We start from the raw sequence: 144,179 nt of genomic DNA, 5'->3' as shown, positions 1-144,179 counted from the left end.
AACCAAAGTATGTGTGTTGCTCACTGTTCTACCCACATCTGGTACAGTATCTGCTGGTTTCTCTTTCTCACTGACCTCCACTAGCATTCGGATGTGTGCCTCTTACTCATTAATCTTCTTCATTGGCTTGACTAATTCTTTATATTTATCACATGTAAACCCCTCACTGCTGATGGAAGAAGCTATATTAAACATTTGGTATATAATGCAAGAAGCAGTAACATGAGCACACGAGTGCGTACTGTAAAATACACACAGATGAAACAGTAGGTAAGCGGAAATACGCAAAGCACGTGGAAGAATGGTAAAGGATAAAACGCTAAATGTACTAGAATAAGCAATGCTAGCATGTGAATTTAGCCTGAGATTCACCTGCCTGGCCCGCTCAAACAATCTTTTTAGGTTTTCCTCATGCTCCCTCTCTGTGTGTGCACCAACCAATATGCTCTGAGAGCACAGGGGAATTCAGCAAATATTTGCTCCACTGAGCATTGAAAAACGTCGCTGGCTGAGTTTATGCCGAAAGGCATTTTTAGGAACCTATAGTGGCCAAAAGGGATGTTAAATGTTGTTGGAAGTGACGAAACATACATATACAATGACGACACACATACTGATGTACTACAGCCAACAACTTGTGTTTTTTTGCATCTCAAATCACCTTGAACATACAATGTGTGAGTAACACGTGCTGCTCTGTTTCCATAGCACTCTGCCTTTGTTTGAGCATTGCAAGGGTGGGAAAGAGGTGAGAATTTGATGAACTAACAAATAGAGAGTTGCTGCTGTTGCTTCTGTTCAATGGGCTTTTTGGTGGAGGGATTCTGGAACGGTTCTGCATGACATAAATGCTCTGCCAGCTGGCCATACAGCAGAATCCTTCAGAAATACACGTTACACAGCTCACATGATTTCTTTGTTTTGCAGGTTAGTTTTGCAGGTACAAATCCACAACTGTGTGATTGTAGCTGTATATTATACAGTAGATTGCTTTGTAGTATCCAATATACAGTATGCAGTATATATATATATATATATATATATATATATATATATATATATATATATATATATATATACTTTAAAATATATATATATACTTTTAAAAAAATTACGTAATTAATCCCAATGCCCCCGGATTGTAATAAGTAAGATTCCTGAGAAACGCAAGCTTGTAGTATCACCTGTTTACTCCAGAGGGCAGTAATTTAAATTTCAGCTGTGTGGCAAGGCGCAGTTTATACAGAGAAGAAAACAACCAGACAGCACAAAACACATAGACATCATATAGATAGACACCCTATCGACCGATTCTGCCTACTGGCGCGGACGAGTCGTGGCGCCGCCATCTTAGACCGGTCACCCGCTCCACTCAGTGTAATCTGTATGGCAGGTGCAATGAACTGTCAGCGCATTTAACTTATCATACCTCACTGAATACCGAACTGATTTTCACGTGGAGTTTTTTTGCTGCAAAGGTCATTCATGTAGCTATGATACAGGACACATTGTTCGGCGTATTTTAATATTCATAGTAGGCTTAACAGTAATATAATATTCTGATATAAGATATAAAGTGACCAGACGTCCAAAATCAAAATATGTGACTATCACATATTCAGGACGAGATAGTCCCAAGGTGGGAAAACAGCTTTATTCACAGACAGGCAGAAGTACAAAGGGGCATATCCAGAGAAGCGTAGTTAAAGGGAAAGCGTAGGGTCGAAGCCGGGAGATCAGAATAAACAAAGACAGAACACGAGAGTGGGTAAACTGGGGAAAGCTAGCGAAACACTAGAGTTGGAAGAGCGAAGTGGTAGACAAAACAATAACCAACAACCGTGGGGAGAAAGGGCAAGGTATAAATAGAGGAAAAGAACAGTGCAGGTGAATCTAATATTCTGGTGATTGGGAACGAGTGTGAGAGCTAGAGGGGGCGGAGTGAACTTGGGAATTGGAGTTCGTTACAGTGACGTAGGATATAAGGTATTTAATAAATCACACACTATAAATATGATAAAGAATCAGAAACAGATAGTTGCAGTAAAGTAAGATATTTTAATAAGTTGAAGAAACTATTTATAATGATTTGTGACACACTCTCTCTCTCTCTCTCTCTCTCTCACACACACACACACACACACACACACTCTCACAAACAAACAAACAAACAAGCGCACACACACAAACACAAACAGTCACAAACACGAACACACTGTCTCTCTCACTCACACCCACACACATACACAATCTCTCTCTCACACACACTTTCTCTCTCTGACACACACACTCTCACTGTCTCAAACACACACACTCTCTCACACACTCTCTCACTATCTCACACACACACACACTCTCTCACACACACACACTCTCTCTCTCACACACACACACACACACACACACACACACACACTCTCACTCTCTCACACACACACCTAGCTAACTTTAGCTGGCTACGATTTCAGTACAGTAATATCAAAGGTCCTAGCTCCTTCTCAATTATCTGGTAATATTCTACTCACAAAATACAACCAATAGTACGGTAATGTTAAAACTTACTTGTGAAAAGTAATCCCCTGGGCCCTATTTGCGATAGTCCGCCGATTAGAACAGGAAAATGCTCCACAGTGCTCTGGCATCTTAACTGCTGCCACACACACACTCTCTCTCTCACACACACACTCTCTCTCTGACACACACACTCTCACTGTCTCAAACACACACACACACACACTCTCTCTCTCTCACACACACACACACACACACTCTCTCACTATCTCACACACATACTATCTCACACACACACACACACACACACTCTCACTCTCTCACACACACACCTAGCTAACGTTAGCTGGCTACGATTTCAGTACAGTAATATCAAAGGTCCTTGCTCCTTCTCAATTATCTGGTAATATTCTATTCACAAAATACAACCAGTAGTACGGTAATGTTAAAACTTACTTGTGAAAAGTAATCCCCCGGGCCCTATTTGCGATAGTCCGCTGATTAGAACAGGAAAATGCTCCACAGTGCTCTGGAATCTTAACTGCTGCCGCGCAACGAAACTAGGAGTACGACGATGGCGGCCGTATTTGTCAGTGCGCAGTGGCCAATAGGGCATCTAGTCTCTATATAATATCTATGACAAAACAGACATTCGTTACATTCTTTTGTTTAAAACATTTGATGGATCGCAAATTCGAACTAAGGGATCTCAAGATGTGTTCTAAGTATTATTAAAAGCCGTTTTTTTTGTATTGTGTTATCAATGATTAACTCTTCTGCCACAAGAATGTAATGCATTTTAATTATCTGAATATATATATTAATATTTAAAGATAACTATGTATAATAATTTCATCATTATATGTTGAATTATTGTTATATGAGGGGCTTTCTCAGCAAATATTTGTATATGCGATTAAATGCGATTAATCTGATTAGTCTGATTAGTAGGTGTAGGTGTACAGGTGTTACTAATACAGTGCTTATTGAGTGTATATAATAAACCTGGCCGTGTAAGAGAGTGAGCCATACAAACCCACCATCTTCAGGTGTGCTGCTTGATTTGCTTGATTTTTCAAGCCTTCTCAACACAAGAGAGTGCTGGTGTCTTTATAAAGCTCAGGATAGTGAAGATGTTTCGGGCAGGCACCTGTCATCTGTGTTTCTTGCCAGCTTTGAAGTTTATCTGTATGTGTACAGTATGTGAGTGCGACTGTGTGTACAATCACGTGAAATGCCAAAAATGGACTTCACTTTTGCATTAGACCCACTGTTTATAAGAAACTTTGGTATATATTTCAAATAATACCCATCTAATCTCCTCTATAAGTTCCTCAAGCCTCCTTTCCAAATTGTTACCGGTTAGAACAAAATAAAAGAATGGTTAACAACTTTCTTTTTAAAATGACAGTAGTATGCGCTAAGGGGTGAGTGAAATGCCACTTACCTCAAAATAATAAAAAAATAGCAAAATCGTTACAAGCATACAGTTAATTAACAGTTAAGTAAAATTTTAATGTGCTTCTGAGTCAAAACCTGGCAGCATCAATTCTGTATTAATGCATCATATCTAACAATAGTTCAGTGAAGACGTAGAAACAAATGAGAAAATACTTTTTACATCTAATAATGTTTTCCTTGTATCTGAATTAGTCATACGTGTATATGTAGTTATTCTAGTTGTTGAAAAGGTGTTTATTCACAGAATATGATATCCAAAACAGACAATTAGGCAAATAAATGTGTGATGCAGCAGTTTCCTTCAGGTTCAAAGCACATGTTTTATTTTCAGGCAACATAAAGTGGTGTTGTTCCAAAAATAGATTGTGATAAACCCTTTGGCTTATATGTGGCAGAATCTGTCCTCCCTACCAAGGAGGAAGTGGGAACTGGAGTGAATAATCAACAGAACTTTAATTTCTAACTCAAATGTAAAGTACAATGAAACATAGAAGCACACACACATACATGTACATCTCTCTCTCTCTCTCTAACTGGTATCTCCGGCTTGTCCTTATCTCCCTCACAGCTAATTAGGATGATTCAGCACTGGGCATGCGTCCTCATGGCCCGGCCACGCCCTCCTCCTCATCACAATCCTTCACCACGCGATCAGGCCGTGGAACCCTCCGGCTGGATTTTCTCCCCTCCCATCCTGGAGGGGAGGTGTTGCCCTTCTGGCCATCCTTCTGCCGACAGGTCTTCCCAGCCTCTATAGACCCTGTGTTTATCCTCCAAATGTATGACCACCCCATCACCCAAAATACAGTCTGGGGCAGAATGACTCTCAGACCATGAGAAACAAAATTCTTTGGTCTGATGAATCCCTTGGCCTGAATGGCAAGTGTCATGTCTGGATGAAACCAGGCACTGCTCATCACCTGGCCAGTACCATCCCTACAGTGAAGCATGGTGGTGGAAGCATCATGCTGTTGGGATGTTTTTCAGTGGCAGGAACTGGGAGACTAGTCAGGATTGAGGGAACGATGAATGCAGAAATGTACAGAGACATCCTTGATGAAAACCTGCTCCAGAGCACTCTGGACCTCAGACTGGGGGAAGGTTCATCTTCCAACAGGACAATGACCCTAACTACACAGCCAAGATAACAAAGAAGTGGCTACAGGACAACTCTGTGAATGTCCTTGAGTGGCCCAGCCAGAGCCCAGACTTGAACCCAATTTAACATCTCAGGAGAGATTTGAAAATGCATGTGGACCGATGCTCCCCATCCAACCAGATGACGCTTGAGAGGTCTTGCTAAGAGGAATGGGAGAAACTGCCCAAAAATAGGTGTGCCAAGCTTGTAGCATCTTACACAAAAAGACTTGAGGCTGTAATTGGTGCCAAAGGTGCTTTAACAAAGTATTGAGCAAAGGCTGTGAATATTTATGTACATGTGATTTTTTTAATTTTTTATAAATTTGCCAAGATTTCAAACAAAATTCTTTCACGGTGATATTATGGGGTATTGTTTGTAGAATTTGGAGGAAAATAATAAATGTAATCCATTTTGTAATAAGGCTGTCCGAATTAAACACTCTGGACACTTTTGTCCATACAGAGTGCAAATCTCCTATTCATTTGAAAGAAAGGCTTTGCAATGACAAAATAGGGGCAAGAACTTACTGTTCAGTACAAAACCAGGGAGGGGCTCTCTCTCAGGTGGAAGCGACCAATGAGCCAAATGTCTGAGACCAAATGCATAATAATAAAAAAAGATCTTGGGTAGGCCTAGCCCATCTTTGTCAATCGGCCTATGTAACTTATTCAAATGTAATATAGGACGCTTACCATTCCAAATGAAGTACTTCGCTATGCTGTCAAATTACTTGAAAAAGAGAGGGGGACATCTACAGGGAGAGATTGTAACAGTTAGTTAAATTTTGGAATACATCTATGTATCTATGGAAATCATAGATAAATGGAATGAAGCCCACTTGCCCACATCTTATGAAAACCTTTTTATTAAGGGATCAAAATTAACTCTAAATAAATCAGACACATTTGCTGGGAATAAAATGTCCAAATACTTAATGCCCTGTTTGGGCCACTGGAAGGCACCTGGCTGGAAAGCCGTTACAGGGCAGTAAGCTGTCAGAGCCAAAGAGTCAGATTTAGACCTGTTGACTCTGTATCCCGAGAACTTAGAAAAGGGATTCATAATTCTATGGAGGCAAGGCATAGATCTAATGTGATCAGAGACAAATAATAAAATATTATCTCTGTAAAGCAAAAGCTTATGCACCATATGTTGTACCACCGCTACCAGGAGTCTATAAAACTTAATCCATCCAATAAAAGTATTCCCGAACGCATATATTTCCAAAATCTTAAAAAGAAATTCCATTCTACAATATTAAACAGCTTTTCTGATTTAAGTGAGATGGCTTCGACCGGAGTCTGATCGTTCACCTCTGACCACATAATATTGATTAAACATTATTAACGTTTCACTCATATTAACATATTAACTTTGACGTTTTGTCATATTAGAAAAAATGTATTACAAAATTATAAAGACCACATTCCAACATTAAAGTAACAAACCCAGATAGCAAAAAATGTCCGCACGGCTTCGTTTTGCCGCCGTCCCCAAGCTGTCGGCTATAGGTGCGTTCAGACGGCGGGCCGCCCGCTTCATTTTCTCTGGCGGTTGCCTCGCGGCCGGCCGGCGGCAAGCCGCTTTGAAATACGAGGACAGCTTAGACTCTCAAAATCGACCAGCCATGTTGGCTATTATTATTTTTTGCTCCAAAGCCATTAGGGTTTATAACAGATTCTAGACTCTTGATTCCATGATAAGGTAAGGTTTAGGAAATTACATTTAAATTACTTTGAAACTCTGAAGCGATTATACAGTAATATATGTAAAATATATTGAATTATTTAAAACAGGTGAAAATTGTTTACATTTATTTGATTGATGCACATTAAGACATGCACCAATAAACCAAAAATAATTCCTTTTTGTAAAACTTACTTGGCAATAAATATCTTTCTGATTCTGATTAGGTTTTAAAATAGATATTTAATACAGGGTATGAACAATTTAGCAGAATAAATTGATGAAGTTAGACTTTTCACCAATGCCTGTATCAGTGAACAGTGAAAGACATCTGCAACATGGCCAAAATATCGGGTAGCCTATACTTTAATTATATTTTATTAATTTGCAACAATGGTGATATCTATCATAAACATGAAAATCCCTGTTTTGACGTGAAGGATAAACTCAATGAAAAAGCGAAATTATCCTCTGGTTTCACAGTTAAGCAGAAACTTCGTTTATGTCTACATTTTTTCCAACCTCGATTTTTTTTGTTATTTTACCTTTTACAGGTTTTGCAATTTGACCTGTACAAATGTTTAAGAAAGTGTTAAAGTCCCTGTAAAGGTAATAAAAAAATCTAAACGCATTATAAATGTTAAAAATGTATTGCTAAAACACATGACAAAGACTGAACAGTGAAGTTCCGCTGTAGGCATATCTGTTTCCGGTTTACTTGGCGTCGCCCAAAATGTCTGTTTTTACTCGACGTCTCCAGAATCTTCCGAAAATACTGGCGTCAGCGATGTTCATCGCATTGTTGATGCCTGGTCCCCTGCTCCGACAAGCAAGAGGGACAAGGGCTTTAAACTCTACATATCGAAGTTATCTGCACAACTACAAGGGTAAGTATTTTAATTTAATGTGGTGTGTCGGCATATAGCGGCTAAGCTAGTTCAGCCACGTGTTCATTTTTAATGTAACGTTAGTATAGAAGCTTGTTTTTTCTTAGTTTTAAAGCAGACTGTTTGTTAATTTTTGTGATAATTGTGATATCAATTATATTAACTTGGTCTCCTCTCAGTTTCTAATAAAGATCAGGACACCGGTGAAGTCACTGTCAGGGCATTGTGCTTCAGGTCCATAAGGAAAGCAGGTCCATAAGGAAAGCAGATAAACCTCACAGTTTGAGTGTATGGTGAAGCTAGAATTAATAAGACCGCAGTTATAGGCTTGTTACTTTAATAGCCCGATGTTCCTGGGGACTCGGCTAAGGTTATTCATGATTAATGTAACTCAAATGAAAACAGTATTGTAGGCAGGTAAGTTTCCTAGCTGGTCCCTCTGTGTAAAATGCGTTCTTATTCAAGTTTTCAACTCAGTCATTCGTTTAAGATGCAATCTTGTGTTATAAGTATTAGGCTATCATGATTATACAGTGAGCAAGCTATATAAATAAGTATTTAATATAATAAGTGTAGAGCAACAACCGAGGGTGTAAGGTAAAGGCTGAATATTGTAGATTTATTACAATATGTTGCATGTTTGAATTAAAATACCTGTGGATATGCAGGAGCACACACTCTACAAAGGCCTGACTGGAGATTTGCCTGATCTATCCGTCCTTCAGGTGAGTAGGGATATAACAATAGCACATTTCACTGTACAGTATGATATATCAACCAAAATCTGTATACCAATATTTCATTTTCTTTTTCCTCCCCTTTTACAAACAAATATTCTGCTTCAAAGAAAAAAAATTAAATTGATGTTATCATAAGGGTTCTTCATTATGAACTTGTATGCCATGCATAACATACTGTGGATAGAAATTACAGGGAAAGTTACTGGTATGATAATTGTGGTTATATTATATTACTATTATATTTAGCGTATTGCTAATCAATATATTGTTACTTCCCAGATGACAGCGGCTCGCTTCAAGAGCAGGTGAAGCAAGTTGGGACAATGTTGAAGACATTTGCTTGCACTGGGCAATCGGGTACAACTTGCAAACAACACCTGTGGTTGTTGGTTTAATTCCCACTGGGGCCACCTGTACATGTAGTAGACCTAGATATAAATGTCATAGTTTAGTATTTGAAGGTCCAGGACTGACTACTTTATTCTTTTATTCTGGGAACCCCAGTAGGTGCAGATCAAACCCTAATGCTGCGACGTCTTGGGAGTTTGGCGATGTTGTGCGTAGCATGGACGACAAAATGCTATGCTGCAACGTTTCAGTGCCAATGTGTCTGTTGGAGAGTTATCCCTGACAGGGGATCTGTTACTCCCCCCTAGACACCCAGGAACATTTGGCGTTGCTTGACAACAGTTTGAGGCAGGATAAAGAGCTCCAGCAACGATTTGTAAGTGTGCCGATTTCGTTTATAACGGTATAGGGTAATCTAAAAAGTACAATTAAGATCGTACACTGCATATTCTTTTTATATTTAAGTAGATGTGTATGACCTTATGCCATTCAAATGGAATAACCGATCTTTATTTTCTACAGGAGCCATCCGGAAGAACCCGGCAACACAGGATGCCACTGATGAGGCGATCCAGGTTAACGTTACGCGTTACCTGAAAGGAGCATCTGAACATGAAGGTGGAAAAAGGCGCCGCACAGCTGAGAGGGACCCACAGCCGACCCCTTATACCTAGGCTGACTACTGACACCCCAGCATCACTGACAACTGGAACCCTTTCTTTATCCTGCAGTCAGTAACATCAAGACCCCTAAAAAGCCTGCTAAAAGTGTCAGACTACACTCACCCAATCCACACTGTTCACTGTGGAAATTGCTCTTTTTTTTTTTTTTTTTTTTTTTCTCGTGACCCTGCTTTGAGGGCAGCTCCTTGGATGAATATGGGATGGTTTGTCCTTTTATACAGGCGCACGAGGAATCACTGAAGATATGCCAATTTGCACTGCCTCATTCTGGAGGTCGGGGAAAACCGGTGATTCTTAGCCCAGAAGTCCCCAACCTCTCCAGACATTCTGATTGGCTGTGTTCTCTACAGCCAGATTTTCTGCTGTTAATTGTATTTGTTCCCACTTGTTGTCATGTGTAAGTTGAATGTCAAAATGTATATTATACCTGCACATTCCTTGATACCAAAGATCTCAATTATTTCATATACAATTTGCTGCTTATTTCATTGTTACAGTGCTTAACTATTCTATTTTTAAATATAGCTTGTAAATCCTAGATTATACATCTAATACTTGATATTTGCACATTATCTGGTATCAAATATTCTACTTACCGTGACTTTAGTATTGGCTTATTTCATTCCGTCAGTGCTTAACAATTCTATTATAGTTTGTAAATCCTATTTCATACCTCTGATACTTGATATTGCACATTAACTAGTACCAAAAATTCTACTTTCATTCCATCACAGTGTTTAACTGTTATTCTATTGTTACATATAGCTTGTAAATCCTTGTGCCACAAGTCAGCATTGCAGTTATAATGGTATATTCTACTCCAGAGCTTTACTCTAAATTATTACCACTTAACCTATTGTTAGAAATGACTTGTAAATATGATGTTATACCTCAATTTATTTGGTATCCTGCACTTTCTTTGGTACCAAATATCCTCATTGCTTGTGTTTACTGGTAATTCTTTTCATCCCAGAGCTGACCTCTTTATATTATTAACAATTATTGTAAGTGTTACAATAGTGTTTTTTAAAAAAAAAGAAATTGGAAACCTGCATGTTCTTTTGTGTGTGTATATATAATGTTTGTATTTTTCTGTTATTTATATTTCAGTGATCTGACATCTTGTTTCAATGACAGTTACTGTACTTTGAAATGTGGAATTAAAACGCCAAATGGAAATTTGTCTGGTTTGATCAATCATTATTCTTGATAAACTGCATGCTATAAATATAAATATATATATATATATATATATATATATATATATATACAATAAGCGCGCAGATCGCTCGAAAAAGCGTTTGCCTCCGACGGTCCGCCTCGATATAACGGCGGCGAGCGGCGGCTGGCCAGCGGGCCGTCCGCGTGATCGAAGGCGGTAGGAAGGCGGCTGCTGCTTTAAAGCGGCTGCCGCCAGCGGACCGCCGTCGAACGTGTTTGCGATATCGCCATTCTGCCGCTTCTACTGCCGCCGGCGCACCGCCAGCGGACCGCCGACTTCTTACTATCTGGGAACAAATGCCGAACTTCCCCAGATCCATCCACAAACTGTCCCGAAGGATTGTTATTCCACAAAATATTCTCCAGCCGCTAGGCGGAACCAATACAAACAGAAACAAAGAAGGTGCCCAATATCCTCAGACGGTCAGGTGAATGTTCAGTGAGTCAGGTCCACTTGGCTACATCGAGTGCTTAACACCATGACTTAATTATTCCATTGACTTTATGAAGGACATCGCTTGCTGTGGGCATGTAAATATTTTGAGGCTATCCTTAGTATCTATTATCAGTTTAGCCGGGAACATCAGTGCAAAAGCGACCTTCCATTGATGTAAGAGTTTGTTTCATTCCTTGAATCGATCATGTTTCTCTCTTGTCAAATTCGCAAAGTCTGGGTATAAGAAAATGCTGTGGTTCTTCCAAGAAAGCCTTACTTTACTCCTTGCCTTGCGTAACACAAGATCTTTACCAGATGATCTCAGAAATTTGTCCAGAATTGATCAGGGCCTGTCTCTCTCATCAGATTGCCGAGCCAGAACTATGTGAGCTCACTCGATTTCCAGCTTATGGCCTGTTATGTCGAGCAGACTCGGGAAGAGCACATCTAGGAATTTCACCATATCTCTGCCTTCTTCGTATTCAGGAATTCCAACAATTTGACGTTGTTTCGCCGGTTACAATTCTCAAGGTCTTCCAATTTTTCCCAAACGTGCTCCAAGTCTGTCTTGGTCACTAGCGGATTAGCAGCTAATTCCCTCTCTGATGACTCCAGATAATCTATCCAATTCTCGACGTCCCCCACTCTTGTAACCAATTCAGAGAATTTCATCTCCATGACAATAATCAAACAACATTTTACAGCAAGATGCTCCAAGTCAGCAATGACCTTCACCAGCATTGCCAACATGCTCGACAGTTGATGCTGAATCTCTTCCACCGCACTGTCCAAACTGAGTCCCCATCATGTGTATTTTGTTTTACTGTACTGGCAGAATTTTTATTGTCAAAACAAGTGAAAAAATCGACCAATGCTGATGAAGTAATCCAAAGTATTTAGAATACATTACTGACCTTGAGTAATCTAACAGAATATGATACAAATGACATTTTACAACATGTATTCTGTAATCTGTAATGGAATACATTTCAAAAGTAACCCTCCCAACCCTGCCTCTATGTACACTTTTAAACCTAAAAAAAAGTCCATGTACATGTTGTGCATTAATTACTAATGTGTTTAGGCAGGAATGTATATAATTAACCCAAAAAAAAAATTTGATTGCATTTATGCATCTTTCCACCACCATCTTATTTTCTGTATTCAGTGTGAAGTTTAGCCTTGAGTCTGCATGCTCCAAGCAAACAGAACTGTTGTTTTCTTTCATCCTCCTTCCACTGCTCCTCTGCATTGTCGCAAAACATCTAGAAAGATTATGTAAAAACTCTCAGAGGTCACAAGAGTAGACATTGGTATTCACATGAATGCTGTAGGGTTGAATATGTCTGCAGATGGGAATATTTGAAAAATGGTTGCCATGCCATAAAAAGCATTTTTTCACAGACTCAAGGCCACATGTGGCAATGGCGTGATTGTTAGGAAAGCCACTTGGATCTCTGCAGATCAAATCGTGAGGAACAGAATGTTCAGTTATGAAACAAAGTATGGGGTCTTCTGGGTTAATTCTTTCTTAATCAGAATTTAGAAAGATTAGTTTCAGATATTCCTGAACTGCAAGCATTGCCTTCATCAATGTAAAATACAATGGTATAGATTATGGGGCCCATTCAAAAAATGTTATCCTGGTCACTGTGAATTTTAGCAGCCTTTCACTATTAAAACTGATCAAGAAAATTATAGCAAAAAACACACACACAGGTAAAATATGTAACATTCTCACAGTGGTTTTAACTCTGGATACAGAAAAGGCATTTGATAGGGTATTTCAATCAATCAAATCCCTTTATTGTCACTCAACCATATACACAAGTACAACAGTGGGTGAAAGTCTTGGGTTCATTTCCGAGCAACATAGCAGTCATGACAGTATACCAATTTACAATAAACATCAGATTTACTCAACACAATTTACATATCTAATATATAGTACACATAATTACACACAACACAATATGTAAATAATAATATACAATGTACAGTATACAATACACACAATATAGAATACACAGTATACCAAAAAATAGTATATATAAAATATACAGTAGGCTGTATTGTGCTGAATTGACATTTAGGCTGTCAGTTGTTAGTCAGTTGCCAGTGTGTTGTTAAGAGAGAATATAATTCATGACAGTCCAGTGTAAGATTAATAAAGTGCTGTGCTGATGTATATTGATCGTGAGAGATCAAGAGTTCAAAAGTTTGATTGCTTGGGGGAAGAAGCTGTCATGAAGTCGGCTGGTGCGGGTCCTGATGCTGTGATACCACCTGCCTGATGGTAGCAGTGAGAGCAGCCCATGGCACGGTTGCTGGAGTCTCTGATGATCCTCTGAATTTTTTCATGCACCAGCTGGTATATATGTCCTGGAGGGAGGGAAGCTCACCGCCAATGATGCGTCTGGCAGTTCGCTCCACCCTTTGCAGGGCTTTGCAGTTGAGGGCAGTGCTGTTGCTGTACCAAGCAGTGATGCAGCCAGTCAGGATGGTTCTACATTCCAAACTTCTTCAGCCATCTCAGGAAGAAAAGGCACTGGTGAGCCTTCAGTGGCCTCAGTGTGGACGGACCATGTGAGTTCCTCTGTGATGTGGACACCGAGGAACTTGAAGCTGCTGAATCTCTACACTGGTGCTCCATTGATAGTGATGGGGCTGTGTTCTCTGTCTTTTATCCTGAAGTCCACCACAAACTGCTTGGTCTTACTGACGTTGAGGAAGAGGTTATGCTCCTGTCACCAGCGTGTCAGAGTGTGCACCTCCTCTCTGTTTCAGCATTGTCAGTGATCAGACCTACTACTGTTGTATCATCAGCAAACTTAATGATGGCATTGGAGCTATGTGTTGCCACAAAGTCAAGTGTGTACAGGGAATACAGGTGTGGGCTGAGAACACAGCCCTGCGGGGCTCCAGTTTTGAGGGTCAGTGATGAGTAGATGTTAATGCCCATTCTAACCACCAGGCTTCTGCTTAGCAGGAAGTCCAGGATCCATCTGCACAGCGAGATGTTTAAAGCCCAGAGAGTTTCACATCAAGCTTGGAGGGCACTATGGTGTTGAATGCTGAGCTGTATTCAACAAAGAGCATTCTCACATATGTGTTCCTTTTTTCCAGGTGGGAGAGAGCAGTGTGTAATGTAGATGCAATGGTATCATAAGTGGAGCGGTTGTTGCGGAATGCAAACTGCAGTGAGTCCAGTGAGGCAGGCAGCAAAGAGCAGATGTAATCTCTGATTAGTCTCTCCGATTAGTCTTTGCTGATGATGTGGGGACCACAGACAATAAAAACACCAGCCAGTTGGTTCGTGCATGCTCTGATGACGCGGCCTGGAATGCCATCTGGACGCGGCTTTACGGATATTCACTAGGGATGGGCAGATCAATACTAAAGTATCAATACTTCCAATACTGATATGGTATCAAGAATATCGATCCTCACAGAAAAATATTGATTCTGAATTTTTTTTAAAAAGTGATCTTATTACTGTAACATCTGATCCACCAGAGGGAGCGCTCACCTGAATACTGAACTCTGTCACTTCCTGTTTCCTGCCACGTCACTTCCTGTTTGTTTTGTATATAAGCCATGCACACTCCCTTCACATTGTGAAATATTGCCAGTTTACCTGCCTTACCAAGCGTTTACCTGTTGTTATCTCATTCTGCTTCATGTTATGATCTTCTGCCTGTTTATTGGATTTCCCCTTTTGTATTGTTTGCCTTATTGGATTGATTACCTGTTGCCAACCTCTGCCTGTATTACCTACTATGTTTGTGATTCCTGAATTGGATGTGTTCATTAAACTCTTCTGCAAAATGGATTCTAACCCAACCTCCGGTCTGAGTTTGTTACAGTTACTTAGATAACATGAACATTAATGGATCTCATAAGTGGAAAAAAATAATTATATTAGCAAATTTTTGTATGGCACCGGAACAATTTTTTCTTCTGCTCATCTTGATGCACAGAAATGCTAAAATACACTAGCAGTCAGCACTCACCCTTTCAGTCACAGCGCTCGTTCAAGGGACTCATTATCTCAGTCACAGCGCTCCTGAGATAATGACAGCAAAACAGCATATGGAGTTATTCACACCAAGTAATGACAAACCTAGATGTGAATTATTATAATGTTCTTGTTTGGAAATTTTTACAGGTTTATTTAAATTCAGAGTTGTTAAAACATTGATAATGATCTGTAATCTTCGTTAATAAATGATACCCTTATGAAAACCATGGCTGTATTATAGTAATATTGTATTAGCATTACTGTAGTAACCATGTTTTTTCTTTCTTTTTGGCAGTAACCAAGGTTTTGATACAATTAACCATGGTTTTACAACAGCATTACTGTAGTATCCATATAGTAACTTGGTTTTAGTAATAGTAGCCATATAATTGTGGCTTATACTAACTAATCTTTAAAGGGTAAACAAAGCAGCCTAATCATTTTCTGTTTAGGCCCATAAATATATATAAAAAATTAAGTAATAAAGTTAACAATTTTATCCAAATAATTTCAAAATTCATTTTAATATGTATTTGTATCGATATCGGCGATATTGGCCTGAAAGTACTTGATATCAGATCGAAAAGATAATAAGTGGTATTGCCCATCCCTAATATTCACCCGTTGGAAGGATCGGGTTACATCTGCTATAGAGACGGAGAGTAGTTCAGTACTCGCAGGTCCAAGATGAAGTACTTCGGTACAATGAAGTAGGGGCTGTAAAACCCCTTCTTTATCTCGGCCGGAGGGACAGGCTCTATCGTACCCTTCTGTAGGAGAGTAGCGATTTCCGCACCATGACGTTCGTCACCCGGAGAACAAGGTCGGTCGCCGAGTGAAGTTCCTGCATCAATCCTTGGACGGAAATACCCTCGTGCAGCTCTTTTAGCACCTTCCCAGATAGCAAGAAGTCGGCGGTCCGCTGGCGGTGCGCCGGCGGCAGTAGAAGCGGCAGAATGGCGATATCGCAAACACGTTCGACGGCGGTCCGCCGGCGGCAGCCGCTTTTTAAAAGCGGCAGCCGCCTTCCTACCGCTTCGATACGTGGACGCCCGCTGGCCAGCCGCCGCTCGCCGCCGTTATGTCGAAGGCAGACCGTCGGAGGAAAACGCTTTTTCGAGCAATCTGCGCGCTTATTGTATATATATATATATATATATATATATATATACAATAATATATATATATATATAATATATAAATATATATATATATATATATATATATATATATATATATATATATATATATATATATATATATATATTTATAGCATGCAGTTTATCAAGAATAATGATTGATCAAACCAGACAAATTTCCATTTGGCGTTTTAATTCCACATTTCAAAGTACAGTAACTGTCATTGAAACAAGATGTCAGATCACTGAAATATAAATAACAGAAAAATACAAACATTATATATACACACACAAAAGAACATGCAGGTTTCCAATTTCTTTTTTTTTTTAAAAAACACTATTGTAACACTTACAATAATTGTTAATAATATAAAGAGGTCAGCTCTGGGATGAAAAGAATTACCAGTAAACACAAGCAATGAGGATATTTGGTACCAAAGAAAGTGCAGGATACCAAATAAATTGAGGTATAACATCATATTTACAAGTCATTTCTAACAATAGGTTAAGTGGTAATAATTTAGAGTAAAGCTCTGGAGTAGAATATACCATGATAACTGCAATGCTGACTTGTGGCACAAGGATTTACAAGCTATATGTAACAATAGAATAACAGTTAAACACTGTGATGGAATGAAAGTAGAATTTTTGGTACTAGTTAATGTGCAATATCAAGTATCAGAGGTATGAAATAGGATTTACAAACTATAATAGAATTGTTAAGCACTGACGGAATGAAATAAGCCAATACTAAAGTCACGGTAAGTACAATATTTGATACCAGATAATGTGCAAATATCAAGTATTAGATGTATAATCTAGGATTTACAAGCTATATTTAAAAATAGAATAGTTAAGCACTGTAACAATGAAATAAGCAGCAAATTGTATATGAAATAATTGAGATCTTTGGTATCAAGGAATGTGCAGGATAACAGGTATAATATACATTTTGACATTCAACTTACACATGACAACAAGTGGGAATAAATATAATTAACAGCAGAAAATCTGGCTGTTCTTCAGTGTTCTGTTCTTCAAATTGGCATATCTTCAGTGATTCCTCGTGCGCCTGTATAAAAGGACAAACCATCCCATATTCATCCAAGGAGCTGCCCTCAAAGCAGGGTCACGAGAAAAAAAAAAAAAAAAAAGAGCAATTTCCACAGTGAACAGTGTGGATTGGGTGAGTGTAGTCTGACACTTTTAGCAGGCTTTTTAGGGGTCTTGATGTTACTGACTGCAGGATAAAGAAAGGGTTCCAGTTGTCAGTGATGCTGGGGTGTCAGTAGTCAGCCTAGGTTTAAGGGGTCGGCTGTGGGTCCCTCTCAGCTGTGCGGCGCCTTTTCCACCTTCATGTTCAGATGCTCCTTTCAGGTAACGCGTAACGTTAACCTGGATCGCCTCATCAGTGGCATCCTGTGTTGCCGGGTTCTTCCGGATGGCTCCTGTAGAAAATAAAGATCTGTCATTCCATTTGAATGGCATAAGGTCATACACATCTACTTAAATATAAAAAAATATCCAACTTACTTTGAACAATGGTCTTCAGGAACATGTCTCTAAAACATGCTTTATCCCCTACACCAGTCCAGGTTGTATTGATGGAAAGGTGATTAGAGAAGATACTCTGAAGCATTCGCCACACGGTTGTCTTTAGGTCCCTCCCACATTTGATTGCCAAAAACCGAAGCTGAAAATACAAAAAAAACATGTTACAAATTACATTTCTCTGAAGCTTCTCATAAAGTTAAAATGTGACAGGCTGTGGATTCAGACTGTAGTATATGCAGTGTACGATCTTAATTGTACTTTTTAGATTACCCTATACCGTTATAAACGAAATCGGCACACTTACAAATCGTTGCTGGAGCTCTTTATCCTGCCTCAAACTGTTGTCAAGCAACGCCAAATGTTCCTGGGTGTCTAGGGGGGAGTAACAGATCCCCTGTCAGGGATAACTCTCCAACAGACACATTGGCACTGAAACATTGCAGCATAGCATTTTGTCGTCCATGCTACGCACAACATCGCCACACTCCCAAGACGTCGCAGCATTAGGGTTTGATCTGCACCTACAGGGGTTCCCAGAATAAAAGAATAAAGTAGTCAGTCCTGGTCCTTCAACTACTAAACTATGACATTTATATCTAGGTCTACTACATGTACAGGTGGCCCCAGTGGGAATTAAACCAACAACCACAGGTGTTGTTTGCAAGTTGTACCTGATTGCCCAGTGCGAGCAAATGTCTTCAACATTGTCCCAACTTGCTTCACCTGCTCTTGAAGCGAGCCGCTGTCATCTGGGAAGTAACAATATATTGATTAGCAATACACTAAATATAATATAACCACAATTATCATACCAGTAACTTTCCCTGTAATTTCTATCCACAGTATGTTATGCATGGCATACAAGTTCATAATGAAGAACCCTTATGATAACATCAATTTAATTTTTTTCTTTGAAGCAGAATATTTGTTTGTAAAAGGGAGGAAAAAGAAAATGAAATATTGGTATACAGATTTTGGTTGATATATCATACTGTACAGTGAAATGTGCTATTGTTATATCCCTACTCACCTGAAGGACGGATAGATCAGGCAAATCTCCAGTCAGGCCTTTGTAGAGTGTGTGCTCCTGCATATCCACAGGTATTTTAATTCAAACATGCAACATATTGTAATAAATCTACAATATTCAGCCTTTACCTTACACCCTCGGTTGTTGCTCTACACTTATTATATTAAATACTTATTTATATAGCTTGCTCACTGTATAATCATGATAGCCTAATACTTATAACACAAGATTGCATCTTAAACGAATGACTGAGTTGAAAACTTGAATAAGAACGCATTTTACACAGAGGGACCAGCTAGGGAAACTTACCTGCCTACAATAACTGTTTTCATTTGAGTTACATTAATCATGAATAACCTTAGCCGAGTCCCCAGGAACATCGGGCTATTAAAGTAACAAGCCTATAACTGCGGTCTTATTAATTCTAGCTTCACCATACACTCAACTGTGAGGTTTATCTGTTTTCCTCATGGACCTGTAACACAATGCCCTGACAGTGACTTCACCGGTGTCATGATCTTTATTAGAAACTGAGAGGAGACCAAGTTAATATAATTGATATCACAATTATCACAAAAATTAACAAACAGTCTGCTTTAAAACTAAGAAAAACAAGCTTCTATACTAACGTTACATTAAAAATGAACACGTGGCTGAACTAGCTTAGCCGCTATCTGCCGGCACACCACATTAGATTAAAATACTTACCCTTGTAGTTGTGCAGATAACTCGATATGTAGAGTTTAAAGCCCTTGTCCCTCTTGCTTGTCGGAGCAGGGGACCAGGCATCAACAATGCGATGAACATCGCTGACGCGTATTTTCGGAAGATTCTGGAGACGTCGAGTAAAAACAGACATTTTGGGCGACGCGCAAGTAAACCGGAAACAGATTTGGCGACAGCGGAACTTCACTGTTCAGTCTTTGTCATGTGTTTTAGCAATACATTTTTAACATTTATAATGCGTTTAGATTTTTTTTATTACCTTTACAGGGACTTTAACACTTTCTTAAACATTTGTACAGGTCAAATTGCAAAACCTGTAAAAGGTAAAATAACAAAAAAAAATCGAGGTTGGAAAAAATGTAGACATAAACGAAATTTCTGCGCAACTGTGAAACCAGAGGATAATTTCGCTTTTTCATTGAGTTTATCCTTCACGTCAAAACAGGGATTTTCATGTTTATGATAGATATCACCATGGTTGCAAATTAATAAAAAATAATTAAAGTATAGGCTACCCAATATTTTGGCCATGTTGCAGATGTCTTTCACTGTTCACTGATACAGGCATTGGTGAAAAGTCTAACTTCATCAATTTATTCTGCTAAATTGTTCATACCCTGTATTAAATATCTATTTTAAAACCTAATCAGAATCAGAAAGATATTTATTGCCAAGTAAGTTTTACAAAAAGGAATTATTTTTGGTTTATTGGTGCATGTCTTAATGTGCATCAATCAAATAAATGTAAACAATTTTCACCTGTGCATAAATAATTCAATATATTTTACATATATTACTGTATAATCGCTTCAGAGTTTCAAAGTAATTTAAATGTAATTTCCTAAACCTTACCTTATCATGGAATCAAGAGTCAAGAATCTGTTATAAACCCTAATGGCTTTGGAGCAAAAATAATAATAGCCAACATGGCTGGTCGATTTTGAGAGTCTAAGCTGTCCTCAGTATTTCAAAGCGGCTTGCCGCCGTCGGCCGCGGTCGATTGCCGCGAGGCAACCGCCAGAGAAAATGAAGCGGGCGGCCCGCCGTCTGAACGCACCTATAGCCGACAGCTTGGGGACGGCGGCAAAACGAAGCCGTGCGGACATTTTTTGCTATCTGGGTTGGCTTGGTGGACTTGCAGGAGAGCCATGGCGTGCAGGGCAGCGATGGCTTGTCCAGTGACACCATAGGCCTTGGCCGTCAGGGACGATGTAAACCTACAGGCCCTGGATGTGAGCTTCAGGCGCCCACACCAGGAGGCGGCGCTCTGCAAGCATAGGTGCAACATGAGCGCCTGGTCAACTGGGGGCATCACCATCAAGGGTAGTGTCCTTGACCTTGTTAGCTCCCACGACCTTGTTAGCTCCTCGTGAACTTACGGGAAGAAAGGAACTGGGATGGGGTGTGGCTGTGAGCGGCGCCGCGGGCACAGGAACCAATCATCGAGCCGCGAGGGTTCAGGGGAGAGCGGAGGGTTCCACTCTAAGCCGACACTCATGGCAGCCCGGGAAAGCATGTCCATCATTTCGGCATCAGCCTGTGACTGGGCGACCATCACAGAGGGGGGAAGCCCAGCCGAGACTTCCACATCCGACTGGACAAGCCCACTATCCAAGGCTGCGCTCGAGAGCTCATCACCTTCGCGGACCCCGAACAAGAGGTCAAACTCGCACTGAGACGAGTCGGCGCACTCATCCCGAAGCCCGATCGGGGCAAACGAGTGTGGTGGGGAATGGAAGGTCCGTGGGGGAATGCCCAGCGGGAGTGGTCCCATTGAGATCCCCAAATCACCCCCCGGGGCTAGCTGATCTGGCATCATACCCGTAGGTAGAAAGACTGAGCTGGGGAGCCGCTGGGGTGGCTTGCTTTCTTACGAAGGCAAGCCTTGACCGCAACGTTGCCATGGTTCATGTTCTCGCAGTGAGGACATGATCCATCCACGAATGATGTCTCCGCATGAGCAACGCCCATAAACGAAAGACGAAGGAGAGAGATAACGACCACAACCAGGAATAACACACAAATGGAAAGGCATCTTAAAAAAACAAAACAAAAGGAAGATGTTTCCGTGTGTGCCACTCTTTTAGAATATACTCTTTCAGTTTGTTCTGCCGAAGTGCTTAGGGGCGGTCTCTGCAGTGCACCAGTGCAGAGGGGGGAGAAGCCGCTGTAATGCGCTGCCAGAAATCAAGCAGAGGTGAATGGTAAGCCGTGGGAATTCAGCTCAATGAACATCAACCGCTTGGCTCCGAAGAGAAAATCTGAATGAGCGGTTCGCACGCCAGCTCCTTTATACCTGTATATTCAGGGGAGTGGCATACAAATACCACTCGCCAATTCCCACTGGCCTTTTATCAAAGATCAGAGGTGTCTTGGGCTCCCAAGAGTGACCCCTCATGTCACTTCATCGACACAACGTTGAGTGGGTGACAGATAGGGAACTCTGGTATATGGATATCTTTTGCCGGTGAGAGAGGTCTATTGGGAGACTAGATCTAACAAATGTTTTGCCCTTGAATAAGCTTGGGCAGCAGATCACAACATGTGATTCATGTGATATAATCTAAATGATTGTAATTCAAAATATAATTTAACCACTGACGTGCGGTCTGGGTAGGCAAACTAGGCACTGCCTACCCTGCCAAAATTCGAAAATAAAATGTTTATTAAATAATAAACTTGTATTTGGATTTTTACTTTTTATTCTTGTGATTTATACATGCAATATGTGTGTTATTCCAATTGTTTAGACGTTATGATGACAAATGTAGCAGTTACGCATAATCAACTAAAAACAAATGGTAGAATAAGCAGTGCTTTTATGGTCCATTCATTGCAGACGACAAGCGGAAAACCCATGTTGCGCATGCGCACTTCGATCCTGTATTCTTTAACATGTACGGCAAAAAGCACAAATCTGCTGTGCCTTTTGACGTAAATATGTTATGCCCGTAATCATCTCCGTTACGTATCAGACATGGACCAATTAAAATCGAGATATTCCTGGACATTTGCGTAGTTAACGTCATTACACCACAGCTAGTGTACATGCCTAATCCCCGCAAAATTCAAAATGACAGCACCAGCCGTAATCACGGAATTAAGAAATTTTTCCAAGCTCGATTTTAATTCCAAATATGAGTTAATTGGAAGAGGGAGGTCTACGCCAGCCTTAGATGGACTAGTACAGCAAAAGGGCCCAAAAAGTATCCGATCATTTCAAACTGATTGGTATGTAAGAAAAGATTGGCTATGTGGCTGTGCTAACAATCAGCGGCTGTACTGCTATCCCTGCCTGCTTTTTTCAACCAGTCAGACTGTTTGGACTTCAGCGGGATATTGTGATTTGAACAACCTGTCCGCAGCTTTAACCAAGCATGAAAAGTCGTCAGCTCACATCCAGTGTCAAATTACACTGAAAACCTTTGGAAAATCTCAGACCGACCTTGCACTTGACGAGCAAAGGAAGCTGAATATAACCTACCACAATGAAAAGGTAAAGGAAAACCGAGAGGTTTTGAAGGATCTGATAAATGCATAACGTTCACTGTTTACGCACTTGTGTGTGTGTGTGTGTGTGTGTGTGTAGAGAGAGAGAGAGAGAGAGAGAGAGAGAGAGAGAGAGTACACACGATAAACATCCTGATTTGTACATTTCTTGATATGCCGCGCTTGTGTGTAACGTTCACTGTTATTACGTATTATTAGCTTAAACAATAAATCAGGTAATCTGGCTTTCATAACTCAGTGCCTAGCCTCTTTAAGACATCACCGCACGTCACTGAATTTAACATGACTGAATTACACCAAAAAAGTTGTTTTAAAGGATTAGATCAAGCAGAAGTAGGTCTTTAAAGAAACAATTTCACAAAACCACTTTTTACAAAGTAATAATGATGTTTGTGGTTAAAGTTCTATATGAACCAGAAAAGCACTGCTGACTTTAACATCTTATATTTCATCTTTTGTTTTTGCATTTGGCTGATATTTTTATCATTTTCAAGCCAAGTGCTTTTACCAAGGCAGGTACTTTAACCAGCTTACATGCGTCAGCTTTAATTTGATAACTTTTCAGCCATTTTGAAGCTAAAATGAAGATTGTTTAAAAAATGTACTTGAAAGTTAATTCTGTCACCATACTGATGGAAACATCTGCTGACGCCTGAGTTTGATGACTGTGACAGAAGCAGGACATCAGTTTCCTCATATTGCTTGTGCAGCTCAATTAATATGTGTATGAAATATGCATCAAACCATTTCTTTTTCATCATACTGTGCTATGCAGTTTACAGTTGGCCTTCAGCATCTGTACATTAACAAGCAGGGTCACGCATGTGTGTTTCACTCTTCATCTATAATATAGAACAGCGCATAGTCACATGCACTACTTGTAAGTGTGTTCTTTCAACACATGTACTGTGATGTTGCCAATGAAGACAAAATGTATACCAATGGTCTGCTAGGAATTGGCAAATACATCTGACTTGAATGTGTACCAAAGGCTGAATTTGAAAGACACACTGCTGATACAACAGCTATCTCTGTATTTTAATGTGCCTGGTTGCTCATTTGAAAATGTTGTTTCTAAATTTGTCATCACTGAATGTGGAAAATGTATTACGATGTCTTAGCTAACAGTTTAATTTGTTTAATCAATTTTATCCTTTATGATTTTATGAAACTTTTAGCAGATACACATTTAAAATGTAGCCTTTCCATTCCAGAAAAATGGACCAAAATGATTGATGACTCATCTTGCACTCCAATGTTTTGTCCAATAAAATCTTTTCTAGAATGAGAATGCCCTACCCCCAATGCCACCTATGATTAGCAATAAAAAGTAGGAAGTTACAGGGAGAGTTTAACCAAAAATAAAAATAAAATTTTTTATAAGAATATCAGAGCTCTGTAGGTCCATACAATGCAAGTGAATGGTGATCAGGCCTTTGAAGCTCCAAATAGCAGATAATTCAGCATAAACATAAACCACCAGACACCAGTGGGCAATGCCCTCCAAAACTATCCAGTTTGTTTTGGGTGAGAACAGATGGAAATATAACTCCTTTTATATAACAAGCACTAGGAAGTGTAATCAAGCTTGAAACCATGATTGTGCCAAGAGACTGCAATGGCACACAGCTGTGATGTAGACTAATGGACCCCTTCGCTATATCTTGGCCCAGCATCCTGTTTCATTAGAATAAAGTGAGTAGGAAATACACCAGAAAGAAAATGTATCAATTTACAACGGTGACCTAATAAAATATTTTCAATGCAATTCAGGTACAGTAGCATTATTGCTCATATGTCACATTTTTAGTCATCATAGTCATGCTGGGGTACATTAAAATGTTTTATTTATAAATGAACTTGTAACCTCCTAGTCATGCACTCAACAGATCTTCATCCTCTGATTAATAATTAATTTAATTAGTAATATCCGCTAAATCACTGGAATCTTCTCATCTTCAGTGAACCACATCAATATTCAGCAAAGTTTTTTTCACTTAATGATATCTCGTAATGCATGAATATCCAATATCTCACAATTATCTTGATGCTCTAATTTAAGATTACATTTTAGTTTTTGGTATGGTATCATGTATTTGGCGTTGACATTTATTTTATTTGTATTATTATTTGTATTTATGTATTTACACATGCAGTGAAAAAAAAAAAAGATAACTGAATCTCAAAGAAAAATGCTTTTCCCAGTTTGTGCAAAAGTAAAATTCAAATTACAAAGATTTATTGTACAGCATCTCCTTGAAAACTGCTACACTTTTTTCTTCTTCAGTTTTCCCTGGTATATTGTGCTGTAGCTATTTCAATAGAAATAAGTACTAAGACAAAAGTGACTTTGACAGTTTCTCTTCTGCCTTCTTTCGCTTGCTTCCTCCTTTCACTCTGTATTTATAAAATTTCTTCAGTACAGTTCTTTTGTGCCCCAGGCACTGATCTTTTTTCTCTTTTTATTTTTTTTTTTTTTGCTCGAAGCTGAAATATTGCAGTGCAATATGCAATACACCTGAGATAAGCATAGGAGACAGCTGTGGTTTTCTATTTCTTCTTAAAAAGGCATTTCAGATGTAGTCATAGAAACTCTGTTCTGTTACTTTGAAAGGCTGCTTGCAACTGTGAAGATTCTATGTAAATCTTCATTATTCATTTCACTTAAATTACCATCAGCACTTCTAACACAACAAACTAAAGGATCCTAAATCTTCCGACCCAATTCATTCTTTTAAATAGGGCAGGTGTGATGATTTGATGGTACATTTATAAACTGTAGAACATTTTGGCAGTGCTTAGTTTGTTTATTCACTAAACAGAATTTAATACATTTTGTTGAAATCTTTATTAGCATGCTGTAAAATTGTGCTGAGCTTTTTCTGCACCACTTTACCATGCCTTTTTGCCGATAAACGTGGATAACTATTCATAACACTTATGTTAGCCATTGGGATGGAAGTTTGTTCACCATAATTATTTATAAAACAAACATTTATTATTCCACTGGGTGTGTCAGTTAATGACCAGTTTACATTTATATAAAAGGACAATTCTGAGGCATCTTGAACATATTATGTTTAATATAAATATTATCATATTTTGGATTTTGCCTACAGTGCTATTTTTAGTAAAATATAGAGCCTGTGTGTGTGACAGAAAGGGAGGAAATAAGAGCAGGGGATCATATATGATCTTTCCAAGCATTGAGCTGCTGAAGATGAAGGCAAAGGTCAACCGTAAAGCCTGAAAATACAATCATGTAAATGTTTTTTTATTTTTTTTGGCCTCTTACAAAAGGTCAATCTGTCTCAAAAATGAAATAAATAAATAAACAAATAAATAAACCGCATTCAGCTCCAATCTGGGTGTGTGTGAGTCAGTAATCACCAGATGATGGCTCTTACTGCTTCCTCTCTCCCCACTGACAGACACACGACCACATTCCCATCCCCACATACCCCCACCATCCGACTCTTGACTGGGCCCAGTTGCCCAATAACTTTGTGATGTTACTTCCACCCGTCCAACAGCACACTTTTTTGGGTTTGCCTTGAGCCTCGCCCGTCTCAGCGTCCTCAGGACGGCTCTTAGATGCTGCATATGCCACTGCCAATCCTTATTGTAAATAACAATATTGTTTAAATAGGCAGCGGCATATCACAAATCACTTTTTTCTTGTGTTCGGGCAAGCAGTACCGCCGACTACGTACAACCGTTTTTCTCCTCTGTGTTACGCGGATTATTGCATCGATCTCAAAGCACCACTTATCAAGACCAACCAAAAACAACAAACAATTGCGTGAGGGATTCACATCGATCTCTAAACTTCACCACTCAGGAACAACCAACAAAAACAAACAATGCGGTATGTCATGGAATCCGCTCATGTTATTTCTTCCTGCATTGCATGTCACATGTTTACAATAGCCTCTTCCGTCAGCAGTGAGGGACTCACATGTGATAAATGTAAGGAATTAGTCAGGCTGATGGAGAAGGTTAATGAGTTAGAGACACGCATCCAAATGCTAGTGGAGATCAGTAAGAAAGCGAAGTCAGTAGATACTGTTTCGGATGCAGGCAGTACAGAGAGCAACACACAAACTTTGGTTCTGGCTGTAGAGCCCCCACAGCTGGGCTTTTGGGTGGCATCTTGGTGGCATACTCGCTCAGCAAAGTGACACCACTCTCCCGTTTCTGTTTTTAGATTTTCTAAAATTGTTATTAATGTCGGCACTAATGATGTCTGGCTTTGCAAGTTGGAAATCACTATAGATAATGTAAAGATGTCCAGAGAATGGAGTAGGATTTATAGACAACTGGAAGAGTTTTTGAGGTTGACCTGAACTGCTAAAGAGAGACGGACTCCATCCCTCCAGGGAAGGGGCCACTCTCCTCTCTAGTAATTTGGCTCATAGTCTTAATAATGGCAGTATTTGACTAACTGGGGCCCATGTCAGGAAGCAGACAAACTGGTTAATCCGAACGTCTGTTAGCTGCCTTGAGATGTCACACAGGTCACATAAACTATAACACATAGAGACTGTATCACCTTGATATCATATAGAGACTGTGTCTGTTCCCCGAACTACCAAACACAAAACTCTCACTAAATCATTTAGAAAATTTTTTATTAAGGTCAAACTTGAACAAAACAAACAAATTGAAGATAAACATTATATAAAATAGGGCTACTAAAGATTAGATCTCTTTCTACTTGTAAATGAACTTATTACAGATAATAGTTTGGATGTGCTCTGTTTGACTGAAATCTGTCTTAAACTGGATAAATATATTAGTTTAAATGAATCTACTCCCCCAGATTATTGTTATAAACATGAACCTCATCTGAAGGTCCGTGGAGGTGTTGCTGCAATTTACAGTGTGTTTTTTTTTTTTTGTTACTCAGAGGACAGAATATAAATGTCTTTTGAACTAATAATGCTTAATGTGACACCATCAAATATATATATATATATATATATATATATATATATATATATATATATATATATATATATAAAACTCGTAAAATGGAGTGTAGGTGGAAGAATACAAAATTAGAGGTATTTCGCGGTGCATGTGTCTGTACTGATGTGCAGACACGGTGCTGAACTGTGCTGATAGTGTCTGTAGCTACAGACAGGCACCAAAAGCTGCCAGGTAAGCATATTTTAGCAAACTCATAGAAAATAACCACAACAGTCCTAGGAGTTTATTCAGTACTGTGGATAATTTGGTTAGGAATAAAGCCTGAACAAAACCAGATATTCCGTTGCAGCACAAGAGTAATGACTTCATGAATTTCTTTACTTATAAAATTGAAATAATCAGAAAAAAATGGAATTATGCAATTATCTGTCATAGCACCTCTATAAAACTGTTATGATTGGAGAATAAGGGAAAGGCAGAAGGGTGTGCGGATCCAAATGCAGCTTTATTACAGTACCAAAACAAACAAACACTGGAGCAAATAAACAGTCCACGAGGGGAAAAGCAAACTCAGACACTAACTAACATAACACTGAACACGAGGAGACAGAACATCCACGGAGGGCTGGGAAACCTGGAGTAAACACGCATAGAGAGAACACATAGGCATAGGCAAGCACATGCAACGGCACATACAATACATCACCCAGGGAGACACAGCAGGCAGACTCGAAGACGCCAGGACGACAATTGCGCTGATTAATGTTGATGTGCTATAGCTATCTATATGTTGTGACTTTATGCTCTGTTAGCCAATCAGGAGTGAAATAATAGAATGTACTCCTTGCAAATGGTATAATTGATGTAAGATTTTGTGTAATGTATGAGTTAGCTTTCGATCTCCTCGTGAGACTTTGCCTCTGGCTCTACCAATTTCACTGCAAACTATTCTTCAGTAAATTTTGGATTCTTTAATTGAACTTCTTGACTCCTGGTTTTCTTTCTCCATATCTGGTCTGGGTCACAACTGTTATACCCCTAACAATAACGAGGGAAGAAACAGAGGCAAGTGGCAAGTTAACGAGGGACAGGTGAAAGCAATGACGGAAAACACGAACGCTAACAAAGAGACTATGGAGTTACATAAGGGACAAAAGTGAAAACTAAGGAATGCAAAAAGTGACGAAAATGTCACAGTGACGTAAACAAGAGGGAACAGTGAAACAAGACAGGGTAACCGTTACATAGCACCCCCCCCCCCCTCAAGGATCGGATACCAGACGATCAACAAAAACAAAAAACAGGAAGAACAAATGACCAATGACTGGGGGCACAAAGGGCAGACAGGCAGTCCAGGGGGCAACGAGGGGCAGACAGGCAGTCCTGGGGGCAACGAGGGGCAGACAGGCAGTCCACGGGGGGCACAAGGGACACGGAGACAGACCAAGGAGGGCAAGAGGGCAGATAAGCAGTCTCTGGGGGTGTGTGCTGGGAACCAGGTCGGGTGGCCTGGGGAGCTTCCACCGGGTAGGGGCGGGTTTAGGTGGACTGGGAGATGGCCGCAGAGCAGGGGCCGGTTCAGGGGGCCTGGGAGGTGGCCCCAGGACAGAGGCCGGTCCAGATGGCCCGGGAGGTGGCCAATTGGCAAGGACAGGGACCGGGTCAGGAGGCCTGGGAGGAGACCACTGGACAGGGACTGGGTCAGGAGGCCTGGGAGGCGGCCACAGGACGGGAACAGGGTCAGGAGGCCTGGGAGGAGGCCACAGGACAGGGACTGGGTCAGGAGGCCTGGGAGGAGGCCACAGGACGGGAATAGGGTCAGGAGGCCTGGGAGGAGGCCACAGGACAGGGATTAGGTCAGGGGCCCTGGGAGAAGGCCACACTAAGGGGACAGGTTTGGGTGGCCCGGGAGCTGGCCACAAGGCAAAGGCCGGTTCAGGGGACCTGGGAGGTGGCCATCGGACAGGGATAGGTCCAGTAGGCCTGGGAGGCAGCCTCAGGACAGGGACAGGTCCCGGAGGCGGAGCTGAGAGGGGCTCTGGAGACGAAGCTGTGGGAGGTTCTGGAGGACCAGGAGGCGGAGCCAAGGGAGGCGGACCCATGGAAAGCTCTGGAGGAGCAGGAGGCAGAGCTGAGGGAGGCTCTGGAGGTGGAGCCGAGGGAGGCTCTGGAGGCTCAGGAGGCGGAGCCGAGGAAGGTGGTGCCGTAGGAGGCTCTAGAGGCGGAGGCCTGGAAGGCTCTGGAGGCGGAGCCGTAGGAGGCTCGGGAGGCGGAGCCGTAGGGGGCTCGGGAGGCTCAGGAGGCGGAGCTGAGGGAGGCTCAGGAGGCGGAGCCATAGGGGGCTCGGGGAGAAGAGCCCTAGGAGGCTCTGGAGGCGGAGCCGTAGGAGGCTCTGGAGGTGGAGCCGTAGGAGGCTCGGGAGGCGGAGCTCTAGAAGGTTCTGGAGTTTCTGGGAACAGAGCCGTAGGAGGCTCTGGAGGCGGAGCCGTAGGAGGCTCGGGGAGAAGAGCCCTAGGAGGCTTGGGAGGTGGAGCCATAGGAGACTCTGGAGGCGGAGCCGAAGGAGGCTCGGGGAGAAGAGCCATAGGAGGCTCAGGAGGCGGAGCCGTGGAAGGCTCAGGAGGCACTGGGGCGGAGCCCTGGAAGGCTCGAGGGGCTTGAGAGGTGGAGCCCTGGAAGGCTCGAGGGGCTTGAGAGGCGGAGCCCTGGAAGGCTCGAGAGGCGGAGCTCTGGAAAGCCCGGGAGGCGGAGCTCTGGAAAGCCCGGGAGGCTCGGGAGGCGGAGCCCTGGAAAGCTTGGGAAACTCGGGAGGCGGAGCCCTGGAAAGCTCGGGAAACTCGGGAGGCGGAGCCCTGGAAAGCTCGGGAAACTCGGAAGGCTGAGCCCTGGAAAGCTCGGGAAACTCGGAAGGCGGAGCCCTGGAAAGCTCGGGAAACTCGGAAGGCGGAGCCCTGGAAAGCTCGAGAGGCGGAGCCCTGGGAGGCTCGAGAGGCGGGGCCCTGGGAGGCTCGAGAGGCGGGGCCCTGGGAGGCTCGAGAGATTTGGGAGGTGTTGGGTCTTGGACGGTAGAGGCTACAGGCGCTGGTTCTGGGACGGCAGAGGCTACAGGCGCTGGCTCTGGGACGGTAGAGGCTACAGGCGCTGGCTCTGGGACGGTAGAGGCTACAGGCGCTGGCTCTGGGACGGTAGAGGCTACAGGTGCTGGCTCTGGGACCGAGGCAGGCGTGGGCTCTGGCTCGCTGACCGTGGCAGGCGTGGGCTCTGGCTCGCTGACCGTGGCAGGCGTGGGCTGGGAGGCAGAAGCCTTCCTTCTCCTCCTCCTTCGGGTGGACGAAGTTGGCCGTGCTGGCTCGTTGACGGCGACAGGCATGGGGGTTTCCTCACTGACCGGAGGGGCTGGCGAGCCGCATACCAGCAGCGTCTCCGCCACGAAATCTCGGAGCGTCCAGCCGTGTGTCGCCGGTGGCAATCGCTCTCTGAGCGAAACGGACAGGCCATTCTTAAAAAATACCACCAGGGAAGAGTCAGGGAAGTCGGTGGCACACGCTAGGATCAGGAAGTCCATAACGTGATCCTCCACCGGGCGGCTTGCTTGCTTCAGGTCCAGGAGGCGGCAGCTTGCCCGGATAACTGCTGGATCCATTGTTTGGTCTTTCGTTCTGTTATGATTGGAGAATAAGGGAAAGGCAGAAGGGTGTGCGGATCCAAATGCAGCTTTATTACAGTACCAAAACAAACAAACACTGGAGCAAATAAACAGTCCACGAGGGGAAAAGCAAACTCAGACACTAACTAACATAACACTGAACACGAGGAGACAGAACATCCACGGAGGGCTGGGAAACCTGGAGTAAACACGCATAGAGGGAACACATAGGCATAGGCAAGCACATGCAACGGCACATACAATCAACGAAAGACAGGGACTAAACCAAAAACCAGGATATATATACATGAACATGGAACTAAGGGGCCAATGAACAAACAGAACACCAAACAAGATAACGAGGGAAGAAACAGAGGCAAGTGGCAAGTTAACGAGGGACAGGTGAAAGCAATGACGGAAAACACGAACGCTAACAAAGAGACTATGGAGTTACATAAGGGACAAAAGTGAAAACTAAGGAATGCAAAAAGTGACAAAAATGGTAAACAAGAGGGAACAGTGAAACAAGACAGGGTAACCGTTACAAAAACAGTGTCTCATAATTTTCCTCACGTGCATCTTCAATCCTTCTCTGTCATTGACCATGCAGAGCTAACAAACCTAATTGAAACATCAAAAGCCACAACATGCTTGTTTGATCCAATACCAACTAACTTCTTAATATTATTACTGCCTCGCTATCCTTAAAACTTTTAAATGGCAGTTATAAAACCGCTTAAGCCACAACTTGATCCTGGAGAACTGGCTAATTATAGACCACTTTCAAATCTTCCGTTCATGTAGAAAATACTACAAAAGGTAGTATCCTTCCAAATATGTTCATTTCTACAGAGAAATAGTACATATGAACAGTTTCAGTCAGGATTTAGGCCTCCTCACCATACAGAGACTGCACTTATCAGAGTTACAAATGACTTGCTCTTATCATCTGATCGTGGCTGCATTTCACTTCTAGTGCTTTTAGATCCTAGTGCTGCATTCAACACAATAGATCACAACATTCTCTTGAATAGGCCAGATAATTATGTTGGCATTTGTGGAGTTGCATTAGCATGGTTTAGGTCCTATTTAGCAGACTGCTACCACTTTGTATATGTAAATGTGAAATTGTCAAACCAAATAAAAGTAAAGTATGGAGTGCCACAGGGATCTGTTTTAGGGCCTCTGCTTTTCTCCTTGTATATGCTTGATATATATTATCAGGAATCATTGAATACGTTTCCACTGTTATGCCAACGATACCCAGCTTTATATTTCTTCAAAACCTAATGAGATTTCACAATTCTCCAAATTAGCATAGTGTATCAATGAAATAAAAGATTGGATGGCCAGAAATGTCCTTCTTCTCAATTCCGACAAAACAGAGATACTAATTATTGGACCAAAAACCTCTAAAAATAAGCCGCTAAAATATAATTTGATTCTCGATGGATGTACTGTTACATCATCTTCAACAGCAAAGAACTTAGGTATTATATTTGACACCAATCTGTCCTTTGAAAAGAAAATTACCAATGTTTGTAGAACAGCATTCTTCCACCTAAGAAATATTGCTAAATTACAACACATGCTCTCTGTTGCTGATGCTGATAAACTAATTAATGCATTCATGACCTCAAGACTAGATTATTGTAATGCATTACTGGGAGGATGTCCAGCAAGATCAATAAATAAACTTCAATTGGTTCAAAATGTAGCAGCCAGAGTGCTGACGAGAACCAAGAAATATGATCATATTAGCCCCATTTTATCATCGTTACATGGCTACCTGTTAAATTTCATATTAATTAAAAAATTCTGTTAATTACGTACAAAGCTTTGAATGGTAAAATTCCACAGTACTTAAGTGGCATTCTACCACGCTATATTCCATCACATTCATTACGATCGCAAAATTCTGGCCTGTTAATATTTCCTAGAATATCACACCATCTGCGAACGTCCCCGTGAATGTCCAGCCAACAAAATTGGGCCATTAACATGTGCAGTGTCCTTTCTTGTCCTAAGTGACCCACCATAGGATTATGGTCAGCCACCTGGAAAAGTGTTTCCCGACAGCTCTTTGGGACTAATAACTGGGTAGGATTTTCATGGGTTTGAGTGTCCTGTGTCACTTGATACAACTGGTCCCTAATAACAGAAAAATATGGATATACGAATGTAACGTTAGGCTGGAGCTGCTGGCCATCGATTACTCTCACTTGGTAAAAGGCATGCTTAAGGGTTTTGTGATGCGATTGCTCTAGAGGGAATTTCCCCTCTGGAAATTCATAAGGGCAGGAAAGTCAGTGGATTCCCTCCCTCCTGCATCACTCTGATGCTGAGCAGCCGCAGATTGCCCCGGCTCTATCTCCCCAACCATTGTGTCACACACCAAGATTTCGGATTACAGGACCCATCAACACATATCGCTTTAAACAAACTTTTAAACCCCGGAAAATTGGTTCCCAAAATCAGTGGATGTGTGAGGAGGGCATTAACCGTAGCCTCCACTCTATGCTTTTTCGACCGGAATTTAATAATGGCTGTCACTACCAGATGCTCGTGAACATCACCATGCATACACCTCACCATCACTTTGTGTTTTGCACCCAAAGCACCATCATGAACCAAGCCATGGTGAATCAAGGTTTGATTACAGCCAGAATCCACCAGGGCTTGGTATGTAGGCCCCTTAATTCTTACCGGTACAGGGTACATCGCTGCACGATCAGGGGCGGTCTGTGGCGTGTCGGGAACCCAGACCTATGTCCCCTCCTCCATTACCGGACACCTGTCTTGGGCGTGTCCAGGCTCCCTGCAACTCCAACAGACTGGCCCAGGCTTCCCGTCTACACTCGTGGTGGCAGAGACATCATCCTAGGAGTGGTGATGAAGAGGTGTAGGGGGGACTGGTGGATAGTGCAGCCCACAGAAGTGTTTCTGCCCACACCAAAACTTCCCATTTCCGGGGAGTGGGTAAAGGGCGAGATGGATGAGAGGGAGGGACCAGAGGGGGAGGAGCAGCAGGAGAGAGAGAGTGAGAGAGAGATATGTACTCTTGCCCAAATTCTGGGTTTTGGTACCAGTATAGACGTTCTGAGGGTTGGAGGAAAGAAGGAAGCGGGAGCTGGCGTCACAGTCCACGTTAGTGTTCTTTTTATTCTCTGAGTTTTTACTCAAAATATGCTTTTCAGCAAGAACTTCAGTTTACACACATTAGCTTTACTGATCAGTCAACATAAACTCTTTGTGTGACTCGGTCTCTCTCTCCCTGTCTGGTGTTCCGCCAGCCTTTTAAAGCCTGTCTCCGCCATGAGACACAGGTGTTTTAAGTCAGTAATCACCAGGTGATGGCTCTTACCGCTTCCTGTCTCCCCACTGACAGACACACAACCACGTTACAATCCCCACAGCCTCTTTTACATCTGAAGAAACTTAGAAACAAATGACATCTCCACAAACACTTCCTCAAAATGGGATTTTCAAGACTGATTAAAAAAAGAAGACTCAGCATTTTGAATTAGTTTCTATTTCTTGCTCCTATACACATCCAACGTTATGCATAACTTTCTAAGTAGATGTGTCACTATTAGTTTGAAATATACAGTATAAAAATGTCACATTCATGTACACATACTGTATGCGACAATTATTTTAAAATACTACAACATTTCATACTGTATATGTAACATATGTTAAAATATGAATATATGGCCATAAATAGCATTTCTGTATCCGCAGGAAACTCTGTGTGTCCTTTAACTGAGTTGGAAAGCTAAGCAAAGTTTGCTAGTCACTTAATAGAGAAATAAATCCTTTTAACACTCAAGTATATTCCTACTTTCACCTTCTCTTAAATATCACACATTTAGTTACAAACACACACCCAGTGTTTATGTGTTAGGACATGTCTGAAACTGTTAGTTTGAAGGTAATTAAACTTCTAGACAAATCTAAAAGATTTTAAACCTAAATTGTTCTTGCACAATGTGTTAAAACTTGTTTTTCTATGAGATTACTTTTTATGGTTGAATAAATATTTTTTATGTCTTCCAAAAACTCCTCAAACTAATCACTGATACTTGTAGTATAGAATTTATTGCAAGTGAAATTAGAAGTTTAAATCTAAACAGTTGGCTGTTTGCAGTATTCATACTGTACATTTATTCATACACTTAAGGAATTTAATATGTAAAGTTTACAGACTGAGTCGTGGTTTAACCTAAAATTCCAACAGTACTGGCGAATGATAAGGGCAGAGTAAATGGTTAATTCTATTACTTGTATTTCTAGTCTGTGCTTTCAGAGAGACACACAAAACACACTCATCTTCCAAGGACCCTGATTTAGTTTCTGAGCTTATCACCATGGCAACCCAGCTTTGACGCTGAATATGTTGGATGTCGAACAGAATTCTTTAGAAAATCACATTGCTGTATCAATTGATTTCAAATTTGTGCAGAAAACACACATTTCCTGAATTGTGAGTTTATGCTCAAGGGAAGCAGTGAACTGTCTCTACTGGGAATCAAAATCTTCTACATCAACAAGAACTGACAAATGACAAGCCTTTAAATACCAAAATATATGGTATTACATTACTTCATATGTAAAGCTAAAAATGTTGTGTTGGCATCAGGAAAATAAAAAATGATAGGGCCTTAGAGTAGCCTTGTGGAAATACTGGATTAGAGAATGTGATGTGAGTGCAGTTCAGTGCAGGTGGCGCTGTAAGAAATAACATTATTAAACATTTACAGTCTGCAGAGATACAAACTACATTTCACAGACAGGGCAGAAACACCCGATGCAGCTCATATACATTCAGCTCATATACATTCAGCAACCCTTTTTGATCGGCCCTCCTCAGTAATGTCATAGCAGCCAAGCATTGAAGAGGCATGTGTTGTTGCGTTTTGTTTGAATTCAAAAAATGTATTATTGTGCATCAGAAGTTTGTAATTTTATGAATTCCACACATCATTGTGACTTCATCTGGTATAACTGTAATGTAGTTGACCCCAGAGTATAGTTGAGACTGTGGCTAGTTGTTACACTCTCGGTGGTTGATTTTTAAAAGCCAATTTATGTCTAGACAAATAACTTAAAGTATTGGCTACAAAAAAATTTAATGAACATTTTCACTGTTATTGCCCAGGAAAAAAAGATACAGTAAACTGAAAACACATTGACCTTTTGTGACTTGTCTAACTATATGGGGTGAGTTGTCACAATGGAACCTGCAATGAAACAGCATTTTAAAGGCTTTTCTGCTAAATCTAAACAGTAAAATAATTAAATAAAACAGTAAAAGGCAATGTACAAAAATATCAAACCAATGTTTTGACACAAAACCTTATAGTTACTTAGATTTAAACCTTGTGACAACTTTCCTGTGTAATCTGGTCACCTTTATAGACATAACAAATATGTATGAAAATGTTTCATGACTCACAACATTTAACTTCATTCTTGTGTCTGTGATAGATGTGACTATTACTGTGATGGAGATGCTGTGCCACTCTTCATGGCACTGGACGTAACTGGGGCATCTGTGTTGTGGTAACCATGACAACGTGTGAGTTTGTCATCTACAGTGGCAAAGCTCGGAGGGGATTGAGCTCATGATGATGAGTTTGTACCACACACACACACACACACACACACACACACACACACACCCACCCACCCACCCACCCACCCACACAAACACACAAATTTGTACACATGCAACATAGTATGTTTCTGGTTTAAGCAGCAATACATGCTTAAAAAAAAACACGTTTTTGTGATACTGACATTAGTCACATCAGTTCTTTTGGAGGGAAGATGTTTATGAGCAACTCACAGTGTTTTTAGGGTTCTTATTGCTCAACATGAAGAGCATGGCACTATAAATACCAAGGTCAAAGTTTAAATCCTCAGAAGGATCTCCAATAAGAGTACTGTTAGTTGCTTTGGATAAAAGCATCTATTGAATACTCACTTTGTCCTATAGTAATCAAATATAAAGAATATTTAATGTTGGCAACATTAAGTCTCAACTGATTTTTTTCCCAACTGCATTGATTCATCAAATAAATATGTAACAGTACAGGACAGGCAAGGAGGAGGTGAGAACTGGCTGAACAGTCAACATAAAGGTTTAATGATAAAAATTAAAACATTAACATTTTTGAAAAGAAATTTAAACAACATTAAAGAACACAAACAGATATTTAACTCGGCCACGTGCATCTCTCTCTCGAACTGGCACCTCTGGCTCCCCTTTATCTAATTCTCCCGCTGATCAGCTGAATCAGCGCCGGCCGTGCATCATCACAGCCCAGCCAAGCCCTCCTCCTCATCACACTCCTCCCCCGCCTGATTCAGGCTGGTGCGCCACCGGTCTGACTAAATCCCCCCCAAATCTCTGGAGGGGAGATGCTGCCCTTCCAACCATTCCGTCAGCCAGTGGTCTACCCCACCTCATTTGAACCTGTGGGAGAGATGAGGGGAGGCATGGGGAGAGGGAAAGGGGGAGCAGAGACAGAGAGAGAGAGAGAGAGAGAAACTTGCTAGCCGGCTCCCGGACGTGCTGTCGCCCGGCGGATGGCAGCGGTTCCTCTGGCTCTCGGTGGCCAGCAGCAACCCCTCAAATACCATGCAGACAGCCGCGGCTGCTCCCCTGGCAGATGGCAGTGCTGAGGACTCCGAGACAGTGCATCCCTCCTCCCTCCTGGGTTTTGGCACCATTGTAACAGGCAAAGAGGAGGCGGGAACTGGCTGAACAGTCAACATAAAGTTTTAATGATAAAAATGAACTTAAAACAACATAAAACTTAAACGAATACAGACACACATGCAGCGCGGCCGCGTACAACTCTCTCTCTCTAAAAATGGTGCCTCTGGCTCCCCTTTATCTTACTCTCCCACTGATCAGCTGATTCAGTGCCGGCTGTGCACCATCACATTTAGATTCTCCACGGTGTCATGTACAACGAGCCATGTGATAAAATGCGTAGATTGACGGTCTCAGAAACGTAACCAATCATCCTCAACTAACTCATAATACAAATAGCATTTGAAAACTAGGGCCAATGGCGACTATGCTTGCTTAGACCCTTCATCTAAAAATATTTCTGAGGGAAACAATTGTGCACCTCTTGTGAATTGCTATTTATAGATGTCTTAAGAATATTGGTTTGAAATAAATTACATGAACACTGCAAAAATGTGACAGAATATATCAGTATTCTGCAGAAATAAATTATTTGTATAGATTACAATCTGTGTATTTTGCTACCTAAACATACTAGGTTGTGAACATTTTAGTGCATTTGCATTTCAATAGTAGTATTAATGTGATTGTAAATGAGAAGTGTGGAATAAAAATAAGAAGATTGTTTGACACATATTATTGTCTTTTCCCTAGACTGACGTACAAAGCTACTTTAAGGGACTGTCTAACTGATTAAATTAAACAAATGTCATAAATAAATGGGGGAGGGAAGGATAAGAGAGAGAGAAAGAGAGTAAGAGAGAGAGAGAGATTATTTTACTATTATAAATATATTTTATTGTAAATGTTTTTTTTTTTGTTTTTATGAAATTTTTTATTTAAACATTATATTTATTATTATTGTTATTTGTTATTGTTTTTATTAATTATTTTGCTATGTTTATGCTTTTTTGTGTGTATTGATGCTTTGAAAAAATTGTATCCAAACACAACCTTGCCAATTATGTAGTTTGACATTGAAAATTTAAATTGAGAGAAAGAGAGAGGTTCAGTCAAAATACAGGACAGACACTTAAAGGTGCACTCAGTCATTTTTTCTTCATTAAAAAAACTGTACTCTTTAAGAAATGAATTGTAATTTTGAAACATATGTATAAATTCATGACTACTCACATGAGATACAAACATCTCTGTTATTGTTGTAAACTCCATTCCCTGATGGAGGGAACAAGTGTAGTGACCCATGGGAGCCCCAAATACCTCTGATCTTTGAGAAAAGGACAATGGGAATTGCCGAGAGGAACTCCCCCGGACATATGGGTATAAAAGTAGCTGGCTTACAACCAATCATTCAGGTTTTGTGCTGAGGAGCCGAGACAAGGTCCCGGCCATTTCAGTGGGTAGTTCAGTGTTGTGGCAGTAGGACATCTCATGTGGAGACGTCCCGTGGTAGGTCCTACCCGAGCCGGGTTGAGTTCTACAAACACAGTGACCTTTCAAAGGAAGTTGCGGTTTACCAACTGGGAAACAATTTTGCGGAAGTTACATCACACAGGGTTACCTCCGGGAAACCAGCACATGTGGAGCACCTACCCCAGTACATGGCCTATTAGCACATGTACTGGGCCGGCAGAGAGTTTCTCCGAAAACTCGCCTGCCACAGAGCTAAGGAGGAAGGACATCCAGGGTCCACGACTTCGTGAACCTGACTGGGAGTAAAAGCGCACGTCTTCACCTTGGGGAGGGGAAATGCACTATGCGCAAGCAGTACACCCACCCAACTATCCAAGAACTTACCTGCTCATACCTGACAACACATGGGGCTCCACTCTCCCCTGAGCGTGACCTGCCACGACAACGCGTCCACTGTGCTTTTGAGGTTGCCGTGGATGTAAGTGGCTCGTAACGACTTGAGTCAATACTCACTCCAGAGGAGGAGACGGTGGGCGAGTTGCGACATGCAACAAGAGCATACTACGCCTTGGTGGTTGATGTACGCTACCGCCACTGTGTTATCTGTCCGGATCAACACATGCTTTCCCTGGATCAATGTCAAAAGCCTCCACAGGGTGAGCAATACTGCCAGCAACTCGAGGCAGTTGTCCGGTCCAAGGACCAGCGGCTGCGCGCCCGTTGCACACGGCGCCCCAGCCATGATTGGAGGCATCTGTCATAACATGATGCACCTGGAGACATGCTCTAGGGAAACCCCTGCCCGTAGAAACGTCATGTCAGTCCAGCGGTTGAACAGATCGCGGCAGACCGGTGTGACAAGCATGTGGTGTGCGCTGTGGTGCCATGCCCACCTCAGGACTCGAGTCTGAAGCCAGTGCTGAAGCGGTCTCATATCAACCCGAGCAGCGTGACCGCCGCTGAGGATGCCATATGCCCAAGGAGCCTCTGAAATAATTTCAGTGGGACCACTGTTTTCTGCCTGAATGCTCTCAGACAGTTCAGCACCAACTGCATATTCTCGCTCATGAGGTGTGCCATCAATGAGACTGAGTCTAACTCCATGCCGAGAAAAGTGATGCTCTGAACTGGGGAGAGCTTGCTCTTATCCCGAAGTCCCAACCGGCTTTGGTACTTGAGCACCAGGTCCCTGTGCGCATACAACAAGTCCTTTCAGTGAGCTGCCTCTGCGACCTTCATGAAGGCATGTCAGACCGAAGGGAAGAACCTTGTACTGTTACACCCAGCCCTTGAAAGCAAACCACAGGAAAGGTATGTGTCGATGTAGAACCAAGTTGTGGAAGTAAGCGTCCTTCAGGTCCGCCGCAAACCATTCTTGATGCCAGATGCTTCCCAAAATGTGTTTTTAGATCAGTACCGTGAACAGGAGTCAGTGCAAAGCCAGTTCAGAATTTTCAGGTCCTAGATTTGCAGCAACCCACCGCCTTTTTTGGGTACGTTAAAGTAGCCCGCAGTCTCATCCCAGAATTCGTCCAGGGCATACGAGCATGCTGGAGATTGGGAGGTCCGAGGGGGGTTTCCTGGCGGAGAAGCTCCCACTGAAGTCCCCAAATCGCCCCCAGTTCTAACCGACTCTGCCTCATACCCGTAGGTAGAAGGGCCGAGGCGGGGAGCCGCTGGGGTGGCTTTCCCTCTGGCAAATAAAAGCCATGACCACAACGTTGCCATGGTCATGTTCTCGCAATGAGGACATGAACCATCCATGGACGATGTCTCCGCGAAGCTAGTGCCCAGACACGTGAGACAGCGATCATAGTCAGAAGGGGAGAAATAGCGACCGCAACCAGGAATAATACACAAACGAAAAGGCATTTTGAAAAAGAAGCTTTCGTAAGTGCCACTCTTTTAGTAAGGAAAATAAACTCTTTATTAATATACTCTTTTAGCTGCTGAAGTGCACAGGGGCGTTCTCTGCACAACAGTGGTGCAAGAGGGGGAGAAATCGCTTCAATGTGGCATAAATCAAACAGCTTCACTGGATACAGAGGTGAATGGATCAGCAGAGTTTTTCAGCTCGCTGAACACAACCACTCGGCTCGGAAGAAAAAATCTGAATGAGTGGTTGCAAGCCAGCTCCTTTTATACCCGTATGTCCGGGGGAGTGGCATGCAAATTCCACTCGCCAATTCCCATTGGTCTTTTCTCAAAGATCAGAGGTGTTTGGGTCTCCCAATGCTGACCCTAGTGCCACTATATCGACACAATGTCGAGTGAGTGACACAAGGGGAACTCCAGTCACATCAGTAACCTAATAAATTGCGGTTTTATTCTACATGGAGATGGTCCACTCATGGGGGCTGTATGTTAGAATCACATGACCAGCCGAATAGTACTTGCTTAATATCAGTATCCACCCTATTATTGGACCTATTCACTCATGGATCTGTATGGCACCTGTATCTGAAAACTTTTGCATTTGAATGATGCTGCATCCACTCCACTAGGTGTTAATGTAAGACTAAGGCGACATGAACAAAAACTTACTGAGTGCACCATTAAAAGTCCTTTTTTTAAGCCATGGGCACACTTGTGATCTTGAAGTATATTTTGTTTTCAGTGAGTTAAGATACACTTTCTACCCCTAAATTTGTCTGTCTTGTCTGTCACACATACACACACTCCAATGCACCAACACATGACCGTCTATGAGGATGGCGTCATTAAATAAACAACTTTGGTGCGCCACTGTACATCAGAGTCCACCCACGATGTTCGTTTATGGCACAGGTGGCCAGCCCCAAACAGACTTCATCCAGCTGACTCACACAAACTCCCTCACTGGCTCTGTATCTAGCCTAATCAATTATTGTTAGTGGCAAAATTGAAAAAATAAATAAATAAATCTGCCCACAGCAGAACATTGTTAATCGCTAAAAAACTACTTAATATCTTTCTCAGCTGATTTATTCAAATAATGTGTACCCACCCTCTTTTACAACCAGCGCCACAATTCATACTTAAATCATTCTAATTAACTATGACTGTGTGCCATGTTTTATATTAAGTGCACGAATGCTTGACAGTCCAAGTTTTAATCTGATTTGGTTCATTTTCTATACCCTTCTTCATCTTATAATTTTTCTGTCACTTCTATACTTTCCTATTTGATTAAAGGCTAAAAAGCCCATAAAATGTAATTAAAATCAACAACATATGTTTTTGTGGTCTGTCTTCTTTTATATATAATATACTTCCTTTAAATTCTAAATCATTAAATCCTTTGAATTTAAACTTTATATCATATAATGAAAATGTCTGTGTTGTTAGAATAGATTATGTCACAAAACCAATTAATGGGATAACTCATCTAGACATGAGAAAATAAGATAACACTCCAAAATAACAGACATTTATCCAGACCTTTGTCCTTGTGTCACGATTCACTGTTGTCTGGCCTGTGTTTCTCCCATGTCATCTGTTCCCGGACTACACTTCCCACAATTCCCTGCTCTTATCACTGCCAGCTGTCCCTCATTGTTCCTCACCTGTGTTTAGTGTTCTCATTAGTCTTTGTGTATTTAAGGCCCTGATTTCTGTTCAGTATTGTCAGTTGTTGAATGTATTGACCTCCTGTTCATGGCCCAGTCCTGTTGTAGATGTTGTCTCTGTTCCTATGTTTCTCCCATCGTGGATGTTTCTTTTGTTCCTGTGATTACCCTGTTAATCTGAACTTTGTTTACTTTATTAAATACTATTTCACTGCACCTAGATCCAGCTCTCGTGACTTCCTTTCTAACACCTTGCTTGTATATTCTCTCTTCTTAGAAAAGATGAAATATTAAATAATACCAACAATTTTCATTGAGGATAATTTCGAGGATATAATGTTCCTTTGAACAGTGGTGGCAAAAGAGCAGATTTGAATTGGGAGGTTGCATTTGTACTACAAAATAAAATCTTTATATAAAAGTGCTTCATATAATCATGGCACATAAAGACAATGTATTAAAAAGGAACAAATCAATAATTTTACATCACAGTAATGTATTATAAAATGCTATGCATATACAGTATTTTGACTTCATTCATAAAGTCATATAGCCTATGGTAAGCTACCAATAAACTGTTGCAATGTGACCACATTAAAACATTATTAAAACTTTTGAAAGCATCTTCCCTGACATGCACATCACTGCTTAGAAATTCCTGTGGGCAATTCCTGCTGTTCTAAAACCATAATTAAAATTAGATAAAAAATCTTTCTTTTTTTTTTTTTAAAGTAAGGCAATCTCCTTTGACCCTGTTTCCACCTCACAATGGTGTGTTTTGGTTGATCCGATAAAATGTGGTCAGGTGAGACACATCGCTGTTTACACCTGGTCACTTAAATGTGCTCCTGTGACCATTTGTGTTTGGATTTGGAGGGGAGGGTCTCTGTTTCATGACGACATACATCTTTCACTATGTCAGTGTATTACTGTATGATATTAAAGCACAATAAAGTCAGAAAAGAAAAAGAAAGCGTGAAAAAACGGATGCGGTTGAAATGTAATCTAAGCAAAAACGCAACATGTCAAGCAGAATTCCTCATTATTTTAGTGGATTCTGTATTAAAGGAGCTTCAGGTGTTTGTCGTCAGTGTTGATATCAGACACACTGAAGAAGATCCGTGAAGCTTTCATGATTGTGTATGTGTCCGCTTTTTATTTTTACATTTTCTGATCGGGCGGTTATTTCTTTTTAAAGCCACTCGTAAATGGCAAACTTTAAGCTCTTTTATTAGCGCAACAAACTCATAGTACAGACAGTGTTAGATGTACGTATCAAGTTAGCAAATATTTATTGGAGTGCTTGAATTAGTCATTAAGAATGACTGTTTATCAAAACAGTGAAATATTATTGGAAATTATCTGCACCCCCTCAACTGTCCCCACCTGCAGTGTTGTATAAAGTATCCATTTGTCATACTTGAGTAAAGTAAATTTACCTTCATGGAAATTGACTCAAGCAAAAGATCAAGTAGCTTATGAGAAAATGACTTAAGTAAAAGTATTAAAGTAACTGATATTAAATGTACTTAAGTATCAAAAGTACATGTAAATTGCATACATTATGGAACAGTAAATTAAACCCATGGCAATTTATTTGATTGGTGGTGCTCATCATTCTCATGCCATCCCAGATGTGTATGACTTTCTTTCATCTGCAGAATGTAAACAAAGATTTTAGAAGAATAGTTCACATATATATAAGTCAATATATAGTTCATATATATACTGTAAGTCAATTCATTGCAAGTGAACGGTGGCCAGATATTTCAAGCTACAAAAAGCACATTAAGGGAGCATAAAGTTAGCCATACTACTACAGTGGTTAAATCCATGTCTTCTGAAGTGATTCAGTTGGTTTTGGGTGAAAACAAACCAAACTGTAACTCGTTTCACTGTATATCTTGCGATTACAATATCTAGGCACAATCATGATTTCAAGCTTGATTTCACTTTCTAGTCTTGATGCATGTGCAGAGCCTTAGGTGGCGCTATAGGAAGTTTAATTGAACTTGAAATCCTGATCGCCAAGAAGACTGCTAATGTCAAAATTTATAGTCGAAATAGGATTATATTTTGGTCTATTCTCACCCAAACACAATTTGATCTGTTCAGAAGACTTTGATGAAACCCTTGGAGTCTTATGGATTAATCTTATGCTGCATTTATGTGCTTTTTTGAGCTTTAAAGATCTGGCCACTATTCACTTACTTTGAAATGACCTACATAACAGCAATATGTTTCTGAATTTTTCTATTTTTTTTTGTGTTCTGCATAATTATTATTTTTTTAAGTCATACACATCTTGGATCGAATGAGGATGATCATATGCACGTGATTATGGGGCCAATAAGCAACCACCCAGCAACCACACAGAAAACCCTGACAACTGCATAGCAATGTGCTGAAACACAGTTAAAACTATTTAACAGCATAGCAGCAACCTGACAACCACATACTGTAGCAATGCACCAAAACACACAGCAGAGATCACCTTGATAACAGCATAGCATGCCCTAGCAACCATCCAGAAAACCCTAGTTACCACATACTGTAGCATAAATGTGCTACAAAGCAAATATAACACTTTAGCAACCACCAGAAAACTAACTTTGATATTTTAATCTTCTTAAAATATAAAAATAAATATTGTTGGACATTTTCATGAGTGCTGGTAAGTATTCAGACGCATCATATCTTGTTTATATGTAAAATGTAAACGCATGTGATTGACTTTTATATGAACAGGTCTCCTGGAAAGGCACTTTGCTTGTGATTTGATTCAGATCCGTGATTCTCAAAACGAATAATTCAGACCACTTTTTGATTCTTTTTGTTCAGTATAAAGGATTCAAATTTAAAGATTCGACACAAAGGATTATTTCAACGAATCACCCATCACTATTGCCAATCTGCATGCATTTTTGCAGGTACTGCTGTTAATTATTTAATTTTTTTAGGTGTTCAGTCGCAAAAGTAACGAAAGGTTCTGGAGAAATTAAAAAATTTAAAAGTAGAAGTATCAATTTTATCTTCAAAATGTTGTAAAGTGAAAGTAAAAGTAATATTATTAGTAAAATAAATATTTATACTAAATAAAGTACATATATTAAAAAACTGTACTTAAGTACAGTAACACAGTATTTGTACTTTGTTACAATACACCTCTGCTCTACCACTTTTTAAATCAAAGTGATACTCCTCATTTACCCTTAAAAAGCAGCACCAATGGGTATGTATACATAAATCATAACAGTTTTTCTTGTCTCATATATATATATATATATATATATATATATATATATATGTAAAACAAGTTCATTTGCTGAGCTTAAATACCCCTTCATGATAATATACAATCACCAAACCACTGGCATGACAACAAAGAGGACATTGACTAAGATTACCACATAGGTAAAGGTCATAGAAATTGCATGAGAACAGTTTCAGTATTACTAAGCAGAAAGGGCTCCAATGGAAACAGATGTCACACACACCACAATTACACCCATGCAGTACAGTTACAAAGCTTAATTTTAGATGCAACATGCCTTTATGTAGCAATAGACCCTCCAGCTTTAATTGCAGGGGGCGTTGTCGAAAAAGAAAAGTATTTTGCAGCTGCTTCCTTTTGCACTTACTTAAAGGGTGCCATTTACTCCTACCCCTTTACCCCCACAGTTTTACAGCATTCACTTTTATTGGGTCTTGTGTGTTCTCATGATGGCTAAATCAAAACTGTATATTACACTGTAATATCTTGTCTAATAAACAAGATTAAAGACACATTTACCTGCACTCTGTCACCAGATTATCACTAGACTTTTATAGTTTGGGAATAGTTATTGTCAAATATTTTAAATAGAGTGTTTACTGCTGCAGCCCTATAATGCACCTCTACCTGAGTGAGAGAGAGAGAGAGAGAGAGAGAGAGAGAGAGAGAGAGAGAGAGAGAGAGAGAGAGAGAGCTCTCGGAGTGCAGGTTTCTGGGTTGGGCAGCAGAGCGCGCACAGAGCGTGTCACGCGGATTATTGGCCGAAATTACCAGCGTTATTAAACATCAAGAGAAGTCACTAGACCCTCAAAAGAGGCTTCAACGGTCGAGAACACCGCAGTTAGTACGTCAGTTTTCCTGAAGCGCTAAAATTATCCGGTAAGTCTTCGTGGTTACATTAATTCATCGCTACTGCTTTCCATTTGTCGCCGATTAACGAGTTTATAGAACTCTTTGATAGTGAAAGATTTTAGTTATGTTTAAAACACTAAGCGCCATGTTTTTTTCTGATGGAAATTCACCTGTGATTAGACGTATAACAAAAACTACAGGCTAGCGCAAACTCCTTCCACAACTTTCAGTGGTTCATCACTGCACAATTATCTTTGATGCGTTTTAAATCGTATTTACTGTTTTTAAGTGTTCATTTGACATATTATATTGTTTAGTAAAACTGTGGCTAACTTAAAGGAGCCATTTCTACCTGATGCGACTTTAACATTAGACTAGGCTACTTTAAGGGTGATTTAACTTAATGTTGTCAGATTTAGTCATATTAAATAGTATTTTTGACTTTACATTTTATTTTATTTTTATTTACCACCACGTTCAGCACATGTTTAGGTAACATTCTACGTGTAGGCTACACATTTGCTGCAAAGAGCAAACTCAACTCATGAAGTGTACACAGGCAATCTTTATTTCTTTAAATCCCTATTAAATATGTACTGTAGTACATTGCAAAATTCCATACTTTGGGTAGGATTAAATATTTGTTACTGACAAAAGTACAACCATTCATACCTTGATCCCATTTAAATGCAATAGGGTTGATTACTAATGAATGACAATTAGCTGTTGATACAGCTAGTGCAATGATCTAACTGATTTTTAGATGTCCTTTTGGCTTGATAACAAAAATGCAGTGTTGAATTCTGTGTGCATGGTCAACAGTGTGACATAACCTGTTAATATATTAACTGAATGAGAAGGTAAACTGATTTGATTCTGCGATGGAGGGCTCAAGCATGAGATCTGACTTAAGCACTAAATTGCCCCTGGACTACTTAATTTCTAAATAGACATAAAGTTAAACATTCTCCTCCTGAATTTTCATTTATAACTCCATTTGTTAAAAAGGGTAACCTCTTATCCATGCAACAGACAAATGCGTGGGTGATCGGAATTTATTTTTTTTTAAAATTATTTTTTGCTTTCTATGACATCTAGCCCAATGCTTGCACACATTGCTTAATTCTACCTATTAACAAGCTGGCAATGACTCACTAATGTTAACTGACAGATTTAATTCACAATATGTGGTTTTAAACAGAGCCATAGAATAGAGACAAAAAGCTTTAATATCAATATCAATCCAATACATACTTAGTTCATATAGGCTATCTTACTGAATAGAGCCACTTTATCATCAAAAATATTTTCTTGTATATATTATTGCTAAAAATAAATGGTCGTAATAATAACAAAATGGTTAAGAGACAATCAAATAGTTCATATGTTTTGAATGCAGGGGTTCTGTGAGTTTTGCATTTGAAAATCAAATTGCACTCAAATGCGCTCAGCCTGTAATTTAGTGGTTACAATATTGTTGGAGGAGAGGCATTATTTCTTACATAACAAATAATATCCATTTGCTATAGAGTTATAGCTTACTTCAAAAAATTTTTGCTTATACAGTTGAAGTCAGAAGTTTACATACACCTTAGCCAAATACATTTAAAGTTTTTTACAATTCCTAACATTTCATTGTAGAAAACTTTCCCTATCCTAGGTCAGTTAGGATCACTACTTTATTTTATGAATGTGAAATGTCAGAATAATAGATTAATTTTTTTTTTTCAGCTTTTATTTCTTTCATCACATTCTCAGTGGGTCAGAAGTTTACATACACGTTGTTAGTATTTGGTAGCATTGCCTTTAAATTGGTTAACTTGGGTCAAACATTTTGGGTAGCCATCCACAAGCTTCTCACAATAAGTTGGGCCCATTCCTTCAGACAGAAATGGTGTAACTTAGTCAGGTTTGTTGGCCTCCATGCTTGCACATGCTTTTTCAATTCTGTCCACACATTTTCTATCAGATTGAGGTCTATGTGATGGCTAATCCAATACCTTGAATTTGTTGTCATTAAGCCATTTTGCCACAACTTTGGAGGTATGCTTGGGGTCATTGTCCATTTGGAAGACCCATTTGCGACCAAGCTTTAATTTCTTGGCTGATGTCTGAGAGGTTGCTTCAATATATCCACATCATTTTCCTTATTTATGATGCCATTTATTTTGTGAAATGCACCCCACAACATGATGCTGCAACCCCCATGCTTCACTGTTGGGATGGTGTTCTTCGGCTTGCAAGTCTCTCCCTTTTTCCTCCAAACATAACGATGGCCATTATGGCCAAACAGTTAAAATTTTTGTCTCATCAGACCAGAGGACATTTCTCCAAAATGTAAAATCTTTGTCCCCATGTGCACTTGCAAACTGTGGTCAGGCTTTTTTATGGTGGTTTTCTGTGGCTTCTTCTTTGCTGAGCAGCCTTTCAGGTAATGGCTATATAGGACTCGTTTTAATGTGGATATAGATACTTGTCTACCTATTTCCTCCAGCATCTTCACAGGGTCCTTTGCTGTAGTTCTGGGATTGATATGAACTTTTTGCATCAAACTACATTCATCTCTAGGAGACTGAATGCGTCTCCTTCCTGAGTGGTACCTTCAGGCATTTTGAAATTGCTCCCAAGGATGAACCAGACTTGTGGAGGTACAAAAAAAAATTCTGAGGTCTTGGCTGATTTCTTTTGATTTTCCCATGATTTCAAGCAAAGAGGTACTGAGTTTGAAGGTAGGCCTTAAATACATCCACAGGTAAACCTCCAATTAGCCTATCAGAAGCTAACTAGCTAATTGCCTGAAGGCTTAACATAATTTTCTGGAATGTTCCAAGCTGCTTAATGGCACAGTTAACTTTACATACTAGTGTACATACTAGTGTATGTAAACTTCCGACCTACTGGAATTGTGATTTAAAAAGTTAATTATAAGTGAAACAATCTGTCTGTAAACAATTGTTGGAAAAATTACAGGTGTCATGCACAAAGTAGATGTCCTAAAAGACTTGCCAAAACTATAGTTTGCTAATATGAAATCTGTCGAGTGGTTAAAAAAATGTTTGTAAACTTCTGACTTCAACTGTAGCTTTAGCCCTTTTGTGCATTATTACTCAATAAAGAAGGGGAAAGTAGTATGAAGCTTTTTAATCAAAATTGGACACTTCATATTCATGCTCCCTAATGTATGTGCCTATGTTGTTTTCTGACATGTTTTCCATTTGTAATTACCTCTGCATAAACCCCATGGTATTAAAAGGAATCAATCGACTTGTGCCATGAATAAATCGTTAATTTTGATGATGTTTAGTGCCTCAATAGACAGACGAGTATAACTGGCCTTGCTCTCTGCAGCTCCCATTGAAAATGATCACAAAGAACCCCGGACACTGTGTTTGTGTGACTGTATGAGTGTGTGAATGCAACCCACGGGCTAAAACACCACCCACCACCTCTGTTCAAAAACACCATCCTGTTCTCTAGAGCTCTTAGCAGGGCCCGTCATTCGTTTATATAACATAACACCTGTCCCGCCTCCACCCCCAGTTGGCACCTCCACTGTACCAGAGGTGATACATAAGAGCACCACCCTCCCCAGTTCAGTTCTTCCATACCTAAACCAAAAAAATAAATATCTTAATCTCCTTTGATCAATACATTCTCACCATCAGCAAAAATGCTGGGGTGGGTTGAGCCCCAGGTTCGAAATTAACACCTGACAAGCAACATCATCGATAGTCTAGCGTAAATCTAGAAGTAATATGTAGATGTTGAGTACTGTTCAAGAAAATCAGAAAGAAGGGAAGTCCACTCTCGTATTTCTTGTGGATATGCAAGTTATTTAATTACCCACCACCAATGTTTGGTGTAATCAGATTACAACGTATTTAGTTACTGTAATCTAATTACTTTTGGCACAAAAAGTAGTTTAACACATTTCATTTCATAATCAGATTACAGTTACTGACTTTCAATGAATGAATTAATTTTAAGTACATTACTCGGGTTACAAATATATATAAAAAAATATTTATGTGTTATACAATTAAAATGTGAGTTAATATGTACATCTGTTTGCTTTTCTGTGACATCTGAAATGTGTGTGACGAACAAAGAGAAAAAATACATTATTTTGCATAATTTTTTTTAAATCAGTAAATTAATCTGATTTTAATTTGATTTGAGATGAGTAGTTTGTAATTTGTATTGGGTTACTTTTTTGGGTAACTCAACCAACACTGCCCACCACCACAAATTCTCTGGTAATAGTAGCATTATATTATCAAAACCGAGTGATTTTCATGATGTTTGGTTCCGTTTACGATTTTTGAACGTGCAGCCTTCTGGCGAAGCAGACAGAAAACCGAATTGTGTTATTCGCTGTCTCGTGTTTGTATAATGGGTTTGGATTTTTATTCAATCCAAACGAAAACCATTTTTTATCACTGCAACACCGCCCCTAATTTACCCTTTGCTAAACGCCGCCTTAAAAGCGTTTCTGACCAATCCTGTCTAAGGTCGCCATTACGCTGACTTGTGTTTGCTATTTTTCAATGAGAGCCTATGGGAGTAATGTGTTTTTGAGTAGTTTTAAGCTGGATTTGATCGAAATGATCCAAAAAATTTAAAACACGATGTTGCTGGGTCACTTGTAATAGTGACACGAGGTACTTGGAGAGGATTTCTTTCTTTAAAAACAAAAAACTTTAAATAAAGTCCCCATTCCCAAATGAGCATGAATAACATCAGCGAGGACACCTACATTTGCTCCAAGGTAAATTAAAGCGAATAACTGAACGGTAACTCATTTATGTATTGATTCATATAATAGTAAAATCTATAGTAAATAAACAGTTCACAGCATTAAAATGAGTGTGTTATGAGACATTATAAGCAGTTCTGTTCACTTTAATGTTATCAGGTGTGTAATCGCTATCAAATGATGCTTTTCTCTTTTCAGGTGACTGTGATTATCGTTTTCTTTATTCTGATTAACAGTCTCCACAGTTTTCAATCAAATTACTGTGTAAGTTAACGATTGCTGTTACAAAAAACGTCAGTTAAATATGCTTTACAATGTCACTCTTCATTCCACTTAAGAATATTATCCATTCCTTTTGTGAGAATATTTAGCTAAAAACCATGCCTTTCACAGCAATCTCTCATTTATTCACATCAAGGGGAGTTCTGCAGAGCTTGTCAGAGCGAAGGGTCAATTGTGCAGCGTGAGATGAGCCCGTTCGAAATGTGTTAGTCATGTTTGTTACCGTCAATCTTCAAAAATGACATAACAGAACCATAAAAACACCATTAAAGTTCATATGACTTGGGCATTTTATTCAAAGCTACTTGAAGACATGCAATAACTCTGTGAATCACAAAAGGCTGTGTTTTATAAGTAAATATATCAAATGCACATGCAGCGTCAATGCGTTAGTGAATGGCGCTGCTCTGTTGACATACACGCGGCTATTTTTAGCCTTCACGCGGTGAGCAATATTTAAGCGTTACTCAACAGTTCGGTTCACTTATAATATGCATTTAAAATGGCACCGGAGATGCATTTTACCAGAATTTGAAAAAGAAGCAAATTAAATTACAGTGAACTTGCCAACAAACAGACAAATACAGGACTTTCTGAAGATTTCAGAATGTCAAAATAAAAGCCAGAGGGTTTTAAAGTTAAAGGTGCATGATTGAGAAATATTACTGTTGTATTTAAAATTCTAAAAGTCAATTATAATTGTTATAATAATGATGACAATAATAATTTTTTATTATTATTATTTGTTTAAAAATTAAAAAAATATTTAAGTTGAATGGGTTCCAAAAAAATTGTGAACTAATATCTTACAACTAAATCTTGAACAAAAACATTGATCTGAATCCTTTAAAATCCAGATACAAACTTGAAAACATTTAGCTACTGAACACTTGAATTGGACTGGAATTACTGTTAATTTTGCTGCTACACAGTAGACTAGTTAACAGTAAAGTTTTTCTTTATAAGCTAGTCATTTACATTTATATTAAAATTATGTGTAATAAGAAGTTTGTGTTTCTTTACATATTACAGAGTACATGCAATTAGTTCCACATAATAATGCAAAGATATTATAAAAAACAACAACAACAACACTGGTATCAGATCTGGATCGGCCAATACTGAGATTTGAGGTATTGGAATTGGATCGGAAGAGAAAAAGTGGTATTGGTGCATCCCTAGATGCATAGTGAGGATGTCTTAAAAAATTATGACATAAATAGTTTTCATTTATCACTTAATATCATACAAAGTCCAGTAAACATAAAAAGCTAAATCAATATTTGGTGTGACTACCTTTGCCTTTAAAACAGCACCAATTAGGTGCACCTGGGCACAGTTTTTCTTGGTTATTGGCAGATAGGATGTTCCAAGTTTCTTGGAGAATTTACCACAGATCTTCTATCTATTTAGGCTGTCTCAATTGCTTCTGTCTCTTTATGTAATATCAGACATGTTCAGTGGGGGCTTTGTGGGTGCATTGATTTATGTTGCAGGATCCCTGTTCTTCTATTCTTATATTTTCTATTTGCAAAAGTAATGTTTGGGAGTCTAACATTTATATTTCCTATAGACACACTAAGGCTGAAGATATAAATTACCATCTTAAGCAGGGGCGTGTCTAGGGGGAGGCTGGGGGAGGCAGTGCCTCCCCTAGAATAAGCTCTGCCTCCCCTGAGAATTTGAGAAATAATCTGTCCATCTGTTGTTTTGAGTGTAGCCCGAATGTATTTTGAATAGCTGACTGACAAATATGAAACCGGACAAAAGCCTATGTAAACCCCCGAAATCATAAGTTGCCTTATTTCATTGTGCTTTGGCTTTGCACATACTGCATACAGCCTGTAAAAATAGACATAGGCATAATCTAGCCTATAGAATAAGTTCCTTTGCTGTCGGTAGCCTATTGGCGACTCCGTTTCTTCCTCTCTGTTGAATATGCAGCAGGTAGAGGAGGAGCTTGCACAGTCGTTGACATCAACTAACGTTACTTAGTGGCGAGTTAAAGGCAATTAGCAGGAAAGATAGCAAAAATTAAGCAAATGAGGCTTTGGGGATTTTTCCGAAAGAAGTCAGTGGGTAAGAATTCACATTTGTTTTTGTCCTTAAAGTCTTAAGATCATCATCTAGCTGGCTTTCACACACAGTAGGCTAAACCTCAAGAGTTGTAGCCTCTAACCTCCTTGTTTAGATTGACGCAGCTTGGTAGCTCCGAGTTAACGCAGTCGCCTCTCATGCCGGAGACCGCGGTTCGAGCCCCGTTCGGAGTGTACTTTTCTTGTTTATCAGGTGTTGTTTTTGCTAAGGATAACCAATAAGCATTAACATAAAATGTATGTGTGACTTGTTTTGTGATATTAGTTTGTAGGAAATATACACTTTGATTTGATTAAATGGTTTTGTAGCGTGTAGCAAAGATGAGCTACAGACTGAGGAGCAGCAGCTGTGCCAGAATCAGGCATGGAAACTGGTAACAATAAATAAGTCACTTTACTTTAGAGAAAGTTAAAAGTGAAACATGTTTTTCTCAATGATCCTAATGAAAGGATTTTGACAGATGAATTATTCTTATAGAGATGATGAGAATTATATACAGTTCGATGCCATAGTGTGTCAATGAACTTAGACTAAAGTCATTCATGTATTGCTTTAACTTAGGATCTTATACATCATTTTGACTATTTATGTCAAAAAATATAAATTATTTATATTCAATATTTTTTTTACCTCACTTTACTCACTGTAATATAACTCTTTTGTGATGACTTTATGTTAATGTACATGAAAATTCAAGAATCATGATAGATCTTAGGGCAATCCCACTGATCTGCTCTTCCCAATACATTTTCTTCAATGGTATTGGTCTACAATTTGACATATGTAGAACTTGATGAATTAGTTGTTTGAAGCTGATTTGCAATAAGTTATGTGCTGTATCTGTTCTTTTGCATCACAGATGATTCGGGGAGGAGAGAGGATGAGTTAGTTGAGGATAGTACTAGAGTGGAAGATTTAGGAACTGTAGAAACAGGCCCAGCCAGAGCAAAACTCAAAGAATACCCTCTCACCAGCTTTGGACTACAGGGAAGTGGTTGCTAGTGTGAAAATAAAATTGTCTGGGCTAAGCCCCGGATGTCCTTCAATGCTGGAAACACCTCTGCATCTGATGATAAATTACAATTTAAAAGTGGATTGTTTTGTGCATATTTTTCCATCGCTAGCAGATGAGTGAGGTCTGACACAACAAAAATCCAGTTTAAGCCCTATAGTCTAATAGGGGCCCTGTGCCTATCTCTGGGTTCCTGGCTTGGAAAAAGATATGCACTAAAACAGATTGTGTGTAGTATAGCTTAATTTTGCGCCGATTTTTTCAATTGTTTATGATGCCCCCCAAACATGATATCCTGGTAACCCCTCTGATCTTAAGACAAATGCTTTTGTGAAACACCTTATGTGCCTTAGACCTTTGCACAGTACTGTATGTATGTGTATATATATATATATATATATATATATATATATATATATATATATATATATATATATATAATAAATTGCCATCAGAAAAACTGACTGGCTGGTTAATATTTTCATATATCAGTCAACTTGGCTGGCAGGCTAAAAAGTAAATTTCCTGGTTGGACCCCAAATTGTGCTTAATATTTTAGCAACCTTTATAACATTACTTCTCAACTGGTAGAGAATGCACTAGCATAAATGTGAAGGTACTCTACAAACTGTTGATCAGGCCTGTTACAGATGCCAAAAATGCAACCCAGATCTTTCAATTAGCTCTTTAGAACAGATTTTGGAAAACATGCAAATTAGAGAGGGAAATGTCATTCAAGTGACTGTTGCAAAAATATAACATTTAAAAATGTATTGCCTTTGATTAAGCATGGTACAGCTCTTTAAAGTTTTGATAATACAACTAAGAAAATATATAAGCCAATTATATAGAATATATTAAAAAAATTATAGAATTATATAGAATATATAGACAAATTTATTAAAAACAATTATTTGAAATCCTCCCAAACAAACATAATAAAAAGAGAAGAGAGGAAATCAAGCAAATTTCATAATCGTAGATTGTTTGAATGACTAGTCGACTTGTCAGTGTTAAGGATCATGTATAATTGGGCTCTGTTATGTTTGCCTTGCCCCCGATCAGACACGTTTTAATAAAAAGGCTAACAAATAAATAGGCTGAATAACTTTAACATAATATTGCACAAAACTGTCAGTGTAAGAAAAGTAAGAAATAAGAAAGGCTCCAAGGCGCAAAACCGCTTATGTGCATCCTGAACCCAGAATATAACTGCTAGGTAATATTGCGGTTACACATATAGTTCACGACATCAAGCAGTTTAAACCTTTTTTACTGCAACTGTTTATTTAAGCAGTGTCAGACAGAATCAGCAAAAGACTTCAACCTCTCCACATCATCTCACAAATACGGTAACATTACTCAGAGCAGAGGATTTAACATCTGACAGTGAGCGTCTTGAAATGTATTGTTGATTCTGCACTTTGATCGCTGTAACAGCAGCACATAAAAAGACTAAACATAAAGCATTAAAGAGATGAAACGTCTTGCAGAGGTTTTTACTGTGCTTAGTTTTATTCACTGTAAAAGGAATAGTTCACCCAAAGATTTTAATTTGCTGATAATTTTCTACAAATTACTACAAACTACAAATGTTCGCTTCCGTACATCTCTGTGATGTGCGCTCATGAGAGGGATGACATAAGCTCGTTCAATTTGTAGTTAAAAATTAAAAGTATTGTTTTGTTTCTCAAAATAATCCATCGTTTGCAACTTTATTTGTCAACTGGAGTCATGTGGATTATTTTGATGCACCCTAAATACACATTTTGGACCATCAAATATTGTTTAAAAGAGGAGGAGGCCTGAAATTAAATCCTAAAAGTCTTAAATTCTGTTTTGATGAAGAAAGAAACTCAGATACATCTTGGATGGCCTGAGTGTGAGTAAATTATCAGCAAAATACAATTTTTGCTTGAATTATTCCGTTAAGCACAGAAAGTTATCATCACGCAAAATGCTCTCCAAAAAGTTGTGTCTCCTAATTCATTTGAGAAATGTGTCTCCCATTAAAACCACCACCACTAAAATGATTAATTATAGTAGTCAATCCCACTAATCGACTAGTTAGTTGCTAGATGACTAGTCGATAAGTTGACCACCCTGGCTAATCCCTAATATCTATAAGAATAGCTATGCTGCCCTTGAAATTCATAATTGTGCACCTTACGCCATTAAATTAATGTTTTGTTTTCATTAGTGAATGAAGGACAGGTTTAAAGACAGTTCCAGCATTACTGATTAGACCTGAAGATCCGTGCTTAATCCAGTGTCACAAGTCCTGCCATAGCCAGGAGAGACAGCTCTCCCATAGGAGCCATGTCACTGCGATGCAGATTGCATATGTTTAAGATTTGGTGATCTTGTCTGTTTTATTTCTGTCTAAATAGAAACCTCCAGTTGACACAAAATAACCTGGAGCTTATTCAAAGCATATAAAATCAGAAGGTGTGCGTGGGTGTGTGTGTGTGTGAGTGTGTTTGTGTATGTGTGTGTGTGTGTGTGTGTGTGAAAGAGAAATAGAGACAGAGAAAGAGAGAGTGTTTGCAATAACAAAACAATAAAAACAATAACATAGCAAGCCAAATAACAGAAGATAAATAAAAGAACAAGACTGGTGGCACCCATTATCATATTTCTTTGTTGTCATATGTTGATTATTTAAAGTTTCTGAGTTTTTAGTGGGGCTTGTTTTAAAAAGAATCACACAGTTGCCCTCATGACCTAGATTCATGCCCCCAAGAGTGTGTCAATCTGTCTTGTCTTCATTCATTCATGATTATGGGATGCAAGAATCTTGTGTAAATAAACATTAAATGTAAAAGTATTACATTTAAAGAACTTGAAGTCAAAATACATTATAATACAAAATAAATACATTAAATATGATAAAACATTAAATATGAAACAATATTAAATATGATAACATCATTATTATGATTCTAGGATTTGAGCTGCTGTTGCAAATGTTTTAACTCAAAAATGAAAATGATGTCATGATTTACTCACTCTCACGGTGTTCTAAAAACAGATAGAAATGTAAGGCAGAATGTTTGTCTCAATCAGCTTTCAAACAAGATGCAATGAAAGTGAATGGTGATTGAGGCTGTCAAATCCCTAACATTCTGTCTTTTTGTAACAGAAGAAAGTAAGTCATACGACTTTTTTATTTTGGAAAAACATGAGTGTGAGTAATTTATGAAAATGTATTTTTTTAGTGCACAATCTCTGTAAGTATTACTCTAATTGTAAATGACCTGCAGTCTTTTAGCCTGTATTTTCTCATGAGTTTTTGCAGTGAATGCAGCTTATGCAAAATAAAAAAATATTTACAATTTCAAAAGAACTAGGGATGCACGATATATCGGTTGCTGTTATATTATTGATCAATAATAGGGAAAATAAAAATATTATTATCGTGCCGATAATGGAATTACCACCAATATTTTCGTATATAATTTGTTATGGTTTATTTGCTTGTGGCTGAGAATCTCTGACTGCCTGCAGTATCTTTCTTTCAGGCAGGGACTCGGGCAGCCGCAAGCGACAGTGCGTGTGCGTGCACATGCTGTGTGAGTGAGAGCCATTATTTTAACATATCTGCACTTTGTTACATTGTTTGGGGTCTGGTTTTAGTCATTAGCTGTAAGTAACGACTTGCCATTTCCCATATTCTGTTTGTATCATGAGGCAATAAATGAAAATGTGACAAAAACATGTATGCTACTTGTGGGCTATCATTTTCACATATTATTCATGAAACATAAACAGAATGTGGGAAATAGCACATTGCTACTTACAGAACAGCACTGTAATTAAAACCAGTCCAAACTCAACTTAAAACGGTGCACACGAGTGACTTGAGATTGATAAAAACAGTAGTTTTTCAGTAAAAGGAATGTGCTTGTTTGCCCTGTCATGATTTTTAAATAATAGTCTGATAGCGGTTATTTGAAATTCCAATCACATTTGAATGCCCAAATAAGGGAATTTTAAACTCCGTGGCAAATTCTCAGGGTCAGCATAGCCTTCTCTGCTGGCCTAACATGCCAAATAAATACATATTTTTCATCCTTTCGTTCTCAATCACCTTTTTTTCTATGTATTTTTAATCACTTTCCACTCTTAATTAATCTATAAACAAATAGAGAAAAACAAAAAGTTTATCCAGTCAGAATTTATTCCATGATGCTTACAAGCGAAGTGTGACAACCGTTTCACAAATCGTATGCCCGAAGCTGAAGTAGCACGTGAGTCTGTGCTCCATCCCTTCAGGCCTTCAGAATTTCTTCAGTACAAATGAATGGGTAACTAAAGTCAGATTGTCAGATTCATAAACCAGTCAGATTTATTTATATGTTCTTGGTGGGTGTGATCTTTAGGATATGTCCCGGTCGAGGCCTTCTAGCTGGCCTCAAGTGACGCACTCATGCTTTACGTGATGTAATTTGAAAACGAAGAGCACTAGATCTTGCTATCAGTCGGATGTCATCACTGCCGCTATCGCTTATGGATTTAAAAACAGGAGATGTTCTGCATGACAGTGTGATTGCTTAATTTATTAAATAGGAAAGGAGGACAGATATTCACTTCAAGTCATTTGGTAAATGTTTTTTACATTGTTATAGCAATATCAGGAGTGTAATCAGTCTGCTTGAGAATTCAGTTTCGGATTAAGTTTTGAAAAGTAGTCACAACTCAGATAGTCAGATTTTACAACTTCCTATTAGGAAAAGTGCAGTGAAAGGCATCTTAAAGTCAGAATTACAACTTGTAGGCTCGTGCAGAAATTCTCAACTCCGATTTCGCCAAGAAATGCATCATGTCACACAAACATGTCAACACTCAGGGAGATATACAAAGTAAGTGATAAACATTCACTTTATTAAGTAATAGCGATAAATGAGTTCATTTCCACATTACATGATATTAAAATTTGTTTAACAGATGCTTGCAGAAACAAGTGTATAAAACATTATAATCTCTTTTGATAATAATACACCTGAAGCACAAATGCTAGCGCTGCTGCATTATTTATCAGTTGGGTTGCTAGGAGACATCTGAAATGAGAGTCAAACCCCTGCTAAACTAACGGGAGCATTGCAGTTCTGAATATCAGGTAATGGAATGCGTTTATGGTCAGAGACATTAAGTAGGAATATCCCACATCCAACTTGAATGGAACGCAGCATAACAGTGTACCCTGACGAAACGAAATGTATTGCAAGCAACATTTAAATCAAAAATATTATTTGATAGATTTTGACTGGTATTATAGACCTCCATTCATATGGAAAATTATGATTTTTGAATGTCTGTTTGGGATACGTTCATTTCACAGAACATTCATGCTACAGTTAAAATTAGGCTCACTTGAGCATTAATTGTCATTTCAAGTTCTGGCTTTCGTGCGTGGACGTGTTTTTAAAATGTCAATTGGTATTACTAGTTAGTTGCGATATAATGCATGTCTTATTCATTGTGAAACTGTGTTTTTTTAATGGCATGAATCTCACTGAAAACCTAGACTTTAAATGCACGGCCCGCCTCTGTTTAAACTAATATATTATGCCATGAACGGCACGTTTGTGTGCCATTCAACTGAACTCAGAGCGCCAACGAATACTGCTGTTCCAAATACAACAGTTTAAATGTAAAATTTAGCAAGTCCAAATTCCAAGCTTTTAAATGACAACCGCTTTTTATGAGAATCTTTAAATGGATTAGCTAGCAGTTCCAGATTAAATTATTAAAAATTAAAAACTTTTTTAATATTTAATATATATTTTTTATATCGGTTATCAGTTATCAGTATCATCCCAGAAATTCCATATGGGTGCATCCCTAAAAAGAACTCTCAATAATGCATTAAAATAGTTAATATATTAACTTTATTACATGCACTTGACTGGTTTTAAGGAAGACACTTCAAAATGTTGTCCTTGAATTTCAGGTCTACCGTTTTCTATATAGATATCAATGATGTTGTTGTCAAGGTGTAATTAGCTAGCGAAGTGGATTTACAGGTTACAGAGTTGCTAAGTTATCATGAGTATTTTAAAGAGTTCAGAGGATGTCATAACAACTGAAAGCAGATCGGGAAGATTTTAAAACAAGAGTACAAATGTAATTTTTTAAATGTTATGAACATGTGAAATAATGGAGCTGTCACTGTTTAAAATTGTATGTCAACTACACATTTTAACACAAATTAAACGCCACAAAAATTACGCAGAATTACACGTATAACAATAAAATGCTTGTGTCATGAAAAAGTGTTGTGTGTCATAGCTGTCTGAATGTGATCTGCCAGGTCTGTGGATGTAGTAAAGGGGTTTTGCAGACTCTCACCATTAACTCTTGGTGAAAAATACTTTCTGTGCACATTACACGTAATCCATTTTGATCGACTCTTCTCAGTAGCTTTAATACAATCCGGAAGTTAAGCATAACATGGAAGCGCAAAGTGCTGAAAAGGGGCAGAGTTGAAAAAGGTAAATAAAAGATTAATATGAGCACTTTTTAGGTGGAGCTAGCCATCTTGAACCTGACCCTTATGATAACTGTGTGTAACCCAATATCTCAGGTTGATTCTTGTTTTGGCTTGAATAAAACTAGCAGACTGACTGTGATATAACTTTCCAATGTCAGATATAAAGGGGAATGTAAAATGGAGATGTTAATTAATATATTACCCACCCACTCGATTCATGCAGCTACATAGTCAACGTTTCCATCACCATCTGGTGACGCATTAGTCCGTGCAGGTCTAGTGCAGCTGGACTTATCAATGGTAGATTTGTCAGTGGATTTGTTATTGTTTGTTTCACACAAGTTGAAGGGGTATTAAAGTACCTCTGCTATGTTAAACTTCCAGTAATAGTAGATATTAGTTTGTTTGGAAAGTAAAATATTTATTTACAGTCTTAAAATGAGTGCAGTTTAATTAGCTGCTTATTAGGTGTTCTTATAAATAACTGAAATTGCAATCTTATAAATTGGCTGTGGGTCTTAGTATCAGTAGTCTTGGAATAGATTAGAGTATAATGTTTCCTTCATTTGGGTTTTGGCTTTGATTAGGTTTTTCAGATTTAGGTCTGAAAACAATAGTTTGGGTTAGTAATAAGACTATGGAGACCATAATATGAAGATCTTGGTAGGATTTGTTTTTATCATATTATCACAGCAACAAGGCGATATTTCTTGCTGCCAACATTCCCATCAGTGATTCCCAAAACTAGCACTAACTCTGCAAGAGAGCAGTCTGATGTAAGAGTTTCAAGTTACATTTTGAGGATTTAAGACTTTTGAGAAGGGTTCTTTTGGTTCTCTCTTTGTAAGCAGTGAAAGCTAATACTTGAAAAGAGGCCATGGAATAAAATAGAGCAACATCTTTGCTTTTATAGTCTGTTGGAATCCAGAAGCTATTGCTTTTCCCTCCATTTTTGTTGCCTGGGAAACGGTGTTATCATGAGGCGGGTGCTAGTTGTTAAGTGATCCACCCGCAATGTTTTTTGGTGGAAGCATGCCCAGAACAGCCAGGAAATTAAGTTAACTGATCTGCCCTCTTTGTTCAGTGCAGTGGCATATCTAATTTCTTTGCAGTCCGTTTTAAAGAACATGTTTTGGAAATCATGGGATGCACAAAACATAAATTATAAAAAAAAATCATTTAATTACCCTAATGTCTTTTAAATCCTGAATAGCTTTTTTTTTTCTTCTTTTTCTTCAGTGAAGCTCAAAAGATGTTAGGTACAATTTTAGGGACTGATAGCCTCAGTCATCATTTAATTTCATTGTATGGCAAAAAGATGCAATAAAAGCAAATGATGACTGAGGCTGAAGAATCTGCCTAGCATCTGCTTTGGGTCTGAAACAATATGAGGGTGAGTACATGATGACACAATTTTCAACTATATCTTTTAAATAAAGCTTTTAAAGAATCTATAGGGAGAGATTGAGTCCCTAATTGCTTACATGCATAATGCACTGCTACACCACGAACAGTTCCCCTCCTCTTCAACCCCCTAACCCAACCACTGCTGCCTGTATTCTAAAGCAAGCGCTCTGTTCTGTACCATTGCACTTATCAATGACTGTAACCAATGCAACAAACAACATAAGGAACAGAATGGGCAAACTAGTCAACTGGGTGTGAAGTAAATCCAAGGTTTATGCACATAATTCCTCTAATTAACGATTCCTCAGAGAGACCACGGGACTGATAGAATTTTTGGATAGGTACTGACTGCATTGGCTTGTGACTTTGAGGAGGTATTAAACAGGTAAGATTAAATACACTCACCTCTTTGTATTGGACTCTTTGATGTTGTCTGTTGAGTCTAAGGAAGGAATGTTTTTGCTCTACATTCGTTTATTGTGATTATTTACAATCACACAAAAAAAAAAAGTCCAGTTGTGTGTTTAGTTAAATGTATTGAGGTCCAATGTTATCTTTTTTGGCAGAATTCTCTTTGGTGTAACATCAGAAGGAGATTTTTTTTTGTCTTGGTTTTTTACTAAGCCATCTGGCACTGACTGTTTCACCACAGCTAGATAAGATTCACCCTTTGAAGAGACCTAAGAATCCTGCTGTCTGCTAGGCCTGTGGTGGCCATCAACAGACCTCTACACTACAACACTGTAGAAATCTGGTGTGTTAATGCACATTGTAAACATTTTGCATTATTCAATACTAGCGCTGGGTGATAAAACAACCTTGGTATTTATTGAGAAAAAAAAATCATCAATTTCAATGATAAACTTGTGTAATTTTCCATATTTAGCCTATGTTCTACATCTAGACCACAGCTAGATAAGATTCACCCTTTGAAGAGACCTAAGAATCCTGCTGTCTGCTAGGCCTGTGGTGGCCATCAACAGACCTCTACACTACAACACTGTAGAAATCTGGTGTGTTAATGCACATTGTAAACATTTTGCATTATTCAATACTAGCGCTGGGTGATAAAACAACCTTGGTATTTATTGAGAAAAAAAAATCATCAATTTCAATGATAAACTTGTGTAATTTTCCATATTTAGCCTATGTTCTACATCTAGACCACAGCTAGATAAGATTCACCCTTTGAAGAGACCTAAGAATCCTGCTGTCTGCTAGGCCTGTGGTGGCCATCAACAGACCTCTACACTACAACACTGTAGAAATCTGGTGTGTTAATGCACATTGTAAACATTTTGCATTATTCAATACTAGCGCTGGGTGATAAAACAACCTTGGTATTTATTGAGAAAAAAAAATCATCAATTTCAATGATAAACTTGTGTAATTTTCCATATTTAGCCTATGTTCTACATCTAGACCAGAGGTGCTCATTACGTCAATCGCAATTGGAAGACAACCACTGGTTTATCTTGTTAACAGGTCTAAAGAGAAAGGGAGTTGACAGAGAAAATAAATAAATAAAATGAGAATATTAAAGATTTATTTTTATTTCCTTATTTTGGATTTGCACGGATTTCCGAAATGTAGGATGGCAGGGAAAGCTCTGCCTTATTGACTGGCTTAAGGTAGTATTGGTAGTATTTGGGTTGGGTTATAGTTTCTCCGATCAGGTAGCTCTTTCCTCATTTATATGAATGACTCATCCCCATCCTACGTTTTAGAAATTGCATTAGGACTTGCAGTGTAAATGCTGACTGACAGATCTGCTACTGTCTATGCCATTAATATTAGCCTTACCAAACAACAAAACAAGACAACCATTCATTGCTTTTGGTTGGATAACTTTAGTTGCTTTATAAAATATTAAAGCAGTCATGTCATGCTTTATTTTGTTTTTACTTGAGGTTCACTTACACTCACCTAAAGGATTATTAGGAACACCTGTTCAATTTCTCATTAATGCAATTATCTAATCAACCAATCACATGGCAGTTGCTTCAATGCATTTAGGGGTGTGGTCCTGGTCAAGACAATCTCCTCTACTCCAAACTGAATGTCAGAATGGGAAAGAAAGGTGATTTAAGCAATTTTGAGCGTGGCATGGTTGTTGGTGCCAGATGCCCAATTGTTACTAAGGGGCCTAAAGTGTGCCAAGAAAACATCCCCCACACCATTACACCACCACCACCACCAGCCTGCACAGTGGTAACAAGGTCTGAGTATTTCACAATCTGCTCAGTTACTGGGATTTTCACGCACAACCATTTCTAGGGTTTACAAAGAATGGTGTGAAAAGGGAAAAACATCCAGTATGCGGTAGGCCTGTGGGCGAAAATGCCTTGTTGATTCTAGAGGTCAGAGGAGAATGGGCCGACTGATTCAAGCTGATAGAAGAGCAACTTTGCCTGAAATAACTACTCGTTACAACCGAGGTATGCAGCAAAGCATTTGTGAAGCCACAACACGCACAACCTTAAAGCGGATGGGCTACAACAGCAGAAGACCCCACCGGGTACCACTCATCTCCACTTTAAATAGGAAAAAGAGGCTACGATTTGCAAGAGCTCACCAAAATTGGACAGTTGAAGACTGGAAAAATGTTGCCTGGTCTGATGAGTCTCGATTTCTGTTGAGACATTCAGATGGTAGAGTCAGAATTTGGCATAAACAGAATGAGAACATGGATCCATCATGCCTTGTTACCACTGTGCAGGCTGGTGGTGGTGGTGGTGTAATGGTGTGGGGGATGTTTTCTTGGCACACTTTAGGCCCCTTAGTAACAATTGGGCATCATTTAATTGCCACGACCTACCTGAGCATTGTTTCTGACCATGTCCATCCCTTTATGGCCACCATGTACCCATCCTCTGATGGCTACTTCCAGCAGGATAATGCACCATGTCACAAAGCTCGAATCATTTCAAATTGGTTTCTTGAACATGACAATGAGTTCACTGAACTAAAATGGCCCCCACAGTCACCAGATCTCAACCCAATAGAGCATCTTTTGGATGTGGTGGAACGGGAGCTTCGTGCCCTGGATGTGCATCCCACAAATCTCCATCAACTGCAAGATGCTATCCTATCAATATGGGCCAACATTTCTAAAGAATGCTTTCAGCACCTTGTTGAATCAATGCCACATAGAATTAAGGCAGTTCTGAAGGCAAAAGGGGGTCAAACACAGTATTAGTATGGTGTTCCTAATAATCCTTTAGGTGAGTGTATAATGTTAGTAAAGTTTTGCACAAAAAAAAACAGGCATAATATTGTAGTGAATGACCTTTTTCCACCCTGTCTCTGGCCCTCTATTTTCTGTGCTGTACCCTTTAAGATTTTATCTGTATCTGTTGCTAATAAGGAGAAGAATTTTACGCATTTGGGTTCATTGTCTTTTTTTAGGGTAAAAAAAATCATATATTATGGCATTTTGGGACTATAATCATACTTTTTTGTTTTTCTTGACCCTGTAATTTAGTAACTGTAGAACACATTAACTTTAATTATGCGTATATGATGAAATTATTACAGTTTCTTGACAATCTATGTCTATTTTAATGTGAACAATGCGCTGCCACTTTAATTCAGTGCGGCGCAGCACAGCAAAAATAGACTCGGTCCGTAAACCATCGCTGCACTGCTGTATACGCACCGCAACTGGGACGGATCGACTGACTGCATCCGCGTGCAGTGTAAAAGCTCTAACCTGTTAACATGGGAACGGAAAAAAATACGCACCATATACGCACTTCACATGGAGTATGTGTGAAACGGGCGTAAGGGACAGATTCACTAAACAGTTGCAGGACTTTTGCGCGTGGTATTTCAGCACAAATACCACTGTCTTATTCCCTAACCACCCGCAATCCCATTTAGCAGGCGCAACCAGCTCTGAAATTGCGCTGTGTCTTCTGTATTTAAATGAAGTCATTGCCATTGCTTTCTGTGCAAACTTGCTTCCTTTCTATGTAAATTAGGCTCTTTTTGAGAGATTGCGCTGTATTCGCAAAACTCAATATTTACATTACCGCTAAATGAAAGTAGGTGGTAAAATTACATTTATTTAAAAGAGATGTTTGTGAACATTTTCAACTGATCATTTCAGCAATAATTAATCAAGTTTTCATCAAATTATGTTGAAGATCTGAAGATGTAAACTGGCATATATCCAGATGCGCGGTGTTGTCAAGTACACGTTCTGCATGTTTAAGAGTTGATCCAGGTGTCTGGATTGAAGTGATGCTGTTCAGTCCCCAGTTGCTGTACAAGCGGCCGATATGGGCTTCCTCAGAAGGGTGGCGGGCTTCTCCCTTAGAGATAGGGTCAGTAGCTCAGTCATCCGTGAGGAGCTTGGAGTAGAGCCGCCGCTCCTTTGCGTCGAAAGGAGTCAGTTGAGTTGATTTGGGCATCTGGTAAGGATGCCCCCTGGGTGCCTCCCTAGGGAGGTGTTTCAGGCATGTCCAGCTAGGAGGAGGCCTCGGGGAAGACCCAGAACTAGGTGGAGAGGTTACATCTCCACACTGGCCTGGGAATGCCTCGGGGTCCCTCAGTCAGAGCTGGTTAATGTGGCTCGGGATAGGGAAGTTTGGGGCCCCCTGCTGGAGCTGCTGCCCCCGTGACCCGACTTCAGATAAGCGGTTGAAGATGGATGGATGGATGTTCAGTCCCGGCAGGATAGGTCAAATACGGTGGTCTGTGGCATTCTGGGCTATATTGCACTCAGAATCGGACAGCAAGATCAGAATTGCGCATGCAAATTGCATTCAGCAGCGATTTTGGGGACAAGTTTGTGCCATTACCTAATCTGCATAATTTGTTTAGTGAATCGGGTGCTAAACGTCAATTTCTTCCATTTTTGTATGTTTACTTAAATTCTTATTGATATGGCTGTTAGAAATTTTAAGCACGGTTTTCTTCATTTTTTTATTTAAATGTAATCTTGACTAAATTTACCCAAACGATTATGTTTACAAGTATCCATAGATTCTAGTATAATTGTAGGTTATACATTTTTCAAATCAGAAAAAAGCTTGCACATTTACTGCTCCAAACAACTATCTTTAATAAGTAACCATTTGGTTAGCGTTTTGACCCACACAACATAGCATCCCATGTTCACACAGGTGCTCGCCATTTGCTGTTAACAGTTTCACCCAATCCCATGTCATTGAAATGGGAGTTTTACCTTTTGAAACATTGCTTTGGTGTGCGTGTGTTTTTACAAGCATTGTACCAATTTTATCGGTGCAGTAAAATAGAGACATCATGTATCCGAAACATATTTTAATGCATCTTTTAGAATTTTAAGATTCTTTTACTATTTATTATGTTTTTTTTTTTACTAAACTTATTTGCTGTGAATCAGAAATCAACAATGACTTTATAGCTGCAGTTTTAATATTAGAGTATTAAGTTATGTTCTTGTGGAAAAAGTAATAAACAAAATAAAAAAGTGCCAAAGTACAATAACTAATTTTATTAAAGCTGAATGATGGTTAACCGTGAAGGAGTGACAATTTAAGGACAATCACTAAACATTGCTTCATGGTAAATAGAATTTCTCTAAGCTGTTACTTTCTCTTTAAAATAGTGGATGTATTGCAAAATAAATAATTCTGACAAGACATAGTCTTAGCTTTTATGAATAGGCGAAAAGCCAGAACATAAAAAAATGTGAATTAAAAAAATATGTAGTTCACAATCAGTAAAAATGTAATGCAAATGCAAGGTGTATTTTTCTTCCTTTGAGTCACACTATGAATGGCTTGAATTGCTGTCACTGCTCTCATCTGATAAACCCCACTATATTTAATTTCTTATTCATATTGTATCGTTGTTAAGAATTGTGGGTGGTAGTCTAGCTTCCTAAGTAACCAATTGGCCCGGTTGCTAGGGTGGGTAGAGTCATGTTGGGTTAACCTCCTCATGGTCACTATAATGTGGTTATCCCTCTCGGTGGGGCACGTGGTGATTTGTGTGTGAATGCTGCAGAGAATAGCATGAAGCCTCCACGCGCGCTGGGTCTCTGCGGTAACGCGCTCAACAAGCCACGTGAAAAGATATGGATTGACTGTCTCAGACGCACGCGGAGGCAACTGAGATTCGTCCTCTGCCACCCGGATTGAGGCGAGTCACAATGCCACCAAGAGGACCTAGAGCGCATTGGGAATTGGGCATGCCAAATTGGGGAGAAAAAGGGAGGGGGGGGGAAAAGAATTGTGGGTGGTAAATAACACTCAATAAAGGTGTTGACTTGCTGTGGCGAAAATGATAAACAAATAAATGTGGATTGAGCTCATTGTAAAAGAGAGTTATGTGCACTAAATGTAGATTAGCTGTGGGTCACATAGGGTTTATGCAAATTTCATTTCTCCTTCTGTTTTATGTAATTTTATAACGCGCACACAAAAAGAGACAGTCACAATGTTGAGGGGAAGACTGCTTTATTAATCCATAAAGCAGGCAACAGTTCAAAAAGGGGCAAGTCCAGTGAAGAATGGTCAAGGGGGTGCGTAAGGTCGGAGCCGGGGAATCAGAAAGGGTAAAGGGGCAAATCCGGGAGAGAGTGGTCAACGATAGCGGGGGTCGAAGGGGGAAAACAGTTAACAACTATGGCGCGAGTGGGAACGAAGACAGGGGAACAAGTTGGCAAGCTAAGAGGATAATCAAGAGGAGGGAGGTCGAAACTAGACGAAACTAGCAGGAGCAAAACTAGATGAGACTAGCGGGGGCAAAACTAGATGAGACTAGCGGGGCGAAACTAGATGAGACTAGCGGGGGTCAAAACACGGGAATCTAAATACATACAATAACCAACCCGAGTGAAACGAAAGGGTTGTGATATATATAGGGGAACAAACGAGCGGTGCAGGTGAAACGAATAACTAGGTGATGGGACGAGTGCAGGTGTACATAATAAAGGGGTGATTGAGAAAGTGCCGGTGGTCATAATGTTCTGGCCACCGGAGCGTGCATGCGAACATGAGTCAGAGGGGGGAGAGAGTTTACGAGCGAGAGCTCGTAATAGCAAACCGGCGTGGAAGCCTGAGGGAGGAAAAAGAGCGTACGAGCTCAAGGGGGCGGAGCGAGGGAGCGGGAAGCGAGCACGCTCGGAGTGTATGGGTGCGTGCTCGAGGAAGCGGAGATGGGGCAGAGGAGCGGGGTTCGTGACAAATTTAGTGGGGTCTTTATCTATTGTGTTGAAATTGAGTATAATGCCTTATAAATCATTTGTGCTTGAAGTCTGAAATTTTCCTTCTAATGTCCATCATTTGTTCAGCTCTCAGTGGGACACAATTTAAAGGGGTTATTTCATGAAGACAAATAATTTCCTTGATCTTTTGAGATAAGACTTGATGTAATATTAAAATACTTTACGTTTCAGATCTCAATACTTCCTCCCCAGTCCAAAAAGAGCATTTCATGAAGCTAAGATGCAAAACAAGTCATTCTGTACACAATTTTGACATCACACAGATGTTTTTCTGCCCAATATTTACAGTGAATGTGGCTCATTTCAATGCAGATTGTTTTGTGATCCTGTTACAATGTAATGCAGGCTTTGTAAAGAGGCCACTGTAAAAATGTTTGTCAGGTAGCCAAAAAAAAAAAGCGCTCAATGTGATACATCTAACATCTTTTTACATGATTAAATGAACCTAACTATGAGCGATGGCTCAGATGGCACGGTGGCTCAGTGGTTAGCACTGTTGCCTCACAGCAAGAAGGTCCCAGGTTTGAGTCCTTTTAACTTTAAAGTATCCGTATAATATGTCAGTGTATGAGGTATCATTTGAAAGCTTAGAATCTGAAGTCATCAAATACAAACATCTCATTTATGCTCCAATAACTGCTGCTGTAAGCCCCAAATAGCAAAAAAAAAGATAGATCTACTTTTACCTTGAAAAAATTAGCCCTTTTTAATTGTCTGTGAGCTTGCTTGGCTGAATAATCCAATGTTATATCTTAGATGTCCAGAACAAAATATGCCATCCAGAACGAAAAGTATGCAAAACAAATCATAAGAAATGATTGATGATCCCACAAGGATCTCTGCTTTCTAATGCCACCGATATTGAGCTTCTAGTCCACTCAAAGGCTAAGATATTCAATGAAACAACAAGGGTGGTGCTTGAACTGAAAATTAGACTGAATGTCAATGGATGAGCACATCTTTGAGAGCTAAAATGCATTAGTGCACCACCTACATTATATTGTGTTGGGATGTGATAGGTAGAAAAACATTCTAGTGCTTTCTGCCATCTAGTGGATTAAAATGAGATTTTCAAAGTGGGGTAGTGATGGGGATGGGCGATATGGCAAAAAATATTATCACAATATTATTTTTCATGTCATTCGATATCAATATTCAATCACATTTGCACATTACACATTTTTTTGAATTTCCAAAAAATGAAGAGAAAACAAAATCCTAAATACTCCAATAGTCTGTTACAAAACTGCATTGAGGCCCAGACACAGACAATGCAGTGGTGTCTGAGGGATCTTCTATGACAATATTACAATATTTTATAGAGTTTATCAATTGAGTGCAGTTTGATATGAATGTTATTAGATGATCTGTTCACATTTAATCATAATGAAGGTATATATATATATATATAGGGACCCCCCCCATCTGAGGGTTGTCCCCCCCTAAAATATCATTGAAATATGTGTATTGTAAATAATATAATGATATATTCTTAAAGTAATTGTTTAAGAAATAAAATAATACAAATGCAAACGGGCCAACAACAAAAAAAAAAACCCTTGGTGTCCCCTTCAAAAATTGCTCTGGAGAATTGTTATGTTTATTGTCCCCCCCAACATTTTGATGAAATTTTCGCCCCTGTTCAGGGGTATCTCCAGAGAGAAGGTATCTCCAGAGAGAAACTTTTGAAAATGTAAAAGTCTGAATGGACCATTTTTCTATTTCATTAAAGTGAGAAAGACTAGGCTACAAACTAGTAATTGTTTGTCTTTCATCCTTGTCATGATGAAATCTGAATAATTTCACAAAATTAGAACAGAAATCTATTTGTTTATTATTAAAGGCTTGGAACATGCTGATTAATAAAACTACATTTAGAAAGAAAAAACGTTATGGTCTAAAGACTCTCTGGAAACACTCACCTCATGTTTACTCACATGTGGGGAAAAGAAGATGCGGGTGCAGACCGGGACAGGGCATCAGTGAAGCGTGTTTCAGTGCTAGAGAAAAATATTCAAGAATACAGCACAGAAAGATCAGATATGATGTAAACGGCACTGTTGTTTTGTCGCGCTGCTCACTAGAGACGATGAGAGCGCTTAACCGTCATTATGATGTCTTGCAGTCAAGATTGAATCAATCTGGGGTCCGGAACCGGAACGCGGTGACCTGCGTAGTGGGGGCAATAGCAACTTCATACAGTCTGAGGTTGCGTTTCCACTGACGCAGAAGAAATCCGCACAAAGCTTCTCCCAACACTAGTGAACCGCTTGCCCCGCGCTGCTGTCAATTTTACAATCCAACTCGCCAACTTGACACTCGGCTTCCATAGGAAGGAATTGAAAGCGCTCGCTCACATTCGCTCACTACATGCCAGTTAAAACATATGATAAGAAAGCCAAACTGCTAGCGTCTTTAGCAACACACATGTCTAGATGTAGAATACAGGCTAAATATAAAAAATTACTCAAAAGCTTATCATCGATATCATGGAGTTTTTTTATCGTGATAAATATTGATATGGTGTTATCGCCCAGCCCTAGGTAGTGAACTGCACCAGAATTACAAAGTTTACAAGAATGTTTACAAAGTTAGGTTTAACCAAAAAAACGTTCTGTTTATCATAACATTATAAACACATACAATATTATTTATGAATAATTGGAGTATGTTTCTTTATTTGGGGGTTGTCTGAAAAATTAGACCAAGATTTTGCAATTAGTCCACAATATGTGTTAATTGGGAGCTTTGAGCTTCAAAAAATTATTGACAGTCTCCTTTCACATTAGGCTATCTGTAAAATGGAAGGTGAAGGCATTTTTTTAATTAGTTTTAACTATAAAACATATCAGGCTGTAGATTCCTGTGTTTAGATTTGATATAAATAGTTTTCTTAGTCATTAAAAGGGGAGTGTAACACTTCCCACAGGAAGGAGGACAGGAAACAGGTGTTCAGCACAAGGTAAACTTTAAATTCTCTTTATTTACAACGCACAATGTAACACAAGCGCACTGAGTTGGCTTGTCGTCTCCTCCTGACTGGAGGCTCTGTCTCTGCTTTTATGCCGCTCTCCTCGTGCTCACTGGAATTAGAGACAGGTGTTAGGCATAATTTAGCTCAGGTGTAAGCGCCCTTACCGCTTTCCTTTCCCGGACGGGCGCTTGACCACGCCCCCGCTGCCACAGGGAGTTATCAATCATTTTCCTTTAGACACAGAAACTGGATTTGAGTTGCAGTTACAACTTTCTTGGGGTGTCCAGATGGCTCAAACTATAGAAAACAGACATGAGCAAATATTCTTTGCATTAAAAATGCCTCAAAGATCGATTTAAAGGTGTTTGTGGAAGATGACATGAGTGTGGAGAAGTATGTACAGTATCATGTGTTTATAATGTTCATAATGTCTTTAAACATCCTTTGTTGCATGTTTGGGGACAATTCTCTTGTTTTGAAACAAACTTTGGCTTTCATGGCTAGATTAAATTTATAATGCACAGCCTAATGCTGTGATTGTGTCAAATGAGAGACACAACAACATGATGCACCATCAATTAGATTACTAAGTACCCATTTCTAAAAATAAATTCATACATATAAATGTTTTGATAATAAAAAAAATGTGTCTCCATTTGTTGACTCACAGCTAATTGATGTTATGTCCCTTCATTTGTTTGATTGCTTTAAAAGGACATGTTTTAGATAGGGGGAGAATAAAACATATTTGTTATGGCAGATGCAGGCTTGATGGCCAATTTGGAGAAGTAAATGCTCAAATGGCACTTTGCTAATTGAACATAGAAAGATGCTTAATGGAATTACAGGACAAATTGTAACTGGAAAGTGTTAATATAACAGCATTGACGTTCAATATCTCTTTCTGCAAAGAGAATGCAGATCTGTCTGTTTTTTAGCTTGCTCTTGTCTTGTCTGTTTTTGTGTGTGTAGGGCTACACAATTAATCATAATTTAACCACGATCATGGTTTCTGCCTCTCACAGTTAATTAAGCATAACTGTCTGAGATATTAGTAAGCTAGCAAACAGAAATTACAGCCAGGTACATTATAAGCTGTGTATATGGATGATAGACCAAATCAGAGGTCAGTTTTCACCTATCATGCTCTCTTCAGAAGTTGCTACTGACCAATCACTGTTATACGTTCGAACGCATTGTGAAATAAGAAACTGCAGATGTTTACAAGTAGCCTATCGTATGTCGTGTATGTGCACCACTCTGATCCATTACACATGAGATTCAGCATCATAATACAATGTTTCAGCAGTCTCTGAGTAGTTCTGTGATAGATACAAATTCCATCTCTTGCTTTGATTATGTGGTAAACACAGGTTCTGTTTATACTTGGCATTAACATGTGACACTTGTCCACAAATGAGGAAAAACCCATTGTAAGTGTTCTGTCACTGTCTTTAGTAAAATATTTGTATCTCTTGTACACCTGTATAAATGATGAATGACAAAAAAACAGTCATAACAGATAAAGCAGTCAGGACTCGGGATAGGAAACATCAGCATGTAAGCTTGCTGTCATATGTTGCGTGTAGGTATAGTGTAGTGTCTTATTTATTGAATATCTAGATATTATTATGTGTTTGACTGTGTCTCATTTATTACATTTATTTTCAATTACATTCAAGATAATTAAAAACTTAGCTGGGTCTCATCTCTAAAGTCTGAATAAAGTTTGTATAAATAAGCACACACTCTGAAACTGGCATTTGTTTGTACGTTCAGAGCCGCTTATATGAGTCGCATGAGTCGCGCTGCAGCTAGATTATAACATGATGGCTCGCAATGTAATGAGTCATAATAAATGTCATGTTGTGTATCTTATTGTGAAGATAATCATCGATATGCAGCTCCGTTAAGAAGAGAGAGTTTGTTGAAGATTTAAGACTTGAAGATGGATCGAAGTTAACAAAAAGGTGAGTGTAGTCTTAGCCCAAAATGCAATTAAATATATATATATATATATATATATATATATATATATATATATATATATATATATATATATATATATATAAATATTTGTCTTTTGTGGTTTGTTTTCCAATATAAATATCTAAAACTCCTTACGTAGATTTACTTTAAGAGATATACTGCAGAATTAAACATTTTATTGGAGAATGTTGAATATAATATTTAATATACAATATTTTAATATTTTAAAATATCTAACAAATCCTTAAAACGAAACATTTTTCGAGAAGCAACAAATAATATAAGTTCTCCTTCTGTCACTCACTCGTTGTGTTGGTGAAGTGACACGAGGGGTCTCTCTTGAGATCCTCAGTTGCCTCTGAGCTTTGAGAAAAGGCCAATGAGAATTGGCAAACAGAATTTGCTTGTCCCTCCCCGGACATATGGGTATAAAAGGAGGGAATCGTGCATCTATTTATTCCGATTTTTTCTTTGGAGCCGAGCGGTTGTGTGTTCAGCAAGTTACTGATCCACTACTGTTCCACTAAGCACCTCTACAGAGCTTTTGCTCTTGGATCTTACAGTGCGTTACCTTTCTCTTCTCTGCATGCCAGTGCAGTTTATGCCTCTGGGCACTTCGATAGCGCTTCTAAAAGAGCAAACACCCTCTAAAAGAATATTTTCTCTAAAAGAGTAACACATTGGCATTGAACGTCTTTTTAAAGCTCAAGAGCACTGTCACGGCCGGCTCACAAGCCGCGACAAAGAAGGAGATGACACGTTAAAGTGGTGTGCAAAAAGGAATAACATTTATTAAAGTAAAAGTAATAAAGTAAGAGAATAGACCAAAACGGGAACAAGACAATAACTAGGACAACAACAAAATGGCACGAGGAGAGAGCGCCCCGTCACGACCGAAGGGAGCTGCTTTAGTTTGCCGGCATCAGCTCTAGCACAGGTGTAAACCATCAGTCATCATGACGTCACTCACTCCAACTCCAACCTACAAAACAAGTGACAAAGACAACCGAACCCACACAATATGACCCACACTGGGGTCGTAACAGCACATTTTGTTGTAGTTTTATTTAGTTGCAGCGAACAGACACCCCGTCTGTTCGCCGCAACTAAATAAAACTAGAACAAAATGTATACAATTGTCAGCACAATAAGAGTGTAGATCTATAAAATTAATGTGGATAGCCCAGCCCAATCTTCAAAATAATTGGATGAGATATGATTGAGTTTCTGTTGAAGTCTTTTGATTGCAGATTTTGTTGTCTTGACATATCTAAGCATAGTCTGTGATCTTATTGAGAGCCCTTCTGAAACTCTAGAGAAGAATTATAGGGTCTCAAATGAAAACTCTAAAAAGCAGGAGACTTAAAATTGTCTATTGGCACTCCATATAATATTGTTGCTGTATAGAAGGAACAATTGAGATATTAACAAAATCTCGTTTGTGTTTTTCATTTTGTGATGGTTGGCTTTGGCGTGATGTACAGTTGTACAGTTAAACAGTGCAGATAAACTCTAAATTTTTTATGGCATCACAGAATTAATAAAAAGTTTTATTTGAATAGCACAAGTCCTAATGAAGTGCTAAAAACGGATTCGATGTTGAGCTTAATAGGCTGGTGTGATACGTTGCTAGCTGTATTTGTTAAGGAGGAAGCGGGAGCTGGGTAAACATCCAACGTTATTTCTCCACTTTTCAATGACACACAAAGGTTTGCTTTTCAGCATAACAAAAAGCACACAGCACACTCTGCTGCATGCGTCTCTCTCTCTTCCGGCGGTTTGGATTGCACTTTAATCCCTCTCCAGCTCTCATTGCAACACAAAACAGCTGTTAGAGGTGATTTTCCCACAGGTGTCAATCCTTACCATTCTTCCTCTACCAGCCTCCCTCTCCAAAGATTATGCTCAGACACACCCCCATCTCCAGAGCTGGTTACGTTAGGAAGACTATGGCTTTGCAGCATGTCTTATAGAAAAGGCTGAGTGACAGCAAATGTAGACACGACTGGCAGCTCTGCAGAAAGAGAGCCGAACAATGCCCAAGGCTTCAAACTGAATGTTCAGCTTTTCAGAGCACAGAAAGCAACCACAGCTCAGAGACACGCATGCATACACAGGTACTGAATCTTGCTTTCATAATTTATCACAAACAAGGTAAAGAGGTTATATTTTGTCTTTTGTTTTCTAAGGCATGAATAGAGCAGGCACAAGTAACCCCTTAATTCTCAATAACTTCTTATTGAGAAACATTCTTATGTGTTATATATCTATTATGGTGAAAGTGTGAGTAACTGTTTAAAGAAATAGTTCACACAAAAATTCAAATCTAAACCTTGTGCTATTCTAAACCCATATGCTGTTATTTTTTTATGAAACACAGGAACAGGAATTTTAGAAGAACTGTTAAGTAGCTTTTGCCTTACAACAATTCATAGTGACATGGGGCTGTAAAGCTTTAAAAAAAAAAAAAAACGGCAAAAATGTAATGATTATCTGTAAATAAATAATGGTCTGTCCTTCACAAAGCTATCACAAGGCTTCTGAAGACTTGGAATATAGCATGCGAGAATTTTATGATAAGTTTATGTTTAAAAGTGATAAGTGAAAATGATAGTCTGTCTGTCTAGATCAGGGGTCAGGAACCTTTTTTCACTAATTAAGGAGCCAATTTTTACATTTTTGGTTGATATAAACAAATAATCAACTATTTTACAAAGTTTTTCAATAAAATACAATGTTTATATTGCCCATAGACTAATCAAAACAAACAAATGTGCAAATATTAAGAGGTAACATGTTGCAATATGGAATTGAGCACACATGTTTGTGCGGGTCTACATAAAATTACTTAATTTTACTTCATGAAAAATGTTACTTCCCTTTTGGGCTGGGCGATATGTTAAAAACATTTTAATGATAATCGCATTTAAAATATCAATATCCGATTATATGGTCAATCCCCAAGGTCGGTGAATATTTGTGCTTTATTGATTTTGCTTTAGAAATTAATTTATTGAAACACGAAAAACTTGAACAAAAGACATTTCTAAATTCAGATTGCACTTTAAACGAATTGAAAAAGCAATTAGTGCTAAAAAAAAATCTTCAATATAACCACCTCCCCAAATCCAAACATTTACCCTCTCCAACGGCTCCATTTCCCATCATGCAAGTAGGCCTATCAGTATGCAGCAACAGGTGAAAATGACTAGCATACAACTTAAGAACTAAAGACAATTATAAATGTAAAGATGTTTATAATAATCATCATAATAAATAAGCCTAAAAAATTCACGTGTTCCCAAAAAATTTGTTTTCTTATCGAATGTGTTTGTATTCCGTTTTGGTCATATTTATGCTTCCTAAAGAAAAAAATTTAACTCAGTTTTAGCTTCAAGGCGAACGTGTCTTCTATTACCTTATGATTTAATTACTTTCGTCTTTGTTTATTTAATACAAAGATACCTGTATATGTTACTGAACCTACGGAGTTGCATTCACAATGTGTAAGAGCGAACTAAACTCGCAGTACCTCACTAGATGATCGGAGATCATTTGCAGCATTCTCATAGATTACATTATTCTTGCAAAAGGTTTTCAGTTGAATGAAATAGAGAAAAAGGAGTGATAACTCTATACATGTGCTTGTTTCACGAGACAGGGTCCCTTTAAATGCCTCTGAACAGTGAATCAGACACGAGCATTGACGGTATTTCTTCAAACACGTCAGCATTTCTTGTCATGTGTCACTCCGAGACACCTTTTGCAGGTAGATGAGCAAAATTACTCGTGCATAAAATGCATTTGGAGAGGAGCTCGCGAACTGGATTGAGTCTCGTCGCATATTCCGGGTGCTATATCACACCCTGGTTGCACATAAAAAATAACGAACGTTCATAAAATCACTCGTAGAAAATGCTCTTAACAGCTAAGATCAATAGTTATTGGGAAACGAATCCCAGAACCATATGAATGTTTGTGTGTTGGAGAAGCGTTTTCATTGCACTCAGAGCTCACTGTGCACACATCAGATCAGACGTGAATTGGCGGCTTTTCTTTCGTCTGTTCTTTAAAATATAATCAGGTTTCGCCAAACGTGCATCTTTGTGTCTAGTTTCTTGTTATATATCTCTCTGAAAAGTCTTTCAGGTCACCTTCCACAGTGGCTGGTACATCAGCAAAATACTCAGCATGAAAAATCTGCATTTGGCGGGTGTTCATTTCAAACCTTGTTCACCAGAAGCAGGCTGTAAAATTCGGGAGAAAGGAAACCAAAACAGTGTCATTGACTTCAAGCTTTGCAATCCCATACACACTTTAATTGGAAAAGTATGTCTAGAAAGTTTTAAACGATCATGTGTTGGCGAATGGTGAGAGACCCAGCGAGACACTTGATTTTTAACAAAGTGCCACTTGTGGCTCGCGAGCCATAGGTTCCCAACCCCTGGTCTAGATATATATTTTATTCACTATTGAAACAGAAAAACAAAGGAATGTTTAGAGTGGGAAAGAAACAGTCATTGGACAACAGATAATTGGAAAAGGATCTTTTGACCCATTGAGCTTTTGTGGGATCAGCTAGACTGTAAGGTGTGAGAGAAGTGCCGACAAGACAGTCACATCTATGGCAAGTGCCACAGGAAGCGTGGGATAATATGTAACCTGAATATCTGGACAAACCGACAGCTAGAATGCCAAGGATCTGCAAAGTTGTCGCTGCTTTAGGTGGAGGATTTTTTTATTAGAAATCTTTGAAGTAATTTTTCACATTATTAATGTCCTGACTATACATTGTGATCAGTTGAATGCCACTTTGGTGAATAAAAGTACCAATTTCTTTCCATAAGAGCAAAATATGTATGTATGTATTTATAACATATTTTGTTAGATTACTCAAGGTCAGTAACGTATTGTAAATACTATGGATTACTTCATCAGCACTGGTAGATTTTGTCACCTGTTTTGACTATAAAAACAGTAAGTCAAAATACACATGTTAAAAATACATTCTCTGTAAAACCTAAATATCTTATGCAGTGTTGTTTCTAAAACAAGATGAATCTAATTAATCTTGTTTTAAGGATTTTTAAAACAATTTACACAAGGTTTATTTATATTTCTTCTGTTCCAAACTTACTTCAAACTCTCTGTCTGCTCGTATGAATGTAAAACATCATAAGAAAGTGTTTCACCGCTGTTCAAATGCACTTTGGATCACATCATTTATATGTATAAATGTGTTCCATCTGAGAGGACTACATATTAAATGAAACAATACAATGCCAATTACATGACAATAAAATGCAAAGTAATCTCTTCAGTAATCAAAATACTTTTTGAATGTAACTGTATTCTAATTACCAATTATTTAAATAATAACTGTAGTGGAATACAGTTACTTATATTTTGTATTTTAAGTGCGAAATCCCATTACACATACTCCGTTACTCCCCAACACTGTGTGTGTGTATGTGTGTATATATATATATATATATATATATATATATATATTATATGTATGCACTGCATGTTTTTCTCACTGTCTGTCTGTAATGAACTTGCTAACAAATAGCAATTCCCTGTACATTAATCAAATATTAATTTGACTAATTATATTTTATTAGTTTTTTATAATTTTGGTAACATTTTAGCTTTTACAAAATGAGCAAATACATGTATTCAATCAATAAATATGGTATTATATTGCATATAATATATGTTGTAACATGTTTATTGTTTAATTGCATAATTTGTACTATTTACAAGTATTAACATTGATTTGTAGAACAAATGCTAAAAACTAGCACTGTCTCATTAAGAAAACCAACATTTATGTAAAGAGCGTCTGTAAAGCGCATCTGTAAATGAGTGCATGTTAACGACAGTGACTAGAATGGCTTTATCTCTTCCATGCTATGTGTGATTAGAATTACAATATTTTCTGGAATATAAGTAAAAAAAAAATGTATCATCTAAAAGGTCCTGTGACTTATAGTCTGAAGCGACTTATGTACATAATTTATATGTAACTGACGTCAGACAGTCAAACACACACACACCAAAACAGATGAAAATATCAGTCTTTTTATTGATACGTAGACATATAACAAAGAAAAAACACAACGTAGACATATAACAAAGATAAAACAAATTTAACCCCCGCTATTACCTCTCCCAAATCACCAACCTCACCCTGACCCCCAACGAACACCCCTGTGGTCACAAATAAGAATACACACACACAAAAAAAAGCTAACAAAAAAGAAAATATAATGATCATATATAATTCAAACTAAACTTCTCTCTCCACATCCCCTCCCCGAGAGTACCCCAAAAACACTAAATAATTGCCCCGTTTCCTATCAAACAAATCCCAAAACCCCAGCCTTCTGCTTGACACCTCCTCGAAAGGTACCACCTTCCCCATCTCCGCACACCACTCCAGAAATAAGGGCGCTCCATCCGACTTCCATCCCCTTAAAATAATGTGCCTGACAATCATAATACTGGTCAGAACCCAATTTTTTTTATGTGTTTAACCCCTTCAATATGTGATAGCCCCATCGCCCAAAATACAGAGTCTGGGGCAAAATTACATTTGAGTGCCCAAAACATCACATATACAACCCTGAACCTACAACCAAAATTGATTCTTGGATCTTAATACACCAAAATGTTGAACCAAATTTTCAAAAGATCTCAACACTCCACTCTCATAAGGGTCACCGAGTGTAGTAACCCCCCTCACAATCCACTCTGACCAGCAGAAAGGGGACTTATTAAGACATAATTTAAGCTTCAGCCATATGCTTGCTTGAGGCAACATTTCAATAAATGTCTGACTTAAACACTCTGGACACTTTTGTCCATACCAAGTGCAAACGCGAGATAATGGGTTGTAACTTAACTTCTCAGATTAGTTTGATAGAAAGCCTTTGCAATAGCGAAATAGGGGCAAGAACTTCCCGTTCAATACAAAACCAGGGAGGGGCTACCTCAGGTGGGAGTAACCAGTAAGCCAAATATGACTGAATGCATAATAATAAAACAAAATCTTGGATAGGCCTAGCCCACCATTGTCAACTGGCCTATGTAACTTTTTAAAATGTAATCTAAGACGGTTACCATTCCAAATGAAGGACTTCGCTATGCTATCATATTGCTTGAAATAAGAGAAGGGGGACATCTACAGGGAGAGATTGTAGCAGGTAGTTAAATTTTGGAATACAGTTCATTTTAATATCATTAACCTTCCAATCATAGATAAATGTAATGAAACCCACCTGCCCACATTGCTCGAAAAATTGTATTACGGGGTCAAAATTAACTCTAATAAATCTAACTAAATCAGACAAATTTGCTGGGAATAAAATGCCCAAATACTTAATGCACTATTTAGGCAACTGGAAGGCTGCCCGGCTGATTCGGCAGTATGATGTCAGAGCCAAAGCTTTGGATTTGCTTCAAACCAGTTGACTCTGTATCCTGAGAATTTAGAAAAGGAATTAATAATTCTGTGGAGGCAAGGCATATATCTAATGGTGTCAGAGACGAATAATAAAATATCATCTGCTTAAAGCAAAATATTATGCCCCATACCTCCTGCCACAACCCCTGGAAAATCATCTTCCCTTCTTATTGTGGCTGCTAATGGTTCCAGGGCAAGACAGAACAATTATAGGGAAAAAGGGAAATGCTGCTGAGTTCCCCTATCCAGAGTAAAATAATCTGAAATTAATCCATTTGTTTGTACCGCCACTACCGGGTGTCTATAAAGTAACTTAATCCATCCAATAAAATATTCCCAAACCCATATATTTCCAAAATCGTAAAAAGATAATCCCATTCTACCATATCAAATGCCTTTTCGGCGTCAAGTGAGATGGCTGCGACCGGAGTCTGATCATTCGCAACTGACCTCATGATATTGATGAAACGCCTAATGTTATCAGAAGAGATACGGCCCTGAATAAACTCCGCCTGATCTATATGTATAACAGATGTCATAACTTAATCGGTTAGCCAGAAACTTTGACAATATTTTTATGTCAAGCTGGATCAGGGAAATTGGACAGTAACGCTTACACTCAATTGGATCTTAGTCCTTTTTCAGAATCAGACTGATCCGTTCTTGTGTCATGGTTGGCGGAAGCTTTCCATTCTTTAATGATTCCATATAAACTTCTAACAAAAGTAGAGCCAGTTCTATAGCATAAGATCTAAAAAATTCAGCAGCATAGCCATCTAGACCTGGTGACAAGGCCTCAATTACCTCACCAAGCTCCTCCAAGGTTATCTCAGAATCAAGATAATTTTTTTCTTAGTTGTCAGTTTAGAGATTTTTAATGGTTCCACAAAGTTTCTAATATCTTTGTCAGTAGACAAAGATGTGGAACTCTAAAGATCAAGATAGAATTCTTTAAAAGCATTATTAATATCAATGGTCGAGGTAGAAATTTCACCACCAGCAGATTTCAGGGAATGGTAGAAAAAGACTCTCTACTTTTATATATATAGATATAGCCAAAAGCTTCCCTGCTTTGTCCCCTGACTCAAAGTGTGACTGTCTTGCCCTGAATAGCCAAAACTCCACCTTCCGTGACAAAAGAGTATTATATCTGTATTTCGATCGGGTCAATTCTCTGAGATGACATTCTTCACTTCAGCTCTTCCTCGGCGCTTTTAATATTCCCTTCCAACTCTGTGAGTTCTCGTGCTTTGGATTTTTTGATGAGTGAGGCATACTGTATGATCTGACCCCTAAGAACCGCCTTAAGGTCCTCCCAAGCACACCCAAAGAGGATTCTGAGAACCAGTTGTTCTCCATATAAACACTGATTTCAGCCTTTAACATTTGTTGGAATTCAGGATTTGGCAAAAGGGATACATTAAAGTGCCAACTATATGATTTATTTTTCTTCGTATGCGGCAACATCTCTAAACTCACCAGGGAGTGATCTGAGACTAAGATGTTTCCAATTGAGCAATCAACAACAGATGAAATGAGGGACTAAAAATCTATTCTAGAACAAATTGTATGGACTGATGAAAAGAATGTATGGTCCCATCAGATGGGTTCAAACGTCTCCAAATATCTGTTAGACCAAGATTTTTAAACATCCTGTGCAGTGTCAATGTTGCTCTAGGGGGCTTACACATTTTGCTTCACAATGATCAAGGTCCACCAATAGATTAAAGTCTCCTCCAAATATTATATCATGAGGGGTACCAGCAGCTTGCAACATCCCTTCAAGATCTATAAAATAGCCCTGAACATCAGCGTTAGGTGTGTAAATTTTAGCCAAAATCAACATTTGCCCCTGAGTTTCTACTAAAACTATAATGACTTCCTAATTTATCTTTAGTCTGTTTGAGACATTTGAATTGTAGAGGCTTACTTATCAATTTAATGACTCCCCTGCTCTTACTTGACCCAGCACTAAAGAAAACATGTCCACCCCATATCTTCCAACATTTTTCAGCTTCCATGAAGAAACACTATATCATATTTCTTACGATTAAGATAATAAATAATCTTCCTTCTTTATATGGTGTGCCCCATCCCATTCGCATTCCATGTGGAGAGAGATAATCCACTCATACTAACATTTGACATTTTTACATATTTGAAAAAAATAGATTGTGTGTCAAAAATACAATTATAAAGACCACATTGCAACATAAGTGCAACAATCAAACCCCAAACCAAACAAACAGTAAAAAGAAAAACGTGCATGACAGCGCCAACTGGCGCCCATCCCTCTAAACTCAAACAGTCCATGTATGCCTACGAGAGCACCCACGACAACTTTGCCATTGAATGGTCAAAACATGTCATCGTTTTGCAAATAATCGGCTTCCATCACCTTAATACACATTTTAAATATGCGAAACTCTAGAAAATCCACCTCCTCATAGCGCAATAGTTTTAAGCAAATTTAGAATGTTTATTCGCATATCAAATGTTTCCATTCAGGATTTCTTATGCACAATTTCAAAATGCACATAAAAATAGTTGGATAGAAATCCACCTACTGACAAGAACTCCAGGTGTGTAACATTAATGTAATTCAGTTGAGTTGAATTGCCAGTTTTGAAATGTGATATACAAGGAACATCTGAACGCAATATAATCTGGTTACAGAGAATGAATACAAACAAAACAAAAGAAATAAAAAGAAAATCAGTTACAGAGGAAAAATTGCTTGTGTGCGATTCAATAAACAAACAGAGCTAGTCAACATATTTAATCAAAACTGCTTCTGCAAAATGTTAGAATGTGCACTTGAGTCCCAAGTTGATCTTTTATCGATTCATTTTTAAACAGTTTGTCTGCTGTTCTCCAAACTGAACAGTCTTTAAATTGCTTTCTTCTTTCATTACCATGCATACATTGGAATTTTAAAGCCAGTGCCTACTGCAATCATAGGGGCCAAGGAGAGATTAATTAGAGACCTTGGTCCTCCTGTGACAAGCAAGGCAAACAGCCTCTCACTCAGCCTGTAAATTATGTAATGCCTACTTTACTCTGCATATCAGGAATGGCCTTTTATTTGGTCAATACTCTGGTGCTGGGTGGTAATGATGCTTCAGCCTGCTCTTCTGCCTTTTCTGTACTAATCTGGGAGAGTGGAGGAGAGAAAATAGGATGTTTTTCATACTGTAACATCAAACAAGAGTTTCAGAGTAAGTTCAAGCCAGGCAGAGTTCAGAGGCGTGAAGTGCATGTGAACTATTGTGCTGGTTTTTGTCATGGTTCTTTGTTAATGTTGAAAGCTTACAGCCTTTGTAGACAAAACCCTTGTCACATTATCTGGTGGAGCTTCAATGAGATTGAGGACTGTCATAGTTTTTGGCAAATTGGTATGTCAGGGCTTAGCAGTGGGGGCAATTATATTGTATTATGATACCAGCCTGGTATGTAATTGCTTGCTTGTGTGAGGCCCTTTTATGTTTATTTCAGCATGTAATACTGCAGTAGATAATAGCTATCCTCCCAGCTCTCAAATCAGTGACATATTCAGAAAAAGGGCATTTTGAAGATGAGGTACATTAATTGGCCACAGTTTTTAAAGTTTATAGGCTGTTCTTTGAGGATTGAACTAACTTAGTATCACACGACTTTGCTGCTTTAAATATAATTATGATCTTGTATTATCTTTATAACAAAATCACTATTTGACCTTTTTAATTCTATTTAGAAAGACAAATTCCTATTCTACTTGTAAAGGTCCCAGGCCCGACAAGGGACTTGAAAAACCACCAGGTTGTGGTTTGGATTTGGTTTGTAATTAATGAAAAATAATAATATAATAATAAACAAGCCTACTTACCTTTTTTTTGCACATGAACTCTTGCCCACAGACATGCACGACTAGATGAGTTACGGGCCGTTCACATTGAACTTGTTTTTGCCTGCGTCTGCTCTTTTTTTCCATTGTTTTTCTATGTAAACACATGATGGACAGACATCTTTGACTGTTGCACTGTGTCTTGCTGTTTCTTCAGTGCCTCTTGCAGGACCGGCACATTTTTAGACACCGTGTCAAGTTAAAAAGAACTTAAAGCTTCAAAAGCATATGTCATGACACCTGTGATCTGTTTCATTTGTTACGCTGCATCTAGCTTGTTTTAGCGCAGTTGTCTGAAAAAGAGGGCTTCGCTTGAAAAAGATCAGGCTGCAAAGAGGTGAATGTGACATTGTTTCACATTATTCCAGATTGTTCTGCACCAAGCAAAGTTTCAGCACTTAATGTACGGTAGGCCAATATTTGTTTTTCCTTCTGCTCTAGTGTGCTGAGGGGCCGCCATTCCTTGTTAAAACAGTGTATGTTTACTGTTACAATACAGTTATGAATGTTTCCTATGATGCTTACATAAAATACAGCCTATTGCAACAAAACTTGCACGGATAAGAAATTATAAAGAGAGTGGTCTGACGGTACTGTTCGGGTAGGGTCGGGTCACACGGTCTCGGGAACGGGACGGGGTTGGGTTTCATTTTTAAGGCATTTGCAGACTTCTACCTTCTTGTACTACAGGATTAATTTCAGCACATCATTAAAGAAAAAAAATTGTTTGTGCTTTTGTTTTCTTTCAGATAGGTGCTTGAATTAAGGTGCAACATTTACAGTATTGTAAAAGCTGCAGGGGTTATTACCAAAAGAATAAAGCCACAGGAAATCTCCAAAATATGTGCAGATTAGTTCAAGCACTAAGATAAAGAGAAAATGCTAAGCCATCAAGGTTTCTAATGCTGCCTATGGGACAAATGAAGCTATTTGTGTTTATTTTTGTGACTTCCAAAACATAGCTATGTGGAATTTTTTTTTCTGAAATCCGAAGTCCAAAAATCAACTTCAACACAATAAGGATCATCAAGAATCATCATTGGACTGGATCATCATTTTAGTACTTTATTTTGCACCCAACAAATGATAAGCTTTCCTTACTCAAAAAATTATTACAAATTGCTTATTATAGTTCATCCAAAATGAAAATTCTGTCATTATTTACTTACCCTCATATTGTCCCAAAATCATATGACTTTCATTCTTTCATGGGAGATAAACCTGAACGGTGTGGGTCGCACACCGGACGCTTCTGGTGGACGAGATGGCACGTTCTAAAATTTGATAGAATTGTTTTCTTTGAGTGTAAACACCTCCAACGTCGACGCTCAATTACGACTTTGGAGGCTGCTCAAATTTATGCCGTGCCACGAAGCACAACTAACATAGTTTTCCATTAAATTCAACCCAAATCATTATCAAAGGACATAGATTATTTAATCTAGCCATCACTCGATGATACATTGTGTATGTGTTTCTTTCATCTAGCCTACTCAATTTTAGTTAACAGTTTTTTAGTTACAAGAATGTTTTCGTGGTTTGACAGCAAAAATGAAACCAGTTCAATTCCACAGATAGAGAAATTGCATAACTAAAATTGCCATTTCTAATAGTTCAGTTTGCGCAGTTACACTAGTTTTATTCACTAACCTGCAAACTCATCAATGTCACTTTGTTTATTCTTGAAGAAAGGTAAAACCTTGGTAACTTTTTGTGTGTACTGTCCGCCACATGAACCACATTGTTTGATACCTGTGCCATTTCCTACTCGTAAAGTGACGTGGCGTGGTGGTTCTCCTTGCACACCTGTGGCAGGTGTGCAAGTGCCTTTAGTCACCATTGTAAGGCCATTGCCCAGATGTCTGGATTCAGAGGGCACAACTCAATGGGGAGGCAAAGAGTCTTTTCGAGAACAGGCACACATACTTTATCACACAATTAACATCTCTACCTGAGATAACTCAACCCACAATTCGAGGATCATAAAACTCAGTCTCCATTGTTGTTCCTCCATATTTTTGTAACCACGCATCATTAAATGAGCAGAATGCGCATGCTCCTGGAATTATTTGCACTAATTAGTGGGTTCCACAAGGAGGCAACACTCGCATATGAGCCGTTGCTGTAACGAAGAAGCACTAAAATATATAATTGCAGCTAAACAATAGGAGACGTATGTGAAAACAACAACAGTGGATGTGCACTTCAAAAAAGTGTCTGTGAGGAGGTCTAGAGGTACCTGCATTCGTATAACTTGAGTCTGAAGGACTATAAAGACATTTTTATGTGTCTAAACTCCTTAGGAGAAATAGTCCAATATCTCATAGCAGTTGTAGTGTGGATGCGCCAACCGCCTGTGAATGCACACACAGTCATATTAAGTATACTTTTACAGGCTCGAGTTCGACTGTATACATGTGCTAAGTGTTTGCATCAAAACCGAAGTATAATTTGGGCTTTAGAATCACCTCAAACTCATTTAAGATCTTTATGTACAAAAGTATTTCATCCTATGTAAGCAAATAATTTACGTTTGTTGTTATTTAAAAGGTCTTAATGTGACTTGTACAGTGGTCTCTAGCAACTTAGTCATAACAAAGATTTGGTAATTAGAGAATACGTAAAATCCATGTTACCAAAAATCTGTAATCAGGTTAGTACATGCTAAGGCCCAGCATTTTATGAAACATGAAGCAAATCAACTGGGATTAGCTAACCATTTGGCTTTAGTACAGTGTAATAGACTGTTAAGGCTAAAGAAAAGTACTATTTGGGACAAAGTAATGTTGATCGACCTGTCAAAATAATATTAGTCATGACACAAAGTGGCAGGAATTCCGAATGAACGAACACAAGTTAAAGTAGAGAATTAACTAGAATAGGGCTGCAACTAATTATTATTTTGATAATCAATGCATCAAATGATTATTAGAATGATTATTCAGTATTTTAGTATACCTGCTAAAGAAAATGTACATTGTTTTAAAGGAGTTTTAGATATTTATATTTGAAAACAAAAACAAATCAAAAATGTATTTTGTTGCAGTGTATAATAGGGCGAAGACTACCTCTCTCACCTCTCTGTTCACTTCTAGCAATCTTTAACTCACAAAAAACAAACTCTCTCTTATTAATAAAGCTGCGTATTGCCAATTTTCATCACAATAAGAAATTAACAGTGACACATATATTTTGATTTAATAAGTCGCGAGCCATCACGTTGTAATCTAGCTCAAACAAGTGTGTATGCTCGAGGGATGAGTGTCCTCACGACAGAGTGTTCATCAGCCGGGTGTAGTTTCAATCTCTTCCCCTTTGATCGGTATATTCACGCAACTCCTAGAAGAGACACTGACCGCACAGAAAAATGCCAGTTTCGGAGTTTGTTATTTACATGATCTGCTTCCATATTATTTGAACTTTAATAAAGCTATAATGCATTAAATATAACTGCATTTAAGAAGTAACGCCATGGTGTTTCCGTTAAATACGCTCGATACGCAAGTTTTGCTTCAGTGGAACGGTAACTCCAGCTCCACTTATTCCACAACGATAGCGCTTCTGTATTTACTTATTTTGTATATTTGAATTATAATTCCCTCATACTTTGTGATCTACATCACCTGAAACTGTTTGGATAGTTTAGAGTGCATCTGGACTGTGAGCTGTTTAATTCTTCCTCCTCTAAGTCAGGTGCGAGCTGCAGTGCTGCTCTCGCGTGTCATCATTAGAGTATAAAGTGATCTCATTTTACATTAAATGAGATCAAACGTCTAATCAAAATGTTTGTAGACAATTTTTTGTTGTCAATAGCGTCGACTAATCATTTCAGCCTTAAACTAGAATAATCAAGGATCAAAATCAATAATAATTAGAATCTCATCCTAAATTCAAAGTCTAATACAATTGAACCTTTGCTAAGACCTGCCTTTAAAGCGTTTCTGACCAATCCTATCTTAGCAACTGTTACCTGCTGTTTTTTCTTTGACAAGCGTTTGCCTTTTTTCAATGAGAGTGTATGGGAGTAATGTGTGTTTGAGTAGTTTTAAGCAGGATTTTATAGAAATGATAAAAAAATAAATAAATAAAAAACATTGTTGCTGGGTAATTTATAGAGAATACATGTAGTATTAAATAAAAATCTTTAAATAAATATTGAGGACACAGTACATGTAATGTGAACATGTACTGTATAACATCAGCGAGGACACCCTACATTTGCTCCAAGGTAAATTAAAGCTAAAAACATAAACAATATCTCATTTAGGTATTGATAAAGGTGTTATTAAATAATTTTATGTGAGACTTTATAAGCAGTTCTTTTCACTTACGCTAATGTTATAAGGTTTGTCATCACTATCAAATAACACATTTCTATTTTCAAGTGACCGTGATAATCGTTTGCCTCAATTCTGATTCAAAGTCTGCACAGTTTTCAAACAGATTATGGTGCAATTTAATAATTTCTTATACAAAAATTGTATATAAATATGCTTTACAATGTCACTCTTCATTCTAGCCCATGTAATAATATTATTCATTTAGTTTATGAGAATAATTTTCCAAAAAAAACACGCTGTTCACTGGGCAATCTCCAATTCATTCAATGGGGTGTTCTGCAGGACTTGTTATAGCCCTTTTCCACTGACACGGTTCAGGGCGGGTTCCTGGGCTGGTGCGAATTCTCTAACTGTTCTGTGAATTTCGGCCACAGAAAAGGCCGTTCCCCAACAGGAACAGTTCTCTACACAGGAACCGGTTACGTCGGGGAACGAAGGCCTTGACTATGTTTCGTCTCCAGGTAGTTTCCTAACAACAACAGTAGCTACCGTCTGCAGCAAGGAGTACTTTTTCACTATATAACAACAATAAAAAACCCACAAAAATATCAGACATTAAAAGCGATACTTTTAATGATACTTGCAATATGGTCTTCTACGGAGATCCAAGATAAACTAGATAGAGAGATCGCAAAAGAAAAAACTATAGACGAGAAACCGTAAGAAATGGTGCATGCCAATCGGACAACTGAACAAATCATAAACAAATTGTAAACTTTAAAGAGAGTACAGGGAGCATAAGCAGTGGTGTTTCCGTAGTTTTTGGGGCCCTTAGCAAAAACACCCTTTGGGGCCCCCACAACACATCCAGCCCCAAGAAAACTATCTACTCCATTACCAGGATTCAGGACATTGCTAATTTAATTACAATTCAATCACAATCTGAGAGTCACAGTCTGCATGTGGGTCTCTGATTTGTAGATTTAGCTCACAGGAGGGAGAGCATGTGCTCTAGAGTGAGCATACTGGGTTGGGTTTGGGGATATAAGGGTACAGTTGCACCAGCTGTGTTTAAGGCCTCATTTAAGTTGGGATGTAAAGTTCAAACTATGGACTTAGTAATGAATCGGTTACCTAACGTAACCTCGGTTCTCTCTAGATGAGGGAACGAGTATTGCGTAAGCTAGCTTACGCTACGGGAAAGATTCATCTTTTCTGAGATATTGAAGCCAAAAAATTATCCTTAATTTTGTATCATTTGTCAACGCAGTGCAGCAACTGCAGACCTTGAGCGGGCTAGCTAGCGAGCTCATTGGTTGCTCTGCGGCAACTGCTGCAGCCTATAGACGAACTTGGGCGAACTCGCGTCCAATGAGAGGCGTCCGCGCGCTTACTGCATCAAAGCCCGCCAAAATAGGCGTGGCTAGAGTGCATATAAGTGTAGTTCGTAGGCTGGAACCCTGGTTTTCATTGAATGAAGCGAAAGTCGATCGTGGCGCGAGCACGGCCGGCTACGCAATACTCGTTCCCTCATCTAGAGAGAACCGAGGTTACGTTAGGTAACCGATTCGTTCTCTTACGAGAGGTTCTCTCGTATCGCGTAAGCTAGCTTACGCTACGGGAACCCATTGTCAACGGCGTGCGCGCCAAGCATCCACTGCATGAGCCCCGGGGGTGGGGGGACCCGGGGGAGCCCTTGTGAGTGGGGAAATAATATTTGACCGGCAAGCTTACTGTGCTTAGGCATGACTGCTCACAGACAGCAGGGACAGGCTGTTCTGTGAGTGACTTCCCGATTGAGGTGAATGGGGAAAGAGTCACATCTGTTAAGTGATGCGCGAGCATAGTCACGGGCACGGGACTTACATACAGAGAAGTGTTTGCTGGCCGTGTGACAGAGCGGGCAGAGAATGGGCGCGCGCACGTATTCGTGAGCGCGTTTATTGACTCTAACACTCGAGCGGGTTGTGTCTGCTTTATGTGAGTGGGCTCTGATCGAGACACGGAAGTGTAATGCTTGTGTGTAGAGGTGAACACTGGATTGTGGGCACATTTTCTACACATAAGGCTGGTCGTGTGACAGAGCGCCAGAGAAGGGCCGCGACGGATTCGTGGCGCGTTATTGACTCTAACACTCGAGCGGGCTGTGTCCGCTTTATGTGAGTGGGCTCTGATAGGAACACGGAAGTGTAATGCTTGTGTGTAGGGGTGAACACTGGATTGTGGGCACATTTTCTACACATAAGGCATGTTTGCTCTTTACAAGATTTCTTTGGGTCGCCGTGAAAACGGCGTTTGAGTGCAGGCAAGCGGGCAGTATCACCGGCTTGTTGGCTGCTGAATCCACCACTGTAGTAGCCTGAGAGAGGGGAACTGACAGGGAGCGAAGCTTTGACGGTGTTCCGGCCGCGGCGGGACTGAGCCGTCGTTTTTTCAACAAGGCTAGTAGGACTTCGGTTGCTCAGGTTTCAGCGCAACCTTAGACCGAGGCCCGCGGGGGGGGGGCGGCGGTCTGCGGCGGCTGTCTGAGCGCGATCGAGGGCGGCCGCCCTGTCGACGCTGAGAAGTCTGACTTTGTTGAGCTGGGCGCTGTGAAGAGGCTCGTGCAGGAGGCTGGTCACGTGGGCGGCCTGCAGAGGAGCTAGCGCGACGCGGCAGGAAGAGGTTCATGGCTTGGGTGGCTTTCTGGACTTCTGAAAAGCGGTCAACAATGCCACTCACCGCGGAGCCGAAGAGACCGGTCGGAGAGAGCGGTGCGTTGAGGAACGTGGAGCGCTCTGCTTCTCCCATGTCGGCTAGCGTTAGCCACAGATGTCTCTCGGTCACAGTCAGCGAGGCCATGCACTTCCCTAGAGCTTGGGCTGCAGCTTTGGTGGCGCGAAGGGCGAGGTCCGTCGCGCTTCTTAGATCTGTAACAGCCTCTGGGTGCCTGCCTTTCTCATCCCACTCCCGAAGAAGGTCCGCTTGGAGGATCTGTAAGACGGCCATGGAGTGCAGAGCAGATGCGGCTTGGCCGGCGGCGGAATAGGCGCGGCCAACATAGGCGGAAGTCGCTCTGCAGGCCTTAAGCTACGTACACACTGCCAGCGACTTTATCGCTGCAGGTCGCCAGTGGCTGGCGGTGAAGTCGCTAGTGGGTGTTCCCACTACTGGTTGCCTAGTAACGTTTATAAATGACATTCACGGATGTCATTCCATTGCTATTGACAGCGAATCTCTTTTCTTGCCACTAAAAACAAACATTTTGTAGGGAAAAGACTAAATATAAATGGAATCAGTACATAAAATGCTTTATATCAAAGATGAATGAGAAACAAGGCGTGCTGTTTGCCAGAGCGGCTGTTTATCTGCGGCGAAAATGCAAATGTCGGTCTGTATGGGTCCATAAAATCCCCGCGATCTCAGATACACCTTTCCACGCAGTATTTTTCTTTAAAATGTCCTTGTACGTGGGAAGAGACATATCATAGAGCACTGGAACATTTCTAACAGCAAGAATTAGCCTTTCATCCATCTTTCCGTTACTGCAGGAGCTGAGAGAAAGAGAGAAGGATCACGTGAGCTCTCCCGTCGTCTCTCCTATTGGCTGTCGCTTCCGTTAGTCGCTCCAAAGTTGAACTTTTCTCAACTTTGTCGCGTCGCTGGACACGCCCACATCAACGCCAACGGTCGCGACAGCTCGTATCGCCGGAAGTCGCTGTGCTCGCATTGAAAATGAATGGTATTGAGTCGCTGTCGCGCGCGATGTCGCTGGCAGTGTGTACGTACCTTTAGACGGGAGCACTGGCTTAGACCGCCATCTCGCGGAGGGCGGGCAAAGGTGTGCTGCTACCGAATCCTCGACCGGGGGGATGGAGGAGTAGCCCTTGAGTGTGGAGTTCCGGCAGGAAGGGAGCGGCCCGGGCCGCGGGTGTTGCGCGGCGATGGCTCTGAAGAAAGCAGCCGTCGAGTCTGTTGGGAGCCTGCTCAGGGGGCGGTGACCACTCGAGCCCGAGGCGGTCGACGGCCTGTGTGAGGAGGCGTGTTAGTTCCCCTTCGACTCCGCGCGGGTCCTGCTGGATTCCTGGGCCGAGGAGGAGGCGTGGGAGCCTGACCACTCCTCGCTGTCCGAAGCCATGATGGAACAGCCCTTATCCGCCGCCTCGTCCTCCGAGATGGCAGCAGTGTGGCCGCCAGGCGGCAACTGCGCGTCCCGGGGTGGCGGGGAGGGTGAGAGCGATGCTCGAGGGAGAGGCTCCGGTGAGGCAGTCGCTTCTATCACCGATTCTGGCAGCCTTTGGGAGCGGCGCGTTTTCCTGCCCGGCGGAACGGAAGGCGGTGCAGCGGCTTCGGTTCTGAGCGCTTCGAGTCGAGCCCGCAGGGTCGACATCGGAAGCTCCTCGCAGAGGTCGCATCAGCCTTCAGCGAGGGCGAGCTCTGCATGCCCCAGTCCCAGGCAGAGAGCGCAGATGATGTGGCGGTCTCCGGCGCTGAGAGGGGCGCGGCATGAAGCGCAAGTGGTGCGAGGCATCTTAAAAAAGACGCTCGTTACTCTTTTGTGAAGTTCGTTAAGAACTAGCTTGCTCTAAAAAAGGATACGTCGCCGGATGGCGTAGCTCGCAGGATGGCTGAAGGTGGCGGAGACGGCCGGCTTCTTCGAGCGCTGTCCAAGCTTGCTAGATGCCCCTCGAACGGCGATGCGGCTTCCAGTTCAGAGATGCGAAGAGCTTCGCTGAAGAGATGCGAAGAGCTTCGCTGAACTACGCTTATATGCACTCTAGCCACGCCCATTTTGGCGGGCTTTGATGCAGTAAGCGCGTGGACGCCTCTCATTGGATGCGAGTTCGCCCAAGTTCGTCTATAGGCTGCAGCAGTTGCCGCAGAGCAACCAATGAGCTCGTTAGCTAGCCCGCTCAAGGTCTGCAGTTGCTGCACTGCGTTGACAAATGATACAAAATTAAGGATAATTTTTTGGCTTCAATATCTCAGAAAAGATGAATCTTTCCCGTAGCGTAAACTAGCTTACGCAATACGAGAGAACCTCTCGTAAGAGAACTACTTGTTAGTTTGTAACTAAGTAAGTACTTTATTTGGTTGCACCTGTTCTTAACACATGACTTAGCTAGTAGGTTGTGAGCTCTTTGTAAGTGTAAAGGAATGTGTAGTCGAATAATATGACATTATTGTGATCCATTTATTGATCCAGCAGCCTTCAAATTTGTAAACAGAGGTGTTGAAAAGCCGTGCATTTCAGGTTTATTTGTTGTTGTTGAGGTGCAACCCTTTGACTTGTAACTGTAAGTGGTAATAAATATTTAATTTAATGTTTATGTTCAAATATTTAGTTGTTGCGTACTGCATGTTGTTTATGCATTTATGCTATAAATAGTATTAGTTGTTATGCAGAGCTGGTACAACCAACCCCCATGAGAGGGTGATATGTTTCTTTTTCTTTCTATAAAAAATAGTTTTCTGGAAGACTGGCCATTTTCTCTGCATTTTTGCTGACTTTTTCAGGCTATGTTGCAACTCTTTTGTAGTGTCATTTCATTTCATGTTTTGTTTTTTGTCACTGTATTCGGTCATAGCTACCTATTTGGCTCACACTCAAATTACAGTGTTTGATAGCCAGCTGCAACAGGTAAAGAACTCTGCGTAATTAGGGAGGAGTGGGCTTCTTGTAAGGAGGATTTGAACGGCTTACGAAAGGGAATTGTTCAATGACATGACTACTTTATAGGGAAAATATATATTTTTTATTTCCACCAATGTTAATAACAATTTCACTGTTAAAGTTTATAGTACTTAGCAATATTAGCCACTTTATAAAGTTTATAAATAATAATGTAATTAAACAGATTGCCTGGCCATGAACCAGCCGAGCACAAGCTCAGCTCGAGATCCATCACCATATATAAGTGGCTATAAGTGTGAACATAACCAAGAGGGGCGGAGCTTAGCGAAGGGTCAATTGGAGTCACATTAAATGAATAATGGTTTCAGATCTAGTTTTAACTAAAAACAAAATAGCTTAAAACACTACAACCACAAGCGCCCAAATAGTTGAACCTTCACAACTCTACTGTGTTCTGTCATTGGACCAGTAGCCTGGCCCTTACATCATTCACTTTCATTGTAAGGAAACAAGATGTAATGGTAGTGAATGGTGACTGAGGCTAACTTTGTGAACTATCCCTTTAAGACTGTTAAAAGAATGCCATTTATTTGTCTGTTGTTATTAGTTTCATGTCCAATCCCTGCGGTCTATTCCTATTGTATGCTTACAGAGCTTTCATAAATAAGTATGATTCAGTTTAAAGATTCAGAATCTTTCAGAGCTATACTTCCTGCCACAAGTGAAAATTGTCACTTTTGGAATAAATTGTAGGCATTACTCATATGTGGTTATGAGTCTGCCAAATCTGTCTCTCCCCCTCATTCTCTCTCACTTTCTCTTGCTCTCAGTTAAATGAGAGTTTTAGTCTGATTTCTGGCTTAGACGAAGAGAAGGGAGCAGGGTCGCTGAGATGACTCGCAGCTCATTGAGGAAAAAAGAAACAAACTGAGTGCATTTTAATTGTCAATGAATATATGTGGAGTGGCATCTCAAGACCTCATAACAAAATTCATAATTTATTAATTCGCACCATCATCAACACACATCAGCAGCCTTTCAACCATGCACTTAAACGCAAAGGTGGATAGAAGACAATATTCTCCTAGTCATTAAACTGTATTGTGCATGTAGAGGCAGAAATTTGCTGTTGTTAATATCAAACATATGGGGCTCATCAGGATTAGACTGATACATGCAGTGATTTTGTATTTCTTGTTTTATGTTTCTAGACAGAATGGGAACTCTAATAGTCAAGCATAATGTGAGTTTGTATTGCTGTTCCCTGGAAGTGACAGAATGACACTCATATTGTAAGGCTTTGAATTTCTGCTTCTAAAATTTGTCACAATTTCTATTGCTCATACTCAAACATCTTACTCTAGTCTAAGTATTAAACTTAATCAGTTAACTCACTCCATATTATTTGTGCTTTAGACATGATATCTCAAATTGTGCAGCTTGTGAGGAATTGTATACTATTACTTTTCTAAGCATACAGACTTATACTATTTACCTGGAAATCATGAATGAGACAGCAATGACAAAAAATGACATATATTTTCAATGAAGGAGGGACCTGAGCCATATATACTGTAGGGACCAGCGCATCACAGAGACTTTAGTGATAACCATTGTTGGGTAGATTACTTCTGAAATGTAATCTGATATTTATTACAAATTACAATGCTAAAATTGTAATCAGTAATATAGTATTTTAGATTACCCATTTTGGTAATCTAATCTGATTACTTGTGAATTGCTCATTTTCATGATTTATAAATCTAATCATTAATTTTAAATATATTTAATATTAAATGTATTAAATGAACACTCCTTTCATTAAACATTAGTAATAAACAAGAAAAAGTCCTGTAAACTGCTGTTGCTTGCAAAAAACATTAAAGAAATAAGACAATTGAATTTATTGATTTAATGTTACATATAAGAGCATAATCAGTAAATTGTGCAAGTTATTTTATGATTGTTAAAATGTAATCATCTAATCAATGGGAAAATAACTGTAATCTGTTTACACACAATTTAAAATGTAATCCTGTAAAAATATAAAGTTATTTATTTTATAATTTGATTACGTAATCCAGATTTGGCCTACATGTAGGCCATTACTACCCAACACTGTCAGTGATTACCACCCAGAACACCCTAGCAACCACCCAGAATAGCTTTAGCAACCACCCACAACATGCTAACAACCATGTAGCAACACATTTAAAATCTTTTTAAGCATTTGCCCCTAACACTTACTTATTTTACTCATTTTAAACCATGACTTGTACAACACATAAACAGCTGAAGTTACCATATTACAGATTTTTCTGTTAAAGAATAATTTTCTGTAAAGCTGCTTTGAAATTATGTGTGTTGTGAAAAGCACTGTACAAATGAAAATAATGACTTGACTTAAAACACAGGACACCTTAGTGACCACATAGTGACTCGGATGACACCCTGATAACCTCCATCAAAACTCTAGCCCAAGTATTAAGCTATGTTCAGACAGCAGGCAAATCTAATTTTTATTCAAATCAGATCTTTTCAGACAGACTGTCCACACTATTAATTGCAAGTGAACAAATTAGATTTGCACGTTCATACATAACCAACCTATCAGCATGGGTTGCTTTGGTAATGACATAGGTGTACCCACGTGACAATGCTTTCAAAACAGATGTGGGAAAAATGGAGGTGCATCATCTCGATCTCCAAATAAGCGCCCTGTCCATTCCCGGTGCAGAACTCCAGAACTCCACAAGAAAAACTCAGTGATGGAGGAGACTGGTAAATATTGTGATGTTCTGTGCAGTAGCCACAGATTTTTGACATCGTCATTGTGTGTCACGTTAAGAGAGACGCAAAAGACCATTTGAAAACCGAACTGTGACTCATCTAAAAAAAATCTGATTTCAATCGCATTTTGAAACCACCTCCCAATGTGGTTTGAATCAGATTCGGAAAAATCTGATTTCATGTGTTTTTTTTGCTGTCCAGACTACATCAAAAACTCCAAAATATGCCAAAAAATCTGATTGTTAGTGGCAAGGTCTTAGAGGTTGACCGATGGTGGGTTTTACTGATGCAATAACTAAGTTGGGCAGTACCTGCCGATAACCGATTCATGAACTGATTTTATTTAATTTTAATGTCAGCTGATTTATTTTTGGGGGGGTGGACGCTTCAATATACAGTTCACTTGATGTTACACTTGCACTGATTCCTACTACTCCAGACTCAAGCTTCATAATAACAGCGAAATACCAATTTATTTATTTTTTTATCAGTACAGTTGTATGTAGAGTAGCAATATTCACAGATAGCAGTGGTATTCGGCTGAACTCGGTGGTGTTCAGTCTATGAGCCAAGGCCAGGGGTTGTTCAAACAGATTGAACACAACAGACTGGAACCGAACGCGAGGATCTCGAGACACACATTTCCAAGTTGAACATCTTTCCTGAAAAAGCATTTAAACAACTAATTGCTTAATCTGAGAAATGCGTATAAGAGAGCAAGATGCAATGGCCATAGACCTCCACCAACGGTAAGGGGCTGTTCACACCTAACGCTTTTGCAACCGTCCATTTGTTTTTCTATGTAAATGTGCACTAGACGAACGTCTTTGTTTCCCTTTGTCTTTGTTTATTCAGCGCCTCATGCAGGAGTGTGGTTTTTTAGATGATGTGTCTAATTAAAAAGAACTTTAGCATACTGAGACACCTGCTTTCTGTTAAACTGTATTTGTTGGCTGTGTCTAGTCTTTTTTCGGGCAAGATTGTGATCGATCTGAAGCCATCGTATTACAGTGAATAGGAATCCATTGTTTCCTTTCAAAAGCTTGTTCAGAACGAACAGTCGCACTGAAAAAATTTGTTAGGTGTGAACAGGCCTTAAGAGTGAAATGATGAGAGAATTTCCTTTTTTTGGTGATCTAGCACTTTAATGAGTTGGCAATAAAATATCTGTTGAGAAATAATGCATACTGAAAGCGCAGATTATTTCCATGTTAAAGAATTATAGTATTACAATATAAGCATTTTATATAATATTAAAAAATATATATTACAGCTAACTTTTTTTTGTTTGGCTTTAAGGGCAGAAGCAGCCATGCCATTTGGCTGTTTGACTCTGGGAGCGAAGAAGGATTACAACAGTCCCTCTGAGGTTACTGATAAATATGACCTGGGACAGGTAGTGAAATCGTAAGTATAAATTTATGGTTTGCTTTATCTCACATTTTTTGCCAATTTAATGTAATATTTCTACACAAAATGTAAGTTTGTTTTGTTGTCTCTTTTTACAGGGAGGAGTTTTGTGAAATCTTCAGGGCAAAAGACAAGAACACATTGAAAATGTACACCTGTAAAAAGTTCCTGAAAAAAGATGGGAGGAAAGTTCGGAAAGCAGCCAAAAACGAGATCCTCATCTTGAAAATGTATGATTCATGTGCAGGTTATTTATCAAATCTACATTTTGTTGATGATAGGCACTTACAGATGGTGCTCAATGTTACATTTTTGTTTTACAGAAGTACAAAAGTAGCAGAATCTAGCCAACTTTTTACCATGCAAATTATTATATATTTGCAGGTAGTCATAATCTCTTTTCACTTTCGACTTCCTTTTTTCAGTTTTTCTCTTCCTCTCTCTTTTTCCCTGCAGGGTGAAGCATCATAACATCCTCCAGCTGGTCAATGTCTTTGAGACGAGAAAGGAGTACTTCCTGTTTCTGGAACTGTAAGTGCTTTGGGATGTGTATGTGTTTGTGTGTGTGTGTGTGTGTGAGAGAGAGAGAGAAAGAGTAACGAAAAAAAAGAGTGTGAATGGATATCTATTTGCTTCTGTTCATGTTTTTAGATTTTAAATAGTTCACTCAAAAAAGACAATTCTGTGTGTTTTTCATTCTTCTTTGGATTACAAAATGAGATATTTTGCAGAATGTTCATGCTGCACTTTTCCTTACAAGGAATGCAAAAAGTGATCAGTGATATGAAAGTCGCTTTGGATAAAAGCATCTGCTAAATGACTAAATGTTAAAGTAAATATGAAGTGGCATGATAGCTTTGTGTGAAATGGAACAGTATGAAATATATGTCATTCTCCACTATAAACCTTGAACTCCGCCATTGATCTTAAATCTAGTTTTCACTCACGCATATTCAAACTTGGCACGACGCGTCTCGGCACACCAAATTGAATTGAATGAGATAGATGGTCACCATATGTGTTGGTGCTGGTTCTTTCACTTCAGGGCCACGGGCAGAGAAGTGTTTGACTGGATCTTAGACCAGGGCTACTACTCAGAACGTGACACCAGCAATGTGATCCGGCAGGTGCTGGAGGCTGTGGCTTACCTTCACTCTCTCCACATCGTTCACAGAAACTTAAAGGTGACTTGGGGCTTTACTACCATCTACTGGTCACCGTGTGGTATAACACCAAAATGCAAACTGGCTCCAGAAAAAAACATACTCCAAAATCATTAGATAGAATTTGACTAGCCATGTTAACCTAAACATTGACTTGCATATCTTAATCGAAATGAAAAGGACTTGTTCTTATAAAATCTCACATTTATGCAATGTGACGTTTGTATGGTTTCAACTGTTCTGACATTCACTTAGCCAAATGTATCTTATCACCCTTTTAGCTGGAAAATCTTGTGTACTACAACCGCCTGAAGAACTCTAAAATTGTAATCAGTGACTTTCACCTTGCGAAACTGGAAAACGGCCTCATCAAAGAGCCATGCGGCACACCAGAATACCTTGGTAAGAAAAAGTGTCAGAGATATTGAAGGGTTACTCCACCCAAAAATTAACATCCTGTCATTCCATTGATCACAAAAGAGATGTTTGGCAATGTTCATTGTTTGGTTAAAAATATAGATGCAATTAAAGTGAGCCTAACATCTCCTTCTGCATTACATGGAAGAAACAAATTCATATGGGTTTGGAACAACATGAGGGTGTGTAAATGATGACAGTTTTTATTTTTGGGTGAACTTACCCTTTAAAAATATTATGAAGATTCAGACCTTTTATTCCCTTTTCTTTTCATTTTGTAGCTCCAGAGGTGGTTGGCAGACAAAGATATGGCAGACCAGTAGACTGCTGGGCCATCGGAGTGATCATGTACATCCTGTGAGTTCATACATTGTAATCAGCACATTTGAGTCATTTTGTTGTCAAATTATTCACCATGTTCATTACATTTTTTTTTCATCTCTTGTATGTGCTGCTGTGGTCTTGGTTTACAAATGTTTTCATTTGCATTGTAGAACTCCATAAAGATCCGTCTGGGTGTCACTTTCTTGACGTGCACATGGAGTCACGTGACATCAGTCAAGTTCATCCACATGAACATTACATTTACTGTTGTTACATTGTGTGTAATGTAACAACAGTAAATGTCATCATTGTCATGGTGTAAGTGCATGTTATTTTCTGTATGTAAACTCAGCAAAAAAAGAAACATCTATTTTTCAGGACAATGTATTTTAAAGATAATTTTGTAAAAATCCATATAGCTTGTTAAGGGAACCATAAACAATTAATGAACATGCACCTGTGGAACGGTCATTAAGACATTAACAGCTTACAGACGGTAGGCAATTAAGGTCACAGTTATAAAAACTTAGGACACTAAAAAGACCTTTCTGCAGACTCTGAAAAACACCAAAAGAAAGATGCCCAGGGTCCCTCCTCATCTGCGTGAACGTGCTGTACCTGTGGGTCAGGTACAGGATGGCAACAACAACTGCCCAAGTTACACAAGGAACACACAATCCCTCCATCAGTGCTCAGACTATCACCAGCAACAATGTTGCCTATGGGCACAAACCCACCTTCGCTGGACCAAACAGGACTGGCAAAAAGTGCTCTTCACTGATGAGTCGTGGTTTTGTCTCACCAGGGGTGATGGTCGGACTCATGTTTACTCATGTAGAAATGAGCGTTACACCGAGGCCTGTACTCTGTAGCGGGATCAATTTGAAGGTGGAGGGTCCATCATGGTCTGGGGTGGTGTGTCACAGCATTATCGGACTGAGCTTGTTGTCATTGCAGGCAATCTCAACGCTGTGCATTACAGGGAAGACATCCTCCTCTCTCATGTGGTACCCTTCCTGCAGGCTTACCCTGACATGACCCTCCAGCATGACAATGCCACCAGATATACTGCTTGTTCTGTGCATGATTTCCTGCAAGGAATATCAGTGTTCTGCCATGGCCAGCGTAGAGCCCGGATCTCAATCCCATTGAGCACGTCTGGGACCTGTTGTATTGGAGGGTGTGGGTTAAGGCCATTCCCCCCAGAAATGTCCGGGAACTTGCAAGTGCCTTGGTGGAAAAGTGGGGTCACATCTCGCCGCAAGAAATGGCAAATCTGGTGCAGTCCATGAGAATGAGATGCACTGCAGTACTTAATGCAGCAGGTGGCCACACCAGATACTTAATGTTACTTTTCATTGTGACACCCCCCCCACCCTTTTCAGGGACACATTATTCAATTTTTTTTAGTCACATGTCTGTGAAACTTGTTCAGTTTATGTCTTAGCTGTTGAAAAGCGTTTTATGTTCATACAAATATTTACACATGTTAAGTTTGCTGAAATTAAAAGCAGTTGAAAGTGAGAGGACATTTCTTTTTTGCTGAGTTTAGTTCTCACCCAAATCATCCTAAACAATAAATTCTTGCTCATTTGTTGTTATGTTCCTTATTGACACTAAAAGATGTTAATACTATTAAGAGAATGATCAAATGCTGTCAACAGACTTTCAGGAAACCCGCCTTTTTATGATGAAGCAGATGATGATGATTATGAAAGTCATGATAAGAATCTGTTCCGGAAAATTCTATCTGGAGACTACGAGTTTGACTCACCCTATTGGGATGATATCTCCGATTCAGGTATATAGCACAAATCACAGTATTGTAGGTGTGGTGTGGATCTACAGGATTCTGTTCAAAACAATAAATAACAATCAAAGTGATGGCCTTATGATGGCCTTGACTTTTGTTATAACAATCTGTATTGCAGCAAAAAACCTTGTTGCATGTTTAATGGAGGTGGACACAGACCAAAGGCTGACTGCACAGGAAGCCATCAACCATGAGTGGTAAGGAGCCTCTTCACTTGAAACACAACATGTAAGCTGTGGTGTGAAAGATGTTCTGTGCAGTTTAGTTAGAAAATAACCATTCTGGACCTTTTCTGGGTTTGTTGTTTAGGATATCTGGTAATGCCGCCTCAGACAAGAATATCAAAGATGGCGTTTGTGCTCAGATCGAGAAAAACTTTGCTAAAGCCAAATGGAAGGTGAGATGGCTTAATTTTGCTTTTGTGTTAATCTAAAAGTTTATTCACACTCAAAGAAATTTGCATAGACAAAGTGATGAATCACTTACTCGCCCTCATGCTGTTACAAAACATTATGACTGTCTTTTTTAATTGGAATACAAAAGGAATTGTTAGGCAGTATGATATTCTCGGTCACCATTCACTTTCATTGCATATTTTTTTACATACAATGAAAGTGAATGGTTACTAAGGGCTGAGCCTAACATCACCTTTTGTGTTCCATGGAAGAAAGTCATAGAGTTTTGGAACAACTCGAGGGGGATAAAATGTTGACAACATTTTTGGTTGAGCGGTCCCTTTAAGACATGAGTCGGTCCATAATATTTCCTTGTGTTTATGTCCTAATAAGACAACAACATATTATCTGTGTTATGCAGAAAGCTGTGCGTGTGACCACCATGATGAAAAGGCTCAGGGCCCCAGATCAGAGTGACTCTGGGGCTTCTACCCCTGCACTCGGAGCCTCAGGAGGCACCACCCCTGTTCCCCTGGCTGCCACACCAGTGCCTCCTCGAAGCACCCTGGTCGCCCAGGATAATCCAGAGGAACAAGAGGCCTCAGTTCCAGTACGGTGTAATGGAGAGATGGTAACATCCCAGCAAATTTGTGGGGAGACAAGGGAAGAATAGAATAGAGGCTGACAGAGATCAGAGAAATGTATTGATAAATAGAACAGCACCCACTCAGTTCATATAAATTTAGATTGAAAACTAATGGTGTAGCAAAGTTCAATTGTACTTAGAAGCTTGATGGCCATTTTCCATTTGTGTGAAATTGCTAGAATCTAAAAAAAAAACCTGGCCCCATAATTGTCTATTTGTATTCTCTTCTGTACATTTATTTAGGAAATATTGTTTGTTACATATCTAAAACTTGCCAGTGAATAACAACATATATCTGAGACTTTGTAACCTAATTTTCACAGTCCAGGACCATATTTATTTCTCGCTCTCTCGCTCTCTCTCTCTCTCTCAAACAGCTGAATGAGTGAATGTTTGGAATAAGCTGTTTTGAGTACTATTGATAAAGCACTACTAATTGTCTAATTAAACATAAGAAAGCAAACCAAAAGAAAAAACAATAAAGCAGCTGAATAGTTTGTCGTTAAATCTGGCTAATTTGGGTAAAGAAAATCTTTGGACTTTATGAAAATTGACTTCCCCCTTTCATCAGTGAGTCCTCTGATGAGCTAACATGTAAAAACAGAAAAAAATGTAATGCAAAATATATGTTTGATTTTGTTTTAAAATGGGGTGTGTTGCAAAGAACATATGGAATAGAAGCTGTTTAAACATTTGTAAATTACAGGTTTAAGGTTGAATTTGGCACAGTTTATGAATACTATATGTAATAATCTAACAATAATGCTAAAAAGCACATCTGCTTAATTATAATTAATATCAATTTTTCATATCATAATATTGTCTCATCAGTAAATAAACTGCTGATGTACCTCTTTAATAGTATATAATTATCTTATTATCATTATCTATTGTTTTTCGCACAGCTAATATTTTTCTTTTCGTTTGCTCTGCTGTGCAATTATCGTACAAGAATTATGTAGCTGTTTTGATTTCCTTTACAGTCATATCTGTATTCTGAAGAACACTGCATTTTATATGGATTATCACTGGTTTCAATTAGTCTGATACACTGAGGTCTAAGGATTTCCAGAACATTCTCTTAATGTGCAGTACAAATGAAGCAATATGAATATTGCTGTAATACTGTGAAACTGCCATATGGTGATAAGAAGTTCCTACCATACTTCATACAGGTAGCCAAGCAATTTGCTTTTGATGGTTGTTTGCATACTCAACATGATCTTACAGCTGTATATTATGTTTAAATTAATGTATTCTGACAAAACCCTGACTTCATTTTTCTGTTCACGTGGAGAGATGTATTTAAAATGCAACTCCTGCTGTAGCTGTAAGACAGATGTTCATTATGGCCTATTTATTTGTTGGTAATTGGTGTTTGTTTTAAATGGTTGTCTTTGTGATCACATTGAGTAGATGGCTCACAGGTCATGCTAACTTTGCTAAATATTCTCATTGTAAATAGCTGCACTGAGTTTTAATATGTCACTATGTATTACTGCAGTAATGTAAAAGAAACTCTTATGACACTATAAGCCTATTTTTGTTCAGCCTTTTCCTTTAACTTTTTATTCAAAGCTTCAGAAAATCCAGTCAACATTTTACAATCTCCTCAATTGAAAATCAAGTCATCATTCTCTTTTGTTTCATAATGATGCTCACATTTGAAATATATTTTCTGTTTTCATTACCAAAAACAGAGCAGAGGCAAAAATGTTGCCACAAGAAATAAATCATCAAGCAAACTTAAGAAATAATAGTCGAGTGATTCATAATTTTCATGTATTTGCCTAATGTGTTTGTCACTCTTTGTTTGTGGCTTCTGTAATTTGTTACTTGATACGCAAAATAAATTTTTTTGGACAGTGCAAGTGATTCTGGTGGTCATTGTCAAGGTTTATAGGCCAATACTACTGAAAAAAAGCAGGTTGACTAGTCTTAGCTGCTTTAAGCTAGTTACCCAGCCTGACCAAGTTGGTGTAGCTGGTCTCTCTGCCTGGGTAAGCGGATGCTTGGCTGGTTTAGTTGGGAGGCCAGCTCATCTCCCAAACTGGCTGGTTAAAAAGTGAACAAAACCTTCCAACTCACCAGGCTGGGCAACCAGCTAACAAGCTTAGGCTGACTTGAGCTGTTTTTTATTTGTACTTTTTTAGCAGGAATATTATTATCATACTAATATCATTGTCAAATTCAAACGTAGTCAATAAGTTAAATAGAACTGCTTTATTCTGTAAGTTGGTTATCTGTATTGGTGGAATATACTAATACTGTATTTAAAGAAGCATTACAAACAAATAATGGCAAAAAAAAAAAAAAAAAAGAATTAATCAATCAATAAATTAAGCATAATGAATACATAATTTTTTTTTCAATTTACCAAAATTGGTATAAAACGCTTTAAGGCAGGGCTATTCAACTTTGGAAAGCTCAGAGGCCGCAATGCTAGATCCCTGTAGCCTTGAGGGCCGCATTCTTAATTTTTTTATATTAATTCTTATATGTTATATACCCCCCCCCCACACACACACACACACACACACATATATATATACTCTAACGCGAGGCTGTAACCATGTCTTGAACTTTGGGGTGACCAAACCAGTTTGGGGTAAGGGGTCACTGTGTTGGGGTTACAAATATAATGGTCCTCTTTGGTCCTTTAAAATAGTAAAGCTGCTGAATGCAATCATTTTCTAAATAAAGTCTTAAAATGTGGTAAAGGTCCAACATTTTGTATGTTTTTTGTTTTAAAAGATGTTTTATATATATATATATATATATATATATATATATATATATATATATATATATAATTCACACAGTACAATACTACCACTGTGTCTAGCAATTTGCCTGTTTCAGTCTGTTTACCTTTCATTTTTGTGCCGTCTCTAAAATAAGACTAATATAATTAAATATATTATTTTCATCATTGATGTATTTGTAGTTTGCATGACTGTGTTAGCTGGCTAGCTTAATTCAAGTCAAAAATTTAATTAGAAAAGCTAAAAATGATTGTAAATTATTTATAATTCAATGTCCTTAACAACATCTAAAAACACAATGGTAGCCACAACACAGGTTTACCATGTTCTAGTTCAGAACTAAGGGTAATAATGCTCCTGCTTTGTGTTTTATTGAAAATGTTATTGAATTTTCTATAAAGCTACTTCAAAAGCTAGAATAGCTATTCATTCATCATGTGCACACATTCACTCTTTGTCTTATACCTGATATGCTGAAAACTGCTCCAGTGATATTTTCACATTCAAAATAACGAATAACTTTATGAATCACGTAGACATGACATATTATCAACTCAAACTGCTGAATTTTGCCAAAAGGTGATTCGTTTGCATCCTTGGAAATTACTGTCGGTCAGTACAACATTTCATTCGTAAAATCATGGCCAATTATCGCATGTTTAGTTAGACACTTACACTCTTAAAGGTGCACGCAGTAACTTTTTCCTCATTTAAAAAGTTTTACTTCAACAGAAATTAATTGTAATTTTGAAACATACATCTAAAATCATGACTACTTACATGAGATGAGGACTCCAGTCATTTTAGTAATCTTATAAAATCTGTCTTATTCTACATGGAGAGGGTCCCTCATGGCGTCTGCCATGTTAGGATCACATGACCAGAGGATTAGATTGGCTTAATCTGCCCTGTTATTGGACACTTTCGCTCAGGGATTTAATTTAACCTGCCATGTTGTGAATAGTATATTTCTACAATGACATACAACTGAAATCTATTGTCCAAGACAACGTCAGCAAAAACTTACTGAGTACACCTTTAACCTGAACTACTATGCTTGCTTATGCATATTTCACTCTGTAATGGTTGTAGCCTAATACAACAATACAGATAATTAACGTAAAGACACTTGAAAATGGACACCTCAGCTTTTTACAGTTTACAACATTTGAGAGGCTATTGATAGATCTATATTTTGAGGCTGAAATCAACGCCAGCCGCGTGTTATACTGTTGCTTTAAAGGGATCTCTTTATTTATTTAGGATTCACTGTATTATCCGACTTCAACTCCCAGAAGCGCTTTGTCACCGGATCCTGCGTGCGCATCTACATTTCCGTTTCTTTTTTCGGAAAACGCTGAAAAGACTACCACAAGCAAGGTGAGACGTCTTAAAATTAATTTACTGACCACAATTATAAGAAAACTGTCACTCGTGTCTGTTACAGCTTTTTTTTAAATACAGGAAAAGCCTATCGGCTATTATTGTTTTGACAATTTTTGAAAGATACACTTAGCGCGTAGCACGATAGCTCTTCATTAGGGCCACATTTGTGCTATTTATAAACAAACAGCCTGCTTTCTTTAAGTATGTTGGTACTACTCATGTATATTACGCATACAGTTGTGTATTTGAAACTAGGTTTGATTTCATCACCTTTAGCTATGCATACAAGCCAGAAGTCTTGTGTTAGTATTAGGCTTTGATAACTCGCCGGTGTTTATAAATCAGTAATTCACAATCCTGTAACTTTATAGTTAGAATATTAACATATACTTACATTTGAAAACGTAAAAAAAAAATCTCCTAATTTAGCGTTTCAACATGTGTATTAATTATAGAATTACGTGGTTAGTATTCCTTAGTCAGCCAGGAACCATTTGTCCTGTCTGGGACATTAAAGCCTACACGTTTAGGAAGAGGGCGATAGATTAATAACGAATAAATGTGTCTTTAATTGTCGGATGTTTTTTTCTTCTAGTTTAACAACGCTCTGCACTCGAAACTCGTGCTAAAGGAGAGTTTCAAGGAGTGAAGGAACATCATGTGGAATGGTTCGAGGCCTGGGCCGCGAGGAGGGATGCCCTATCGGTAAATATCTTAAAGTCTTAAATATCTATAACACAAAGAAATGTGTTATATGACTAGACATTGTTGCTTTGATAATAAAGGATCAGCAGAGAAAGAAGAAATTAAATCAAAGAACGTTATAGCTTATGTAGTATGCTTTTCAAATTTTATGTACAGTGGCTCCTATAAGTATTTGTACAATGAAGCCACATGAAAAGTTTTAATGTTATTTTATTAGAACAAGATATCAAACCATGTAGCTGTTGTGACAAAAGATCGCACAAGCACACTTTTAAGTAAAACATTTTTCACAACTACATTTATTAGGATTATATTAGAAAAAAACATGCTATAGTTAATGTGAACTACAAGTAAATGTGATGGTTACTACTCTGCTAGGGCAACTGTGTAAACTTGCATCCACTAAAATGGAGGTGTTGTTAGTTCTGAAAAAGATTAAGCTAGCATCATTTGTTTACATATAATACTTTGATATTTTGTCTAGTACATTGCAGCCAGTGTTGGGTAAGTTACTCTAAAAAGTTATTAATTATGAACTACTAATTACATCTACAGTGTTATTAGATTACTGTACCAATTACTCTGTCTGAAAAGTAATTGCATTATTTATTAAGATGAAAAATATTACATTTTAAATTCACTATTTGTTTGTATGGAATTGTTCTGTAGTTTATACAGTATTTAACGCAATTGCATCATAAATAAATTACTGAAAAATTAAGAGTAATCCCTTTACTTTTTTTTTTATGAAAAAGTAATTTGATTGCATTAATTAATTACTTAGTAATGCATTACACCCAACACTGATTGCAGCTCACTGATTTTACTTACATTTATTCATTTGGCAGACGCTTTTATCCTAAGCGACTTAAAAAATAGGAAAACTTAAGCGAGACAGTGGTACAAAAAGTGCTATATAACAAAGTTTCAATCGAATCAGAATAGTATTCAAAACAGATAAAAGTGCAATAATATTTTTTTTTATTGGCTGGTTAAGTGCTCATGGAAAATATGTGTTTTTTGAAGACAGAAAGTGAGTCAGTTTCACGGATGGATTTGGGAAGGTCATTCCACCAACGTGGTATGATTAAGCTAAACATCTGGGAAAGTGTTTTGGTGCCATTTTGTGTTGGTACAACAAGGCAACGTTCCTTAGCCGACTGCAGGCTTCTAATGGGTGTCTAGTGTAACATGCGCTCTATTTGGTTGATTAAAGACCAGACGTGCTGCTGCATTCTGGATCATTGCACATGCAGAGAGGCCTACAAGTAGAGCATTACAGTAGTGCAGTCTTGTTATGACAAGTGCCTGAACAAGAATTAGAGTGGCGTGTTCAGAGAGGAAAGATCTTCCTGATATTGTAGAGAGTATATCTACACGATCTTGCGGTCTTTGAGATGTTTGAGATGAGAACCTACTTAAAGTTCTCAATAGTGGTACCACTCTGTTTTGTGAAAAAGTGAACCAGGACAAAGATTGATCATCTGTCACTTCAGATGAAAAGATTTGTAGTTATGCATTTTATTTGTATTGCAGTGGGGAACCTCGTGGTGGCATGTTTGAAGGCAGAGATGGTACAAGAGCTGACTTCAGAGGTCGAGATGAGATGAATATGGACAGGCCACCCATGGACATGAGGCGGTTTGACAGCCCACCAGATATGAGAGGACGAGACAGGGGTCTTCTTGACCGAGGACGGGAGCCATCCAGAGACTTCTTCAGGCCTGAAGGTGACATGGATATACATTTTAGAAGACGCTTTGAAATGGATCAGAGAAACAACCTACAGAATTCTCAAGGCTTTATTGGGCAGTCTAGAACACCCATGGAAATGGGCAAAAGAGACATTCAGGTAGGTAATATGAGGGGCCCAGATGATGGATACATGAATATAAGAGAGAGGGACAGGTTTGAAATGGATATGCCAGGGCATCCCCCCCTGGATATCAGGAGAAGACTTGCCATGGTGGCAATGGGGGGAAATGAAGATCTTGGGGACTTAAGAGAGAGGGACAGGCCATGGATGGGTGACATAGATGGATTCAGCATGGATATGCCTCCAATAGACAGACCAGTGATGGATTTTGAAAGGCGGGGAACAGCCCCACCTCTTAATCCAAGGGGAAGGTTTGACTCCGATATGGATATGAGAAGCCGTATGAGATCCTCCAACGATTTTAGGGACCAGCCGCCTCAGATGTTCAGAGATGATGATGGCATTCCAATGGATGGCAGGGGAAGACCTGATGTGCCTTTAGGTTGTGGGGGCCCAAAATCCATAATAAGAGCTGAAGATCTGACCCTCAGGGACAGGGAATTCCCAGAGCCGATGGACAGCCACATGGGCTTCCGAGGGAGAGAAAATGAAACACACTCCGATGAGTGGCGCAAGCTTGGTATCAGAGACCGAGACACACTTCCGCCAATGATGACCAGGACACCTCCCCTATTCCCGAGAGATATACAAGAAAGGTTTTTTCCTAATCATGGAAAAAAAGGAGACTTGGGTGAGCGTTCTCAGTTCAAAGACCTAGACAGGCAGTCTGCTGGGTTTCTGGGAAAAGACAGCCCTGGCCTTCCTCGATCCGAAAGAGGTTCCAAGTCCCAAAACTGGGACAAAAATGGCAGAGATCCAGCACAGGGGAATCAGAAGCCCCCTCTCCTTCCATTGGATCCCCCTATAAATGCACAAAGCAGAGAAGGTGATAAACTCTGGCCAAGTGGCCGAGATGAAAAACCTGAGAAAATTGTTCCAACAGGTTGTAGATCTCCCTTTTTCCAAGACAAGAACCAGCCAAATCAAGAGCATCGTTTGGCAGATCGAGTGAGCTTTAAGGGATCCAGTGACATCAATCCAGATCAAGGACCACAGAGAGAAAGTTTGATAACTGGGCCGAAGGAACCTCAGAGTAAAAGAGGAGAGCGACTGGATCAGGATTACAGGGACATTGATTATCGGACCAGCTCAGGACAGAAATATGATTACAAGCTACCTGATCTTCAAGGGCCTGAGAAAGATGTGAGAGAATCTAAACTAAGCCCACCTCGAAGATCAGATGACTCCGGTTCTCAGGTATGATATTCCTCCTCATCTCTGGTTGTTTGTCTTTAGTTTTTGTTTGTTTGTTTAATGCAAGGGAATCAGTATATTTTTTTATTACTGTTTCATTGTATGTTTTTATTTAGTTTAAAAAAATTTTTTTATACCTTTTAGAAATTATTTAAGATATTTGTATTGTATCATTTTTTTTCCATTTATTTAAATTGGCAGATCTTGTTCTAGTTTATTTGTATTATTTTTATATAAATAAAATACAATATCTTTTTGACTGCTTTCATTTAGGGCTGGGTATTGATACAGATTTCCCTATTCGACTGAAATTTAACAACTTCACGATTTGATTTGAATTTTTCCATTAAAGCCTACTACTCAGTCATTGATGAAATCTGAACAATTACCAGCCAGTGCCCTGTAACAGACTTTTTTAGCACAAAATGTGGTCTCATGTAAATTATTTACTCACATTGTAGAGGGTTGTGCATAAAGTAAAAGATCGATCTTGAGATTTAAGAATTGTTATCGAGATTGTTCAAATGAAGATCACAATATATATAAAAAAAAACTTTGTCTTTACAGTTTCCTTAATTGTTCCAAAAAACGAATAATTGTTTTTTTTCAGGTGGTGGTTCATATTCTGTATATTGGTTAATAAAATGTTTTTCACATCTTTAGTCTAAATTACATATGGAATTGTATGTTAACATTTTGTAAATTCAAACATGCTAGTATTACAGATTTCCTTGTTACTCCTCTTATTATAATAATCATAATACTGCTGTGAATTTTAATACAAAGGACCAGGATTACAGGAGTGCAGGTATCCAGGATAAAGTCACAAAAACCATTGCCATCTCTGGAATTCCTAAAACTGCCACAATGCAACAGGTGAGCTCAGTTCTTGGCTAAATTATTGCTTGTTGATTATTCATAAAAACAATACTTCCCTGAATGTTTGTCAAAGGGTTGACATATATTTGTCTCTGAAGCTGACTGCCATATCCTTACTTGAAAATGTATTTCTCTCTGTCAGATTCTGGATGCGTTTGCAGTCCGCGATGGAGTGCCTATGCAGGGGATGAAAATAAGGGATGTTGTGCCAGGTGGGTTTTTGTTTGTTGCAAGCATCGATAATCGATTCGCAACTACTGTTCCGCTATTCGCTCTTCGAATCTTACGCTCACTGTCTCTTTTGTATCGATTGTACATTCTGCATCAATCACATTTTCTATCTATAAAAAGTTTCATCCATATTCCGAAGATTCTACAGTCTTGTCCCCAATCCCCTTTCCCCATGTTCTTGTGTGGGATGTGGAATTTTGCCTGGGCAGCTTCCATCTATAAGGTGGCATGCGCTTAGAGGCGAAGCTCCTGTACATTTAGGGAATTCTTAACACTGTTCCCTTTTTAAACTGTTTATTAACTTCCAAAATGCCTATATCAGCATCACTACATTTTTTATAAAGTGAAATGTTGCCACCAATTTTTCCTTTCTTATTTGATAGGAGTACTGTTTTACCATGGAATATTATGTGCACCTATAAGTACCTTTTTCATTTCGAGTGTTTTTAATTAGGGCTGGGTGATATGTTTTAAGTTATATCTTGATATGTATCTCAATAATTATTTATTTGCTCTAAAATAGCTAAAGTTATTTATTTTATTTTTATAGGAGGAACCATCATTTCATCCAACAGCTATTGTAGCCAAGCAGATTCAAAATTTTAAAGACATTAACCTAATAAATATGATTTGTTTTTCATTAAATAAACAAGGGAGAATGAAAATCGTTTTATTTGATACAATGATATGAACTTCATATTTCATGTAAAATGATACATAGTAGCTTAATAAAAAGCAGTAGTAAAAACATTTGAAGGATATTTTAAATACATTTTTGTGTGTGCAAATCTACTTCACTGACTTATTTTTGATACCCCAGTTAAATATTGCAATATACTAAATTATTACTGTGGGACATGTCGGGTTGATTATTATAATATAATATAATACTGAATTATCATTATTCTGATTATTAGATTTGCATTTTACAAAAGGAATATATTTATGTCCTGTTTATTCACCTCCACCTGGGACTTTTGTTTTGACACCAAAATTGCTGTTGAATTCACTTCAACTTCACAAGGAGCTTTTAGTTTGACACAGAAAAGGCAATGTGTATTAGACAGTTTACAATGTCCCACATTTCCTGAAATGCAGTAATCGTCTCTTTCCTGTTATACAATGCCGTGTTTGTTGACTTGTATAATATCTTGTTGCGGTTATTAATATTTGGAATTGCACGATTGCTTGAACCTGCGTTTCTTTGATTTCATGATGCACGTGAACTGATGTGAGTTTCGGCATGCGTGTGCACACAGATCAGCGCGTCACCAATTTGTTCTGAATCAAACACAGATGGGTGTAGTTTCCAGGTGGGAGGGGGAGGAGGCAACCCCAAATATTTATACAATGATCAATTAGAACATGTAAATGTAACCCCGCTCTTTATGAAACAATGGCTAAATTAAAGCACATTAAAATCATCGCAATATTCACAATATTGGTCAAGTTTACATCGTCAGCAAAATTTTTGAGATTATATCATAAATATTCATTATATCGCCCAGCCCTTTTTTTTTTATATATATGCCGTAATAGATGACTTGGATCAAAACTACAGTATTTGTTGAATTTTGAATAATACACTCATTGTTGCCATGGGATCCCTGGAACTATAATCGCATTTAAAAAGTAATATTTCAGATTTTGTTGAAAAGATTTTTCTGGATGTTCTGTTCAATTTGAGCTAGCCTATGTGAAGGCCTGCAGATTCAGTAGCATGGACTGAAATAGTGCTATCATATAATAAAAACTCACAATTACTCACCACCAATAGACATTTTTCACACTCCGTGTTTTGGAACGTGGAAGTAAACGATTGCAGGGTAAACTTTTGACAGCGGGGAATGGGAGACCACAGCAAGTAATATTTTTTCTTAAACATTTGCTCCAATGGCAAAATAAAAAATCCACTATTACAGAATGACTTTCCAGAAGAAGAAAATAGAGCGGTGGGGATGAGACAGTCAGAAGGGATAAAATGCCAAATTTACTGTCTTGCACTCTGTAACTACAGCTGTAGTAATTAAATAAAAAAATTCCAGGGTAATATAACACAAAGAATGTTATAAACTTGCACTCTATATTTAAAAGAAAAATTATAATTTAAAAATGTATCATCACAGTCTGTGGAAAAAGGTCTATTATCCTTTTTCACATGAGTCAGATCACCGCAGGGTAAGGCTACTTCCGCTATGGCTTTGTGGCTATTACTTTAGGATACGTTTCCATAATGTCTGTTTTCCAACAAGCCACAATATAATGTATACAGAAATTATTTATCTTTTCCCAACTGATTCGGCTACTTGGGCTGCAGTCTCTTGAGTTTATATGCTCAAATGCTGGGCTGATGTGGTTTCTTCACCAGCTCCAGTCTCATTAGCATAAATGAGAATCCTCGTGGCTCCGTATCATGAGACATTTATTTTAAAAAGCTTTATAAACTCCCAGCACAGATGCAAAAATACAAATAAAATTCAATGTCACATTGAACCTTGTATTAAACTCCCCAAAATTTTAAATGCAGTATAAATGTAAATCAAATGAATGAAACCAAGTCATTCTGTCAAATTTGTTTACCTATTTTAAAAAATGATATATATAGTATATACACAATGTACATTAACCCCACCATCTCAGTAACAGAGCAGCAGAGAGCAATAAGGAACTGTGCAATAAACAATGCATTTTATACTGATTATAATAATATTAACATGTGCAAAGTGGAGTAAGCATTACATCAGATGTTACAGCGCAGATTTACATGGTAAGAACATTAGTTACATACGTTTCTAAAATCTCACGAAAAAACATTCTTGTCTCACGAAAGGTATATTTTTTGGAACATTTCACAGTCATGAATTCAATCTTTTATAAAATTACTATGAAAAAAAAAAATCTTATTTTAAAGTTTGAACCATGTGCTATGTGAAAGACAGATGTATATCTGAGTTGGTTTGGCTGTGTTTAATGAATATTATCCCGAATGACAAACATTAACTTTAACTCAGTTTTATGATGATGTCAGGAGCATGTGAATGAGATGAAATGTCAGATAGAGAGATGACAGAAGTGTCTGTTTATAAAAGTGTCCCATGTTGCGAGCAATCGGACTTCATTATCCCTGCCCTGCTTCTCATTCTGGAGCTGCACAGGTGTGTGAGAGCGCGGAGCTGGCTGCAGATGATTTTCTCCGCACACGTGCTGTTTTACGTGCAATAATGCAGAGCCGACCGTAACGTACATGGAGAATAAAGATGAGAATTTGTTATCTTATTTATCTTATTATTATAGTTACTTATTATCGGTGTAGTCTATGACCGATAGAATCTTGAATATGCTGGATTCAGTCGCATTATGTCTTCCTTAAAGTTGTCAGAATGTTAATTTGTAAAAAGATTTGTAGAGTCGCCAGCAAAGCGTAAAGTCATATCAAACATTTACATGCTCTTTAATTTGTATGAAGACTTTGATTTCATCAGATCTTGCTCACATTTCAATGGCTGTTGTTGATACCGGAAGTAAGTTTACCCTGCGATGGCCACCCCCGGAAGTAAGAAACGCGGAAGTGTGAAAAAGGCCTATTGATTACAGTTACAGCAGAAATATTAAAACAAAACATTGCATATTTTAACTATAAAAAAACAAAACAAAAGAACAGTTCCTTCTCTTTGACTTGTTGGTCATTTCAAGGAAAACCAAGAGTGATCTGTCCCTTTTTATTGCTCCTAGATTCATTTTCTAATTAATCAGCCCAGATTTTTAAGATCAAATACATTCCTTGGGACCCCACATGGCCTTGCAATTTTATTCTATAACTTTCCCTTTTAACTCGTTGTAGGTTAGTTGCATATTTATCTTGGGTCTTGTAAGATGTGTTTTTAGGCATTGATTATATGCCTAGTTGCTGTATTGTTATTTTAATGTTTTTCTTTTTATTTTTATTTGTTTACACTAGTTCAATTCTTTTATACTGAAAGAGGTGCTTTAAGATTCTTACTGCAAAGTGAATCTTTTATTTTCTTGACATGTTCGAAGTGTCTCTGTGACTTCTTATTTTTTTGTTTGTCTTTAAATAATTAAATGAAAAGGCGCCCAAGATAGGCAAGACAATGTGCAAAAAAACATCTGACTCAACTCGCTTTAACTCGTGAAACGAACCACTGCCTTTTTTTCTCTTGAAAGTTTTTCTATTTACCTGCATTAACTAACGCAAATCCATCTGTATTTCAAATGCTGTTCCCAGGTTACAGCTACGATACGGCCTATGTGGAGTTTTTAAACCTCGAGGATGCTGTCCACTTCATGGAGTCCAACCAGGTGGCCCATCCTCCTCCCTCTACAACGGCTCTGACTCCTAACTGGAAGAAGGCTTGGGCTGGGGGGAATGGGGTCAGGGTGGAAAGGGAGGGTAGATGGGGAAATGGAAACAAGATATTCAAGGAAAAAGATTAGCATACATTTTCAACATATTAATCATGACCAATTAAAACCAGTCTCTTAGAAAAAGTAATTCTATATTAGTTTGCAACATTACGTTTCAGACGTGAAAAGTTTAGCCTAGTATTAAGGAATGCACTATTTTATTAGCAAAGACATTGTATACAACCTTTACAATTGGTTGTTTTCTTTTTTTCATACTTCAGAATTTATAGGTAGGAATAGTTATACGGCATAGGGAGTTTGAAATTGGATTTGCGTGTTGTCTTACCTTTTCTCCAACTCTCAGGTGTTAGTAAATCATGCCATAGAAATTTTATTTCGATTCAATGGTTTACTATTTTATTAACCTAATTTTACCATCTTGATGAGATCTTGCATTCGCTTGTACTTGCACCCACTGATGCATTCTGAAGTGGCAACTAAACATTCTTCTTTGGCTTTGTTAATTTTCTTTAATTACAGCAATTCAGCTTTGGATTTTCAGAATTTTAGTCAACAAAAAAAATACTCTGGCAAAATGTCTCTTCATTTTGTTGTTTGTCATATTATGCTGATGTCAAATCAGAGTGGTAGTTTCTGCTTTCAAATTTTCGAAGAAACAGGTTGTTTTATTAACATTGTGATTTTGGGTAGAGAGTTTTATGCTGCGAGACCAAGCAACCGTTTCAACGTTTTACGAGTGCTGTGTCACCACTCATCCTTCACACAGTCTTTCTGGAATTGCTTTGGTTCTGCTTGAAGCCTGGTTCTCCTTTATCCTGAAGTCTTTTTATTAATCTTTCCATGGATTGTGATTCAATCATCTTGAGTTTGAGATCTCATCACCACCACAACAAGCCTTACTGTGATTACACAAAGTTCTTTCCATTCTTGCTTGCTCCAGCTTGATTGACTTTATAAATGTTGTATATCTGGAGGTTCGTGCTGATACTTGTTTGTTGGAAATGAGTGGCTGCAGTACTACTTCCAGATTTGGATTTCTAATGAAAACTTCATTTATAATTGCATTCTGGTGCACAGCACTAAAAAAGTAAGTAAGGCGAGTGTTCGCTTCTGTATGTTTTGACAGTTTCAGCGGCTTTTTTGTTTCCATTGGCAGTTGAAGCGAGTAAACAATAATGTCCTGTGCTTGTGCTGGTTATATCAGCATGTTTTATTTTTATTTGTCTAGTGAAGTAACTTCCTGAAAAGAACCTTGTGCAAGGTACATTGCCATCTTGTTGTTTGGTTAGTCTTGTTACTCCCGAAACGTATGTAATATAATTTCTCTGCTGTCCAGCTAGCAAATTAAAAAAAGAAACAAAGATGCAAAGACTTCTACAACATGTAAATACTACAGTGGTTATGTTCAAATGCAGATTGCTGAGAGAATTCAGCCTGATGGTGGGTAAGGTTGATCACATCACACTGTTAATTTACCTAGAACGTCCTGCATATCTAAAAACAGAAGTTCTTTCACCAAATTCATACTTGTACAATACTTTTTTGATATGTGGGTTTCTGCTATTGTCCTTTTTATGAATGATGGATGGTATATTAGATATTTTCACTGGTGTGCATCGTATCCGCTTCCAGTATGCCATTTGTCATTATCAATAATGCGCTCAGGTATTTGTTTTATTTATTTTTTTTACAGTTAGATTGTCATGTTAACTTTCAAGTTGAAGGGATGGTCCATAAAACAGGATGAGAGAGCCACAATAAGATTTTTACTTGACTTTTAGCATCTTGATCATCTAATCAATAACTGTAACATTCTCTCTAAATGGCAGACCTATCTCTTTAAGCAATATTTATTTTTTACACTATACAAGGCAGAGGGAAAACAAACAATAAAAACAACTTTAGTCAGAGACTGGGCATAACAAAAGTCCAGATCTGACTTGCTTGTATGTATGGCCTCAAGACAGGCAGATCCGTCTACTGGGCATTCTGGGAAACACTCCCATGTATTTTGTTGGTTTTTGTGGGGGATTACAGTCAATTAGCATTGAAATGCTTACTCTCTTTCTGTTTTCCAGGGGTCTGTTAAGGTTGGTGACAAGACTGCTCTACTGAAATATATCCAGCCTGACAAAAACATAAAAGAACAGGTGAGATTCTTTGTAGAGTATGCTGAATATTACAAGCTCATAAAGCTATGATTGATTTAAAAAGTGAAGGAACCTGTTCATTTGAGAAATCCATACATTTAATAAAATTGCTGTCTTTTGCATATCAGCATCATGAACCACCAATTAACGCTGCCCCAGTCAGCGAGGTCGGTTTGTTACCAAATCCAGTCCCGCCACACAGCGTAAAGGAGGAACCCCTTGCCAAGCCTGTGCAGGACCCCGTCTCTCAAGGTGTGTGGCAGAGGAGCTCCAACTTAACACCTGAAGCATGGCAACAACAAGTGGACCGACAGTTACAACAGCAGGAGGCTGAGCAACATGCTGAGGAACGGGGCAATCAGAGGTCCTCGCGTCAAAACCAGCATCACTCTGATCCAGTTTTCAAGGAGAGCAAAAGTAAGTGAGGAGCTTGTAAATGTGGATGGTATTTTCTTAAAGGAAAGCAATGCCAGAAGTTAACAGTGCAAACAGAATAGAAAGTGTCTATGTGCTTTTCATTTACAGTTAATCCATTTTTCAGCTTCTTGTGTAAAGTGTTGTGACCTAAATGTTTCTTTTACACATTAGATGCTTAAAGCAGTGTTTAATATATAACTCATGTCTTTGTTTTTTAGCGATGATCATTAAGAACATACTGCCCACCACCACTGTGGAGACCATACTGAAGACACTTGATCCATTTGCTTACCTGGATGAGCGTAACGTCCGTCTCGTCAAAGGGAAGTCACCTGGATCCAAGTGCTTCTGCTTTGTCGATATGGACTCGCATGAGGTATTGTCCTGTAATTTAATGGGATCATGGCAACTACCACAAAGTTTTGGAAAGATTAATTCTATAGGTGTGTGTCCATTAGTAATGCTACCATTCGCTTTATTTCCCCTAACACAGCATGTTACCCGATTGGTTGAGCTGTTAACCAAACCCCGTCCAATCATGGTTGATGGGGTCAGAGTATATGCTGAGGTAGCAAAGCCTCTGAAGAACCAGAAGTAAGTCTCAGTCAAGTCCGCTATTTAGTTAACATTACTTACAATGGCAGGAATATATGGAAGTTATAGTAAGCATTACGTGGGTTTGCTGCTTTCAGTTTACAGAGGAAACCTTTAAAGGGACAGTTCACCTAAAAATTAGAATTGTCATAATTTACTCATCCATGTGATATGCCAAACTTGTATGACATTTTCTACCATTGAACACAAAAGGAAATGCAAGGTATTCATTTTTTGTGAAGTTTAACTTTACGGTTTTGAGGCAAGGATATTTTCGTAAACTAACAAAAACAAAAATAATTTTTGTCAACTGAAATAAAATAAACATTTCAAAATAAATGAAAAACTAAATTAAACTAACAGCAGTTATTAAAAAAAAAAAAACGAACTGAAGTAAAATAATTTTCTTAATCAACGAGCTCTGTGTTCATCTTCAGAGTCACAGTGCCATACACTATTGGGCTGTTTAGGTGAAAACCTGCAGATACCGTTGTGGCATGTAATGCACATGAGGTTAGCTGATACTGAAAGACTGATATATGAAGATGTCTCAGACATGAATTATGACTGGTAGGAATTCTTTATATTAAAACAAGTATAAAACATTTTCACAATCTTCTATAAATATTTTCAGGTCATACTTTGCAAAGGCTGGCATGCTGGGGTAACAGGTGCAATACAATGGCAAAGGCAATAACGTGTTCGCATTAGTGCATATAAATATTACAAATTACACAATCTAATGCAAATATCTTTCAATCATCATCAAGTTGCTATATCAGCGTCTTTTACTGATTTCATGTGGATTCAATTCATAGAATGAAGCAGAAAGCATAATTTTTCTAGAATATGCAGCCTGAATCCAGTGCCAGATACAGAACTGTTTAATAAACTAATACAAATACCAGCGATGGAAAATATTGACAAACCATAGATTTTCATAATCATCTATATATTCATGACATCATTCATCAGACTAAACATGGTCTGGCCTCTGGATTTGTGGTTGAATGCATAACATACTATATTTAACAGATGACCACTGATTTCAAGATTATACGAGACACGTATCGAATCATATGCAGTAAATGTAAACCTATATAAACAAAGTGACTGAGTGCCCGCCATTGGTACAGCAAGACTCAACAGTTTAACAAGTTTTCATGTTTAACATGAATTTGAGTTCATTTGAAATTTTCATACATTTAACTTTTATACTTTTGATCTGCTGTTGTTTGGTTCTTTGTGACAGTGGAATCTCAAACTATTATGTTATTATGCACATTTATGCTGAGTCGAAGTAATCTGTGCAAATATTCTATGGTTTCCTTTTGCTTTTAAGTGTATTGTGTAAGTTTGCCAAGCTTAAATTAAAATGTCTTGCTTGATCTACACACTGGAAGTGTTCTGTTAACTCTCAAAACTATAATTACTAAAACAAAAAACTGAAACTAAATATATAAAAACTTAGAAATGTTTACAAAATAAAAACTAAACAAACTAAACTGAAATTTATAGCAAATTTGAAAACGATATAAAATGAAAACTGATTTGAAAATGCAAAACTATAATGACCTCGCTTTGAGGTCCATGTCTAATATAATTGTATTTATTTCTAAAGCTATAGGAGGGACAATGATAAGTCAAACACTTCTCTCCTGGGATTCCCTCCAGATGTTATGATGGTAGGTCAATGTATTACATAAGCTGTTGCAAAATGTCTTTGAGAAGTTTTTCCCTTTTTTCAGAAATAATTTCTAATTTGACTTTTTCTAGCAACAACATCAATATCAACAGCAGCAATATTATCCTCCGCCTTCTCATACAGCTATGGGCATTGCACCTGCCATGCAAGGTATGCATTCTTCAGCTATATTATTGTTATCTCTTGAAGGGAACTTTCAGCCAAATATTACAGTTCTCATCATTTACTAACCCTCATGCCATCCCAGATGTATATTACTTCCTTTCTTCAGCAGAACACATTTGAAGAAAAATATCTCAGCTCAGTAGGTCCTTTTAATGGAAGTGAATGGTCACATGATTTTTGATGCTCCAAAATGCATAGACCATCAGCAATAACATCATCCATATGACTCCAGTGGTTAAATACGATCAACTCTGGTGCAAAAATGATCAATATTTAAGTACTTTTTAACTGTAAATCATCGTGCCCGGTAAGCAGCGGTTTGCACGTTCACGAGAGGGCCAAGGTCACGCTACATTTCCAGCGATGGCATGAAATGTTCCATTCATTGCAGCAGACACACTCTACCTCTGTTGGCATTGTCTGGCCTTGCTACATGTGCACCACCGCATCTCCTGAGCTTTCTGTCTCACTGAGGCTTGTTGTGCTGCTGTTGGTCCAGCCTCCCATCTTCCTGTGCTCCTCGTCAGAGTTCTCGGGGTCAAATAAATATGGCTGTGCAAAAACTTATATCTCCTCTTAAATCAAAATCTTCCATTATAAGAAATCAAAATCTTCCGTGTTACCATCCACTTCCATTATAAAGACCTACTGAGCCGAGATATTTTTCTTCAAATGTGTTTTGCTGAAAAAAGGAAGTCATATGCATCTGGGATGGCATGCGGGTGAGTAAATGATGTGAGTACTTTCATTTTTGGGAAATGAAATCTATGATGTTATTGTGACCTATATTATAAATTCACTTATATGATGCAAAGTTCATTCTTTGAAGTTAATACTGTTACTGTAATTTTCTGCAGGTGACCTGATGGGAGTAGATACCACCTTGTCCTCAGCTGCAATGCTGAGTTCAAGCTTAACACAGGTGAAGATATTTTATACAAGCACAAAGACATTTGAATGAGACAGGAAATGCAATTTCAAGGATAGTTACCCAAAAATGAATATTCTGTCATATACTCACCATCATATTGTTCCAAACCAACTTTCTTTCTTCCTTGCAACATAAAGAAGTTATTAGGCAGAATGATGGTCTGTCACCTTTCACTTTGTTCCATGGAAGAAAGTAATTTTTGGATGAACTATCCCTTTAAGCCTGTAAATATATTTGTTTTGGACTTTAATTGACTATCTGGCTGTGTGTAGGACATGATGTATTCTGAGACAACAGCAATGGTGCAGCCAGTCCAGACAGCAAAGCACCAGACTGCAGCTTTACCTGAACCTGCTCTCCCTGCACCACTCCCTGCAGACACCTCTGATGCATACAGCTATGGTACAACACTAGTCAATTTAAAGGGACCAATTTTGTGAAGCATTTGAAAATTTGTCATGTTAATAGAGGACAGGCAATTTATTTGATTTTACAATTAATTTAATAAGATGCTTCAATGGAAATAAGGGCCAAGCCCCAAATTTTAACGAACCAAACCTCAAGTCAATTTGTTAATTTTCACATTATTCCTCTGCCATGGGAATGGCAAACCTATGAACTGTTTATAGTAAAATGATGATGGGGTGGGTATGAATAGATCCCAGACCAAATCTGAGGTTTCTTGGGTGAACTCTGTAGCGCCCCCGCTGGTTCAAAGATGCACTTTTCTTTTGCGCATGTCTTTTGAACTGTTTGTCCCAGAATTTTTGTCTTTCTCTCCTCATAATAATTGTAAATTCTATTACAGTGGCCACCATCTTGGATTTTGGAGTTTATAATTTTTCCTTCATCTTATTTTCCTGAAAATTTGCTCCGATGAGCTTTAGACTGAGCAGCACATAACTGACCAAACATAATTTTGATTTGTGCTACCGTTCAAGTTGTGCCAATGCAAAATATATGTCGACATGAAACAGGAAGTGAGACTCTAGTGAGACTTGACAGTGCTTTGGTCTATTGAAATACAATTTGGTGTGCTTTTTTTAGGACCATGTTCTGAGACCGCATGCTAATTTTAGTGAAGGTGCCCTAATCTGAAATATTGTTATTTCTACACCAAACTTTAACTTTATCCTAATATCTATGGAGATTACTTGGGCAAAAATGCATTCGATGATCCTCATTTTTACAATGTCAGACAGATTGCCTCTTGGCCATTTTGAATTTGAATATAAAGTAATTATTTTTAAGACTTTGTTATATTTAAAAAAAAAAATAAATAAATTATAATATTGATATGCATCTTTAACATCATGTTTTGATGTGAAACTGAGTAGATGAAGATGGTGTCACCAATAGTTCCAAAGAAAATTGACATACATAATTAACATACTATGATAGCTTAGTATACTAATTGGTTGGCATGCTAATTGTGCAAAAGGTCACTTAAGAGAATGTATGAGTGCTGTCGCACTAACCATGGCTGGGACCGTTATTATGCAAGTACGTAGCCTGTGAGTTCAGAAGTGGCGCTATTCACTAGGAAGAGAAGAACATACTGCATCAACCGCTACAAGAGATCAGTTCTTGCTGCACGGTCGCCTGAGACATGCATTAAAGTTATGATCAGCCTCAGTTTGGACGTATCTTGTGTTCATGTGCGTCTTATTTGAGTGAGTGAGTCAGTACGCTGAGTTATGTTCATTGTTATCAGTAATTATAAAGTTATTGGCTGTGTAATGTTACGTGATAATGTTAATTAATCCGTGCTAGCTCTGCTAATTTATCTGCCTATCTACAATGTTAAGAATTATAATGTTATAGTAGTTCATGTGTGTAAGTACTGATGGTAAATGCAATGAAAGCTGTTATAACAAGTGTTCATGCATCATTATGTTATCGTGTAAGCGGAGCAGCCTATAGTTTGTATGTGAATGGTCTGGTGATGTGTAATGGTGATTGCTGTTATTAGAGCTCTGCTCTATGTCTGTTGCAGAGTAACCACTCTCAAACACACTCCTACAAATCCAAACCTACACAAGCTGATATACAACCCAGCCCGCTTATGCATCAAACCCCTGCTGGTTAAGTCAAGGATCATCTAATGAAGGACTTTATTACATGTTGTTCCTCTAATTGTGCTTAACCACCTCCAAATCTCATCATTCCCACCAGTCCTAGCATGCTCATCTGCAACTATTCCAAAGGCTCATACTAATCTAAGGAAACCCATTGCCCCTGGATACCGCAAAGGGCCCCTGTTGACTCTAATCCTCAAACCCTCTAGAGTTCATTGCAGTCCTTAATCCTCAAACCCTCTAGAGTTCATTGCAGTCCTCAAGCTCATATCACTTGTTGAGCAGACACTGACTAATGTGGATGTTAAGGCTGACTTCTCCCACTGATGTTGATACTTGCATACTTGTGACAATAAATAATAAGTTGATACTCACTCTGTAGTGTTCTGACCGACACACCTGGTTCACTGCTATCCGAAACTAGCCCTACAGCGCCTTCACACAACCTTCGCTACACTAATTGTAGGGTGTTCTGTCTTTTAAGGCTAATTTATTACAATGCTATCCATAGGCATTAGCATGCTAACCAATGCATTTGTGTGACGAGATGTCAACGGAGTGGCCCAGTGGCTAAATCTCTGGACTACGTTTCAAAACATTGTGTTGATTGTGAAAAGATGATGTTAAAAACTGTACTTCTTGACTTGAGTCTTCACATTAGGCTTACTACAACATAGGCTATACTTAACCACATAACTCCTGCTTCAAATGAAATCCACTTGGCTATAACAATAACATTTTCTCAGCAAAGGTTTCATACTGACAACTTGGAATGTCTCTTTGGCATCTTTTAGATTTGTCAATTGAGTTGTGCAGTGGTTAAATCTCTGGACTGTGGTTCAAAAGAATTCCGCCTCAATAAATGTTGCTGTTGTGCCTCTGTTCTACTAAAGCTCTTGTGTTGTGCTAAGTGAATGCCAGTGGGGCTGGCCCCAATCATTGCTGCTTGCGGCTATGTTCTCCTTATTTCTGTGTGAAATGTTCTGCCTTCATATGCCATAGAAATACCAGGGTACATGTAAAGAAAAAAACAAGCATTGTATTGTACTTTTTGTTGGTGTAATATTTACTATATGTTTATTGCACTAAAATGTTTTGGTTGAGAGTACTAGCTGGCTTAAACTTGGCATGTTTTGTCATCTCTGCTAATGATTTGTTTCACGGTAATCTAGTTTCTGCCGGATCTGAAGCTCCAGATTTGTCTGCCTTCCTTTATGATGCTACATCAGGCTTCTATTACGACCCTCAGACAACCCTTTACTATGATCCAAACTCAAGGGTGAGTATAGAAATTGCCCCTTTATTTGATCTGATTGCTGGGTGTAATGTCAGATTAATCCTGGCTGAAATGTATTTATTTTTTGTTGCTTTTGTAGTATTTCTACAATGCTCAGAATCAGCAGTACCTGTACTGGGAAAGTACCTCCAAGACCTACATACCAGTCCAAAACTCTACTATTGACGTTCAGGAGCCAGCTCCCATTGTTAGTGTCCCCGTGGCAGCTGTTGGTGAGGTAATTGCCACTGCCATCACAGAGGAGGAAGTAAAGCAAGCTGTAGAGGCCGTGCCAGAGATACGGGTGGAAGAGGAAACTACCCCACGAGCTGAAAAGAAAGAGAAGGATAAGGAGGAGAAGCCCAAAAGTTTAGCAGCATTTAAGGTTTGCTATCATCACAATTAATGATGTACTTGTAGTGCTATTGTGTCCCTTATTAGAAATGAAAAAGGCAATAGAAACCGTAACAACAACTAGCACTGTGTGTAAGATCTATGTAGTTATCTTGGATCTGCTTATCAGATAATGAAAGACATGGAGCGATGGGCAAAAATCCAGAACAAGCAGAAAGATAGTGTTCGAGCTCCTTCCCCTGTCCTCAAATCTGAGGAGATGACCAAAAGCCTTCCAAGGCTGCTGATGCAGCCTTTGCCATATTTGAAAGGAAGGTCAGTCTTTTAGTCTGGAATTTTTTGTTTTTCATTCATTATTCAACCAGTCATAGGTGTACTGTACTTCAAACAAATGTAATGTCTGTGATTTATTCCATACTGTTTCTGCATTCACAAAGGTGGGTGGAGAAGATTTATTCAAGAAGCCTCTCACCCCTCTAAAGAAAGAGGAAAAGGCATCAAAGGTGAGAGTTTACAGTCTTTCTATTCAAAACACACAACATATAAAATACAAGCTCACTTTTCACAAATGGCTAAAAGGGAACACATCACCTTGAACCTGATTGATGTAGGCTATTTAATAACCCACACTAAAGAAGATTTACAGCAAGTGTCATTGAAGATGAAAGCACCCCTCTCCCTCTTTTGGCAGCGCCCCATGGGCTCTCTTGGAATGTTGGCGGCCGACTATGGGGCAGGCAGCGACGAAGAGGAAGAAGAGAAACACGAGAAGCAGGAAGCCCTGCTGCCCATCAAAAACAAGTCACAGGCGGAGGAGAAGGAAGATAGGCTGACAGACTGGAAGAAAATGGCATGTCTGCTGTGCAGAAGACAGTTCCCCAATAAAGACGCTCTGATCCGGCACCAACAGCTCTCAGACTTGCACAAGGTGACCGATCTCATGACTGAAACTAAAATGTAATATGAAGAACTGTTTACATAATGCTTAATCTGACACATTAAGAGAATCAAGACCGTAAGATGTAGGTTAGGCAAGTTGTAGTTTGTGTTATTGCCGTAATTCCATAAAATACACCCTGGTTGGTTTATTGACTTGGCATTAAAGTTTCAGTATTAAACTGGATTATTTAGCCCTTTGAAGAACATATTATTTGGTCCTTTCAAGCCCTGCTCAGGTTTGCACAACAGAATCATTGTGTGTTTTCACCTCTGCATTTTGTCTTTTATTTTAGCAAAATATGGAGATACACATGAAAATCAAAAAATCTAAACGGGAGCTGGAGGCTTTAGAAAACCAGGAAAAAGAGGTATTTTTCCCCATCAATTATACATGGCTGCATAATTTTAAGCTCTCTAAATAGATTATTAAATGTAAGTAGTGTTTTGCTTGGGTCAGCATTAGGGATGTAACGATATTGACAATATCGCGCTATCGCGGTGGTAAACGTGTCTCGATATCGTCGTGGTTGGGTTACAATATTAAAAGGACAGGTGTCTGTCAAAAAGCAAGAGGATTAAACGCAGTCCCGCGGAACAAATCATTGTTAACTACATAGACCATGATCCTTTGCGCTGCGTCGTCACAACAACCGTTGTTAAGCCAATAGGATTGCACGCTGTCCACACAAGCTCACAGCAAGCCAGCAGGGCCGACAGCGATACTTGTAAGGATGAAAACAACAACCCCGATGTTGAGATTGTGCCAGCCCCTGCAGCTTTTAAATCAGATGTCTGGAAACATTTTGGTTTCGCCATGTCAAAAAACGCAAAAGGAGAGAAGGTGGTGGACAGACAATAGACTATTTTGATCTTTCTGATGAAAAACGTGAACATAAGCTAAATGATAGGTCAGTGTTTTTTTAAAAGGCTTTTTGACTGACTATTTTATTTAAGTTTAAGTTATGTTCCTAAATACCAGTTTTAAAAGGCTGCTTTTATTTGCCTTGCGCATAAACCTGACTTAACTTGATCTTTGTTTGCACTTAAAGGGAATTCCCTATTGTTTACAATTGTTCTAGTTGCTTCTTAACTTGAACATTGCACAGAAGAATCAGTTATGCAACCAAATATTACTATACAGAATATTGATGTTCCTGACTACAACTTGCACTTTAAAAGCACTATGTGATCAGCGTTCTATGTTGTCATGATCCATAAATACAACAATAAATTGCCTGTTGACTGGCAAAAGCAGAATAAATGTCAGTATTTTTTCGCTATTATCATCACAAACACTATCGTGAGCTATTTACCGTGAGCTTTTCCACAATATCGCAATAAATATCGTACTGTGAGGTCAATATCGAAATTGTATCGTACCGTGAGATTTTGATATCGTTACATCCCTAGTCAGCATGTGCTTCCATAAATATACACTCACCTAAAGGATTATTAGGAACACCATACTAATACTGTGTTTGACCCCCTTTCGCCTTCAGAACTGCCTTAACTCTACGTGGCATTGATTCAACAAGGTGCTGAAAGCATTCTTTAGAAATGTTGGCCCATATTGATAGGATAGCATCTTGCAGTTGATGGAGATTTGTGGGATGCACATCCAGGGCACGAAGCTCCCGTTCCACCACATCCCAAAGATGCTCTATTGAGTTGAGATCTGGTGACTGTGGGGGCCATTTTAGTACAGTGTACTCATTGTCATGTTCAAGAAACCAATTTGAAATGATTCGAGCTTTGTGACATGGTGCATTATCCTGCTGGAAGTAGCCATCAGAGGATGGGTACATGGTGGCCATAAAAGGATGGACATGGTCAGAAACAATGCTCAGGTAGGCCGTGGCATTTAAACGATGCCCAATTGGCACTAAGGTGCCTAAAGTGTGCCAAGAAAACATCCCCCACACCATTACACCACCACCACCAGCCTGCACAGTGGTAACAAGGCATGATGGATCCATGTTCTCATTCTGTTTATGCCAAATTCTGACTCAACCATCTGAATGTCTCAACAGAAATCGAGACTCATCAGACCAGGCAACATTTTTCCAGTCTTCAACTGTCCAATTTTGGTGAGCTCTTGCAAATTGTAGCCTCTTTTTCCTATTTGTAGTGGAGTTGAGTGGTACCCGGTGGGGTCTTCTGCTGTTGTAGCCCATCCGCCTCAAGGTTGTGCGTGTTGTGGCTTCACAAATGCTTTGCTGCATACCTCGGTTGTAACGAGTGGTTATTTCAGGCAAAGTTGCTCTTTTATCAGCTTGAATCAGTCGGCCCATTCTCCTCTGACCTCTAGCATCAACAAGGCATTTTCGCCCTCAGGACTGCCTCATACTGGATGTTTTTCCCTTTTCACACCATTCTTTGTAAACCCTAGAAATGGTTGTGCGTGAAAATCCCAGTAACTGAGCAGATTGTGAAATACTCAGACTGGCCCGTCTGGCACCAACAACCATGCCACGCTCAAAATTGCTTAAATCACCTTTCTTTCCCATTCTGACATTCAGTTTGGAGTTCAGGAGATTGTCTTGACCAGGACCACACCCCTAAATGCATTGAAGCAACTGCCATGTGATTGGTTGATTAGATAATTGCATTAATGAGAAATTGAACAGGTGTTCCTAATAATCCTTTAGGTGAGTGTATTTTACTTGTAGTTTATGGTGTAGTCTATAGATTAGGAAGGGTTTCTCAACTTCTCTCTAAATTCTGAAATTGAATGTTTTACCTTCATTCTGAACCCCTGTCCTTTTATAGTTGAAAATGAAGGAGTCAAACGGTTCACCTGAAACAAAAAGAAGAAAGCAGCAAAACACATGGGCTGGCAGCTCAAGGTTTGTGAATGTTGGATCTTAATACATTTAGGGCATTTTCATACCTGGCTCGTTTGGAGCATTTGTTTCGGAACCTGGTGCGTTTTCTCCTATATTTTGGGTAGTTTAGGCATATGGCACTCGGATCCGCACCAAAACAATCGGACCGATTGCATACAAACCCTGGATCGGTTTGTATGCAATCGGTATACCTATAAAACAATATACCTATAAAAACCATGAACATACTTGATGGAACTTTGGAGAAGACATCTGTAGGTCAGCACCCCTCTGAAATTCATCATCAATACGCGTATGTACTGTAGCCTTTTGGCGACTATATTAGATATGTTTAAAATACCTGAGGTAATTTTAGTATGATCGTTTCTCTCAGATAGCGGGGTAACACAGCATTTTTGACAGATAATTTATTTTTATTTACTTTACCCAGGGCTTCTCTGCGTGTTTTTTTTTTATTTTATTTTTTATTTATTTTTTTGTGTGTGTGTAAAAAGGCACTTTTCAATGCAGAAGTAATCCAAAAGCAAATAATGTATAAAAATAAATGTTCTGATTTAAAATTGATAAAAATAATGATGTACATTTTACAACACTTGTCATCCGTGTGTCTCCTAGTGTTTTCGACATGCAACGTCTGACTTGTACACGCTTTCTGTACCATGCGGTGACGTTTTGCATAAGCGTGACAAACAACACTCTAACATATGTAACGGTTGACAGTTTTTACAAGTATTATCAATGTTTGAGCTAAATCGCGGAACAGCGCACAATCCAATAAAGGGACTGTTTGCTTATGTTTCAACTGTTGAGATAGAGATATATATATCGTTTATTTTTTATTATCCTAGGTGATCTACGTCAATATGTCGACAGCCTGTTTCTTAATTTTGCTATTAACCAGAACATGTTGTGTGGTGTTCCAGGGGCAGTCATAAAGGCAGTGAGAGACCAGGTTTAGGTTTAAACACTACTGAGGTGAGTGTCTTTACCTCTTGTCTTGCTTGTGTATTGAGCTATGACAGTCATCTATCTATATGTGATTTAACTTTTTATCTATTTCTTATTTATGAAAGCGGAAGAAAAAAGAGCCTGTCTGGGATCATGCAACATACAAGCAGGCAGTTCGGAAGGCCATGTTTGCACGTTTCAATGAGCTGGACTGAAAGCAAAAGAATGAACAATTAAATAAAGGAATTTGTGAATACACAGTGATGAACTATTCTGTTGGCAGCTCATTCTAGGCTTAATGAACTGATGTAATATTGCTGTACAAGCATATTGTGACTTGCCCTTCATTTTGTGGATATGGTGATTTGTGCCTGTATAAAATTAATTTACGCTTTCCTTTGTGAATTCATCATGGTTTTTGTAGCAAAATTTTTCAGGGCTTTTTAAATATTTCCTAATTGGACAATTTACAACATTGTATTATGATTTTTTTTTTTTTTTATTTAGTAAAATATATGTGCTAATCACTGAAATATTTGAGCTTAACAATACATTACTGTACTCAATAAACTTTCTCAATGTGGCCAACATCCAGTCTGAAGTGATTTTTAGATATTCTGTCTGGGTGTTGTCATCATGGTCATTTACAAAGTTACTTGGAAGTCTTAGCCTGTGAGCAAAGTGACATTTTGAAGTATTATAGAGAATTAAAGATGTTAACAGGTTGTGTCTGTCTTAAGTCAGTAAATACTGAAAGAGGATATAGGCTGGTTTTTTAAAGTCATCCTGCAGGTGGCAGTGTAGAACTATTGTCAACATTACTGTGTAAATTTCACAGTGAGCCACACCTAAAGCTGTCAAACATTGAAACAATTTACACAAACAGAATGAGTGCTGTTGATACTTAAAGCTTTATCCTCCTCCAGCTTTATTAACTACATTGTTATGGTAATACTATAGTGGGGTAACCACAGATAAACTTAAATGTTATACATTGACCATACAATGGCTTCAAGCATATAAGGCAGAGACTGAATTTCACTTTATTTACCTTATCTAAAGGTCCACACCCCTATCTAATACTCATGAGCTAATACTGCTCATGCTCGATCATACAATACAGAAAATATATAATTGCATGAGCCAACAACAACATTTTGTACAACATGATTTTCTCATGCTTTAAAGGGATGGTTCATCCAAAAATGTAAATTCTCTCATCATTTACTTACCCTTGTGCAATTACAGATGTGTATGACTTCTGTTTAACATTCTTTGTGGAATATTACAGCTATGTAGGTCCATGCAATGCAAGTGAATGGTGGCCACAACAAAAAAGATAATGCCAGCATAAATGTAACCACATGACTCAAGTGGTTAAATCCATGGCCGAGTTTGGAAATGCATAATACTATACTATTACCATTTCTGCTATATACATATATGGCAGAAGTAGTATGGGTACAGCCTATGTCTTCAGAAATTATATGATTGGGGTGGGTCAGAAACAGATCAATATTTAAGTACTTTTTTACTATAAATTCTCCCTGACCAGTAGGTGGCGATATGCACAAAGAATGTGAAAGCTATTTGTCAAAAAAAATTTTGTATTCTGCAGAAGAAAAGTCATGCACATCTGGGAGTATATGATGAGAGAATTTTCAATTATGGGTGAACTATCCCTTTAATTAGTTAACCAATTTGAATTCAAATAACTGCACAACATTAACTTATGCAGCACATGTTTTGATGGGATTGGGTTCTTTAGAGTTCGGTATGTAATATATCAGCAGTACTTACAATAATGATGACTCGCTCTCTGACATTCAGTGAGTGTTTGATCCTTTTCTTGGTGGACAAATAGTTTTGCTCTGCCCATTCAGCATGAGCTTGTTGAAAGAGGGGAATGTGGACTCTCACACTGTTTGTTTTGGTCAGTCATGCTTGAATGATTGATCAGGCATAGGAGCATAAAGACACAAAAAGAATAGTGCACCCCAAAAAGGGTTCTCCTACACATCCAGCCCCCTAAATGGTCCATTTTTCAGGCAGAGATAAAAGCTGATAATACTCGTGTTAGTATAATATATGGACACACCAGATCTGTCAGACTTGCTCTCCACAGAGCAAATTTTAGTACTCTGTTCTTTATCAGACTCTGCTTTGATGTGTAAATGGGTGTTGCCTTCAGTCATGGTATAATGTACAGCGTGTGAAAGGTCGGCTTGCTTTCCATCCTCCTCATGGTTGTTGTCATCCGTAATTACTTTTTAATTAGTAATTCTTTAAAAGAACGCTTGCAAATGTCCGTTCCAGCCAGCCGCTTTTGAAGAGGAGGACTTTTGTCGTATCTTCTCAAATCTTTTCAAAGTTTGTTCCCATACTTCTTGGTCTGTTTCTGTGCCTATGTTTTAAAAAAAAGTCAAGTAACTGTGTCCCAGGCTGAGATTTGAAGATTTCCCATTAGTTCACAGTTGTTATAAAACTGTAGAGCTAAAATTAAGTTTAAAGGTGTTTAATATATAAGAATGGTGGTGGCATAGTGGGCTAAAGCACTAAACTGTTAATCAGAAGGTCGCTGGTTCGATCCCCACAGCCACCACCATTGTGTCCTTGAGCAAGGCACTTAACTCCAGGTTGCTCCGGGGGGATTGTCCCTGTAATAAGTGCACTGTAAATCACTTTGGATAAAAGCATCTGCCAAATGCATAAATGTAAATGTCAATATGCCCAGCCATTATGTATAGTTTGAGACAGGTAACCTTGCCAATTCTACTTTGGAATTTGAAAAGTCATCTTTTTATCTCATCAAATAGAATTTCTATCACATTTGAATATCTAAATGTTTATGTAAATCCTGATTATCCATTTTATCACAGTATGATTTAAACATGTCCCAATAAGCAACATGTGTGCTTTAACGGAAGCAAGGAAATCAGACCTTTTCAACAAAGTATTTATTATGTTTAATGTCAATGTTTGATTAGTGACCTAGAAACAGTGCAGAATTTTAAAGGAATATTACACGTGCAATACAAGTTAGTGGGATAGTTCACCCAAAAATGAAAATTCTCATGCCATCCCATATGTGTATGACTTTCTTCTGCAGAAGTGAATGGTGACCAGAACATTAAAGCTCTAAAAATCACATGAAGGCCACATAAAAGAAGTCCATATGACTCCAGTGGTTTAATTTATATCTTCAGAAGTGATTAGAAAGGTGTGGTTGAGAAGCAGATAAATATGTATGTCCTTTTTCTTTTTACCATAAATCTCCACTTTCACTTTCAAAATGTGAAAGAATGTGAAAGTGAGGATTTATACTTAAATATTTAGCTGTGTCCTTTATGTGATTTTTGGAGCTTCAAAAGTCTGGTCACTTTAACTTGAATTTTAATGTACCTACAGAGCTATTCTTCTAAAAATATATTGTTTGTGTTCAGCAGAAGAAAGTCATACATATCCAGGATGGCATTAGAGTGAGTAAATGATGAGAGGAAAATTTTGAGGTGAACTATCCCTTTAAGCTCAAATAACAGCATTTGTGGCATAATGTTGATTTCCACAAAAAGTAATTTAGACTCCTCCCACCTTTATTTGAAAAAAGCAACATTTTAGCCACAAAACGTAAACATCATACATGTTAACATGATTTTATTGTAATAAAACCCACTTACAAACCTTACCTGTGTAAAGTTATATCCAGTCATGCAATGAACCTTGTAACCCTGGCATTGGCTATAACTAACTTATTCAATTATTTTATTACACTCAAATCATGTTAACGTGCAATTTGTACATATTGAGGTTACACTTTTGTAACGGTGTTTAACGGTTTAAGTGTTTAAGGGCTGGCCCCATTTACTTCTATTGTAAGTGCCTTACTGTAACCTTTTTTTTTTTTAATAAACAAGAGTTAAGTCAAAATAATGTTTTTGCCACAAATGCTGTTGATTTATTTTAACTTCTTTTGAACGCGGAATATTCTTTTAAATATTTTTTCTTCATTTTCTGTATCTTTAACCCTTTAAAAAATCCTAAAACACTGTTTATTTCCTGGTTTAAATTAGATTTTGAATCCAAGATTTTTGATTACCATCTGTCAGAAAACTGTAAAGACAATTAATAGCGTACATTGTTTAGACCGTCTTTCTTCTTTATTTGCAATGTCTGCATTGGCTAAAATAATTTCTTGTCCTACCATATTTTCGGCTTCTCATTCAGATTCTCTTCTGCATCTTTAAGGCTTTTGCAGTCCTCAGTAGTTTTGTAATCCATAATTATATTCACTCTTGTCTACTTACACCTTAGTGGGTCAGATATCAGCAACATCATGGTCATTATATTACTGCAGAGCGCATTAAGTTACCTTAGGACTTCAGATGAGTCCAGACCATTATAGTAAATATACAGAGGGGTTGGTGAGGATGAATTTGGGGGTCTGGATTTTTGTACCCACTGCTTGTGCTGGTTGAGCTCTCAGAGGCAGCAGCGCCATCTGTGGAAACTGTGCAATATCTCCAACTAAAGCTGCTTCTTGAACACACAGCAGGAGATGTGTGGGGTCCCTGACCATCCTTGAGATGGCCCTCAAAAAAACAACAGAGATTTAGGGCAGTGCTGAACTGTTGAGGCTATAAAAGAAGAAGCAATATTTTAGAGATTTTTAGAATTAGGTTTTAAAGGAATAGTCTCAAAAATAAAAATACTGTCATCGTTTAATCATCCTCTTGTTGTTTCTTCCAAAGAAATGCATTATTTCTTTCTTTTGATGAACAGAAAAGAAGTTTAGGAAGAATGTTAGCCTCAGTCACCATTAACTTTCATTTCTTTATTTTCTACACAATGAAAGTGAATGGTGACTTATACTAACAATCTGCCTAACATCTCCTTTTTGTGTTCCATTGGAGAAAGGAAATCATACAGGTCTGGAAAAACATTAGGGTGAGTAAATAATTACTTTGCTTTGACATTCTACAAGTATAAATATGTAATTGTTAATGCCATGTCTTGAGCTGGGCAAAAGATTAACAGGACCATTTCCTCTATTCTCCGCACTGTCAACTAAACTCAAACAAAAAACCCACAAAAATGTCACTATAATAAGAAGCCTAGCTGTGCAGAATTTACAGTCACTCTTGATTTACAGGCAGCCACAAGTTTATTATGCTGAATATGATGCCACCAAAGCTTGCAATCATTATTACATCGTCAAAATATTGCTACATTAAACCACCAAAACACGTAACAATAAAATGTTGCAACTGTTCATTTTAATTTCAAGAAATGGTACATGATTACCAAAAACAAACTCTAGTTCCCTCTAGTTTTATATAACTGTATGTAAGTTTGCCATAGAAGGAAGGACTTAGATGGTCAGTCATGGAAAACACAGTATTTGGCCAGTATTATATGTTTGTATAAAGACTGGTAAATAAAGTATTGTATACCATGTGGAATACAAAAATAAAACCTGTTGAACATCTTACTTGGTTCTATAAACTGTGGTAAGAAAAAGTATGTGAAGCCTTTGGAATTAGCTGGTTTTCTGCATTATTTGGTCTCATCTTTATCAAAGTCACATGTATAGACAAACACAATGTGCTTAAGCTAACAACACACAAACAATTATAATCTTTCATGTCTTTATTGAGCACATCCCATTAAACATTCAAGCATGCTGTGGAAAAAGTAAGTGGCCCCTTGGATTGAAGAACTGGTCAATCCACCTTTTGCAGCAATAACCTCAACCAAGCATTTCAGGTAGCTGCAGATTAGACCTTCACAACGTTCAGAAGGAATTTAGGACCATTCTTCTTTATAGAACTGCTTCAGCTCAGGTATATTCTTGGGATTCTGGTGTGAATGGCTCTCTTGAGGTAATTACATAGCATATCTATTGGGCCCCTCCAATAGGTGTTTTTTTTTATATATATATATATATATATATATTTTTAAGCAATACTGTAGTGGATGTTTAGCGTCATTATGCTGCTGCATCACCCAACTTCTACTGAGCTTCAGCTGGTGCACAGCCAGCCTGACATTATTCTATAGACTTTCTTGATAAACTTGGGAATTGATTTTCCAATCAATGATGGCAAACGATACAGGCCCTGAAGCAGCCCCAAATCATGGTGCTCCCTCCACCGTACTTCACCATTGAGATGATGTTTTCATGTTGGTATGCAGTGCCCAGTTTACGCCATACGCAGTGCTACGTGTTCTTCCCAAACAATTCAACCTTAGTTTAATCAGTCCACAAAACATTTTCCCAGTAGCATCGTGGAGTGTAAAGTCTGTCTTTGGCAAATTTCATGCAAGCAGCAATGCTTTTGTTGGAAAGCAGTGACTCCCTACGTGGTGTCCTGTGATGGACACATGCCTGTTTAATGTTTTCCTTATAGTAGACTCATAAACAAATATGTTAACCAGTTCCAATGATTCCTTCAATATTTAGCTGTCACTTGGGGTTCTTTTTTACCTCATTTAGCATTCAGCAGTGTGCCCTTTGAGCCATTTTGGCTGGACAGCCACTTCTAGGGAGAGTAACCACAGTACTAAATCATCTCCATTTATAGACTGTTGTTTAAGTTGTTTAACTGTGGGCAGATGAATATGTATGCTCTTCAACATAACTTTGTAACCCTTTCGAGATTTATGCAAAGTAACAATTCTTGATCGTAGGTCTTCTGAGAGCTATGTTTTACGAGGCACGTTCAACGTCAGCAGATGCTTCTTGTGAATAGCAAACTCAAAATGTTGAGCATGAATGATGATGAATGATGATTTAAACAACTTTACAGCTCAAATAATACATGAGTTTTAACAGAATAATTAATGTAAGTGCTTTTGTAAAATTATAAGCTTCACATTTCTGCATTTAAACCTTCCAAATATTGGCCACACTCACTTCCATTGTAAATGCCTCACCTTAACTTAGATTTTTCCTTCATTTTTTATTTTATTTTTTTTAAAGAAAAAAGGGACGAGTTGAAATATTTATTTGTGATAATCAGCAGAATGCCTTTAATGCTGTCAACTTGTATTGAACCCGGAATATTCCTTTAATTTCAACATTCATACCTACAAATACTGAATGTTCAGTTCTTTTCTAACCTGTGATTTAGATGTTGTAATTCAAAACCTATCACAACACAATTTACTTGTACAGTTGGAAGGGCTTCAAAAACTGTGGACCTAAACATCTTTACTGCTTTTGATGAAGAAATTAATCACATCTTTGGCCAGTTGGCAAGTAGTGTTCTGCTACATAAATTATAGCTTGTTTCTTTTGAACACATATTTATCATCTTTTCCAGTTGTCATCAGTCGGTATTATTGGAGCCATCATAAGGACTTGCAGTAGTTTTTGGCTACCTCATAAATCCTAACACTGACATGCACAAAACGGGGGCTTTCGTTCACAAATCTAAAGTCGCCCTTCACAAATGTAAAGGTGTCCTTTTAAAGCGGAGGTGCCTTTACTACAGCATCCCCCAACAACTATTGACTGCAGACTTCTCTTCACACTCTGACCATTTCCTTTCACCCCTGCCAGGGTCTGTTCACGTCCGCGAATCTGAATATTTGTGGTTATTACGCAAGCTTTATTCATGGAGTTTGGGTCAGCTTCTCATTTAGATGTAAATACAGCAGTTTGCCCTTACACGATGATAAAGAACTAAACATGTTCATACGTTTGGCTCCAATTGCATGTTCCATCGCATTCTGCAGCATTTTGACAACACGTGTCACTGTCAGACAAGGTGTAAATGACAGGCAGTGACGGATCAGTAATTTGTTTGTTGAACTACCTGTCCTTTTTTCAAACACATGGAGCCTTTTTTTCAACATTCATTTTAGGGCAATTTGTCAGTGTCAGAATTCACATTTGTCTCATCAGGCAAGAAGAATGCCATCCCGTCATTTAAGACTGATAAATGCTAACAAACCCAAGTAACTTCTTTGTGTGTGCTGGCTGTTAAAATCGGCCTTTCAGCAAGTGAAGCATGTCTTTAACCTTGTTTAGCCTTTTGGAATAAAGTATAATCTACTTTGACAGGAGATTAATGGCACCATCTCTAGTTTTTACTTGCCCCATCGGGGAGTAGAGAGAGGGAAGTATGAAGGGGAGGAAAGGAGAGAAGGTCTGCAGTCTGTCATCATGCGGGGATGTGTTTGGGGGAAAGGGCTTCTCAAAAACATAATGGATTTTTTTGCTCTTTTTGTTTTTCCGGTGTTCTCAGTGGCTTATCCAATGTGCACATGTGTTGAATGCATGTCTCTTCATGGTTTGATGTCAAAAGCAGAGAATAAAGAGATTATTTAAAATCTCATGTAAACACGGTTTTGGACACTTCCACTTGCTTTACTGTGAAATACACTCACCTAAAGGATTATTAGGAACACCTGTTCAATTTCTCATTAATGCAATTATCTAATCAACCAATCACATGGCAGTTGCTTCAATGCATTTAGGGGTGTGGTCCTGGTCAAGACAATCTCCTGAACTCCAAACTGAATGTCAGAATGGGAAAGAAAGGTGATTTAAGCAATTTTGAGCGTGGCATGGTTGTTGGTGCCAGACGGGCCAGTCTGAGTATTTCACAATCTGCTCAGTTACTGGGATTTTTACGCACAACCATTTCTAGGGTTTACAAAGAATGGTCCAGTATGCGGCAGTCCTGTGGGCAAAAATGCCTTGTTGATGCTAGAGGTCAGAGGAGAATGGGCCGACTGATTCAAGCTGATAGAAGAGCAACTTTGCCTGAAATAACCACTCGTTACAACCGAGGTATGCAGCAAAGCATTTGTGAAGCCACAACACGCACAACCTTGAGGCGGATGGGCTACAACAGCAGAAGACACCACCGGGTACCAATCATCTCCACTACAAATAGGAAAAAGAGGCTACAATTTGCAAGAGCTCACCAAAATTGGACAGTTGAAGACTGGAAAAATGTTGCCTGGTCTGATGAGTCTCGATTTCTGTTGAGACATTCAGATGGTAGAGTCAGAATTTGGCGTAAACAGAATGAGAACATGGATCAATCATGCCTTGTTACCACTGTGCAGGCTGGTGGTGGTGGTGTAATGGTGTGGGGGATGTTTTCTTGCACACTTTAGGCCCCTTAGTGCCAATTGGGCATCGTTTAAATGCCACGGCCTACCTGAGCATTGTTTCTGACCATGTCCATCCCTTTATGGCCACCATGTACCCATCCTCTGATGGCGACTTCCAGCAGGATAATGCACCATGTCACAAAGCTCGAATCATTTCAAATTGGTTTCTTGAACATGACAATGAGTTCACTGTACTAAAATGGCCCCCACAGTCACCAGATCTCAACCCAATAGAGCATCTTTGGGATGTGGTGGAACGGGAGCTTCGTGCCCTGGATGTGCATCCCACAAATCTCCATCAACTGCAAGATGCTATCCTATCAATATGGGCCAACTTTTCTAAAGAATGCTTTCAGCACCTTGTTGAATCAATGCCACGTAGAATTAAGGCAGTTCTGAAGGCGAAAGGGGGTCAAACACAGTATTAGTATGGTGTTCCTAATAATCCTTTAGGTGAGTGTACATTAAAGATAAAGGTGCTGTAAGTGATTTTAGCGTTCTAAAGCTTTCATGTGACTGAGCCGTTGAATTAGCCACACCCGCTCATTCAAAAACCCCGCCCTTCAAAAGATAATTTTGAGACCAAAATCGAGCAAAAAGCAGCATCGCTCCTGTTACTGTCAAATTCAGCAGTGGCACAATACTGCCCTCAACTGACAAACATTATGAATCATAGCCTCAATGTTCCACTTCAAATACAACACTATAAAAACCAGGTGAACAGCATCGATGTCCGCAGTTCACAAACAGATTTTTGCTTGCTGTTTACAAAGTCTACAGCTGTCACAGAGTCTGGTGAGATATCTCAGTACACTTATTTCATTAATATCTTTAAGAGAGTAGGAAAATTTTTCGCATAATTGTCTATGGGAAAATAAAACAAAAACGCTTAGGGCCTACAGCACCTTTAGGCACATCTTTTGTAAATGCTGACAGAATTGTAATTTTTGGGTAAACTATCCCATGTCACGGGACATTTATGTGACGTCACTCATTCGTTACATTAAATTACTTTGTATGTAACAATTACAGCTGCAAAACACTACATATTTTATTTCCTTTGTGTGCTAAACGTTCAGGTGTCTCAAAATGTGTTTTTAAAAGTTGCCATTCTTTTTAACCTGACATGGCATCTAAAAATTGGCACTCCTGCACGAGACGCAGAAAAAACTGTGAGACGCGACACAATGGTCACTGACGTCAGTCTCATGCATGTTTACATAGAAAAACAATTGAAAACAGCACAGAGGAAGTGAATGGCTCCTAAGATTTTTGCGTTTAATCAGAATTGGATTAAACCAGAACTATTTGCA

At 38.8% G+C, this 144,179-nt stretch overlaps 2 protein-coding genes and 2 long non-coding RNA genes across 4 annotated transcripts; 3 read left to right on the top strand and 1 right to left on the bottom strand.

Annotated features, from left to right (window-relative positions):
• The first annotated feature begins 8,128 nt into the window (after positions 1–8,128).
• Positions 8,129–9,144, top strand: LOC127647052 (uncharacterized). Its single transcript, XR_007970989.1, has 3 exons — positions 8,129–8,411; positions 8,706–8,783; positions 8,931–9,144. It is a non-coding gene; the product is annotated as an uncharacterized LOC127647052 (long non-coding RNA).
• An 8,454-nt stretch (positions 9,145–17,598) lies between these two features.
• LOC127647003 (uncharacterized) lies at positions 17,599–19,141 on the bottom strand. The gene is made up of 5 exons (XR_007970986.1): positions 18,859–19,141; positions 18,500–18,577; positions 18,133–18,349; positions 17,808–17,967; positions 17,599–17,722 (listed from the first exon to the last, which is right to left on the bottom strand). It is a non-coding gene; the product is annotated as an uncharacterized LOC127647003 (long non-coding RNA).
• Positions 19,142–47,391: 28,250 nt separating this feature from the next.
• Positions 47,392–107,777, top strand: LOC127646494 (caM kinase-like vesicle-associated protein). Its single transcript, XM_052130198.1, has 11 exons — positions 47,392–47,510; positions 101,047–101,154; positions 101,256–101,387; positions 101,614–101,688; positions 102,203–102,341; positions 102,602–102,722; positions 103,019–103,094; positions 104,726–104,862; positions 104,993–105,071; positions 105,184–105,271; positions 105,691–107,777. The coding sequence occupies exons 2-11, from the start codon at positions 101,060–101,062 to the stop codon at positions 105,940–105,942; spliced, it is 1,194 nt and encodes a 397-aa protein (XP_051986158.1). The 5' UTR covers positions 47,392–47,510; positions 101,047–101,059; the 3' UTR covers positions 105,943–107,777.
• Positions 107,778–110,011: 2,234 nt separating this feature from the next.
• On the top strand, positions 110,012–134,323 carry LOC127646493 (RNA-binding protein 6). Its single transcript, XM_052130197.1, is given in 24 exon segments — positions 110,012–110,060; positions 110,662–110,771; positions 112,308–113,844; positions 114,628–114,717; positions 114,863–114,932; positions 119,198–119,271; positions 121,416–121,487; positions 121,616–121,904; positions 122,123–122,280; positions 122,398–122,498; positions 124,120–124,183; positions 124,275–124,353; positions 125,226–125,290; positions 125,572–125,701; positions 128,550–128,656; positions 128,754–129,038; positions 129,177–129,258; positions 129,261–129,322; positions 129,445–129,510; positions 129,699–129,935; positions 130,240–130,314; positions 132,716–132,792; positions 133,716–133,767; positions 133,866–134,323. Coding segments are annotated over 23 exon segments (3,909 nt in total). The 5' UTR covers positions 110,012–110,060; positions 110,662–110,724; the 3' UTR covers positions 133,956–134,323.
• Positions 134,324–144,179: the final 9,856 nt, after the last annotated feature.

This window comes from Xyrauchen texanus, chromosome 7 (genome assembly GCF_025860055.1).
Source record: "Xyrauchen texanus isolate HMW12.3.18 chromosome 7, RBS_HiC_50CHRs, whole genome shotgun sequence".
NCBI classification, from domain to species: domain Eukaryota; kingdom Metazoa; phylum Chordata; class Actinopteri; order Cypriniformes; family Catostomidae; genus Xyrauchen; species Xyrauchen texanus.
This window is presented reverse-complemented; position numbering and strand designations above follow the sequence as displayed.

Excerpts from the sequence above, each read along its gene's own strand:
- LOC127646494 (XM_052130198.1), top strand. The coding sequence starts at position 101,060 with ATGCCATTTGGCTGTTTGACTCTGGGAGCGAAGAAGGATTACAACAGT. Across the intron at positions 101,155-101,255 it reads CTGGGACAGGTAGTGAAATC|GGAGGAGTTTTGTGAAATCT; the intron begins GTAAGTATAAAT and ends CTCTTTTTACAG. Across the intron at positions 101,689-102,202 it reads TACTTCCTGTTTCTGGAACT|GGCCACGGGCAGAGAAGTGT; the intron begins GTAAGTGCTTTG and ends CTTTCACTTCAG.